General features: G+C 39.0%; 3 protein-coding genes across 3 annotated transcripts; 1 reads left to right on the top strand and 2 right to left on the bottom strand.

Moving 5' to 3' along the window:
- The first annotated feature begins 7,524 nt into the window (after nt 1–7,524).
- Nucleotides 7,525–8,694, top strand: LOC139938707 (growth hormone secretagogue receptor type 1-like). The gene has a single exon (XM_071934324.1). It carries the CDS (start codon nt 7,525–7,527, stop codon nt 8,692–8,694), a length of 1,170 nt encoding a protein of 389 aa, XP_071790425.1.
- A 2,255-nt stretch (nt 8,695–10,949) lies between these two features.
- Nucleotides 10,950–108,603, bottom strand: LOC139938706 (IgGFc-binding protein-like). The gene is made up of 108 exons (XM_071934322.1): nt 108,531–108,603; nt 108,000–108,113; nt 106,902–107,015; nt 106,318–106,529; nt 105,339–105,443; nt 104,655–104,816; nt 104,169–104,325; nt 103,224–103,406; nt 102,092–102,294; nt 100,706–100,880; nt 99,941–100,162; nt 99,513–99,626; nt 98,487–98,600; nt 96,958–97,074; nt 96,098–96,211; nt 94,772–95,077; nt 93,594–93,896; nt 92,094–92,428; nt 91,104–91,259; nt 89,529–90,533; nt 88,303–88,444; nt 86,875–87,057; nt 85,680–85,888; nt 84,639–84,816; nt 83,166–83,488; nt 82,148–82,303; nt 81,275–81,425; nt 79,846–80,028; nt 78,926–79,128; nt 78,285–78,459; nt 77,429–77,748; nt 76,742–76,897; nt 75,141–75,329; nt 71,625–71,772; nt 70,760–70,942; nt 70,321–70,523; nt 69,615–69,792; nt 69,167–69,489; nt 68,874–69,029; nt 68,563–68,710; nt 68,253–68,435; nt 67,770–67,972; nt 67,318–67,495; nt 66,874–67,196; nt 66,586–66,741; nt 66,316–66,463; nt 66,012–66,194; nt 65,526–65,728; nt 65,056–65,233; nt 64,612–64,934; nt 64,319–64,474; nt 64,049–64,196; nt 63,743–63,925; nt 63,251–63,453; nt 62,779–62,956; nt 62,330–62,652; nt 62,041–62,196; nt 61,774–61,921; nt 61,468–61,650; nt 60,983–61,185; nt 60,507–60,684; nt 60,063–60,385; nt 59,770–59,925; nt 59,500–59,647; nt 59,192–59,374; nt 58,702–58,904; nt 58,227–58,404; nt 57,783–58,105; nt 57,490–57,645; nt 57,221–57,368; nt 56,913–57,095; nt 56,430–56,632; nt 55,980–56,157; nt 55,536–55,858; nt 55,248–55,403; nt 54,979–55,126; nt 54,672–54,854; nt 54,186–54,388; nt 53,711–53,888; nt 53,267–53,589; nt 52,856–53,011; nt 52,457–52,604; nt 52,180–52,362; nt 51,078–51,280; nt 50,238–50,415; nt 49,318–49,634; nt 47,975–48,130; nt 46,951–47,098; nt 46,129–46,311; nt 44,438–44,640; nt 43,573–43,750; nt 43,168–43,388; nt 42,288–42,395; nt 41,075–41,230; nt 40,230–40,377; nt 39,341–39,520; nt 38,755–38,957; nt 37,282–37,477; nt 24,091–24,897; nt 22,901–23,206; nt 22,218–22,526; nt 21,220–21,534; nt 20,637–20,978; nt 16,846–16,957; nt 15,348–15,580; nt 14,521–14,550; nt 13,773–13,872; nt 10,950–12,986 (listed from the first exon to the last, which is right to left on the bottom strand). Exons 1-108 carry the CDS (start codon nt 108,559–108,561, stop codon nt 12,707–12,709), a joined length of 22,281 nt encoding a protein of 7,426 aa, XP_071790423.1. The 5' UTR covers nt 108,562–108,603; the 3' UTR covers nt 10,950–12,706.
- A 408-nt stretch (nt 108,604–109,011) lies between these two features.
- Nucleotides 109,012–120,719, bottom strand: LOC139938705 (zonadhesin-like). Its single transcript, XM_071934321.1, has 12 exons — nt 120,668–120,719; nt 120,215–120,331; nt 119,346–119,459; nt 118,700–118,813; nt 118,046–118,254; nt 116,397–116,504; nt 115,720–115,899; nt 112,479–112,623; nt 111,631–111,816; nt 110,124–110,329; nt 109,180–109,357; nt 109,012–109,025 (listed from the first exon to the last, which is right to left on the bottom strand). Exons 1-12 carry the CDS (start codon nt 120,717–120,719, stop codon nt 109,012–109,014), a joined length of 1,623 nt encoding a protein of 540 aa, XP_071790422.1.
- Nucleotides 120,720–130,530: the final 9,811 nt, after the last annotated feature.

Here is a 130,530-nt window from a genome sequence, read left to right as displayed (position 1 = left end):
GAGGAGGAAATATTCAGTACTAGTAAAACCTTTTTTTCTGTACAGTCAAAGCTTTCGTGTATACGATATGTAGAGAATGTTAAGGCTATTGTGTTGGTTACATGGAATGTCAGCTTTCTTTCTATTATTGAGTTGCCTCTACTATTTCAAAGGATTGTAGATGATTAACGGTCAAAGTACTTATATAAAGCAACGCCAGCTCCTATCCATAGCCTCTATGAATTGCCGTGGTTTGGCTGATCACACAAAAAGGAGGGATGTTCTGCATTTTTTGAAATCCAAGAAACATTCCATTTATTGTTTGCAGGACGTCCATTGGGACAAAAATATTGAGAGTAGAGTAAGAGCTGAATGGGGGCTGGAATGCTATTTTAGTTCTTTTAAAAGCAATGCTAGAGGTGTGGCTATTTTGTTTAACAATAATTTCGAGTTTAATGTCCATAGGTCTTGCAACGATTCTAATGGTAATTTTTTGGCTTTGCATATTGAAGTGAGTGACATGAACATCACCTTGATTAATATTTATGGTCCTAATAAGGATGAGCCTTTTTTCTACGATGGTATTAGCAATACTATTAATACTTTTGATAACCCCCACACGGTTATTTGTGGAGACTGGAACTTGGTTTTGAACGATAATATTGATTGTATTAACTACGTAAATATCAATAACCCGTTAGCAAAGAAAAGAGTTCTCAGTCTTTGTGGTGAGCATGATCTTACTGACCCCTGGCGTATTCAGAATCCTACTACTGCTAGTTACACTTGGAGGCGGCATGATTCAGTGAAGCAGTCTAGATTAGACTTTTTTCTCATTTCTTCAGAAATGAACTCTAAAGTCACCGGTTGCGATATTAAGCCAGGGTATCGTACAGATCACTCCTTAATAGACATTCAGTTTGACTTCAATCAAATGGATAGAGGGCCAGGTTACTGGAAATTTAACAATTCCCTTCTTTCTGATACGGTGTACGTTGATCAAATTAAAAATGCTATTAAAAAGGTTGTAGAAACTTATGCAGCCTTTCCCTATCTGCATTCCAACTTGGTTCACATCCATCCAAATGACATCCATTTTACTGTTAATGATCAGCTCTTTTTCGAAATGCTATTGTTGGAGATTAGATCAAAAACAATCTCTTACGCTTCGTGGAAAAAGACAAGCAATAATAAGAGAGAGTCCCACATTGAGACAGCGATTCAAAATCTTTCTTATCAAATTTCTCAGGGGGACTTAACAGTCACTGAAGAGCTTAAGTCAAAACAAACTGAGCTTATTGATCTGCGTAAAAAGAAAATGGAGGGTGTTCTTATTCGATCTAAGACCCGCTGGATAGAAGAGGGTGAAAAACCATCACGGTATTTTTTGAACATGGAAAAACGCAAGATGATTAATAAAACTATCAGTTCTGTTGTCAGAGATGACAACACTTATGCTAGTTCCTCCGGTGAAATCCTAAATGAGTCTAGGCTTTTCTATAAAAAACTTTATTCTGAGGCTGAAAACTTGAACGACAGCAATTTGAGCTCTGTTTTTAATGGAGTTCCAGTTCTCCCGGATAGACTGCGGGAGAGTCTGGAAGGTCCTTTGTCATACCATGAACTCCTAAATGCCCTAAAGGGGAGCAAAAATGACAAATCTCCAGGTTCGGATGGTTTCAGCTTCGAATTTTTATAAGTTTTTCTTTTCTGATATTGCATGGTACCTGTTGCGTTCTTTAAATTATGCATACTCCTCAGGGAGTCTTTCAATTACGCAACAGTATGGTATTGTTACGATGTTGCCTAAGGGGGACAAGCCACGCCAATTTCTTAAAAATTGGAGACCTATTTCACTTTTGAATACCTCATATAAACTAGCCTCTTCTTGCATTTCTGATAGACTTAAAAAAGCTCTTCCTTTCATTATTCATGAAGAACAAAAGGGTTTTCTTAGTGGCCGGTATATTGGAGAAAACATTAGGCTGATGTACGACCTGCTTAATTTTACAGAAAACAATAATATTCCCGGTATGTTTTTGTTAATTGATTTTGAAAAAGCCTTTGATTCAGTTTCACACAGTTTCATTTTGAAGGTTCTTGAACAATTTAATTTTGGCCCTTCCATTCAGAAATGGTTCAGTGTTTTTTATAGCGGGGCGAAAGCTTCCGTTCTTGTGAATGGTTTTCTTTCCGAATCTTTTAAGATTGAAAGAGGTTGTAGACAGGGTGACGGTTTGAGCCCCTACCTATTCCTTTTATGTGCAGAAGTGTTCGGAATGTTGATCCGAAAAGACAAAGTGCTTAAAGGCATAATGGCTAGCGGTTGTGAATTCAGACTTTCCCAGTATGCTGATGATACAGTTCTTTTTTTAGACGGCTCAGAAGGCTCCTTTGAAAAGTCCTTTGAAATACTTGCGGCCTTTGCTAGAATGTCTGGCTTAAAAGTCAACATTGACAAAACTAATGCGGTTTGGATTGGTAGCAACAAAGGGCGTAAGAAAGGGATTTGTGAGCACATCAAAGTTAACTGGGTTTTGGCTGAAAACTCTTTCAGAGCCCTTGGTATAGACTTTAACACTAATCTTGCTAGTATGGTGAATTTGAACTACACCAAGGTGATTTCTGCTATTAAAAGTTTAATTGAGCAGTGGTCTAAACGTAACCTAACGGTGCTGGGGAGAGTTACTGTAACAAAGTCGCTCCTTTTATCTAAGCTTACTTTTCTTATTTTAACTCTTCCCAACCCGCCTAGCAATGTTATCAAAGAATTAGACTGTATGTTCTATAACTTTATATGGAAAGGGAATGACCGTGTGTCCAGGAACCAGATGATTCAAGGCTATAGTCATGGAGGAGTTAAAATGATTGACATGCATTCGTATATAAAAGCCCTTAAGGTCACCTGGATCCGCAGATTTCTAAGTTCAAATAACTTGGGTTGGGTCACTCTTTTTTTGAAGATTTCGAACATTCATGATCCTCTAGCACTCGAGGGAGGCCACCAGGCATTGCTGATCTATTTAAAAGGGGCCGCAAATCAAAACCATTTTTGGATTGATGTTCTTAATGCTTGGTGCAGCTTTGTTAAGTGTCATGTACCTGCCAGTCAAATTGACGCTTTGAAAAATGTGTTGTGGCATAATCAGAATATTATGGTCGGTAACAAAAACATTAACTATAAACACTGGGCCAAAAAGGGTGTGAACTTCGTGTGTGACATTTTTGACACGCAAGGTGTGGCTCTTTCTCTTGTGGCATTTCAAAGGAAATTCAGGGTCAGAACAAATTTTTTAGAGTACGGGGGCGTGGTCAATGCAATCAAACATTCCTTCCGTAATGTACTGAATGGAGAAACCACAGAAATCGCTCGCCCTTTTTTACCATTTAATTTTGAGACTTTGTTGATGGATATAAAGGGCTCCACCCGTCTGTACAGTGTTTTCACCTCCAGCAAAAAAGTTGTGCACAAGTTTATTGTTAAATGGGAAGAAAAAATTGGCGTGATTTTTCCGATTCCTCAATGGCACATTTTCTGTGGTTTACCCTTTAACTGTACATGTGACACCAAGTTACAATGGTTCCAGTTTAGATTGGTGCATAGAATTCTGGGTGTAAATTCCTTTCTTTCTAAAATTGGTCGGAAGAATTTTAATCTGTGTACTTTTTGTAAAAGGGAAGAAGAGACACTAGTCCACTTGTTTTGTAATTGCAAGGTGTCTCTGTATTTTTGGCGTCAGATAAAACACTGGTTGACTAATACACTGAACATTGACATTAATTTTGACAACACGACTAAGCTGTTTGGTGTCCTAAATAGAAAATGGTCTGCTCTCAATTTAATTCTCATTCTTTGCCGTTTTCATATTTATCGGATGAAGATGAACGACAGAAAGCCTTCATTTGTTCTTATCAAAAAGGAAATAAATCATTATTTTGTAATGGAAAAAATGATCTTTGTTAAGAATAACAACTTAGATAAGTTCAATACCAAATGGGAGCCTTTTGTATTGCTATGTACCAACTAATCGCCTTGCATAATCATCAAACTTCCTGTTTTTGCAATTGGCCATTTCTCTCTTAGTATCGTTCTATAAGTAGTTGGTTTTACCAGTAGTTTGTGTAGCTTTGTACATTGAAGAAACTTGAATAAATTTCTCCCTCCAGGTAAAAAAAAAAAAAAAAAAAAAAAAAAAAAAAATATTTGCGATTTGGGCACAAACCGTGAATATTAACGTAGTGTGATGTCCCTTCAGGGCCACCATATTATCATCTAATGGAACCCTGAACTATAGGCCTAAGTAGTAGCTGAAGGTTCTGGGAAAGAGAGTATTAACTTTGGATCGATAAGAAACCGCGCTTCGCAATCGCTTTCGTAGAAACCTTGGACCTCGCTATAGGAACAAAATAAAACTTGACGATTAATAGTTGATAGCTTAATAGTCCTAATGGAGTTATATGTCCGGGTAAATAAGTCCTGTCCTTCCACATGAGCTCAGCCAAATGGGTCAATCCAGCATCCAGTCTGATCATAATTAAACGACTGAATATCGACCAAGACTATAAGCCCTAATCTGGAAAATACATATTGAAACCTTGATGCTTGGAGTAGGTGATAATGTCCAAGTTAGCATGGTATGGCATTGAACCAAAGCGACCTTTGACAACTCATACGGGAGAGAAACGGGTGAAGTTTGAAATTCTACTGATTCTCACCACCCAAATAGATATTTGCAACGAGGAACAAAATATTAGAATAGTCTTCCCATAAATTTTGAGCAACCTGCTACAATATAAGTACATTTTCAAGAAAACTTAATTTGCTAGATACACATCTGTTACAGATATACATGTTATGCAATCGAATTATAATGTTGTCCCTTTTAATCCGTTATGTCTGTTTGGTCTCAGCTGTCAGCTTGTGTTTACGTATGTGTCTGTTTTGTCTGTCAAATAGAGGAAAACAACTAAATAGTAACATTGTTTGCTTCACTTTTACTTTTATAACACCCCTTGCAAATATTCTGCCTGCTCATTGGTTTAGAGCGCGTCACATGACATGTCTTAGTTTTGCTAGACGACGGCCGTGTGATAGTGCGTCGGTTTGCCATGCGCTAGTCCGAAGACTAGCACATGGCGTGCAGTACCCAGACGTCCGTTGTGTGTACGAGGATGATAAATTGATAGTCTGTAACCATTTCGGATTGCACGACACTACATGCAGCACATCAGTAAGTAAAAGTGTTTTCAATCTGTATTCGCGTCGTCCGTGGATTGTAGCATTCAGGTCTGTAACTTAATAATAATAGTACAGTATTTAGAAATGTTTGGGGTGTTATAAAACAAATATTGACTGCTTTTACTCGTGCAATGGTTAAAAACTATGACTCCCTCGGTGATCCCCGTAGCGTTCTATTTTCCCTCGGCTTCGCCTCGGGAAAAAAGAACGCTCCGGGGATCACCTCGGGAGTCATAGTTTTAACCATAGCACTCGAGAAGCAGTCAATATTTTTTTATAATAGTGCACAGCCTCATGTACTCATGTACAAACACATTAACCCTGCGAGCCACCGATTTAAATTATTTACGCCTTTGCCTGAAGATGCTAACGCTGTTTTCATGCGTTTACTGTTGCTTTGTGTAAATAACTGTGTTCAGGGGCACACATCTTGTTTTAATGGTCTGAACAGATTAATCTAAGTTCACTGAACATGCGTACCAAAGATTTCCACATTCTGGAAGTTTACACATTTGGCTCATCACTGATAACTGACAGCTTAATGATACAGAAGCGGCAATTTTATGACAAGTGGCCTACCCGGTGAATGTCCTGTAGGGCAACAATCGGTTCAGCCACTCTTTGAATGGCACTTCATACTATCGGTAATTACTCCAAACATTTATTATCATAAAACATTACGTGGCAGCGAGTAATGGAGAGCTGTTGATAGTATAAAACATTGTGAGAAACAGCTCCCTTCGAAGTAACGTAGTTTTCGAGAAAGAACAAATTTTCCACTGAAATAATTTTATTTGAATTTGATTTCGAGACCCCCAAATCAAGCATCGTTAAAGCACACAACTTCGTAAGGGTGTTTTTTCTTCCTTTTTTAACTCGCAACTTCGACGACCAATTGAGTTCAAATTGTTCACAGGTTTAACATTTTGTGCAAATGTTGAGATATACTAAGTGTGAAGACTGGTCTTAGACAACTACCGAAAGGTGTCCAGTGTCTGTAAGGACTGTTTTTCAACGATTTGAATAAATAAAAGTTGTTGTATTTAACAAACAATAAATTACTGTCACGGCGTGAGCTTCCCGCAGAGTTAGTTATTTGCATTTCCGTTATTGCTGAGTCAGTATGAAGTTAATGTTTCCTGTCTGCGACACACAAAAAGATAAAATAGTATTCAACTTGGAATTTTCAGAAAAAGGATAAACCTGTGATTTGTGAAAACTTATTCGTTGTAGGACCTACTTGAAATGCAATTGTTTTTTCCCCTCCTAATGAAGGAGTATTGTTTACCAAACTTTGAAAGGACAAACAAAATCCAAAACAATCTCAGTTCGCAGATTATTATAAATAGAATTCCAGTTGACTGGGGGTAATGACCATAATTATAAAAGCTTTGAGTGATTGCCTCCTTTGACAAGTCTTACCATCAAGATCAAAAGGGCAAAGTAAACCTTTGTTTACCCTAAGACTATTTGTAGTCATAAACGAATGTCATGTACACAATGCACAAGTTTAATAAGTACATCTAAACATTTCATTTGGTCGCGTTTTTTAGAAATTGCTGAAAATCAGGAGCGAATGTCCACCTTATAAATACACACTCTGAAAGGGTTAGGCGTTAACTGTTGGGATCACTGCACCCGGGTTCAAGTAACAAGTAATGTCTATTCATTTTGATTTTACCCAAATTCACCGATGTGTGTTAATACCCTGCAAAAACTGGGGTGTTAATTTGTTTATCCATGTGACAACACCAACATGGTGTTATTATATCCCCATTACTTTATCGTTGGTGAAATTTACATCGTGTCAGTGTTGTCACAAGATACCTAGAGAATCAACTTAACACCCCAGTTTTGCAGTGCAATATATAATTACTACTTTCCCGAGATCTGTGAAAAGAAAATCACTGGAGTATACAATGCCAACACATATCGGTGCATATTGGTAAACGACAAATATTCTTTACCCCTGATGCAAATTTGACATCTATAAGTAATGTCTGGTCAACAAAATACCTCGTCAATTTGTTTTTTAACTCGAAATTATAAAAAAAAATAAAAATTACCCAGTCGCCCAGGACCTTCTTATAGTAATTGCTTTTTGATTAGTGGCGAGAATTCCATAATATGCAATATGATCACGGCATATCACAAAGTATAGTCTGCGCATGCTTAGAGCATCGACGACGTCGCTGATTGCGAGTTATAAAAACAGCCCAATCTTAAAGACATAAATAAAATGCATCTCGACTGTGTATGAGATTGTATTTACATCTCAACATCATCACATAAGAACTTGGGCAAAAATGGAAGCATCAAACGAAACTGAGATTTGTAGCGGGGGAGATTTTGTGATTGACTTCACGGATGACGCCGCTGCGAGTTTCTGGACCCGTTCCGAGAACGAGATCCTACTGGTCTACATCGGGGTACCTCTAGTCGTCGCCATCGGAGTGCCGGGTAACTTGGCGTTCCTCTTCACCCTCTTCAGAGTCAAAGAAATGCAGACCATCACAAATTTTTACTTAGCAAACTTGGCCGTGTCTGATCTCCTCTACATTTCATTATTCGCTGGTTATAACACCGGGGCTTACTTCATTGCACCCGATGTCGCCAATACTTTTGTTGTTACGTCGTGGCTTGGGTGCGCGGTGGTAACTTTCTCCCTTGATGTTCTCTACTTCGGGTCTAACTTGATGGTGACCCTGGTAGCCATTGAGCGATTCTACGCCATCTGCCACCCTCTGAAGAGCAGGCAGTCGAGAAGCTCAGGCCGTGCGTTGTTACTGGTCACCATATTCTGGGCGGTGGCCATAGGATGTTCATTCGCAGTGGTGTCCCGCATGTCAAGGTACCGTACCGGCTGCGTCATGTGGCCGGAAGATGACGGTAACAGCGGCACACGTCCAAGCACCGTTAACTTTTGCTTGCCTGGAGAACCGTGGGTCACCCTCTGCACACAGATTCTGTACGTCGGGTTCTGGACCATCGGTATGCTCGTCAACAGTTACATGTACTACCGTATCGTTCGTCGCCTGGGCCTGCACACTTTCGCCACCTCGGCCGACGGAGGCAATCAGCAAGCCGAGAAGAAGAAAAAAGTTCGTCGACAAGTTGCCAAGATGTTGATTATCAGCAGCATTGTTTACTTCTTACTTCAGTCTCCTCGAGTCATCATTCTGAACGTCTTGGGCCTGATCAAAGCAGCTAGCGGTATAACCATAGTGCAGCAAGGGCAGGTCACCATCCTGTGGCCCATCACCGTGTTTCTCTCACTGGTTAACTCGGCCGTTAACCCGATCATCTACAACACGACCAATGCTCGCTACAGGGCGGCAATCTTACAGGCGTTTGGCTGCTCGACTTGCAGAGGTGTAGACCGCCAACCGTCAACTACAGCGGCTACTGTGTCATCAAGAGTGGCAGAGCAAAGTGAGTCCAACCCTGCAAACCCCGATCAACCAAATGTGGAATAGTTTCAGTGACAGTTACATGGGAATCAATTTGCACATTGTCGATAATTTTTGAAAGTCGAACATCGACACAACGAACACATTCATAACTTGAAATGAGAACATTTCTCTTGGCACGGTTGCTGGTGTAGTATCGCGTAGCACTGAAACAAAGGTATGTTGACTCCCTTCACTGACGTCACACGCTGTCCCATAATGGTGTGCATTTTTAGTTTGTCTTGCATTGTGTTTTAGTAGCAGTGTGGTGTAAGCGGGTTCATCTTTAAAACTAGTTTTTTTCATGTTTTCACTTCTTGAAGAAAGTGCTTAAAAAGCAATCTCTCTTGAAAAATTTGCGTTATCTGACATAATGTGGACTTGTTTAACTATAATGATAATTTTAAGCTGTAATTATTAAGAAACGACTAAAAAGAGAAAAAGAAAAAAGAAAATGCAGTTAGAATGAAGCTGTATGAAGCTGTATACATACCATGAGTTTTGTGACGTCACGTAGTTGATGGTTTCAGCAGCGGCTGTGGCTAGGATGCCGAAATGTTCCCCTTATTTTTCAATGGTGTCAATGCAGCCAAGAGCCACAGCCGCAGCTCAAGTCGCTTGACTCTGACACGGCCTCATTTAAAGGCAGTGGACACTATTGGTAATTACTCAAAATAATTATCAGCATAAAACCTTACTTGGTAAAGAGTAATGGGGAGAGGTTGGTAGTATAAAACATTGTGAGAAACGGTTCCTTTTGAAGTGAAGTAGTTTTTGAGAAAGAAGTAATTTTCCACGAATTTTATATCGAGACCTCAAGTTTAGAATTTGAGGTCTCGAAATCAAGCATCTGAAAACACACAACTTCCTGTGACAATTTTTTTTTCTTTCATTATTATCTCGCAACTTCGACGACCAATTGAGCTCAAATTTTCACAGGTTTGTTGTTTCATGTATATGTTGAAATACACCAAGTGAGAAGACTGGTCTTTGACAATTACCAATAGTGTCCACTGACTTTAAGGCATCATTCAATACATGACGAACTGTATGCAACTTTTTACCAATTTTGGCACAAGCACACTTAGTTTAAATTGTATTTTATGTAAAGAAATCCTTCTGTATATTGTGGTATAAGCTTAAATTAATCACTGCAGTTCTTTGATTGTTCTTCAAAACTGTAAATACAACTGCGTGAACGTGTGCATGTCCACACGGTTGTGTAAGTCCATATGTCGACTTTGTTCTCTTCTCATACACTTCGTATGTATCGTTAAACAAACAGTCTGTTGCATTAACGGTCACTCTGTAGCAAATTAAACAGAGCATCATGTATGTATCATTAACGGACACACTGTTGCAAATTACACAAAGAGTGAATATCATTTACGGACACTGCAAATTACACAAAGAATTGTACAATTTACGGACACACTGTAGCAATTTGAACAAAGCGTATGTAGCAAATACAAATAGTGTAGCAAATTAAACAATATAGCATAGCGATAGCATTTGCAGACTTACAGACACACTGTTATTGCAGTCATTTAACAAACAGGCAAATCTGGCTTTTGTTTTTAATGTTGTCCCCCGGAGATACTGTCCCCTAAACAGCGAATTGTGTACTAACTTCCTCTGTTAGCGCCCTCCAATATGGGGACAGAATATCTGCTGGACAGAATTGCCTCTGTCGCCAGGAGCAACACATCTTTAGCGGCATAGTTAGTAAAACAACGGAAATTGTTGAAGGCCTGACATTTCGACCCAAGCAATTGCTTTCTGAAAGGATAAAATATCTGCCAAGTTTGAAAAGTCAAATCGTTTTGTTCAAACTGCTACAGTGGTTCTGTGAAATGGTACATTAATGCTCTACAGTACTTAAAGTCACCTGGAAATAGAATTTTTCTTCTTTCAAACATAAGAGTATATGCTTACGAGCAATAAAACAATTGTTTTAGTAATTGTTTGTCACGATTTATATGTTTAAAAAATATATAAAGTTGTTTGGGGGGCTGACTCCGCCTACCCCTTTTGTGACGTCAATCGAGGCAGACTTTGCCTGCAATGCGTATAGTAAACACACGTGCAATGTACATGTACGTCAAAGTCGTGAGTTGGTACATTTCAAAAAGTGTTTTTCTGCATTCAGCAGCAATACACCTGGTCGGCATTGCCGGAAAAAAACCCAAAACGTACAAACTCACGACTTGGTCCGTACATGTACTTTGCAATTGTGTTTACTCTACGCATTACAGGCAAAGTCTGCCTCGATTGACGTCACGAACAGCGCCCTCTCGGGTCGGGGTCTACTCTTAAATTTGTAAATAACAAAAGAACTGATTTTTTAAAACCTTAGTTAACTGTTTATTCACATTCCACTCATCAAACCACATATATTAGTGACAAAAGCTTTATTTTGAAAAAATACCACTTCCAGGTGACTTTAAAGCCATTATACACATTCGGTACAAAAAAAAAAGTTCACAGATTTACAAATAATTTACAGGGTTAACAGAAGGTAATGGTGAAAGACTTCTCTTGAAATATTATTCCATGAAATGCTTTACTTTTTGAGAAAAAAACATTAAAACAATATAAATTCCCGATAGCGAGAATTACGGATTTATAGTAAACACATGTCATGACACGGCGAAACGCGCGGAAACAAGGATGGGTTTTCCCGTTATTTTCTCCCGACTCCGATGACCGATTGAACCTAAATTTTCACAAGTTTGTTATTTTATATACAAGTTGTGATACACGAAGTGTGGGACTTGGACAATACTGTTTACCGAAAGTGTATAATGGCTTTAAGCAGCATGCAGCATCAGAGTCCAGCTTTCTCCAGAAGAAGACCACAGCATACTGATCGAAACGTCGAGTTGAAGAACCACCCCAACTCATTAGAGATAGTCATTACACGGTGTTACTGAAAACCTTTACATAAAAGTCAAATCATTATTTACTGCACTATACTATAGGTTAGTTTGTGGTTGGTAAGCAGTTTGTAAGAGCCAAGTGTATCATGTTCACTAATTAAACAGGGCCCAAATGAACGTTAATTTGTAAGTTTGTTTGACGTACCGCAAAGCTCCTTAATACTATTCGTATGTATTCCCCAACAAAATAGAAGAATGCATTTTAACATGATTCTAAGATGCAGAAACTATGTAAATTGTTGTTTTAAATAACCTGTATTACTGTAAATAGCGGCACGTATAGTAATAATAAAGAGGCATTTCTATGTTTTATTAATAGTTTTCAAGGTCTTTATTCTAGAAACAATTTTCCGTGAATATATATTTTAAAATGGACTGGTACTAAAAATGATAAATCCATGACATAGTCTATTGTTATCAAATAATCTGTAAATCTGAAGTTATTCGACAGTTAAATTGTGAATAGCTTACTTTCAAAACCAACTAAACTTATACTAAATGCAAAAATATATCTACAATAAGAAACAACCGTTTAAAAGTCAATAAAATTATATCCTACGTAGGCTATTGTATGTCATAATCTACCCTTCAATTCTTTGACTTTTAGCTTGGAGTAAAAAAAAAAACATAATGAAATTGCTTACTATGTTCTTTTGGTTAGACTAGTTGCCCAATAAACTTGCTGAAAACCGTGTTTTTCAAAGCCTAAAAGTTCGACTGTTTTAAAACAACTGCATAGTCAGTAATCTCAAATACCATTAAGAACTGTGTGTTTCGCTGTTTGTTAAAGTTGGACACGTGTTAGTTACTCTTAAGAACCGAATGACTTCCTTACACAATTATAATCTGATATAATCCTTAAACATGATCAACCGACTATATAAAATAATTGTTGAATTTTAATTTGTAGAAAAAAAAAATTACAATCCTAAAAATGAAGTTTAATAGTCTACGTACTCGTGTTCGAATGCGAAGCGGGACGAGAAATCACAGCATGACAAAACTTCAGAATGTGCTGGGAATGGCTCAATGGTTAGAACTTAAACTTCGCTTCGCATTCGAGTTGTTAGAGAACGAAACAATTGATAGGTCAGTTGTTTCTAATAATGAATCTCATAAGCACGGTTTGAATGTGAGTTGTATTCTTCCGGATGCTCGTCCAACGTAGGCAGTACCGACCCGTGGGTAGACGGCGGGGCGCCCTCCTCTCGGTAGTATGGGCCGGGATGTGAACCACCGTCATGACGGACCAGCCCAGACGGTGGGAAGTTAGGGTAGGCTTCATCCGCGGAAGCAAAGGAGATATTGTCATCGAGACGTCGTCGGACTTGGATGTTTCTTGAAGAGTCTACAGGCTGGCTCATCATTTTAGGATTGTTTCTTTAAAGAAAGACATCAAAACGCTTTTATTTCAACTGAAATCTCTGTAATGACGTCCATTTCAAGTTATTTCTAACTCAAAAAATTGTATCATGGTGTAACACTTTATGAATGATGCTACGTCAAATTCACAGCTAAACTAACCAATAAGTTACTTGTTAAGATACATTTTTATTAATATATGAAGAGCAAAATGAACCACACAATCTGAAACAAAATGCAGTTGCGACTATTTTTTCAGAGACAACAGTTGTCCGCAGGGCATAGCAATCACTGTCATCACATCCGCGGGCATGTTTTTTTTAATCGTTTATTGTTTTAATCCTACATATCAATGTAGATGTATACTATTAAACTACGTAAACAATTACTTTTCAAAAGGTTTTTGAGATTTCACCCTGCTGGGTATTCAAGGCGCAGTAAAACCAAAAACAAAACAAAAGAAAACAGACACAACAAAATTAGTTCTTAAAAACCTGTGACATAAGATAATTTTTGAGAAGAGATTTGAATGCTGTGGCACAACGACAAGATCTAAGATAAAGTGGTAGAGAGTTCCCGATGCTTGGCGCAGCTGAAGAAAAAGACCCGTCACCCCATGAGTGTTGAGACTTGGGTTCAATGAGAAGAAGCATGGAACTTGATCGAAGATTCCTTGACGGAGTGTAAACTTGAAGTAGTTCAGAAATTATAGTGGGTAGCCATGCCGTTAAGCGCTTTACGGACAAAGCATCAGCTTGAGGACGAATATATTTTGTTGTAAACATGAGTGAAATTATAACCTACCTGTTCCATCGGCGGTGAAGCCATACGACCACGAAGGCAAGGGCCATCATAGAAGCTGCCAATGCTCCAATCAGTGCGAAGAGCAGTGTGAGAAGCGGGTCTATCAGAACGAGAAAGGGCACAAGATAAAGACACGATAACGCGAATTGGTCACTAGGCCTACTCTTCCAAAATTGTGGTGTTAAAATTGGCACCATGGATGTTGTGTTAAAATATCACTTATATAATGCGAAAAAATTACCAACATTGCTGTTATTTGAATACCCTATGGTGATAATTTCAATTCTCTCTTCTGTATGTTTGTGTAGCAACACCCACAGTCTCAATGTAAACATCCTAATTTAAACACCTTTATGTGAGAGTTTAAAAACCTGCTGACTTTCGATTAAATTAAGAATGTGACCGAGCAAGGCCATTCCATACATTAACCAAATCTAACTCGTAAATAGATAATTCCAAGAGCAAATTTCTATTAGGAACATAAACATGTTGTTTGATAACACACCTTCCCAAAAAATAACAAATAATCAAGGACGACAAAGGAATTTTCGTGTCAGGCGGTTTTCATGTGCATGTTGGTTAAAAAAAAACCATCTCTAACAAGCAAGGTACCGAAACCCTACTCATGTACCTTATGCTAACGAGTATCAAGAGATACAAGATTGCACAAGATTCCGACACATGAAAATGATAATTATCTTACGGACATTACTTTGCATTGACTTAACAATAATTACACTTTACATACCTTCTGGTGCTTGTGTTGCTCCTATCACTTCTGTTAGAAAAACAACACAAGAAAGGACACAGAAATTACAAATGGACACTAAATTTCATGTAAAGCTTGTCTTCTTTTGTGAAACAACCTTCATGTTTTAAAAAAAACCAATTCAAGTCCATACTACTTGGATAAACAACGAAATGCATGCAAGATAAACTAGAAAAACAACACTCTAAAACTTGAAACAAATCACAAGTTCATAACCTTTTATGTTACATGGCATTTGATTTAGTCAAAGACGGGAAATATTGTCAAATACTAAACTTCTAACAGTCCATGATGTGAAACAACCAGAAACGTAAAAAGTGTTTTTTTACTTTTAAATATTTTGGACTATATCATAATAAACATACTTAGAATTGTTTTACTTTTTGATGCAAAATTAGTTCGAAACTCAATATCCTGAAGCTAAGATAGTTCTTGTGTTTTAGGCAAAAGGGAATGTTTGACAGTACGTGTGCCCGTTCTCAGTGGATTTGCATTGTTGGGACAGTGTTGGCAAGCTAGTGGGCCATTTGCTCTACCAGGGCAGCTCGTTTGATAACTTAGAAGTCTCCCGAATTCCACAAAAAATACTCCGAGGTAGTATAATAATTATTATAAAGCAAGACACATTTTCAAAAGAACATAATCTACATAGCAAGTAGATACACACAAGATGTTACCCAAACATAATTATGATTATCAGTGCTTATGAAATATTTTTTTTTGCTAATGGCCGCTCCGTAAGCAGAACACATCTGCTCCCCCCCTGCTTACACATAAAATTGGGCCTAGTTCGGTTAACCTCGTACCTTGTTCGCAGTTGAGACCCATCGATCCCTCGTTGCACGTTACGTATGAAACTGCCGCACTTATCCCCACACCTTCGTCACTGGCGCGTTTGTTGCGAGTGAGAGCGCCGAGGATACGGCTGGTGAGCACCCGCAGAGAGTAGCCCGCACCGGGGCGAAGTCCCGTTACGCTAGCATCGGTTGCCCCGCCTGGGAGACGGGTGCTGTTTTGCCAAAATGTGTCCCCGAGCAGCCTGTACGGAAAAAGTGGAAAATGAAAACTTGCCTGTCACTGTTTGAAGCACACATAGTTTTTAAATATTAACGTCTGCAACTGTGCATTAACACAAAGTTTTTAAATGTTAACGTCTGCAACTGAGCATTACCATGTTTTTTCCGAACTATGTTCACCCTATGGAGCTTTATGTAGTGATTTTTGTTTTCTTCCATCATGTGATAGACAAAGGTTGTGGTATAAAAATGTTGAACAGCACACATTTAAACACGTCAAACTCATGTTTTTCCCGAACGTTTTTTTTTTCTTTCTTTCTTCTTCTTCTCGGTCCTGTAAACATCGCATGATGGAACTTATTATTGATCGAGAGCAACGGTCGGGACAGCAGTGCCACATCATCGCGCGACGCGCACAGCATTCCCTTATAAGGAGTTGTAGACCCGAGGGCCTTGAATGGGCCTTACCATTTCATATCCGGAGGGGCGTTGTGTTGAAAAAAATCATTGAACAATTATAATTTTTGCATTTATTTTACTTTTTGACCAAATGTGTTGATGTTTTTTGACCGAAAAGGTATTTATGAATGGGAATCGGTTATCAACTAGTGGTTTAAACCCGCCGATGCCTGGTTCTTGATAATTTACCTCGACTTCGTCTCGGTAAAATTATCAAGAACCAGGCCTCGTTGGGATTAAACCACCAGTTGAAAGCCTCTTCACCACACATTTATTCCCTTAGTAAGGTAAGGTTATGGAATAAAAATGTTTTACAACACACATTGAAGATAAAGGGTATCGTCAAACTCACGTATCTGATGTTCTAATTTTCAAATAGACCCAGTAGTCCTCATGTGAGTGGGAAACAGTTGCAAGTCTTCCTCACGTCCAAAGATAAATTTCAAACATGACGTCATTGGTTTTCAACAATGTGAGAATGATTTTTTTGTCAGTTAAAATTTAAAGTCAATGCAGTTTTTATTGAACAAAAAATCAATAATAGAGTTTGAAAATGTCCCCATAGAAAAATACACGGACCAATTTTTCTCATTTTTGAAGTTTTACACTGGAATGGTGTCGAATGCAATGGCAGTTTAACATTATTTTAACGTGAAATTTTCTGTCCCCCACTAACATGAGGACTTTATCTATTGGAACATGAGTTCATCACAAAACTGAAATTGCCATTTCCCTTCCTCTTTGAGGTTTAGACTTGCTGTGTTATTTTGAAAGAAAATCGAAGTCAAACTCGCACTTCCAGAAACGATAAAGATCAGTAATGGCTTACTGGTATTGAACCAAGTTCCAGTCAGCGTCTACCATCAGATCCCACGAGATCTCGAGTGAAGTGCTGGTAGCAAGCTGGAGAACGACATCAAAAGCTCCGATAGTGGTGTAGTCTGCAAAAAATTACCAAGACAAAATTATTAAAGGAACACGTTGCCTTGAAACGGACGAGTTGGTTCTATAAAAAGCGTTTGTAACTGTTTGTTATAAAATGCATTATAGTTGGAAAGATGTTTTAAAAGTAGAATACAATGATCCACACCAATTTGCCTCGAAATTGCACGGTTTTCCTTTTACTTTGCAAACTAACACGGTCGGCCATTTATGGGAGTCAAAAATTTGACTCCCATAAATGGCCTAACCGTGTTAGCTGACGAGGTAAAAGGAAAACCGTGCAATTTCGAGGCATGTTTGTGTGTATTCTACTTTTACACCATCTTTCTACCCAAATGCATTTTATAACAAACGGTTAGAAACGTTTTCCAAAGACCAACTCGACCGATCCGAAGCAACATGCTCCTTTTAAGGTCATCATTTTTTAAAGAAGTGTCTGATTTAACCGAAATCAGTGGGTCATGATGCAATTTACAAATTAACCTTTATTTACTTTTACCGCATTATCATAAATAATCAGCACATATTTTTGAAATTATAGAATAATATTCAGTATGAAGATATCAGCAAAGACAGTATCTCGGCAGTAAATATGTACAATTTAAGCAAGGTAAAACTATTTAAATATCAAATCACTTTCACTGAATACCCGTATTTTTGCTATAGTGGTGGACAAAATGTACATTTTATTATCACGAGACTAACGCAAAAAGATAACACATAATATGGAAACGTTGCCATATACCCGCTTAATCTGACTTACACGAAAAGACCAAATGAGCGGTTTTGTTGATGCAAAAGTTACATTTTCTGAACAAAGTACGTTCCTTTCAATCACGTGGGTGCCTGTGAGTCATGTCATCTGGGTAACATTTTAACAAATACAATACCAACAAATAATAATATGGTTATTTCTCTGTTGTCGTCGGACACAAGCAAAGTTATCTTGCACAATATCATCTCTGTTTCCGTAGGAGAAGAGCAAAATAGCGAGTTACGATTGCACATCGGCCGCTTTCGCAAGCCCTCACGCGTTCAAGTGTGGTCAGGCGGCTTAGGGGTCGAGCGCCTATAACAACATACCGACCATTCACTTTCTACTGGTTTTAAACTGTTTGGATTTGTTGTATATTGTTGTCGAAATGGAGGAAAAATTCAATGTTTGACCGATAAACTCCAGCGTCTGATTTGACCTATAGAAGTTGGTGATGCACGTGCACATAATCAGATTAAATGACGTGATTATTGCTAAATCGGCTTTTATATATAGCAAGTACCACACCTTAACAATGTTTACTTATCATTTGTCTTTCAAGGATTCTCTCCATGGGTAGAAATAAAGGAAATTGTATTTTGTTGGTTTCACAAGGAAGAACTCACAGAAAATTCCTCGATAGTTCTGACGACTTGAACAAAAACATAGCCGGGTGGTTGGAGTTCATTCGCGATACAAAAACACCGATATAAGCTCCAGAGGACTATTCGTGTATCGAAGGCTACATTTCAATTTATTCTAGGTCATATCAGACGCAACTTACAGAGGGGAACCGTCCCAAAAGTCCAATTTGCCCTGAGTGTAGAATGTACTTTGCAGAGGCATTTAATTACAATTTCACCATTGCAAAGATGGATGGAGTGGGCCCATCTACAATGTCAATCATTAGCACCCTCTGGGAAATCTTGTTGTTGCTCAATTTCCGCAGAACGAAGCTGAATTCAAGGAGAAATGACTGGACTACTACGAGGCAATTTATAAATTGACTTCCTGTTGATCAGCTGTAAAAAGTGGTTTTCATATTCCTATTAAATGTCCAGCCCTAAATCCTGCTGAGAATATCACAACTTTAGCAACTTTTATTTCTTTGTATTTATGGGAAATGTTGATGCGAAACACTGATTCATTTGTTTGGATTTCATTCCTCTTACGACAAATTGCGCATGCAAATTCCCAATTTAAAGGAACACGTTGCCTTGGATCGGACGAGTTGGTCAAAACAAAAGCGTTTGTAACCGTTTTTTATAAAATGCATATGGTTGGAAAGATGTTTTAAAAGTAGAATACAATGATCCACACAAGTTTGCCTCGAAATTGCGTGGTTTTCCTTCTACTGTGCGAACTAACATGGTCGGCCATTTATGGGAGTCAAAATTTTGACCCCCATAAATGGCCGACGTGTTAGTCGACAAGGTAAAAGGAAAACCACGCAATTTCGAGGCATGTTTGTGTGGATCATTGTATTCTACTTTTACAACATCTTTCTACCCATATGCATTTTATAAAAAACGGTTACAAACGCTTTTCAAAGACCAACTCGACCGATCCAAGGCAACGTGTTTCTTTAAATGCACCAGCAGCCGACTTCACGAAACGCTAGGATTAATCCGATCTCGAGTTAGGACGAGAAACCCGTCCTAACTTAGGATGGGTTCAATGCACCTTACGTATTTGGATACTGAACTGAACTCGTCCTAAGTCATAAGATTAATCCTAAGTTAGGATTAGTCATAAGATTAATCCTAAGTTAGGATGAGTTTGGTGAAATCGAGGGCTGATAGGAATTTATTTCGATTCTACAGTTTGAGCGCGACGTATGAAACTAGTGTTTCTGCCGACCTTTGATCCACGGCAGGGCCTTTACAAAAATAAATAATAATTACTAGAAATATTTGAACACGGCAGGTTATGGTCATTTTCTTTAAGAGACAAACCCACTCAAACGTTTCCACTTGAAAGCTATTTCACGAAGCACCAATTCAGATTAATCTTAAGACGAGATCACCATAGTGATTTGTACTGTGACATCATACTTTGCTAAACAGTAAACATTGAAACACAACTTAAGATCACTCTTAGCTCGTTGATATTTAAGCCAACGAAGTCAAAGGGAGCTCATAATGCTATGTTATGGTAAACAATATAAAGACAACAGAAGAATGAAGTTAAACACAGTCACAAAATAAATAAACCAAAGAGATGTATGTTGTTTAAAACTCTTAACTAGTACAGGATGGCTCCGTGGTTTATGTCCCCGCTTTTCACCTCCGTGGACCCCGGTTCGATACCCGAAATGTGGGTGGGGTTTTTCAGTTCCTGACCCACTGCTTGGGTTTTCCGTATAGGGGTTTTCCGTATAGGGGTTTTCCGTTTAGGGGTTTTCCGTATAGGGGTTTTCCGTATAAAGGTTTTCCGTATAGGGGTTTTCCGTATAGGGGTTTTCCGTATAAAGGTTTTCCGTATAGGGGTTTTCCGTTTAGGGGGTTTCCGTATAGGGGTTTTCCGTATAGGGGTTTTCCGTATAAAGGTTTTCCGTATAGGGGTTTTCCGTTTAGGGGTTTTCCGTATAAAGGTTTTCCGTATAGGGGTTTTCCGTTTAGGGGTTTTCCGTTTAGGGGTTTTCCGTAAAGGGGTTTTCCGTATAGGGGTTTTCCGTATAGGGGTTTTCCTCCAACGTCTAAACTTGAAGTTTCTCTATCACCTTCTCCTAAAAAGAATTATTCCTCGATTGTTTGATGTTTTCATCTTTTCTAAGCTTGCAAACAATTATCTTATTTACCTATATAAAGTTAACATGAGTGTTTTTTTAAGCCGGGAAATTACAAAGTAATTGGATAAAGCATGCTTTCCCTAAACCGCTTCATGTAAATTGTTTTTTAAAAACGAAATAACTTAAAAATCACCTGTATCACATGTAGTCCGGCCTGCCCATCCCTTCCGACACGTCTGCGTGGCGAGGATTTCACTGACAATGACCCTTGACCCAAGCCCATACAGCAACCGCAACTCGTAGTCAGTCTGCTGACTCAGACCAGTCAGTACGTACACGTTATGTTGGCCGAGAGTCAGGGAACCATTCGTCCACTCCACGGTGTTTGTGACACGGAACTGTAGCTGGACGTATATCACACCTATAGACGTTGCCCAAGACGCAGTGATGGAGATGCTGTTGACTGTCGTCACATTGAAGGTGTTCATGAAGGGTGTGGTCATAGCCGTAGTAGGCGCTATTGTTGTGGGTACGTCTACAAATGAAAGTAAATCAATTCAACTCAATTCAATATGACGTTTACACTCCATACTCTTTTTGGAGACAAATTAAATACAAGAAGGTATCATTACATATAAAGGTAACAAACTCAAAAGCACATACAAGTTTACATAACTAATTGTTAAGGCAAAAAATAAATAATTAACCAGGAATGAACTATGTCACATACTTGGAGAGGAGAGCTCTTTTTAGGACACAACAATTATACAACTTACATGTCTGACAGTTCAAACCAATAAACACCGGTCGACATGTCAACAACCTGAGTTCACCGCTAGTAACATTGCCCTGATCACCAGAGAGTGTTAACACAACACGCACGGTGTAGAACGTGAACGGGGTAAGGTTCTCGATTGTAATAGCCGTCCGTCCTGCCGCGAATGGGCCGATAGATACCCACTGGGTGTCTCCTTCATCAACGCGGTACTGCACCTCGTACGATGTTATATCGGCTGTGGTTTCCCATGTTACAGTGAAGTAAGTGCTTGCCGCTTCTACCAGCTTGAGATCGTATGCTCCCAAAGAGTAATCTGAAATGACAAGAAGAAACAATGTTCGACTTCAGCGGGTAGATAATAAAGACATTTGCTTTAAACATTGTTCGAAATTCTTAAGTCGCATTTTCTGTATACTCAGCTTACATAATGTACGGGTCTTCACGACAGACCAGCAGCCGATTTCAAGAAACGCTAAGATTAATCTTGTTCCGAGTTACGACGAGTACCTGTCCTAACTTAGGATGGATTCTATGCGTCCTAACATCCATGGATACGGAACTTAACTCGCCCTAAAAGTCCTAGAATTAATCCTGAGCTAGGAAAAGTATGGTGAAATCAACGGCAGGTAAATTATCATGCCGCGACCATAAGTTTGCTCATGTAATTTTGAATACAATTGTCTTGCTTTTAACTCTATTAACTGTGTGAAGCGTCTTGAGCATTTTCAGACGAATTTAGCGACTTCCGCGATTGTATTTATTTAATTCATTATATTTAATACTGTTTACAATAAATTTTGTTTGAAATAATTATCGAAAATGTTTTTTTATTTTTTTATATGAAACAATGAAACTTGCGTTAATTAATGTTATAAACAAACGGGGTATTTAATGTTAACTCATCACCAATCCTTTTGAAAACGATGTCAAAAATTATTGCACATTTCGGGCAGAAAATAATGTTGAAAAGAAGAAATGTTGTCATTGTAGCTTTACCTCCCTCGCAGTTAACGCCCTGGAAACCTACGGCACACGTGGTCACACCGTACGTCTGTGAAATAGTCACATTTCCCGCGCTTCCAACGTACACGAAACGCACGTTGTAATCGGTGTTGGGGTTCAGCCCATTGAAGATGTACGACGTGCGTGCAGCATCAATAGTATCTCCAAAGACCCAGGACTGCCGTAAGAACGTGGAGCCACTCAGGTACTGTCCGGTCACTGTATCAGCGTTCAGGTTCGAATCCAACCCGAATGCCACTGCAGAACTACTCCTGCCGAATATACTTCCATCATATGGTAGAGCTAAACACAAACAAAATTTTAACAAAAAGTATCTGAATTGTTCAAAATTCATTTTAAAATAAAAATACAGCGACGGGAGTATCCTCATATTGAAATCACAAACGTCGAAACACCTAGAACTGCTCACAATGAAACAAAAACTTTGCCGTAAAAGAGACGGAAGCTCAAGGAAAGAGCATCTCCATCTAAGAAAAGACTTCTCTAAGCCATTTTAACTCATCTAGATACCCATATGTATCAACCTCCACATGGACAACTCTTACTATTATTAAACCTTTATGTAATACCTACCCTCAATACTTTAAACAAAAATGGCTTATGTACGCAATGAACAAACAAAACTAAACTTAAAGAACCCCAGTTGGTATCCTTACATTCCTCGCATGAAGCTCCCTGGTAGAATCTGATACAAGTCTCAAATGTTTTCTGCTCCGTGTACGCATCAGTGCCGTCTAGACCCCTTGCGTGTATCCTGATCAGCACCTGTTGCTCTGGCTCTAGACCGAACAGGGAGTCTGAGGTAGTGGTGCCCGTGAGAACGGACGATTGTCGCCATGAGGTATCAAACTCTACTACTTGGTACTCTAGCTCGATCCAGTCTACTGGGCCGGTGAGTTGCCAAGATACAGACAGGGAGCTACTGGTTGCAGTGTCGAGGGTAAGTCCGTAGATGGTTATATCTAAAGGCAAATTAGATTAAATACATACATACATTCAACAATTGTATTCGTAAATAATCATACGGGGTTCGGTTATTCAAACCGAGTCTCTGTTACCAAGAGAAAATGGAGTTTTGGTTTTGGACGACGGATGGTTCACCGTCGCAGAACCATATCCGTCATCCAAAGCGAAAACTCCCTGTTATATTGAGTAGATGACAGATTGCCACATCATGTTTTTAGGCGTTACTTTTAAGAGAGCCCCGATGTCACACACTGCCATTAAGAAGTTAACCTTTTTGACCATGAACCGTTCTTCGCGTATTATTTTTCTCTTTGCAAAAAAATGTATTTCCAGTTTTGACGGTTACGATGAAACTCACCCTCCTTACAATGTGATATTTGTTAATAAAATTGGGAAGGTTTACGTTTGGTACTTAGTACAGCAGGCGTCGATTTCGCAAAGAGTTAAGACTAGTCCTAACTTAGCTAGGAGATAATATACAAATTGCATGGATAGTCCCAAGTTAGGACGAGTAACTGGTCCCAGCTCGAGATAAGACTATAGTCCTAACTCTTTGTGAAATCCACCCCAGTACAGCTGTCGATAGTACACAGCATTCTGAGAATCTTTACACTCCGAAGTAGTTGTTATGAGAAAAGATATCAGTTTTTATGTTACCAACATTTGGATTTGAATGTTTCTCAGATTGTGTATTCCAATTACGAATTATCTTCCTCCGTGGACTAAAAATAAACCGCTCCGGATTTTCGGCGATATCTCAAAAACGCTTTCACCTTTTGAAATCAAATTTTCAAAAATAAGTTTGATTGTATAATCTACATTTACAAAAATCAAAGGTATACTTAAAGAATTTATTTCGTCTCTAGAAAATTGTTTTTACCTTCTGAACAAAGAAGATTAGTGAATCCTTCGGGACATGTAGTATCAAACACAGAGTCCCCAGTGTCTAGCACTCCATTCCTCGGTAAAGCAAGGCGTATCTCATACGTAGTGGCTGCCGTCAGACCAGTCAACTTGTACTCGGGCAGAGTCGCAAAAACAGCACCGCTGCTCTCGAAGTTTGAACCAGCCGAGAGAGGGCGCCACTGGACCTGAAGGGCCGCCACCTCTACAAAGATCGTCCATGAGATGGTGAGTGAGGTGCTGTTCTTATTTGTGACGGTAAGATTATAAAGGATGGTCGGTTGTGTAGTTGACGGTGATGACGTAATTGGTGTCATAGTTGTAGTTGGTTGATCGGTGGTCACTGCTGGCTGTGTAGTTGTTGATGGTGGAAGAGTTGTTGTTGATGGTGGAAGAGTTGTTTTTGATGGTGGACGAGTTGTTGTGGACACTTTCAACGTCGTTGCTTCTTCCTTTGTTGTTGACTCGTCAGTGGTCATCAACAGCTCGGAAGTAGTTGATTGTTGAGTTGACTTCGCCTCATCAGTTGTGGAGGCTGTAGTTGTTGACTCGTCAGTGGTCGACAAAGGTTCTGAAGTTGTTGATTGTTGCTGCGACGTCGACTCATCAGTTGTGGATGTTGCAGTAGTTGATAACGCACCCAACGTGGTACGATCTGTTGTGACCGCACCGTCGGTGGTAGTGGCGCCCTCTGTTGTGAAGTCCCATGTCGTGCTCTGATATGTTACTATTGTTGTACTGTCATCAGTTGTCAGCATTGTTGTTTGGAATGTTGTTGACTCAACTGCAAAGCACAACAAATAAACACATTGCGTGAGATTCAATTTAGTCTACCACATCAGATGAACTTTTTGATAACATTTTAAGAACGCAGAAATTTGAGGATGTAACAAAATGAATGAAGTGTCCATTTCATTCACAAAATTTAATTCATTTGCGAACATGATATATAAACCGTATTCGTCGTTTAAACTTCTAAAAGGGGACCTCCAAATAAGTGGTTACCGGCAGGGCCATCTTTCCGTGAGCTGCTTAGCCAACATATAATTCTGATATCATATACAATGTTTTGCTAAGCCGAACATCGTTTGCTTAGCCAAAAATTATTGTCTGCATTAAAAACCAGCTCTGTGAAATTGTGTCCTGGACTCCTTGAAGCGTTTCTAACAAACAGTTTAGCGCAATTTCCGTAAAATGCTACTTTCACGACTATAAACTCGTGTCGTGGCAAAGCCGTGAAGTTCGCCGGACCCAAGACTTGGTGTTGTCTAGACTGTTGTCAGCAGAAGAGTGTTGGTTTGATTCCCGGCCATGACACTAACTTGAGCGCATGAGCAGGGCACTTCACCATAATGGGTTCATAAAAAAAGTTTGAAATTAGTGCATTCTGCTTTGTCGGCTATAGGCTCCTTTGGTGGATGAATACCTATGCCTACGTCCAATGGACTGTGAAGGAGGTAACCCTGTTTCAACCCTAGCCATTGGTGGCAACGTGTCTTTATTGTCAGGTGATTTGCCAAGTCGATATGTCCAAAACGGTGAAGTGTATCCTTCACATTCACAATGAAGTGGCCGTCCGTTATTGTGATGTTAGACGATCTCTCAAAATATATATATTAAACGTACGACCCTGTCAGATCACTGAATCAACACAACCGAACCCAAACCATCCTCACACCAAGGACACCAAATATGAGCGTATTAGATCCGATTAATACTAACTAATATAACAACCCAATATTTTAAAGATATAAACCTCCCTTATTTATCTTGTTCATGTATAAAAATAAAAGATAAACAGGAGGGGGATCATTACAACATGCCCGCAAGTTTCATCCAATTGTTTTACATTTGAAGAATTAAAACTGGATCACCAGTTAGTACCAAAGAATGGTTTCAGAAATAATTTTCCCGTCCTATATTCGTTCTTTTCATTTTGTGCAAAACCAATCGTTTCCTCTATACATAAGTGCCCCAAAATGGCGCTCCAAGGTTTACCTAGTTTCCACACGCTGCGATCTGTTCTTTTGAATACCTTTAGCTGACAGCGCATGCCCCATTGTGTTTCACACAACCGCCTGCTACGTTAACGATTATACTTTCCATTTTGATCGATGTGTATTTACAGGTACGTCTAGTATCCGGTACAACTAATGTTTTCTCTCTCTCTTTACCTTGATGATTTCAAAAGAAAACGACCAAACTATGTAGGTTAAAACGTGACCTATGAAAGTCACCCCGGAACCTGTTATCCCTGCCGCCATATTTGTCAAGTTGTTTTAATGTGCATTATACAATCACGATGGGTGAATTTCAAAGCAAAAACAAGAACCATACTAGTTTTTCCCGCATTCAAACAATGGTTTCCTAGCACTTTTGATTGGGTTGGGGGGGGGGGGTGAAAAATACAACAACCAATTTCACATGTCTGAAATTTCATATTTTAGAGGGCAAGCCCATTTATAAACTGCCAAGGGCACTGCAAATATTGGCACGAAAATAATTGTCAAAAACAATGTGGTCAAACGTGGTTTTCAGTTTGCTGCATCTCATTTATGGAACAATCAACATCAAACGAGCTACCACTATCCAAGTTTCAAGAGTCTCTTCAAAACATTTCTGTTCAATTCGTCATATAATTATTATAAGTTTCCTCTGAGCGCTTTATAGTGGTTTTCTTTTGGAGGTGTTAGGCGCTATATAAATGCATTGCTTCGCGGAACTTTTTTCCTTTTAATATTAGATAAATAAGCGGAAACTTGCGTTAATGCTTTACGTAATCTTTTGGGTAAAAACATATGAACATGCTACTCGTATTAAAATCGTAGAAAATGTAGATTTTCGTATAAAAAATAAACAAATACATTTTCCAGTTTATCGAACGGATTGCGAATGTGATAAGAGTGCCATGTACACAATTCATCTTTTTCCATCATCTGAAAGTGCACACGAACTTTCTGCCAAATGTAATCTGAACCCTGTATATTATGTGTATGTGTGGTGTGTTAGGCTCATTTTTCTGTTAAGGCTTATCTTGTCAATCATAATTGATTCTTCAGTTGAGTTTAAGTTTTTTATCAAGGCTTGGGGCACCAGATCAAAGAATTGAGAAACCTTCAAATTGGCTTTGAAAAATAAAATTCTTTCAACATAATATTTTGTAAATCTATAGATACTATGCCAAAGAACAAAACTAAAACATCAAAAATATACATTTTAAAGGAGTTTGTACCAGCATAATCTTTGAAATGAAAAACCCAACTTCCCAGACTACTACAAGCATGCTACAAGCAACCAGGGATTTGAACTTTTTTGTGTGAAAACCAATCCAGGAGGTAGGGCAAATTCCTCAGCGTAGGTTCAATGGAGCATTGAAAAGAAAATCCATAAAAATGGAAGCTTGACAAACTTCATTGACAGCAATAATTCATTGCAGGCAACGCCAGCGTCTGGGGCACCTGGGTGTATTGTACTGCTCGGCATTCACTGGACCGGTTCACACGGATTCACCACAATGGGCTTTTCACCTCGTTACTTTACCCCTAAATTTCAGTTTTACCTGAACGGAGCCAACTTTCCCTGTGTGCACACTGAAATACCCTCCTCTTTCATTATTATTTCCACACCCGCATTAAGTTTTCTTTGTTATGCAAATAAGTGACCTGCAATGTGACCTTGCTTGTCTGACTGTGGTTTCAATACATTGTATAGTGCAACTCAATGGGGCACATCAAGTTATTTACACTTTTCCAATCATTATTCGTACGCAAGCATATTATATTATTTTGTATTTATTTTTGGAATTGCGTTAGTTGTTAAGGTTGGCGTAGTGGTATATTTCCTTGCCTTCGACCTCTAGGATCCAGTCCCCATCTGACTGCGTGCGCTTTCCCTGTAATTTTTGTTTTAAGTTTTCCTCCCTAATCTAAAAGTGAAATTACCCCTTGTTTTTTTTTTTCTAGCGGGTTATTGGCCACCACAGTGATAACGTTTGCTTTTCAGGGAGTCATTGGCTTCACAACCAGACTAAATGAAATAAAATGAAACCATTTCCTCTTACAGAGCGACAAATATGTAGGTCATTTTCGAAACTATGGCTGAGACTTGGGTTCCGAAATCCCATACCGAAATGCTATGTATTATCTGATGCGGAACAAACATGAGTCCGAGCTGAAGTCCTTGTTTCGAAAAGGCCATGATTCCAAAGTATAACCCAGAACAAACCTTATGTTCGAACTCGAAGTCGTAAAGTAAAGACTTGTTGGGAATCGAGATAATATTCACATCTCAAAAGGAAGTGTGATGCTCAGAGTACTGATCAGAACGTCCAGTTGCCTGTCAGTTTGAAACTATTACATCTTACAAGGTGTGAGGTACACTTGGTATTCAAAACATTTATTCAATTACACATCCAAGACAAACCTAACCACAGTGACAGAATGACTACGAAACGAGAGGAAAATCCCAAATTGGAAAACCCACGCAATCAGGTAGGGACTGAAAACAAGTTCCACATGCAAGACTCCGGTTTGAGGCGGGATTTGAACCGGGGTCCACAGAGGTGAAAGACAGGGAAAGAAACCACTGAGCCAACCTGATCCTAAACTTGTGTAGTTGTGTTGCAAACTCCATTATTACGTAAATATGTTTATAACCAAGAAGCTACTATTGCTCGCAAGGTATACGTGGTGACACGTGAGAGTGTCTGCTGTGGGAAGAGCAAGTGTGGTCTCGACTTTTTGAACAGTGAATTATAAACCAGAAAATTGAAGTCACCTGGAAGTGGTATTTTGTCAATATAAAGCTTTCGTCACTAAAATATGTGTTTTGATGAGTAGAATATGAACTAACAGTTAGCTAAGGTTCTACAAAATTTAGTTTCCATTTATTAACAAATTTAAAAGTAGGCCCGACCAGAGAGGGCGCTGTTCGTGACGTCAATTGAGGCGCGATATTTGAAGCACGACGGCTCGAAGTGTTTGCTGCACAGCGCTGGAAAGGACGTCGGACCGGACCACTTTGCAAACTGACCCCATTTTTAGTTGTTTTGCTGCTTCAAGCAGCAATACATCAGCAGCAATACACGTGGTCGACATTGCCGGAAAATGCAAAATAAACTTTTTTCGAAACGTACAAACTCACGACTAGGACTTGCATGTACTTGCACGTACGTGTGTTCGATTTTCGATCGAGGCAAAGTCTGCCTCGATTGACGTCACAAAAGGGGTAGGCGGAGTCACCCCAAACAACTTTATCTATTTTTTTAACATATAAATCGTTCCAAACAATTACTCAAAAAATTATTTTATTGTTTATTAACATATACTCTAATATACTCTAATGTTTGAAGAAAAATATTTCCAGGTGACTTTAAACTTGAAGAACATCCTCGATAAACCAAGTACAATTTTTACATTTAAAGTCACCTATCTATAAAAACTTTAATTTTCCAGGCCCATAAATAATCAAGGGGAAAAAAAAAACAACAAAAGCAGTCGGGTGTTATTTGGTCGGGTCGAGGCTGAACGGTTGAATGATGCTATTGTTGTTACCTGATTACATGGTGCTCTCATAGTTACAACAGGTTTTCTACAGCCAAATCGGTGATATTAAACACACAGGTAAACTTCACCACTATCATTATTCAAATTCGGCTCTTATCGTCGACCAATCAAGTGGCTCGACGTCGATGACTTGCATATCTTTATAGAAAGTGAAGTTAGTGTATGCTGCAATCAGGTCAAGTAAAAAAGTTCTTTTCATCTCTCTCTATTGGAGTTTTTTTCTCTCTTCTGTTTTGGTGATATGGTTTTTTCGTATCAAGTTTTGTAGCCACGTCATCGCTGTGCGCAGCCCAGAGTCTGCAGCGGCGGCAGTCGGACAGGTATGCGGGCAAAGCTACGGGACGGCGACCGGCCTGAGTTTAGTGCTTTCGGTAAGTTGTTTGAAAGCTTTACACAGTAGTCATAAGTATCTAGTTGTTGGCTAAACTTACATTAATGCCAAAATAGTAACTATTCTAAAAGGTGGATGAGAATTTATTCGTTTGACTGTCAATGATAAACTAAAACAACAGAAATGTATAGTGTGCAAGAGAAATTTAGAAATGGGCGTGGCTCGCTTGTGCCAAATGCGTGAAAATGCCATTACACATTTCCGAATGAAATCATAATGGTATAAAAATACTACCACCAATATTGATTTTGTGGAAAGACTTCAAGAATCAAGTAAAAGTTTAAATTCGCCATGATCAGTAGCGAGGAGTTATTTGCTGGATTTGTCAGAGGTTGATATGCTTTCCTTTCGTTTTCTTTTATTTCGTTCTTTTTCAAAGTTTTCGCCAATTCAAAGTTGAAGTAATTTCTTCAGTGTTTTGATACAATACACAGTTTGTAAGCACATCAGTTTCTCTTTTGAGTATTCTTGTTCATGGAATATTCCCAGTTCCCATTTCTCCTCGGGCTAGATAAATGTTTGAAGGCAATAACGTCTGAAGTGACAATTCCATCAACCCAATTACCACTTTTTTTAGAATGCAATCCTCATAAAGAACCCAAACTAAGTACAAACAACAAAGACCGCGTACAACCAAAAACTGCAAGAACTACATAAACCCTGTCAATGAAGACTAACACAGTCTGGGTAGTGTACAGGACAAAGCTTACCCAAGGACGAAGGTCTCTTTATACAAGCGGGACCCTCATAGCCTAGGAATACCTGAAGTGATTTCTGAATAATAACTGATTGTCCCAATATGACCTTCTTTAATAATACACCAACGGAACTGCTTTGAATATACACATCAAATATTGGCCGGAACGAGTAAATAAGATCCCACACTTACGCGATGTTTATGTCAAGAGAAGCACAGACACGAAGTGTACCTTACAGATGAGTATACCAAAGTCCAGTCTGCTGTTTTGTAAATGTTTTTATTTTTCAATTACATTTGCATATATACATTTCAGTCACATTTGCCTGCACGAGATGTGAATATCAGAACAGAGCGATATTGGTGCCTTTTATATGGCACTGCAAAAAAGAAAATACGACTGAGTAGGTGCGCCCAAATTAGCAGAATGAACGAGAGGTTATGAGTTATGTGTACTAGTTGTTTGTTGGTTGTTTTTTTTTCGCGGTGATCGGAATTTGTAGGACTATTTGGCAATGAAGAAGAGATTGTGTGGTCAAGTGGCAAAACCTTGACACCAACCCACCCACTTAGGGGCGGGTACAACAGGCACACCCATCCATTAAAACACAATGCCGAGTGTTTTAGTTTTCCGTGGTGGTGGTGGTGTTTGGAAAGGGTGTGTGTGATATTACTACTCCATTAAGTCAACAAATAACGTTAATCTTTTAAAAATTATTTGGGTATGGGATGAAAGCGTGTTATTATGATCCTAACTTTGTGTTTTGTTTTTCCTTTGAGAAAAGAGATAGGTGAAAAGTAGTTTATTCTTTTCATTTCAAATTTGAAGAATGGAAGGAAAAGGTATTGACTGGTTTATAGGAAAAACCCTCCTCTTTCCATATGTGTTGAAGAATTGATTTTCCTTAAAGGTAAGAACACAGGAAAGTCCACTGAGACACAACAACACAGGGGGCAGTGTGTGTATCAGTTGTGAACAGGCAACCCAACTTTTGCGTTACTCGTTATAGAGAACGCCCTTTTGGTTTCAGGAGCCATTCGATTGTTTTAATCAATATATAAATGTAGATATAAAATAAAACTAACCCATGGCATTTATATTTCAAAAGGTTGTAACGTTTTGGAGATGTCATCAAAACTCCAGAGCGGTTATGTCCGAGCAGTTAGAATAATCTCCAATTGGAATACACAATCTGACAAACATTTCTGAAAGATGTGCTCCTCAGATGAAAATGTATTTTTATAAATATGTTTACATCTTTTTCCATAACCACAATACACTCCGATGATACAGACAATGCTTTACACTAAGCCGATGTACTTCTACCCTAGAAAGTTTTAATAACCAATAATTTAAAGAGTGATAATATACCAAACGAATACGAGTCCCTTTAAAATGAAATCACTCTAAACTCGGAATGAATTTCAAAATCTGTGAAACATTCGCGCCAATACGCGTATCTGAGCCATTTGCTTTTAAATATAAACAACTACCCGCCCGCAATGATTTGCTCCGAAAAAAGGAACGGGAGGCGGGAATGATTACGAAAGAGGAAGAAAAACCTCTATAAATTTCTGCTGAGTATCCAGAAGCTTTGTGGGAAGAGGGTGGGGAGATACCCGGAAAATACTCGGGGATTTCACCTTCTAGTCAATTGACGAGCACATTGTATGCTGGGGTTTTCTAGTTGTGTACAAAACAAAAGGTTCTTTCGATGTCATTTTCTTGTGTTCTTTTATAATTGTGTATTTAGATAATTGATAATTGTTCTGTAAAGTGCTGTGGTGGTACATTGTGTAAGATCACTCTATAATGCATGATATTGTAAATTGTTTCAGAAAGGAAACCAAACACAAAACATCATCTGCAACTTTGAAGTTGGATGAAGACATTTATACAATATTAGTAGGGGAGGCTGGCCTTAGCTTCCGAACCAAACCAGAACTTCGTCATCAGGAGAGGCATAAACCAATATAGATTTTTGTATTTTGTTTCACCATCAGAAATGATAAAACCCTCACAGGTTTATACTGTGGGAAAAGGTTGAAGCAGATTGAAAGGCCAAGGTGTGTTATTGTTAGCACCCAACCTTTTATAACATTGCAATACATGAGTGGGTACCTGCGGCTAAATAACTATTATTACAAGCCGCAATGGATAGGTACAAAAAAGACCAAAAGCTGTTCATACACAGTGGCCAAAGTTATTCTTTGATCAATGTACTCTGGCTCGCAGGGTTAGTCAAATCTTTCCTTTTTATCTTGCTAAACCTGGACGGGAGAAAAAGAGCTTCCCATCCAGTGGTTCCCATGAAATTTCCCCTCCATTGTGTGCGCGGTTTGCGTGACCCATACAATTATTAAATCTCTGTAGATTTGGGCTTAGTGATGTAGGGACCCAGAAATATACAATGCCAGGTAACCGGCCTGGTGTAGCGACGGTAATAAGCCTGAGTGCGTTTCCACAATGGATCGCTGGGTGGCATTCACTCTATCGGTATGTTAGCAACCCTGGGAAAGTTAGTATGAAAACAAATTATAAGAAAAGAACAAAAAACGGACCCTTTGTGAGGTTATTTCCTTCCCTCTTTTTAAAAACTTTTATAATCATGTGTTTAATCTTCACAATAAACGTTAATGATAATCATGCGACTGTGGAGAAAACATACTACGTCATTCCTTGTGAGTTTGCTGGCGTGGAAAAACAAGCGCCCTCCCATTTTAGAACGATAAAGCAGAACAAAATGTGCGTTACTTTTTTTGGCAATATCACAGCCAAATTGCTGTCAGCCAAGGTTGGAAAAGTATCGGAAGGCATCAATGAACAGCAACAACTGAACTTGTTGGAACCAAATGCATCCAATTATGGAATGAAATTTGTTTGAGTTGGAAATTTGCAGACATTTTGAATTAGAACACACATCTGTAAACACATTGAATGTTTTGCTAACATTTTGGCTCCATGCCAACCAGCGCGGTTTGTTGAACAACATTAGAAAGGTCTTACCGAAAAGGTATGCCCTATTGTACTTTGAAAAACTTTGTGATAAATGTGCAATTTCACTGTAATTCAATGTTTATAATAACTATAAGCATTTGTGTTAATAAAAATAAGTTCCACTTGTTTTCACGTAAGCGACTTTTTCCAAAGTGACATGCCCACTTTTTTTTCTTCAAACGGGTATAGGTTTGTGTTGAGGTTGAAAGTCTAAATAGTTACAATTGTTTTAGTTATGTACACAAACCCACCAGTTTTTTTCTTATTTCAGATGTACATCTTACTTAAAATTGGTTTGTAACAAATTTTATCAAACAAGTCTGGTAGGTAATAATACGGTTCACTGATGTCCAAAACAATTGTCTCAGACATTTCAACGAATCAACTGGAAATAAATCTACCGCCAATTTGAACAACATTCTTTTCAACACCCAGCTCATTCAACTTCAATTGACAATGAATGCTCCATTGAATCAGCATAGTGATTCAATTCCACAAGTTTATCGTTCACTGGGCAGATAATTAGATCATTCAATTTCATTAGGCCGCAAGACTCATTCAATTTCGTAAAAGCCAACAACAAGAGCTGGTCAACCTATCGTTTTCATCAAGTGTGAATAGGTCATATAAATTCAACTTGAACTTTATGAATGGTCAAAGTGTAGTCTTGAATGCCTGTAAATTAAATCAAAGGACTGAAACGAGTCTGAATGGGAAAAACGAAGTAGTGTGCACAAAACTTAATGCATAAACAGCAAAAAGGAAACCCTAGTTTGAGTGAACTATAGAGGGAAATGCTTGAGTTCGAGTGTGTGATAGTGAAAATGAATGAAGTGTGCTGAAATTGCTGGAATACCTTTGCTGCGTAAAGCAAAACAGCAAGCTTCAAGAGTAAATATCAACACAATTAATAATATTAATGATGCAGGGTGAACATCATGAGCTTTCATAGGTGATTCTTGAAAAGATCAACCGTGACTCCTTAACGAACTCGGGGATCTCATTCCACAGGCATGGCAGGTACTTAAAATACGCGAGCTGTGCAGAACGGAAGTGACAAAAGGTTGAAACGCAATATTCCAGAAGGATTTTGATATCATGATTCACTTATAGGATAGGAAGAGAATACAATGGACACGGAAATCACCAAGAAGAACAGCCCTCTATCACGTGACATGTGACATCGCCACCAGGTGTACTTCAGTGACATTTCAAAATCTGAGCACACTTGGTAGCGGTGCCTTAAGTCATTATTATACATCGTGGATCGTGATTGGCCCACTACAACATGGATCATGATTGGCTAAGAGTTTCCAGCTGAAATAAACTCGTCACGTACTTCATTTTATTGTTTCTGGAGACCAAAATACTACTTGTGGTGTACTCCTCTAACCATGCTAACACAGAAAAACATTTTGTTTTTGTTATTTCAGTCTCTCAAAATACATATAACAAAAGCTTACCTATATAGTTTTATAAGTGCAACACGTTTCAAGAAATGTAAGCAATTCATTTTATCCAGATTAAAGGGAAAACCAAGTGCATTTTATCTTATAAGGCAAAAAGATTGAGGGTGATAAATTGATGTCCGCACCGTTTACAAGATACCCATGATGTGTTTTGTTTTTTTGTAGGTGGCCTATCATCAAAGTTCAGAAACCTTCAATCATAGCGATAGCTACGGATGCAAAATCTAATTACCAATCTCAATATTTTCATATATATATATTTATAAGCTCCCAAGATTAAAACTGGAAGTACCTGATATTAATAACAGACAACTTTCACAAGCAAAGGTCAGCACTAAATAAAACAGGCTTAAAGTCTAGCTTTGTGAAAAAACTCTTCAAGATTGTTACTGTACGACCTGAACACTTAACCTAATGTGAAGAATTCTTTCTTCAGAGATGTAGGATGTTGACAATTCTGCTTGAGGTCGGCCGTTCAATATTACTCGTAAATAAGTTAAAGTATAGACCATGTGAACTTTGTTTACAATAAGTGTGACCTTATACATTCTTTGGCTAGTCTGGCAGGCATGATACTGCACTGGTCATATGGGAAAGTTGACATTTTGTGTCATAATTTCCACATCAATCCAAAAGTTGATAAGAATTAGACAGTGCAATATCCATAAAATGTATGATTTTATGTTTCCTTCCATTGGGCTGTGTACAAATCGTACCTGCAGGAAGTCCAGGCTTGGTGGCTCTTTTGTAAACATGTGATGTCACAGGTCACATCGTCTATACAGACTTGTTGAGATCAAACTTAGCCAAAAGTGTCAGTGTTCTATTTTTTTTAAGGCGTAAATTTAAGAATGGATTTTCTTTTTTACCCTTACACCAATGTATATTAAGCACTGTTTACCCAGCAGTTTCCTGAGCTATGTGGAAAAGACAACACATCACTCCTATTCTTAATTCCCTTCACTGGCTTCCTGTTCTGTACCGCATTAATTTTTAAGTTGCTCTTTCTTGTTTTTCGTTCATTACATGGTTTTGCCCCTAAATATGATTCTTCTCTAATGACCAAGTCTGCTAGGAGCCTGAGATCTTCTGATTTGTCCTTGCTTGTTGTCTCTCTCACTCACAATACCTGGGGGATCGATCTTTCTCTAATGCTGGTCCTCTTCTTTGGAATAAACTTCCTCAAAACATTCGCAACATATCTTCTTTGAGTAGTTTTAAGGAAACTCTCAAAACATGGTTGTTCACTCAAGCTTATAGCCCATAAAGTTTTTGTTCTGTTTTATATTTGGTTTTTGTAGTAGCTTTGTATGTATCATACTTTTCTCTTTCTATTAAATTTCCAGTTTGCACCATGAGCATCTTGTGTGATGGATACCAGTGCGTTATAAATATTCATATTATTATCATTATTTTTAAACATCCATAGGCAAATCACTTGGGTGGGATCTGAACCTCACAACCTTTGCATTGCTAGAGCAGATGTGTTAGGACTACACCATCAACAAATTAATGTCTATTAAACTTAAGAATTCTTTAAATAAAATTATACTTTCATTTCTGCATGGGTATTTCACAAGAGATATCTCGCCTGAACTTGGAAACCATACTTTCACTTTGAGTTTTTTTAAATTTAATATTTAAAGAAGTGCAAAGATGAAAGCTGCATTGTTTCCTTTGGTCGTCATCACGATCGACTGACGTTTACAAAAGTGTGAAATGATGTTGAAACCAATCGACCTATGGGTAATGGTTTAACAACAGTTGGGGTTCTTTAGATATCCACTTAATGGATGGGTAGGCAATAACTTGATGAATGTTCCCCGCTGTTTGACCTTGTCACTTCCAGATCATCTGACCTGACTTGTATTATAAAGCTATAGACCAATCAATCAAAGTGTTTCATAGAGATTGAAATATGTGGATGTCTCTGATTGGCTGGTTAAAAACCTGTGGAACTGTAGAGTGGTGGATTTTCTTTTCCTTTAGCAGTGCGGTTAAAGGTTGACGTGATTAATAAATTTGTGAATGAAGAGATTTGGATCTCACCTGTGGTTGGTCCTCTGGTTTGTGTGCAGTTGATGCCATTGCCAAGGTAACCGTCATTGCATATGCACATTCGATGTTGGTCTACAACGCTGCATGATGCATATTCATGACATCCTAGGGGTTGACATTGGACTGTCTGTGACTCTGTGCAAATACACTCGTCTGTGCAGTTTTCACGAACCCATTCATCTCCAATCTGAATTCAAACCAAAGAGAAAAAAAAAGGAATTTGAAACATTCAATAAAAAGAACTAAAAACATAAATACAATAAAGATGTTTTGTTTCTCATAAAATGGAATTGTCACAGCAACAGATGTAATAAATAAACTAAATCAATGTTCCGGCTGTGAGAATCAAGACATAAACCACAAGGTTTACTGTGACAATTATGTTGGGTTAACTCTGGATTAACTTAAAGCCATTGGACCCTTTCGGTAAACAGTATTGTCCAAGGCCCACACTTCGTGTATCACAACTTCTATATCAAATAACAAACCTGTGGAAATCTAGGCTCAATCAGACATCGGAGTCGGGAGAAAATTACGGGAAAACTTACTCCTGTTTTCGCGCGTTTCGCCGTGTCATGACATGTGTTTATAACAAATCCGTAATTCTCGTTAACGAGAATTTATATTGTTTTACCGTTTTCTCAAAAAGTAAAGCATTTCATGGACTAATATTTCAAGAGAAGTCTTTCACCATTACCTTCTGTAAACCCTGTAAATTATTTGTAAATCTGTGAACTTTTTTTATTTTTCTGTACCGAAAGGGTCCAATGGCTTTAACTGTAGACCAAAAGGTCTGATCAGGTTATGAAGGTGTAACTTCAATGTTTATAGTTTAAATAGAAGGTGATAGTGAGATGTCATTGACCTGAATTTTTCAATGAGTTTAATTTATTCTTTGGTTTTACAAATAAAAAAGTCTATGATTGATAATCTGTATATCAAATAAAAGGATATTCTCTTAAAGTTCCAGATCAGTAGTTACAACAAAAAGAAATACAAACTCGAAGAACAAGTTTCATCCTGAAAGGATTGTCAAGTTTATTCCAGTACTATTGAGACATCTGTAGTAGGTAAAGTAAATTGGTGAAGTAATTCAACCAAGTATATTTGGTTTGCGACACTGGGATAAGCTCTACTGAAGCTGTGTAGCTTGTTCTGCAAGAACTGGTCAAGTTATTTTCAAACTACTGTAGCAGACTAGTGAATAATTGGGAGATTAATTAGGTTGCGATACCAAAAACTTGTCCTAATGCATAATAGCTACAGTAGCTCTAGCAGGGTAGACATGACAAATTCAAGGGATTTCTACTGCCACCTTGATGATCGAGGGAACTTCTCCTAATCTTCACTGCCATGGAGTAAGAGATTATTGGTCTCATTGTTTGACTAACTAGCCTGGTTTAATCACTATAAGGAGACTGAGAAGAGGCTTAATAATGACCCTAAGCCTGGAATAGTACATACCGAGTAATAATAGCCTTGATCTGTGCAGCCGCACTGACTGGAAGGAACACACTCCCGATCATTGAGTTTGAATCCAGGCGGACACACACAGCCTTCCTGGCAGGAATCACATCTTGCCATGCCCTCTTCGTCACGACTGGCGCATGTTTCTGGGCACACCGGAGCGCAAGGTGAGTAGATTTGACCACCGGAACATTGCAGTGCTGATAGTGGCAACAGGGTTATTAAATTAGAAGGATACAGTCAGAAAGACAGGAAGAATACCTGGGTCATTTATCACATACAAAGCATGTGATCAACGCTTGATCACTAATAAAACTAAAATTTGAAAAAACAATGTGAACAGCTCTAAAAGAGTAAACTTGGCTATGAAGTTAGATAGTAAGGTTAAGGGCTTGCTACTACTTTTGAGGTTGAAATTAGCACAATATTTAAACTGAAAACAAAACTTATGAAAAACTAGAACTTAATTTGCACTCTAATTATATAAAGACTTTTGTGACTTGGGTTTACTCATTATGCTGTCAAATATTTATATCAACCAGGAAAGGCAAAAATAAACGAGTCAAATAAAGTTACAACTTACGGCAGAAATCTTCTTTCCTCCAGGGTGAGGGTGGGAAGCCATATTTAGAACAGGTTTCAGCATAAAGGCTGATGTCATCGCAGATAACATCAAGGTCTGGCAGTGTGGCACATGCATCGTAGACACATGCATCATAATATATATTGGGGTCTAGATGAATATTGCATTTTGCAAAGGGACCTACGAATGAAAACAAAAAAGGCATTATTATTATAAAACAAATTCTGATAAATAAACCAAAGATGCCTCTTTAAAGAACCTATTCACTGTACCTCTGAGGAAATCTGTAAACAAGTGTGCAATTGCTAATGAACCAGAAACACTGAGGTTAACCCCTATTCATCCATGATAAGTGTTATTTTACCTGTACTACCAATCCTGGTACACAGGACCTATGACTTTCTGTCCGATCTGAAACACAAAGCAATTATGGTAAGGTTTATTGTTCAAAGAAACAAGTGCCAGACCAGGACCCCGATGCACACTCTGCTGATCAGAACAACCAGAGACTTTAACCAACCGGCCACATCATACCATGAAATAGTAAGTTTATTTATTTGATAGTTTTACAAATGTGTATACAAAAATGCAAATTAAGGTTTTCATGGGACTATTTTACAGTCAATGAAATGAACATTTGCGCCCTCTTAGGTTAAAACAGATTTTTATTATGCAAGTTCCAGTCATTGATGGTGAAGAATTTCTTCAATTTCTTTTTTAAAGCAACATCACACAGCAGCCAACATGGCCAAGGGTGGAATTGCAACTTTTGCCCATCAGGTAAAGCTAACATGAAAGAATCCTCATAACCGAAATTACTGACGTTCATGTTACAATTAAAGTTTTTCTAAAACAACTGAAGACATAAATGTTTTGCTAATGTACTTACCATTTGGCTGTTTGACAACGAAACATAAATCTTGTCCTACGGTCAGGTTTGCATACACCTGACATGGATCCGTGACATCAGGCTCAGAATTACATCTTTCGTTGTCCACAACCCAGCTATTAGCAAACAGTGTTGCGTCATCTGGTGTCTGAAATACACAACAAAAAAAGGCTGATTTTCTACAAAGGCCTTGTCCCAGAAGGAAATTGTTCAGGTAACTTGAGGCAACCAACTGCACTGTATGTATTATTTATTTTTTATTTGCAAAGCTTTTCCCGTAGGTTTTTGTATGTTGCAAATTTTTAATATTCTTTTAATTGTGCTTTTTATGTGTGTGCATAAGTTTGCTTTCTATTGTATTTAATTTCAATTTTTATTGTAAAGCGCATTGGTCTATTTTGGAAATGCGCTATATAAATCTTTTTTAATAATAATAATGTAAAAGGAACACTTCAGCAAAAAAAGACAATCACAAAAAAACTCACTACCCCTGAAAGAACAATAAGAAAGCGAAGTATGACAGAGGATAAGTTGTCATGTTTGGTGTTTGGTGATGAATAGTCTTTATGAAGCAAATTATTTTCTTAGAAGGACACATTGCCTTCGTATTGGGTGCTTTGGTAAACAAAAGTGTTTCTCATGAGATTAATATTGTTTAACAGATTTTATAAAAGTACATTGTAGTACAGAATGAATCACAAAATTATCCCTCAAATGTTTTTTTTTTTTCCCCCTGGTTTTTCATAACACAGTCCATCCTGATGTGCAGTCAAACATTTGGTTCTATAGATTGGTGGAACATGTTAGTGAAAACTGTTTTCAATGTGGCTCAATAATTCACTTACCACAGACCCATCTGACAACATGAAGTCATTTCCTTTAATTGTATCGTAGTTTCCACACAGACCGCACAGTGCACTGTCGTATGCTGGAGGCACTGTTATGGCTACAGTATACCTTCCGTCCCAACGAATGGATAAACCAAATCTGGTCGACAACATCTACAAAGAAAAAAAACATTAAACATAATTCCCAACTGACTGAAATGAGTTTATAGAGATCTTCAACATCCTTCATGAGTTACTGATATCCTTTTCTTTCGAGGGGAAGAAACGATGTGGGCCACTTCAAAAAAACCTGGTCCACCTCCCCATCCTCTCCTTACCTGTTGCTTATCCACTGGGTATTAATCAATATTTGGTTGGAGGTTCAATTCTCACCCAGGTGATTAGCCTGTGGATTTCCTTTTATTAAAATAACTTGGTAAAGTACAGTGTTTCACACACATCGATGTAAGGTTGAAAACTAATTATATTATTTATCCTTGTTGCCAAAATTTACATTTATTAATTTTCATTCGTTTCTTTTATTTTTACCACACACAAAGAAAAGTTTAGTTTTAGTTTTATTAGAATTTACAAAAAGTGATATTGTTTACATTATATTATAATGATCAAGGAAAACAAACATGTACATGTAAGTACAATAGGATTAGTGTGAGGATGGAGGTCTCCAAGAAGCATCAGCTTGTCGAGTAGAGACCCCACTCATATAATAACAAAACAAAGAGCAATACATCTATTGAATCATTGATGTACCACTGCTAGCACCTATGTACATGTAACTGCCTCCTAGCCAACAAGCTAGCTTGATGATCTACATGTATGATCTACATGTAGTGGTAAAACATCTGCTTTAGCAACACAAAGGTTGTGTTCAAATCCAACCTAAGGGAATTGCCTGTGGACTAACTCAGGAAAGTATCGAGTACAAAGTGCTTAAGATTATAATACACATCCTTATTAAAACCAAATTATACTATTAACCTCCAGTGCAAAATTACAACTGTTAAAGAAATATTGTCAAGTATTTGTCGCAAGGACAGAAGTGTCGTAGCCAGGACCCCCCAAAAAACTCTGACGGTACAAGAACCTGGAATCTGGTGCACTAGATCACTCTGCCATGAAACTCTACAAAATCAATTGTCAGAATACCAATGCAGCAAATGAAGAAAGTACAGTTCGCTTTAGATATGAACTGCAAAACTTTAAAACTTACCGTTTCTTTTCCAGTGTACCAAATGTTGAAGCCCTCCACTGACACAAATGGTAGTTTGACATCTACTTCATCGATGCTTACATCGCCATGTTGAGTCAACTTGATAACCTGATCAAATCAGAAGAACAAATTATACAGAAATAGATATTTTTAAATTATCATTCTTTAAATTTTAATTTATAGAAATATGACTCAAACAAAATATATCCACAAAGTAAAACTGTTGTTAAAAACTTTGGCAAAATCCACGACGCATTTAAGCCTGTGCACAAACCAATTCGGGGAATTGAAATATAATTGAATACAGTTTCCAAAGCAACAGATCTTCATTACGCAATTATGGCCATCTTTTCTCTGGTTCCTAAAGAATATTAACAATGATCCTAATTGTCAACTCTCAAAAGCCAAAGCAATTTTAATTGCTAAAGCGAACAGACAAATCATTATTGTGACACTGACAACTCGTCTTCAGATGAATCTCAATTTCTTGGTGAAATCGACCACAATTTTTTGTTTAGGCTTCAAATAGTCTTATTGAGTTATGAAACAAAATAGAAACTGGTAGCTTCTATTCAAAGCTGTGAACAGAAGACACTCTTCAAGAACTAAAATAGACCCTTCCCATGAAATATGTTAATTGCACATAGCGCGTGCGCACCAACATTTTTGTTGGCAAAATGAGGGAACATCGCGCTGTTTTGTACACGGCTAATGGCTGTGTGATGCAGACGCGATTGCCGCGTCTGCTTAGTGCACAACTCTATGGCGTTTGCAAACCAACAGGGTCTGTACGCATGCGTGAATGTAATTAGTTCATGGGAAGGGTCCATTGGGCAGATGGTCAAGGAAGTTCAGTATCTAAATTGTTAACTCCACTTACCCGTCCATACAAATCAAGTCTCAGTTCATTGGTATACGTCACTTTGTCATCAGGCTTCCGCTTTATATTAGATGCCGTGATCTCAAAGATGGGCATGTCTACCAGTGAGTCATTGCGACACACCTCTACCAAGGTGTAGTCGCATTCTCCTTGGAAGTTGAACTTACGACCATCAAATGTGATGTAGTGTGGATCTCCCCAAGCATTGCAAACACCAGGAGCTGTGGAGAAAAGGACAGCCTTCATACAATGGTTTCTTCAGGAAAATAAACAGGCAAACCCTTTTAAAAATTCTTTATCAATACTGAGAGGTCTCAGTACTGGGGGGGGGGTTCCTGGAAGGCTTACTAACTGTTTGCATTTATACCGCAATGAAGGTCCTTTAAGTTGTCAGAGCTCCCTTACCTCTTGTACAATTTTCAACGCCATCGCCGAAGAAACCATTCCTGCAGAAGCATCCCCTGTGGCCGTTAATAATACCACATTCCCCCATTGGGTGACAGCTATAGTCCTCACACAGTACTTGGCTCCCATCGCAGTGACATCTTCTAGAGCAGACGTCATCTACCCAGACGTCACCTCCCTTATTTCAGAAAAAAAATAAAAATACTTGTTTTGATGGCAACTGTTTTAAATGCACATGCTGTTTGAATACTAATATGTATTTTTATTTGACCAGCCTTCAAAATTGTAATTTCTTTCCAGTGGGTAATTGACCAAACATTTGAAACCTTCAGCTAGGCAGAATCGTGTATAATGGTACAACTATGCACTAAACTAATTGTGTTTGTGTGTACTGTACAGATTAATTTACAACATGTTATCAGAGAGGCATAATTTATCCATTATTCAAAACCACAGAGACTGGTATTGAATGACAGACAAAGGGGACTTTAAAAAACTAAAGAACATATCCCAAAAACATGAACACTTACTTTTAATGATCTAGAGTTGATCTTCAAAATTTTGTTTGAAAAAGTCCTTAAAAAATAAAAAACAATGTCCAAATAATAGTGTACATTGTTGTAAATAAGTATATTTCTGACGACAACCGTAGTTACATGTAGGACTGAATAACAGTGTATAAGCTATCATAAGTATGTGCTTATGAAGTTTTTAACGACATGTTTGGTGGTAATCAAACATAAGTTTGAAGATGTGTTTGACCTGTCAAAATGCCAACTGAAAAAAAATTACAGTTAGTTTCTATATTCAGTTTTCTCAGATATGAATAAGTTGATGCCCAAAAATCTACACGCTATGAACTTACCTTTAGGTAGAATCCATTTGGCAAGATGCAACCACATTCAGATGGATCTATGCAGCGCCCTCCTTCAGCGAGCTGACCGTGAGGACAGTGGCAGGACTCAACGCACGTCTCATTGCACATGTCTTCCACATCTGGCATTGCACATGAGTTTTGACATGCAGTTCCACATGGGTCGTACTCCAAGCCTTCAGGACATTTAAGTTCTGGAATCAAATTTCAACCAAAAAATAATTTATTAAAGGTCTAGATCAGGAGATGGTAGAAAATTAATTTGTCAAAAAAATTGAATAAATCCCTTCAGAAACATAGTTATTGTAACCAATTGGCAGGCAACACAACAATAAAAACACATATCAGAAAACTCCAGAAAAAGTTGAAACTGTGATAGATTTTTATATTCAACCAGAAAAATTGTATGGAAAAATACAGATTGCACACAAAATGTGAAAAAGGACTGCTATTGTGACCTTTTTTTTTTTGGGGGGGGGGGGAGGTGACCATTCATAGATTCAAAGGCAGCGTCAAAACAATAATTATGATTTTGAGTTGGCGAGCGAGTACATTATCCATTCATCAGCATCAGTGACAACCACAACTGTTAATGGTTAAAGTTAAAGCAAATGCTCTTAGTTTGGACAGGTCTCCTGCTTTTTAGACTAGTGCACTGGACTCAAATAGTAAATTCATTAGGTATAGTTTGGTTACCAGTTTGATATCTGTGTCTTTGACACAACAAAGACACAACCATAATTGCTCCTCTTTAAAAGGGACTAGGTACTTTTTATAGGAAAAAAAAAACACAATGTCCACAGATTTACCTAAACTTGAAGATACACAGTTTGAAGATTAATGATAGTAGACATGGTAGAAAGCTTCCCTACAAATATTACTTACTGAGGAGCTTTAGTTTTTTAGAAATGAGTAAAACAATATCATGAAAATAATTTTGGCCTCAGTGAGCATGTAAAAACGTATTTTCATGACATTGTTTTATTCACTTCTCAAAACTACAGCACCGTAGCAACTAATATTTTAAGATACGCTTTCTACTATCATTATCTTCAAACAGTGTAAGCTTAATGTAAATCTGTGGACATTGTGTTTTGTGTTACAAAAAGTACCCAAATCCTTTAACCCATAAGTAAATAAGTATCCTGTGCATGCAGAGATAGTACTTGATTAATTGTGTAACACGCTTATAACATCCTTTGACCTGAGATGGTTTACAGGGAGGGATTAAATACCTTTTGCAATTACTCCAAAAAATAATCATCATGAAAACCTATTATCCAAGAAGCACTGCAGCTGTAGTAATATAATGTATAACATTCTGAGAAATAATTCCCTTCCAAAAGAATGTGATTTTAGTGAGAGTGATTAAAAAACATTTAAATTTAAGAAACGTTTCTGCATGAACTCTTCCTATGCGGACAGAAATATCTTAAAAAACACTCCCTTTTGAAAATAAATTTTCAAAGGTTGTTTTAACTTTTATTGTATATTATATAATCCATAGTTATATAGGATTTAAAAAAATCAAACGGTTCAAAAACTAAAAGATCTACAATTTCTTTAAGGATTGAAATTACCAGCCAATTGACTTGGGTATGTACATGTACATGTAAATGTAGTATGAATAGCCTCACAGATGCTGAATAATGTCCATTGAGAGAGTGCAGAGTACTACTTACGGCATTCTCGTGCTCCAGACCGCCAGTGTTCAATATCCACACCCTTCTTCAGACAAGCCTCTGCATACTCCTCTACGCTGTCGCAGAACACATCTTCATTGGGGAGGTAGGCACACAAGTCATACACGCATGCCTCATGGTATGGTTCGGGATCCACAAAATCATGGCACTCTCGGAAGGCTCCTGATGTAAAATGAACAATTCAAAAATCAGTCAACCTTTTAAAGATTTTTGGTGAAAAGTAATCATTGACAACAATTAGTTTACTACAAATGTTTTAAAAATATGCTGTGAAATAATAAACCACAAGGGAAACTGACTGGGTTAATTTTAAATGATTTAGAATTGAACAGAGAAAAAAATGACTAGATTGAACTACATGTAGCAACCTCCGGATTAATGTGCCGGCGATCTACAATCTTTGCTTTCGAGCCCATAAAAATTTGGTATCTTCTTTTTGCACAGTGAATGTGATATCAGTGGATGTACATTTTTGTGACTAATTTCTTCTCCAACTGACAAAGTTCTACCTGGAGTTGATATAAAACTATTAATGAATGTTTTGCATCCATGCAATGGTGCATTCCATATTTCAACTCATGAAAGTATTCTCACCGCTGATTTACCCATTATTAAGGAAACCCTGCGACTAGAGCAATCTGGCAAGCAACCAACTGTTTTTAGAGACACTAACTCTTCGATGAGCTGGGACAGCCACAAGCACACACAAAATCATTGACAATAGACCAACCAACTCTTCCAAAAGGGATAATTGCATGGTTGTATTTGTAAGACTTCCTTATAAAGTAAGCGCTGTCTCACCAAAGTTGTTGATGATTATGTAACAGAGATCTTCCGCCTTTTCCTTAGCCTCTCTTTTACCCTCGCATGGGTTGGGTTCCAACGTCTCATTGTAACACCTATCAGGTGTAGTCATCCAGCTGTTACCAAAGTCATTAGGAGTTACAACCTGCAGAAACAAGAATACGTGTAGATTCATCGTTTAAAGACACTGGACACGTTTGGTAATTGTCAAAGACCAGTCTTCTCACTTGGTGTATCTCAACATTTGCACAAAATAACAAACCTGTGAAAATTGGAACTCGATTGGTCATCAAAGTTGTGTGATAATAATGAAAGAAAAAACACCCTTGTCACATGAAGTTGTGTGCTTTCAGATGCTTGATTTTGGACCTCTCAAAATCTAATTCTGAGCTCTTTAAATCAAATTTGTGGAAAATTGCTTCTTTCTCAAAAACTACCTTACTTCTCAGGGAGGCGTTTCTCATAATGTTTTATACTAGCAACAGTTTTCCATAGCTCATAACCAAGTAAGTTTTTAGGCTAACATTTATTTGAAGTAATTACCAATAGTGTCCAGTGCCTTGACAGAGTCACAAGACAGTCTCATGCATAATCCAACACTTATTACTCACTAGGCCAAGAACATTGTGAGCAACTCTATAAATATGGGGATCAGTTCATTATGACCACAACTGTATAAAAAAAAGAAACTACATGAACCCTATACTGCACTATTGACCCATTTCATCAGAAAAATCTTGAATGCGCCATACTGGTGGGCAATTTCACTGTGCGTTTTTATATTTAACTCTATGCTGTGCATTATGCAGTGAAGTGTGCATTTTAGGGGACGCGGCGTTAATACTACTAAACCTAACTGCCCACCAACATGGTGAGCAGGGCATCAGTCGCCGCGTGTGATGCGCGTGCAAGGGGTCAATAGTGAGATGCAAAAGTTTGCAATGTCAACCAAAACTGACACATTTTCCATTTTGTGCGGAACCAGAAATGCATCTTATTGACAGCTTGTTTTTTATCTTACCATTTGCCCGTCTGGGGTAATGAACTCATTCTCAGGGTTTCTATCAAAGTTTCCACACAGACCGCATGTTCGGTTGCTGTAAGAACTTGGGAGAGAGATCGTGGCTGTTCGGAATCCATCCCAGCGAATAGTCAAGCCAAAAGATGTACGCAATATCTGTAAATAAAATGGAGATACAAAACCAAACCAAATTAAAACAAATCTTTCTAAAACCGCAAGGCAGTCATCATCTCAGCACCACTATTGTACATGTAAGTCTCAGACACTCAGTGGAGAGGTGTCAGTCTTGTCTCAATGTGGGATATCTCAGTCTCAATTACAAAACAGTTCACTGCTAAACACGTCCTTAATACAGTTTGTACAGTTGTATGGATGTCACAAAATTGATCGCTTATAATTTATAATAATAACATGAATAATAATAAATAATAGTAGGTATTTGTAATGCGCCAAATCAATCTTTACAGATGTTCAAGGCGCAGCAGAGACAATGTAAACACAACAATACATGTACATATCCAGTGAATGCTAATCAAACAATAATAATAACACCATTTAAAAACAACAACAATGGCAAGAAATTAGAACCGGGAGGGGAAACCACAACCAGACCTGCAGCATTGAGCCAAAGAAAGTCCCGCCAAAGCCAGTCTCTCTATGACAAGAACGTGCAGGCCAAGCCGAGCGATACCGGACACACACCAAAACATAATAAAGCTCCTGGTCACCTGAGTTTTTCGGAGATGAAATTATCACCTTCGAGAACGACTCTGCTAGAGTAAAAACCTCAGGCCATTAACAAATTTTTGCATTTAGGCATAGATCCTTTTGGTAGGTAAGCAGTTTGCAACAGCAAACTCTACTTTCTCAGGTGATACATGAGAAACACATTAGTTTTGACAACAAGTTTACATCCAGCATAGGAAGAGATAAGCATGACTTGAAGATAATTTTGCCACATAGTTTAAAAAAGTAACTTTTGTGGTATACATTTGTTTCTTTGTACAAAGGTTTTTTTCGAATGTGCCATTTGCAAGTAAGATTTGTTTAATGTCTGGTTCAATTGACTTGCTTAGTCACAAGCTACCGCTTAAATTTGAATTCCTGACTACTAATCAAGTTGACTTACCAGATGGTATTCAAATCAAACACACAAATTGCTTCTTAGGGGCTATGGCTGCAGCAGCTGGATCACCATGTTACCATGCATTGAAGTAAAGGCTGCCGAGAACAATACCCTTATCATCAGCTGCAGCCACAGCCACACAGTTGCAAATTGGAACACAGCTAAAACCTCTGTTGCAGACCGATTGCTGCCCAGCACCTAAACAAATATGACTTACCAGTTTGAAACCGTTGATCATGATCTGTACACCCTCTCCTTGCAGTGGAGGAGTTACGATTACACCATTGACACGCAGCTCTCCTCTCTGCCTCAGGGCATACAGAGATCCAGCGTAATCCAGAATAACCTCCTCTGTCAAGGCGACCTCATCAGAGGGCTTCAATTTCACATTCCTGGCATTGATTCGGAATGAGTCCTCAGCTGAGTTACTGCAGGGCTTGACAAGTGTGTATTCGCACTCGCCCTGGAAGTCAAACTTTGTCCCGTCAAATGTGACGTAGTGCGGGTCTCCCCAGACGGTGCATGTGCCTGTCGCTGTAGCATGATAGAATCAAAAGTGCGACTTAGTTTCAGAGTTTTAATCTAATTGGTCTGAAATAAAATGTCTTATTCTGAATTTGTTTTTGCTGTACGAGAGGATGAAATGGTTTGGCATTTTCCACACTCAAGACATAATTGCTTTGAAGATTCAATCACAATGAAATCAGTTGACTTGAAATCTGTTCCTCAAAACCAATTTTGACCCGATACTTCGACATGTAAATTTGGCTTAAAGATCTCTTTTGGTAGGTCATGGTTAGGTGCCTGGCAGCTGGAAGAAAACTGTTGGTTTCTGTTTTCTTTTTACACTTTTTTCCCCATCATTGTAGCTAACACTTTTCCATTACTAGTAAACTTAGTAAAACAAAACAAGGTTTATGCCCCCATTTAACCACTCCACCTTCCAAAGAAATGAAAATGTTTGGTGATGCCGTGCCTTTACAGTTCATTCCATCACAGAATTCATTCCATCACAAATAAATTAGTAGTCATGTACATGCATTCATCAAGCAATTCTTAACACCGGACTTTTCAATTAAAATCTTTGTTTATTTATACTTTTTCCCCACAAGTGTTGATAACCATTATTTTACATACCTGTTGCACAGTTGATTCCGTCACCAACAAATCCATCATTGCAGTAGCAATCCCTCATGCCATTCTTAACATCACACTGGGCTGACTCGTTACACTGTCGCCTTTCACAGAGTACTTCTTTGGAACCCATACACACACACCTACTGGAGCAGTCTGGGGCAACCCACACGTCACCAACCTTGTCGAAATTCATACACAATTCAATTATTTAACAATTATAAATCAAATTTTTAGAACAATTAAAAAATTTCTTGTTTTACTTGTCTTCTTTTTTAGCAAAATCGTTTAGGGTTTTCTATTGGCCCTATGATTTATGAATAAGATATGATTTATCCATTTGTTATTCATAAAAATTGTTTAATTGGGTTAAACACCCATAGGAAAACCTCTGGCAATTGTTTTAATTTTTTAATTGATTTGTGTATTAAGAATAAAGAACCGCCCGATAACATTGACTTCATGCCTTCTCTATTTTGAAATTTTAGGCCTTGGTGCCTTTTCTACTGGCCGTGGTGCCCACCAAAATTTTGCCTCTCCAAGGCCAAAGTAAAAACTTTGTAATTCCTGGCCTGTAACTTAAGTGTAGATTTGTAACATAATCTACAGTTGAGTGTAGATTCATTACAAACTTAAGTAAATAGTTCAACTTGAAAACTACTGTTTATTCAAACTGAAAGATAATATGAAATGCAACGAAACATAGTTGAAAATATGTTATCTGTCATTTTACAAAAACAACAATAGCAACAGTTGAAAGGAAAATATTAAAAGCACTAAAAATTTACCGGTTGACAATAAATATGAAGAAAAAAAATAGGATCTCCGTATTTCATTACTCACAGGGAGGTACGATCCATCGTCTAAGAAGCAGCCACATTCAGAAGGTTGGATGCAGTGATCTCCTTCAAGAAGCAGACCTTCTGGACAGCGGCAGGTTTCAATACAATCATCTGCACAATTATCAGATCCTTCTGGTTCCAGGCAGGTAGCAGGACAAGATGTACCACATGAGTCATAAACCAACTCACTCGCACATTTCAGTTCTAAAATTGGATAACAATTCAAAATCGAAAATGATAAGGTGCGAAAGAATGTGCATGCTGCAGCATAAAAGAAACATATGGTGCAAACATAATTTTACACCCAGTTAATTATTGAACATGTTGAAAGCAATCTAATAGCCGAGCGGTTAACAGCACCGAATTCAAACTCTGGGGTTCTGATCAGCAGATTGTGGGTTTGAATCCTGTGCCATGACACTTGTGTCCTTAAGCAAGATACTTACCAGTGCTTCGTCCTTCGGATGGGACGTAAAGCCGTTGATCCCATGTGTAACGCATGTAAAAGAACCCAGTGCACTTATCGAAAAGAGAAGGGGTTCGCCCCGGTGTTCCTGGCTCCGGCTGCTGTATGCGCTGTAGCACCTTGTAAACCCTTATAAGGTGCTAAATAATTGGGTCTCAGAATTCAACACTGCAATAACCTATCTTTCTCAAAGTTTGTATATACTCAGCGCCTTGAGTACCTCGTTTGGTAGATACCAGTGCAAAGTTAAAGTACATACCTGATAATACACAACTGAAAAATTCAAGTGAGAAAGGATGCATTTAACAAATCCCAATTGGTTGGGCAACTGGTTTTAACCAGGATTCCGGTTGGATCAACCTGGATGCCTTTTAGAACAACCAGAATCCCAGTTGGATTAACAGGGGTTCCAGAAAACTGGAATCTGGGTTGATTGGGTAACTGGTTATAAACAGGATTCAAGTTGGATTAACCAGGATAGAATCCTATCACAATCCTGCCGGGACTCCTGTCAAACAGGATCCTGCAAAATCCCCCCAAATTTCCCGGCAATTTTTTTCTTGCCAGAATTGTTTTTTATCAGGTACTTCTTAACGAAAAAGGTAAAGAAAAGGAACATGAACAAAACCTCACTTACCACACTGATGCCTCTCTCTTCTCCAGTTACCAACCCTCTGTCCAGCAAGACGACAAACATCTGCATAAGTCTCAAGACTGGAACAGATCACATCATCTTCAGGAAGCGTGGCACAAAGATCATAAACACAAGATTCGTGATACGCAACAGGATCAACAAAATCATGGCATGATGCGAAAGGACCTGCAACATATGAAAAGACAAATTGGGAATATAACACAAATTTTACAAAACATTTACACAGTTATGATAAGTTTCAACAAATCAATTGACAAACCGTTTTGATCGATGAGTACAAAGCACAGATCAGTAGCCTGTCGGTATGGTTCTGTGCCCTCATCACAAGGATCTGGCATCTCTATTGTAGGATCACATTGGTCTTTATCCAAAACCCAGCTGTTTCCAAAGTCAGTAGCGCTCTCACTCTAAAAGTAAAAAAAGGTTATCAAATAAAGACATTATTAAAAAAGCTTATGTTCAGTAGTATAACTGACTAATAAAATAAGTGTCAACTATTAAAAATTATTCTTCTGACTGTTCTGAACTATTCAGAGCCCATTAATTTAATGATTGTTAATTCTCTATTTGTTCAGTGCCTTGACCTAGTGTCTAGGATATGTGCGCTTTATAAGAACTTTGTATTATAATTATTATTACTATTATTAAATTGTCTTACCAGGGATCCATCTTGTAGAGCAAAGTCATTATGATTGTCTCCGTCAAATGTTCCACAAAGACCACAGGTTCTATTCCAGTAAGCTACAGGAATTGTCACCATGACATTTTGCTGACCATTCCACACAATCTCTAGCTCAAAGTCAGTCTGTAAAACCTGAAACAGACAAAATTATGAAGCACCCTTATACACTTGTTCTCAAATAAATCAACAGTAAGATTGAAACCAGAAGGCATAAAAACCAAAATCTGTTTAATTGTTAAAGATATGAAAATATACCCAACATTTCCTGTACATGTACTGTACACAGTATGCACTGAACATCTTCCATTTAGATAATGATTCAAAATTGTCTAAATCAAGGAATGAAAACCTCTCTTCTTCAACAAAACTTGAACAACAAGGGCTTACCACATTGCGACCAGAATTGTAGATATGGACTCCATCAAGACGCATGGAGGGTAATGTTACAGTCACACCGTTGATTCGCACCTCTCCATCCCTTAGTAGAGAATACAAAGTGCCTCCAAACTCCAATCTAACTTCTTGAGTGTACGATACTCGTTCAGAAGGCTTGTTTTTGACATTCTTAGCCATCACATGGAAGGATGCAAGAGCTGAAGTGTTTCTGCAATCTCTGACAAGAGTGTAATCACAATCTCCTTGGAAGTCATACTTCAGACCGTCAAAAGTGACATAATGTGGATCTCCCCATGCAGTACATACACCAGGAGCTGTATTCAGACAGGAAGACATATTAAATCAGTGTGGAGCCTTTTTGATATTAAGACTGAAACAAACTGTAACAAGTTAGCTACAGGATTTAGTTTAGTTGGTAACATGTTCATTTCTTACCTGCTTGGCAGTTGAGTCCATCTCCAGTAAAACCTCTCTTACAGTAACAGTCCCTAACACCGTTCTTGATGGCACATCGTGCAGACTCGTGACATTCCATACTTGTACATATCACATCTCCAGCTTCACCACAAACACATTTCAAAGAGCAGTCATGAGACACCCAAACTCCATCATTCTAATTGTGAAAAGAATGAAACCATTATAACAGTAAAATAAACACTCTTCTGCAGGAAATTTCCAATCACAATTGAAGTTATGATTGTAGGATCCATGTAAGAATTAAGAGTGATGCTACGAGAAAATCCAGTGTAATAGATGTTAATGAGAAAAACGGGATCAAATTTTAGCAACAAATTGCAAGTTCTCCATTCCACTCCAAAAAACTGGTTTGAATGTTTGCCAAAGTTAAAAATAAAAGACAATTCAACTGTCATCATCCTTGTTTAAAAATGGAACTGAATCTCAAACTTACTTCCAGGTATGATCCATCCTCTAAGAAGCAGCCACATTCAGAAGGTTGGATGCAGTGATCTCCTTCAAGAAGCAGACCTTCTGGACAGCGGCAGGTTTCAATACAATCATCTGCACAATTATCAGATCCTTCTGGTTCCAGGCAGGTAGCAGGACAAGATGTACCACATGAGTCATAAACCAACTCACTCCGACAATTCAGATCTACATTCACAAATAAAATGGAGAAAGTTTGTAACAAAACTACTTTAAAATGATATACAATCACAGGAAAGTGGTTGACAATAAACATCAAAACGTGTTATTTGTTTACAGAGCATAGTTTCCATCGCTCTTACATTGAATGTGGTCTGGATCATTCTAGAATTAATCTGAACTACTTTGGACAAAGTTGTTCTGTTGAGAATTTGTTTAAAATAATACTAAAAACTAGAGGGAAGCTGCTTTAAGAAAAGAAAATAACTTTTTAAAAACCGCCTCAACATACCACATTGCGTTCTAACTGCTCTCCAGTCATCAACCATACTTCCAGCAAGACGGCAAACATCTGCGTAAGTCTCAAGACTGGAACATATCACGTCATCTTCAGGAAGTGTAGCACAAAGATCATAAACACAAGATTCATGATACGCAACGGGATCAACAAAATCATGGCATGATGCAAATGGACCTAAAGAAACAACATCAATACAAAAGCTTTGTTCAGACACTTTAAAAATCTCTTGAGTATTTCATTACACTTGTTTCAATTTGGCTTTTATCAAAATGAGGATGTTCATAATGAATTGACAAACCATTTTGATCGATGAGTACAAAGCACAGATCAGTAGCCTGTCGGTATGGTTCTGTGCCCTCATCACAAGGATCTGGCATCTCTATTGTAGGATCACATTGGTCTTCATCCAAAACCCAGCTGTTTCCAAATCGAAGTAGATCATCACTCTATAATGATAAATGAGTTTGGGTTTAAAGAAAAATTGGAAAGAAGTCGGTTTAAAGTTAGGTTTCTATAAAAATAAAGCCAATCCAGAGATGAAAACTATTTTTATATTTATTCACTAACCAGGGATCCATCTGGTAGAATAAAATCATCATGCTTGTCTCCGTTGAATGTTCCACAAAGACCACAAGTTCTGTTCCAGTAGGCTTGAGGAACTGTCACCATGACGTCTGTCTTTTTATTCCAAACAATCTCCAACTGGAAGTCAGTTGTTAAAATCTGAAACAAAGCAATACCAAACAAGTTATCAAATCACATTTCAAAAAGCCAATGTGATCTTCTAAGGTGACATTACCAAAGAAACAATGTACACATTTCACTTTCAACTAAACTTGAACAACAAGGGCTTACCACATTGCGACCAGAATTGTAGATATGGACTCCATCAAGACGCATGGAGGGTAATGTTACAGTCACACCGTTGATTCGCACCTCTCCATCCCTTAGTAGAGAATACAAAGTGCCTCCAAACTCCAATCTAACTTCTTGAGTGTAGGATACTCGTTCAGAAGGCTTGTTTTTGACATTCTTAGCCATCACATGGAAGGATGCAAGAGCTGAAGTGTTTCTGCAATCTCTGACAAGAGTGTAATCACAATCTCCTTGGAAGTCATACTTCAGACCGTCAAAGGTGACATAATGTGGATCTCCCCATGCAGTACATACACCAGGAGCTGTATTCAGACAGAAAGACATATTAAATCAGTGTGGAGCTTTTTTGATATTAAGCCTGAAAGAAACTGTAACAAATTAGCTACAGGATTTAGTTTAGGTTGTAACATATTCATTTATTACCTGCTTGGCAGTTGAGTCCATCTCCAGTAAAACCTCTCTTACAGTAACAGTCCCTAACACCGTTCTTGATGGCACATCGTGCAGACTCATGACATTCCATACTTGTACATATCACATCTCCAGCTTCACCACAAACACATTTCAAAGAGCAGTCATGAGACACCCAAACTCCATCATTCTAAATGAAAAGAATGAAACCATCATAATAGTAAAAGAAACACTCTTCTGAAGGAAATTTCAATCACCAATTGAAGTTATGATTGTAGCGACCGTGTAAGAATTAAGAAATACATGTAGATGTTAATGAGAGAATCCGGATCAAATTTGAGCCACAAATTGTAAGTTCTCCACTCCACTCCAAAAACTGGTTTGAATGTTTGTCAAAGTTAAAAATAAAAGACAATTCAACCGTCATCCTTGTCTAAAAATGGATTTGAATGTCAAACTAACTTCCAGGTATGATCCATCCTCTAAGAAGCAGCCACATTCAGAAGGTTGGATGCAGTGATCTCCTTCAAGAAGCAGACCTTCTGGACAGCGGCAGGTTTCAATACAATCATCTGCACAATTATCAGAACCTTCTGGTTCCAGGCAGGTAGCAGGACAAGATGTACCACATGAGTCATATACCAACTCACTTGCACAATTCAGTTCTACATTCACAAATAAAATGGAGAAAGGTTGTAATAAAACAATGTTAAAACGATGTTTAATCTCAGTAAAGTGGTTGACAATAAACAACAAAACAAGTAATTTTCAAAGAGCATAGTTTCCATCGCTGTTACATTGAATGTGGTCTGGATCATTCTTGAATTAATCTGAACTACTTTGGACAATGTCATTCTGTTGAGAACTTGTTTAAAAAAACACTACATACAAGAAGGAAGCAGCACCAGAAAAGTAAACAATTTTTTAAAAACTGCCTCAACATACCACATTGCGTTCTTACTGCTCTCCAGTCATCAACCATACTTCCAGCAAGACGGCAAACATCTGCGTAAGTCTCAAGACTGGAACAGATCACGTCATCTTCAGGAAGTGTAGCGCAAAGATCATAAACACAAGATTCATGATACGCAACAGGATCAACAAAATCATGGCATGATGCAAATGGACCTAAAGAAACAAAATCAATACAAAAGCTTTGTTCAGACACTTTCAAAAACCTCTTAAGTATTTCATTACACTTGTTTCAATTTGGCTTTTATCAAATTGACAATATTCAATATGAATTGACAAACCGTTTTGATCGATGAGTACAAAGCACAGATCAGTAGCCTGTCGGTATGGTTCTGTGCCCTCATCACACGGATCTGGCATCTCTATTGTAGGATCACATTGGTCTTCATCCAAAACCCAGCTGTTTCCAAATCGAAGTAGATCATCACTCTATAATGATAATAAAAGTTGGGTTAAATGAAAAAAATTGAAAAAAGTCTGTTTAACCTAGGTTTCCAAACAAATAGGAACAATACAGAGATAAAAACTATTTTTATATTAAGTCACCAACCAGGGATCCATCTGGTAGAATAAAATCATCATGCTTGTCTCCGTTGAATGTTCCACAAAGACCACAAGTTCTGTTCCAGTAGGCTTGAGGAACTGTCACCATGACGTCTGTCTTTTTATTCCAAACAATCTCCAACTGGAAGTCAGTTGTTAAAATCTGAAACAAAGCAATATCAAACATGGTATCAGGACACATTTCAAAAAGCCAAAATGATCTTTTATTAAGGTGGTTTTTAACCAAAGAAATATTGTAAATACTAAACTTTCAATTAAACTTTGAACAAAAAGTCTTACCACATTGGGACCAGAATTGTAGATATGGACTCCATCAAGACGCATGGAGGGTAATGTTACAGTCACACCGTTGATTCGCACCTCTCCATCCCTTAGTAGAGAATACAAAGTGCCTCCAAACTCCAATCTAACTTCTTGAGTGTACGATACTCGTTCAGAAGGCTTGTTTTTGACATTCTTAGCCATCACATGGAAGGATGCAAGAGCTGAAGTGTTTCTGCAATCTCTGACAAGAGTGTAATCACAATCTCCTTGGAAGTCATACTTCAGACCGTCAAAGGTGACATAATGTGGATCTCCCCATGCAGTACATACACCAGGAGCTGTATTCAGACAGAAAGACATATTAAATCAGTGTGGAGCTTTTTTGATATTAAGCCTGAAAGAAACTGTAACAAATTAGCTACAGGATTTAGTTTAGGTTGTAACATATTCATTTATTACCTCCTTGGCAGTTGAGTCCATCTCCAGTAAAACCTCTCTTACAGTAACAGTCCCTAACACCGTTCTTTATGGCACATCGTGCAGACTCGTGACATTCCATACTTGTACATATCACATCTCCAGCTTCACCACAAACACATTTCAAAGAGCAGTCATGAGACACCCAAACTCCATCATTCTAATTGTGAAAAGAATGAAAACATCATCATAGTAAAAGAAACACTCTTCTGCAGGAAATTTCCAATCACCAATTGAAGTTATGATTGTAGCGACCGTGTACAAATTAAGAGTGATGCTACGAGAAAATCCAGTGTAATAGATGTTAATGAGAAAATCGGGATCAAATTTTAGCCACAATTTGCAAGTTCTTCACTTCACTCCAAAAACTGGTTTGAATGTTTGTCAAAGTTAAAAATAAAAGACAATTCAAATGTCATCATCATTGTTTAAAAATGGAACTGAATCTCAAACTTACTTCCAGGTATGATCCATCCTCTAAGAAGCAGCCACATTCAGAAGGTTGGATGCAGTGATCTCCTTCAAGAAGCAGACCTTCTGGACAGCGGCAGGTTTCAATACAATCATCTGCACAATTAGCAGATCCTTCTGGTTCCAGGCAGGTAGCAGGACAAGATGTACCACATGAGTCATATACCAACTCACTTGCACAATTCAGTTCTACATTCACAATAAAATGGAGAAAGGTTGTAATAAAACTACTTTAAAAAGATGTTAAATCTCAGGAAAGTGATTGACAAAACAACATAAAAACGGGTCATTTGTTCACCAAACATAGTTTCCATCGCTCTTACAATCAATGTGGTCTAGATCATTCTTGAATTAATCTGAACTATTTTACGACAAAGTTGTTCTGTTGAGAATGAAAAAAAAAAACTACATGATAGGAGGAAGCTACATGTATATCAAGAAAAGAAAACAAATTTTTTAAAACTGCCTCAACATACCACATTGCGTTCTAACTGCTCTCCAGTCATCAACCATGCTTCCAGCAAGACGGCAAACATCTGCGTAAGTCTCAAGACTGGAACAGATCACGTCATCTTCAGGAAGTGTAGCGCAAAGATCATAAATACAAGATTCATGATACGCGACAGGATCAACAAAATCATGGCATGATGCAAATGGACCTAAAGAAACAAAACCAAAACAAAAGCTTTCTTCAAACACTTTCAAAAACCTCTCCAGTATTTCATAACACTTGTTTCAATTTGGCTTTTATCAAAATGAGGATGTTCATAATGAATTGACAAACCGTTTTGATCGACGAGTACAAAGCACAGATCAGTAGCCTGTCGGTATGGTTCTGTGCCCTCATCACACGGATCTGGCATCTCTATTGTAGGATCACATTGGTCTTCATCCAAAACCCAGCTGTTTCCAAATCGAAGTAGATCATCACTCTATAATGATAATTGAGTTTGGGTTTAAAGAGTACTATTTGAAAGTAATCTTTTTAATGTAGGTTTTTAAACAAATAAGGACAATCCACTGATAAAAACTATTTTTATATTAAGTCACCAACCAGATATCCATCTGGTAGAATAAAATCATCATGCTTGTCTCCGTTGAATGTTCCACAAAGACCACAAGTTCTGTTCCAGTAGGCTTGAGGAACTGTCACCATGAAGTCTGTCTTTTTATTCCAAACAATCTCCAACTGGAAGTCAGTTGTTAAAATCTGAAACAAAGCAATATCAAACAAGGTATCAGGACACATTTCAAAAAGCCAAAATGATCTTTTATTAAGGTGGTTTTTAACCAAAAAAATATTGTAAATATTAAACTTTCAATTAAACTTTGAACAAAAAGTCTCACCACATTGGGACCAGAATTGTAGATATGGACTCCATCAAGACGCATCGAGGGTAATGTTACAGTCACACCGTTGATTCGCACCTCTCCATCCCTTAGTAGAGAATACAAAGTGCCTCCAAACTCCAATCTAACTTCTTGAGTGTAGGATACTCGTTCAGAAGGCTTGTTTTTGACATTCTTAGCCATCACATGGAAGGATGCAAGAGCTGAAGTGTTTCTGCAATCTCTGACAAGAGTGTAATCACAATCTCCTTGGAAGTCATACTTCAGACCGTCAAAAGTGACATAATGTGGATCTCCCCATGCAGTACATACACCAGGAGCTGTATTCAGACAGGAAGACAAATTAAAGCAGTGTGGAGCTTTTTTGATATTAAGCCTGAAAGCAACTGTAACAAATTAGCCACAGGATTTAGTTTAGGTTGTAACATATTCATTTATTACCTGCTTGGCAGTTGAGTCCATCTCCAGTAAAACCTCTCTTACAGTAACAGTCCCTAACACCGTTCTTGATGGCACATCGTGCAGACTCGTGACATTCCATACTTGTACATATCACATCTCCAGCTTCACCACAAACACATTTCAAAGAGCAGTCATGAGACACCCAAACTCCATCATTCTAATTGTGAAAAGAATGAAAACATCATCATAGTAAAAAACTACTGTAGGAAATATCTGATCACCATATGAAGTTGTGATTGTAGCGACCGGGTACAAATTTTAATTTGTAAAGAGTGATGCAAAAAGAAAATCTCTAGTCATAGATATTAATGACAAAATCGGGATCAAATTTTAACCACAAATTGCAAGTTCTCCACTCCACTCTAGAAACTAATTTGAATGTTTGATTAATCTAAAAATAAAAGACAATTCAACTGTCATCCTTGTTTAAAAATGGAAATGAATCTCAAACTAACTTCCAGGTATGATCCATCCTCTAAGAAGCAGCCACATTCAGAAGGTTGGATGCAGTGATCTCCTTCAAGAAGCAGACCTTCTGGACAGCGGCAGGTTTCAATACAATCATCTGCACAATTAGCAGATCCTTCTGGTTCCAGGCAGGTAGCAGGACAAGATGTACCACATGAGTCATATACCAACTCACTCCGACAATTCAGATCTACATTCACAAATAAAATGGAGAAAGGTTGTCATAAAAGTACTTTAAAACGAGGTTTAATCTCAGGAAAGTGATTGACAAAAAACATAAAAACGGGTCATTTGTTCAACAAACATAGTTTCCATCGCTCTTACAATTAATGTGGTCTGGATCATTCTTGAATTAATCTGAACAATTTTGGACAAAGTTGTTCTGTTGAGAATTTGTCAAAATAACACTACATACTAGAGGGAAGCTGCTTCAAGAAAAGAAAACAATTTTTTTTAAACCGCCTCAACATACCACATTGCGTTCTTACTGCTCTCCAGTCATCAACCATGCTTCCAGCAAGACGGCAGACATCTGCGTAAGTCTCAAGACTGGAACAGATCACGCCATCTTCAGGAAGTGTAGCACAAAGATCATACACACAAGATTCATGATACGCAACGGGATCAACAAAATCATGGCATGATGAAAATGGACCTAAAGAAACAAAATCAATACAAAAGCTTTGTTCAGACACTTTCAAAAACCTCTCGAGTATTTCATTACACTTGTTTCAATTTGGCTTTTCAAATTGAGAATGTTCAATATGAATTGACAAACCGTTTTGATCGATGAGTACAAAGCACAGATCAGTAGCCTGTCGGTATGGTTCTGTGCCCTCATCGCACGGATCTGGCATCTCTATTGTAGGATCACATTGGTCTTCATCCAAGGCCCAGCTGTTTCCAAATCGAAGTAGATCATCACTCTATAATGATAATTAAAGTTGGGTTAAAAGAAAAATGGAAAGAAGTCTGTTTGTCGTAGGTTTTTAATCAAAACAGGACAATCCACTGATAAAAACTATTTTTATATTTATTCACTAACCAGGGATCCATCTGGTAGAATGAAATCATCATGCTTGTCTCCGTTGAATGTTCCACAAAGACCACAAGTTCTGTCCCAGTAGGCTTGAGGAACTGTCACCATGACGTCTGTCTTTTTATTCCAAACAATCTCCAACTGGAAGTCAGTTGTTAAAATCTGAAACAAAGCAATACCAAACAAGTTATCAAATCACATTTCAAAAAGCCAATGTGATCTTCTAAGGTGACTTTACCAAAGAAACAATGTACACATTTCACTTTCAACTAAACTTGGAACAACAAGGGCTTACCACATTGCGACCAGAATTGTAGATATGGACTCCATCAAGACGCATGGAGGGTAATGTTACAGTCACACCGTTGATTCGCACCTCTCCATCCCTTAGTAGAGAATACAAAGTGCCTCCAAACTCCAATCTAACTTCTTGAGTGTAGGATACACGTTCAGAAGGCTTGTTTTTGACATTCTTAGCCATCACATGGAAGGATGCAAGAGCTGAAGTGTTTCTGCAATCTCTGACAAGAGTGTAATCACAATCTCCTTGGAAGTCATACTTCAGACCGTCAAAAGTGACATAATGTGGATCTCCCCATGCAGTACATACACCAGGAGCTGTATTCAGACAGGAAGACATATTAAATCAGTGTGGAGCTTTTTTCATATTAAGACTGAATAGAAACAAACTGGAACAATTTAGCTACAGGATTTAGTTTAGATTGTAACATATTCATTTATTACCTCCTTGGCAGTTGAGTCCATCTCCAGTAAAACCTCTCTTACAGTAACAGTCCCTAACACCGTTCTTGATGGCACATCGTGCAGACTCGTGACATTCCATACTTGTACATATCACATCTCCAGCTTCACCACAAACACATTTCAAAGAGCAGTCATGAGACACCCAAACTCCATCATTCTAAATGAAAAGAATGAAACCATCATAATAGTAAAAAAAAACACTCTACTGCAGGAAATATCTGATCACCAATTGAAGTTATGATTGTAGCGACCGTGTACAAATTAAGAGTGATGCTACGAGAAAATCCAGTGTAATAGATGTTAATGAGAAAATCGGGATCAAATTTTAGCCAAAAATTGCAAGTTCTTCACTTCACTCCAAAAACTGATTTGAGTGTTTGTCAAGGTTAAAAACTAAAACACAATTCAACTGTCATCCTTGTTTAAAAATGGAAGTGAATCTCAAACTAACTTCCACGTATGATCCATCCTCTAAGAAGCAGCCACATTCAGAAGGTTGGATGCAGTGATCTCCTTCAAGAAGCAAACCTTCTGGACAGCGGCAGGTTTCAATACAATCATCTGCACAATTAGCAGATCCTTCTGGTTCCAGGCAGGTAGCAGGACAAGATGTACCACATGAGTCATATACCAACTCACTTGCACAATTCAGTTCTACATTCACAAATAAAATGGAGAAAGGTTGTAATAAAACTACTTTAAAAAGATGTTAAATCTCAGGAAAGTGATTGACAGAAAAACATAAAAACGAGTCATTTGTTCACCAAACATAGTTTCCATCGCTCTTACAATGAATGTGGTCTGGATCATTCTTGAATTAATCTGAACTATTTTACGACAAAGTTGTTCTGCTGAGAATGAAAAAAAAAAAACTACATGCTAGGAGGAAGCTACATGTATATCAAGAAAAGAAAACAAATTTTTAAAAACCGCCTCAACATACCACATTGCGTTCTTACTGCTCTCCAGTCATCAACCATGCTTCCAGCAAGACGGCAAACATCTGCGTAAGTCTCAAGACTGGAACAGATCACGTCATCTTCAGGAAGTGTAGCGCAAAGATCATAAACACAAGATTCATGATACGCGACAGGATCAACAAAATCATGGCATGATGCAAATGGACCTAAAGAAACAAAACCAAAACAAAAGCTTTCTTCAGACACTTTCAAAAACCTCTCCAGTATTTCATTACACTTGTTTCAATTTGGCTTTTCAAATTGAGAATGTTCATAATGAATTGACAAACCGTTTTGATCGATGAGTACAAAGCACAGATCAGTAGCCTGTCGGTATGGTTCTGTGCCCTCATCGCAAGGATCTGGCATCTCTATTGTAGGATCACATTGGTCTTCATCCAAAACCCAGCTGTTTCCAAATCGAAGTAGATCATCACTCTATAATGATAAATGAGTTTGGGTTTAAAGAGCAATATTTGAAAGAAATCTTTTTAATGTAGGTTTTTAAACAAATAAGGACAATCCACTGATAAAAACTATTTCTATATTTAGTCACCAACCAGGGATCCATCTGGTAGAATAAAATCATCATGCTTGTCTCCGTTGAATGTTCCACAAAGACCACAAGTTCTGTTCCAGTAGGCTTGAGGAACTGTCACCATGACGTCTGTCTTTTTATTCCAAACAATCTCCAACTGGAAGTCAGTTGTTAAAATCTGAAACAAAGCAATATCAAACATGGTATCAGGACACATTTCAAAAAGCCAAAATGATCTTTTATTAAGGTGGTTTTTAACCAAAGAAATATTGTAAATACTAAACTTTCAATTAAACTTTGAACAAAAAGTCTTACCACATTGGGACCAGAATTGTAGATATGGACTCCATCAAGACGCATGGAGGGTAATGTTACAGTCACACCGTTGATTCGCACCTCTCCATCCCTTAGTAGAGAATACAAAGTGCCTCCAAACTCCAATCTAACTTCTTGAGTGTACGATACTCGTTCAGAAGGCTTGTTTTTGACATTCTTAGCCATCACATGGAAGGATGCAAGAGCTGAAGTGTTTCTGCAATCTCTGACAAGAGTGTAATCACAATCTCCTTGGAAGTCATACTTCAGACCGTCAAAGGTGACATAATGTGGATCTCCCCATGCAGTACATACACCAGGAGCTGTATTCAGACAGGAAGACATATTAAATCAGTGTGGAGCCTTTTTGATATTAAGACTGAAACAAACTGTAACAAAGTAGCTACAGGATTTAGTTTAGGTTGTAACATATTCATTCATTACCTGCTTGGCAGTTGAGTCCATCTCCAGTAAAACCTCTCTTACAGTAACAGTCCCTAACACCGTTCTTTATGGCACATCGTGCAGACTCGTGACATTCCATACTTGTACATATCACATCTCCAGCTTCACCACAAACACATTTCAAAGAGCAGTCATGAGACACCCAAACTCCATCATTCTAATTGAAAAGAGTGAAACCATCATAATAGTAAAAAAAACACTCTACTGCAGGAAATATCTGATCACCAATTGAAGTTATGATTGTAGCGACCGGGTACAAATTAAGAGTGATGGAAAAAGAAAATCTCTAGTCATAGATATTAATGACAAAATCGGGATCAAATTTTAACCACAAACTGCAAGTTCTCCACTCCACTCTAGAAACTTATTTGAATGTTTGATTAATCATAAAATAAAAGACAATTCAACCGTCATCCTTGTCTAAAAATGGAAATGAATCTCAAACTAACTTCCAGGTATGATCCATCCTCTAAGAAGCAGCCACATTCAGAAGGTTGGATGCAGTGATCTCCTTCAAGAAGCAGACCTTCTGGACAGCGGCAGGTTTCAATACAATCATCTGCACAATTAGCAGATCCTTCTGGTTCCAGGCAGGTAGCAGGACAAGATGTACCACATGAGTCATAAACCAACTCACTCCGACAATTCAGTTCTACATTCACAAATAAAATTGAGAAGGTTTGTAATAAAACAATGTTAAAACGATGTTTAATCTCAGGAAAGTGATTGCTGAAAAAACATCAAAACAGGTTGTTTGTTCACAAAGCATAGTTTTCATCGCTCTTACAATGGGTGTGTTCTGCATCATGCTGAATTAATCTGGCGGCTATTTTGGACAAAGTCATTCTGTTGAGATTTGTCAAAAAAAAATTACATACTAAACAGAAACAGCTTCAAGAAAAGAAAACAGTTTCTTAAAAACTGCATTAACATACCACATTGCGTTCTAACTGCTCTCCAGTCATCAACAATACTTCCAGCAAGACGGCAAACATCTGCGTAAGTCTCAAGACTGGAACAGATAACGTCATCTTCAGGAAGTGTAGCACAAAGATCATAAACACAAGATTCATGATACGCAACAGGATCAACAAAATCATGGCACGATGAAAAAGGACCTAAAGAAACAATATCAATACAAAAGCTTTGTTCAGACACTTTAAAAATCTCTCCAGTATTTCATCATTGTTTCAATTCGGCTTTTATCAAAATGAGAATGTTTCATATGAACTGACAAACCGTTTTGATTGATGAGTACAAAGCACAGATCAGTAGCCTGTTGGTATGGTTCTGTGCCCTCATCACAAGGATCTGGCATCTCTATTGTAGGATCACATTGGTCTTCATCCAAAACCCAGCTGTTTCCAAATCGAAGTAGATCATCACTCTATAATGATAAATGAGTTTGGGTTTAAAGAAAACAATTTGAAAGAAATCTTTTTAATGTAGGTTTTTAAACAAATAAGGACAATCCACTGATAAAAACTATTTTTATATTTATTCACTAACCAGAGATCCATCTGGTAGAATAAAATCATCATGCTTGTCTCCGTTGAATGTTCCACAAAGACCACAAGTTCTGTCCCAGTAGGCTTGAGGAACTGTCACCATGACGTCTGTCTTTTTATTCCAAACAATCTCCAACTGGAAGTCAGTTGTTAAAATCTGAAACAAAGCAATACCAAACAAGTTATCAACACACATTTCAAAAAGCCAACATGATCCTTTAAGGTGACTTTACCACAGAAACAGCGTAAATATTTCAATTTCAACAAAACTTGGAACAACAAGTCTTACCACATTGCGACCAGAATTGTAGATATGGACTCCATCAAGACGCATCGAGGGTAATGTTACAGTCACACCGTTGATTCGCACCTCTCCATCCCTTAGTAGAGAATACAAAGTGCCTCCAAACTCCAATCTAACTTCTTGAGTGTACGATACTCGTTCAGAAGGCTTGTTTTTGACATTCTTAGCCATCACATGGAAGGATGCAAGAGCTGAAGTGTTTCTGCAATCTCTGACAAGAGTGTAATCACAATCTCCTTGGAAGTCATACTTCAGACCGTCAAAAGTGACATAATGTGGATCTCCCCATGCAGTACATACACCAGGAGCTGTATTCAGACAAGAAGACATATTAAATCAGTGTGGAGCTTTTTTGATATTAAGCCTGAAAGCAACTGTAACAAATTAGCCACAGGATTTAGTTTAGGTTGTAACATATTCATTTATTACCTGCTTGGCAGTTGAGTCCATCTCCAGTAAAACCTCTCTTACAGTAACAGTCCCTAACACCGTTCTTTATGGCACATCGTGCAGACTCGTGACATTCCATACTTGTACATATCACATCTCCAGCTTCACCACAAACACATTTCAAAGAGCAGTCATGAGACACCCAAACTCCATCATTCTAAATGAAAAGAATGAAACCATCATAATAGTAAAAAAAAACACTCTTCTGCATAAAATATCTGATCACCAATTGAAGTTATGATTGTAGCGACCGTGTAAGAATTAAGAAATACATGTAGATGTTAATGAGAGAATCGGGATCAAATTTGAGCCACAAATTGTAAGTTCTCCACTCCACTCCAAAAACTGGTTTGAATGTTTGTCAAAGTTAAAAATAAAAGACAATTCAACCGTCATCCTTGTCTAAAAATGGATTTGAATGTCAAACTAACTTCCAGGTATGATCCATCCTCTAAGAAGCAGCCACATTCAGAAGGTTGGATGCAGTGATCTCCTTCAAGAAGCAGACCTTCTGGACAGCGGCAGGTTTCAATACAATCATCTGCACAATTATCAGATCCTTCTGGTTCCAGGCAGGTAGCAGGACAAGATGTACCACATGAGTCATAAACCAACTCACTCCGACAATTCAGATCTACATTCACAAAAAAAATGGAGAAAGGTTGTAATAAAACAATGTTAAAACGATGTTTAATCTCAGGAAAGTGGTTGACAATAAACAACAAAACAAGTAATTTTCAAAGAGCATAGTTTCCATCGCTCTTACATTGAATGTGGTCTGGATCATTCTTGAATTAATCTGAACTACTTTGGACAAAGTCATTCTGTTGAGAATTTGTTTAAAAAAACACTACATACAAGAAGGAAGCAGCACAAGAAAAGTAAACAATTTTTTAAAAACTGCCTCAACATACCACATTGCGTTCTTACTGCTCTCCAGTCATCAACCATACTTCCAGCAAGACGGCAAACATCTGCGTAAGTCTCAAGACTGGAACAGATCACGTCATCTTCAGGAAGTGTAGCGCAAAGATCATAAACACAAGATTCATGATACGCAACAGGATCAACAAAATCATGGCATGATGCAAATGGACCTAAAGAAACAAAATCAATACACAAGCTTTGTTCAGACACTTTCAAAAACCTATTTTAAGTATTTCATTACACTTGTTTCAATTTGGCTTTTATCAAATTGAGAATATTCAATATGAATTGACAAACCATTTTGATCGATGAGTACAAAGCACAGATCAGTAGCCTGTCGGTATGGTTCTGTGCCCTCATCACAAGGATCTGGCATCTCTATTGTAGGATCACATTGGTCTTCATCCAAAACCCAGCTGTTTCCAAATCGAAGTAGATCATCACTCTATAATGATAATTAAAGTTGGGTTAAAAGAATCAAAAGGAAAGGATAAACAAGAAATAAATAAATAAATAAATAAAATAAAAGAAGTCTGTTTAATGTAGGTTTCTAAACAAATAAGGACAATCCCAAGTTAAAAATATTTTTTTAATAATTAATCACTTACCAGAGATCCATCTGGTAGAATAAAATCATCATGCTTGTCTCCGTTGAATGTTCCACAAAGACCACAAGTTCTGTTCCAGTAGGCTTGAGGAACTGTCACCATGACGTCTGTCTTTTTATTCCAAACAATCTCCAACTGGAAGTCAGTTGTTAAAATCTGAAACAAAGCAATACCGAACGAGCTATCAACACACATTTCAAAAAGCCAAAATGATCTTTTATTAAGGTGATTTTTTACCAAAGAAGTATTGTAAATATTTAACTTTCAACAAAACTTGGAACAACAAGTCTTACCACATTGCGACCAGAATTGTAGATATGGACTCCATCAAGACGCATGGAGGGTAATGTTACAGTCACACCGTTGATTCGCACCTCTCCATCCCTTAGTAGAGAATACAAAGTGCCTCCAAACTCCAATCTAACTTCTTGAGTGTACGATACTCGTTCAGAAGGCTTGTTTTTGACATTCTTAGCCATCACATGGAAGGATGCAAGAGCTGAAGTGTTTCTGCAATCTCTGACAAGAGTGTAATCACAATCTCCTTGGAAGTCATACTTCAGACCGTCAAAAGTGACATAATGTGGATCTCCCCATGCAGTACATACACCAGGAGCTGTATTCAGACAGGAAGACATATTAAATCAGTGTGGAGCCTTTTCGATATTAAGAGTGAAACAAACTGTTACAAATACAAGTTCGATTCAGGATTCATTTTATTTTGTAATGTGTTCTTCTAACCTGCTTGGCAGTTGAGTCCATCTCCAGTAAAACCTCTCTTACAGTAACAGTCCCTAACACCGTTCTTGATGGCACATCGTGCAGACTCGTGACATTCCATACTTGTACATATCACATCTCCAGCTTCACCACAAACACATTTCAAAGAGCAGTCACGAGACACCCACACCCCATCATTCTAATTGAAAAGAATGAAACAATCATTAATGTCACTAAACACACACTTCTTGGGCAATGCTGTGATCAGTAAAAAACACACAAGTTGTCGGTTGTCAACAGTAATAGTTTAAAATTAATTGTTTTTTTAAATGAACCAACAAGTAAATCAGTTTAAACTGATTCAAAATGTGCATGAGGGATGATATTCTTGTTTTACTCATTACCCATGTGTGTTAAGTACTGTTGACCTTTGCCAAAATACCACTAGACCTGCATGAATGGCATGCCTTCTGGCTTGAGGCAGTTTGATTCCTACTTTTCAGCAAAAGTCATCACAATATTTGTTGTTATCATGATTAAAAAAATTGTGTTTTACCCAATACGAAGTAATTTCAAGAGTCAGGTGCTTAAATAATCAACACAATAAGGTCAAAACTTGTTCCCCAGTCAACTCCAAATTTTGATTCCCTGTAACCGTCAAGGTTTATCACTTAAGACATTTCAACCGTCATCCTTGTCTAAAAATGGAAATGAATCTTAAACTAACTTCCAGGTATGATCCATCCTCTAAGAAGCAGCCACATTCAGAAGGTTGGATGCAGTGATCTCCTTCAAGAAGCAGACCTTCTGGACAGCGGCAGGTTTCAATACAATCATCTGCACAATTATCAGATCCTTCTGGTTCCAGGCAGGTAGCAGGACAAGATGTACCACATGAGTCATATACCAACTCACTTGCACAATTCAGTTCTACATTCACAAATAAAATGGAGAAAGGTTGTAATAAAACTACTTTAAAACGATGTTAAATCTCAGGAAATGAAATTATACAAGCAGGGCACTTGGGGCTGACCTGGGTGAGCCCCTGGAATACTGTCAAAGCCATTCGAACATACCGGGGGCAGACCGGGGTTGACCCGGGGAAGCTTATCGAACGCACCCATAGAGGGGGCTATTGGGGCGGTTTCTGTTTACTGTTTACTCACGGCACTGTGGTACTTCCTCTCTCCATTCTCCAGGAATGCCACCTGCCTGTCGACACCTCTGGGCATAGCTCTGGAGACTATCACAAAGGAGGTCGTCCGTGGGTAATGTGGCACAAAGGTCAAACAGGCAGCCCTCATGGAATTGTGTTGGATCAATGAAGTCATGACAAGAAGCCAGAGCACCTGAAAGCGGGTATCAAAGTCATTGGCATCCATCAAAATGAATTATGAAAGTATGGAATTATCAAACAGATTTTTCAGGAGAAATTGAACACGAGCAGACTATACATCAAAACCACACAGACTCTTTTAGTCACTTCCTAAAACAATAATAATACTAGGTTCTTATAAAGCGCTTTGTCACACCCGAAGCAGCATGTCAAAGCATCCAGTCTTTTCTCAGGCAAGGTTTGTGGAGCTAAGTAATCCTTCATAGCACCAAGTAATAGTTCACATTGTGCTGGGGTGCAATATGCTGCCAATCAAAGAAGAAAAACCGTTGCAACATTCCCTTCTCTTTACGAAAAGTGCACTGAATTATTTTATGTGCACTACACAACACATGGGACATAGGGCTTTAGGTCCCATCTGAAGGACACAGTATAACTGGTTAAGTGTCTCGCTTAAGGACACAAGTGTCAAGACTGGGAATCAAAACAATACTTTGCTAATCACAAACACCTGAGCTTGTTCTTGTCTGCTCAGCCAAGACACACTATTAAAAATGACCTGTGGTATAAACGCAAAAATTGTTGGCCTTAATGTGACCCTACATTGTACATGGAGCTGACTTTTCTCAAGGGTGATGACCTCAGGTGAACAAGGTAAAAGATTCAGAGTAGAAGGGTTTATTTTATGAACGTACCAGATTCATCAAGGAGTGGATAGCACAAGTCGTTGGCCTGACGGTAAGTATCTGATCCTTCTTCACATGGACCTGGATCAACTATGACTGGATCACACAGGTCCGGATTGACTGCCCAGCTACTTCCAAAATCATTCTTATTCTCAGCCTGCAAATGAAATGAAAGATGCAATTCAACCAAATGACACTTAGAAATTGTCTAAGTCTTCAAAGAGATGGATAATTGTTGATATCTCTCTTAGCAGATTAATGTGCACTTGTTTTTAATGAGAAGATTGCCACCAAATATGTACACAAAAAAAAGTTGGTTTACCAACATAATTGGTGTTACAGTATTCATTTTTTTCCCCAAGACTTTTCTTGTTTACTTGGTCAAAATTGACTCAAAAAAACAAACGTGGCTGGCAGATGTGTCTTAAGTGACTCAATAATTATTGGGCTGTAAAACAAATTGGTCCTAGCATAACTTTTTTGGTAATCCTACTTTTGTTTAGGCTGCTCCAAAGTTTTGGAATGCAGTACCGCTTTTTTTACAGGGGGTTGATTCGCTGGGGTCATTCAAAGCTAAATTAAAGACTCACTTGTTGAGAGAGGCTTATACACACATTTTGTTTGTTTCCCCTTTATATAGGGAGAGAGTGCCTAATTGTTTTATGGATTGCTGTAGTCTCTGTATAAGTTGTTTTGCAAGTGTTGCAACACTCGAGCTCTGATTGTGACCACTAACTTTAAAGGTTTTAGGCCCCCTCTGTCCATATGTTTTAAAATGTATACCGGTGTGTTGCTATTGTTTTATGGATTGCTGTAGTCTCTGCTTTAATTTATTTGTTTTCACAATTTTGTTGGGTTTTTGAGACCAAACGGGAACCCTCCCGGACTCTCAACGAAAGCATCCAGCAGCTCCAGTCCTTGCCACATTTATCTGCTGACACGCAATCTGCTCTAAAAAAACAGAGACACCCTGACTTCTCTGTACCAGCACAGAGCTTGGGGTGCCTTCATCAGAGCCCGTTTTAAATATATCAAGTAGACACTTGCTCTAGCTACTTCTTCGGTAACGACTTCACGTGCAAAACACATCTCCAAAATTTGTCTTCCATCAGGAGAAATCACTGAAGATAAGAGTGAAATAAATGCGCACATCCACCATTTTTACACTGACTTGTATTGCTACTGCTGATACCGATGAGGAGGCGGGAGAGCACCTGCTTCAAAACCATACCAAAGCTTGACCCCGGCGAAGCAGAGGACTGCGACAGGCTGATCTCAGCCGCAGACTTGCAGTCAAAGAACTTCGTTCATTCCTTTGTAATGTGCCGCATAGATACCTGCAATAGCCTACTTTATGGACTACCGGACACTCAGATTGCCAGATTACAACGCATACAAAATTCAGCGGCCAGACTTGTCACCAGAACTCGCACTCGGGAATCCACCCATTCTTAAGGACCTTCATTGGCTGCCAATACGGGCTAGAATTGATTTTAAAGTTTTGGTTCTGACTTATCAATGTATCCATGGTATTGCCCCTGTTTATCTTCAAAGCTTAGTTCAGGAGTACAAAACAACCAGAAATCTGCGATCTTCAAATAAATCCCTGCTGACTCCCCCTGTTATAAAAACCGAGTCATACGGTTCCCGCTCTTTCCAATATGCAGCAGTTCAGTTATGGAACAGTCTTCCAGAGGTTGTTAAACAGGCTGAGACATCAGAACAATTCAAAACCTGATCAAAACATATCTGTTTACTTTGTACAATAATTGTTGATTTCCTTTTACAGCGCATAGGGACCTCACGGTGATATGCGCTATATAAGAATGGTTTTATTATTATTATTAATAAATCAGCAGGCTTGGACGGTCTTACATGTGATCTTTATCAAAATTTTTACCCCGTTCGCAAAGGTGACATTACTTCCTTATTCAATGACTCAATTGCAACAGGCTTCTTACCGGTTTCCTGCAGGACAGCTGCAATAACTCTCCTCCCCAAACATGCCAAAAAAGGGTGACTTGTTGGATGTAGCAAACTGGCACTCGATCCCTTTGCTGAATACAGCCTATAAACTTTTCGCAAAAACACTTTCAAACAGGTTGAAAAATGTGATCAACCATGTAGTATACCCACACCAAAGTTACGTACATGTACTTGGTGCAACAATGTCAATATCATCAGGTACAGTCTTATGTTTTGCAATTCCAAAAATGTGCCTCTTGCTCTTTTAAACTTTGACCAGAAGAAGGCTTTTGACAATGTCGACCACGGTTATCTGTTCAAAACCATGAAAGCGATGGGTTTTGGCCAAAACTTCATCTCTTATGTCAGATTGATGTACTCAGGAACTGAGAGTATGGTCAAAGTGGGCGGTTCACTCACTTCCCGTTATCCTTTTGAAAAGGGAACTCGACAGGGGTGCCCACAGGCCTATCGTTTTTGACTGCCACCAAACCATTGTTTAAGTTTCTGGTATTTCCAGTGCAATTTGGCCCCTTTTATTTTAGTTTGGGGGAGGGAGGTCCACTACTCTTTTATGTTTTAATGTTTTTATAAATTTTAATGTGTTTTTCTGTGGTACATGTATATTGGTATATCTTGTGCAATGTTTACATTTAAATATTTTATATGTTGCTGTACAATTGGACTTTATATTCCATGTATTCTTTAAACTTGACAAATTAACAATTCAATTCAATTGAATTGCCATTAAACCACTCTTGTATACCCTATATGCAACACACTAGACGACAGTGGCCTCAAACTGCCATGCCAAAGTGGTAACAATCTTGCCGCCTCACTATTTTTGTCACCTGAGACTGTGGTTTTGACATTGTCAAAGGCGTTAACGATTTGTACAGCCAAGCCTCTGCTGCTCGATGTTTAAATCTGATTAAAAACAAGGGACTGTGGGTTGGTTCATGGGTTTCTACGTCAGACCAACAACTTGGTTTTAAATGGAACAACGAAGGCTTGGTTTTTCTTCCAGTTCATCTAGGAAATTCAAATGCCTATGTTAAAAAAAAATTGGTCTATGTGTCGCCAGAGACTCGAACATTGTCTTTCACTTTGGAAGGGATTGTCTTAAACAATGTCTTTTCAGAGGTCGGGTCCTTGTGGCTAATCAACTGGCCGCACCCAAACTGCTCCATGTTTTGGCAACATTTTCCCAACCAGAAAGACTCATTGATGAACTCCAGGAGAAAACTTATTGATTTTGTGTGGGCGGGTAAAAGACGCTGGCTTAAGAAGAGTATTTTTTGGGGGGGATCATGACAGACATGACAGACGAGGATTGGGTCTTACGTGTCTCCGGGCAAGCATTCTCACTTTCCGTTTCAATTACCTCCGTACTTTCCTGTAGAAACCCAACGACATTCCATGTTTTCATGGTTTTGAGTTCATTCGTTACTCTTTCAGGCAGTACCACAGACTTCAGCTTGATTTTGAATTATTTACCACCAAAATTTACCCTAAGTTCCTCCTGCATCTTCCCAACTTCAACAATGAGTTAATGCTTGCCTGGTTAAAGATACAAGCTCGAGTTGCAACACTTCCCACTGATTTAATAAGGTAGATGGCAGAGACGGGAGCGGCCTCGCGACATGTGGGACCCGCCTCATCAAGGACCTTATGGATATGAATACCAGATCCTGGCACCATCCAGAACATTTCAAGAAGGATAAAACCCTCAGAATATCCACCAGATGCCTGTCAAAAGACCTCATGGATTTCCAAGGCCTCATCACTTCATCTTTCAGCAACTTTGATGTCACCGGACACAACCGAGCCCTGGACAGGCATGAAGAGAACAATTAGCCGTCCCGCACCTCATAACATCACTGTCATGACCGACACAGATAGACTGACAACATCCACAAAAACCCTGTGCAAATGTTTCGATGAAACACTCAAGGACCTGCGGAAAAAGATCCCCATCCACTGACAGAGAACAGGAAGATCAACGAAAATGTAAACATTCAGTGAAAGAATATACATCATCTTCCGACCTCCAAAGGGAAGGAGATTTTCAGTACAAACTCCTTCATAACATCCTTCCATCTGTACAAGCATGTCAAGTTTTACACCACCTTCAACCCAACATCTCGTGTGTTTGGATGGTGTGGTGACGACGGCACAATAACAAATCTCTCCCTAACCTGCCCGGCTATTGACCCCTTGCACGTGTATCACACGCGGCGACCAATGCCACGCTCACCATGTTGGTGGGCAGTTAGGTTTACGCGTATTAACGCCGCGTCGCCTAAAATGCACACTTTCACTGCATAAAGCGCAACATAGTTAATATAAAAATGCACAGTGAAATTGCCCACCAGTATGGCGCATTCAAGATTTTTCTGCTGATGACGCCAGGTGAAATGGGTCAATACAGTCATCCCAACCTTCTCCATATTCTACTGCAAAGGCCTAACCAAACGCTGGACTTCACCATTTACTGGACCATCGTCGAACATTTCAAAGGTCGCCCAAGCAAGGTCATCCGTCTCTCCAACAACTTCATTGTTATTTTGAAACTTGTTGTTTATTGGTTATATCAAAAGTCAAATTTCTCTGATCCCTTTGTTATCTGGTGAGTCTTATCGTGTACAAGGTAATGTCTGAATTTATGCTTTGCAAGTCTCAGAACAATTTGCCCACTGTTCCATACACAACGACATTTTCACCATTGTAAAGGACAAAATCACCTTTTTAATACAAGTTTATTTCTGCGACTGTGCCAATTTTCGGTTGGTTTCTTTATTAATTTGTTTGTCTTGTATATGTGTTTGTTGATAATTCAATGGAACAGCTCAATTATTGTGTATACTGTTTTAAATTGTTTTGAAGCAATAAAGTTCCATTTAAAAAGTCAAAAGCATGTGTATGGAGTTAGTAGGATTTTTTATTTATTTATTTATTTTTTTGAGGGGAGGGGGATGGCTGCTTTGCATGTGTTTTGACATAATTTTGTATTGTTTACAGTTTTCTGGGATTTTTTCATGGAATGTTATTGCTTTTTGCACCTTTGATGTTTGAACTTCCGCGGATGGAGAGGGTGCACAAGAACTTATTATAAATTATTATTATCATTATTATTGTACAGATTGAGAAAGTGTTCTTACCGGCAAGCCACTGGGAAGAGTAAAGTCATTCTGGCTGTCACCGTCGAACGTTCCGCACAGACCACAGGTGTTGTTCCAATACTGGTAAGGAACGATAACTTCAACCGCAGTTTTGCCATCCCACTGGACGGAAAGCTGGAAACTGGTTGTCAATATCTGCAGATGCCAAATATAATATTAATTATGTAATAATGGATTTATCTGGGCAAATTTCATGTTTTTGTTTTTTTTTAAGAACGCAAGACTTATATAGTCTATAGTTTACTGCCCCCAGGCTAAAATCACTGGCCTCCAGACTGCTCAGAAAGTACTAAGAAGGTATTGAATATTGAGTGGGTGTGTTGACATTGAATTATTTGGGTCATTAAAATAAATAAAAAAGTACTTCTGCCTGGGGCAGCCAGCATTCCTTCTGGTTTGTGTATGATCACAATAAGACCACTGTTTGGAGAAGGAATAACATGGAAGTAACAGGTGTGAGTTGCCAGATAAAAATGATGTTTTATTAAATGAAGCTTTCCAGTGGCTTCTTATATAGCGCCCATGCATCACTCAGTGACGCTCAAGGCAGTTTTTCCTGCAAGGTTATGGGACTACGTTTTTAATTACGAGACCTACTCCTTTTACATAGCACCATGTAATTACAAAATGCTGTAATAAAAATAGCTAAAGAACAAAATTTCTTACCACATCAGTACCGCTCAGCCTGATGTTGACACCATCAGCACGCACGAGAGGCAGCATCACGGTAACACCATCAACACGAACCTCCTTCTTCTGGCGTAAGGCATATGTTACATTGCCAAGTTCCACTACCACCTCCTGAGTGCGGGAAACTCTGTCAGACGGTAACCTCTTCACATTGGTCACAGTCACATGGAAGGAAGGCTCAGTGGAGTGTTTACAATCTCTGACCAGAGTGTAGTCACACACGCCTTGGAAATGATACTTGCGACCATCGAAAGTGATGTAGTGCGGATCTCCCCATGCAGTACACACACCAGGAGCTACAGAAGATATTGATGAAAGAATATATCATTTTTGTTTTTAAATTTATTATATTTACAAAACTGAGAGTCATTGCTGTCATAAAGGGTTTGGATCTTAGATTAATATTTGAGGAGGTATTGTTGAAATGATTTTCCTCTGGTGAAGTGTGAACCTTGCTGTTGCCCCTGTTGGTGATAGTGGTTGTCTGTTCTGCCTAAATATGTTTTTTTACAGGGCGGGTATTTGTTGACAATGTTTGTGGTAAGACAACCTTATAGAGGTGCTTGTCACGTGTTCCTTGTTGTCACTCACTGGCTTTGTCTTTATACAATTTAAACACTAGTACATATTGTATTTTTTCAGTCAAAGTTACTTTCCATGGATTTTATCATGAAGTACAAAAATAAATGTGAATTTTTAATTGAGTAATTGCATACACATAGTAATGAATCTTTTAACATAGAAGGATAAATTTTTATTTCCAACATGCTCTGAATAAGTTAACTTGAGTATTCAAGAATGAAGTTCTACAATTGAAGCATTTCATACTCACCTCTTGAACAGTTTCGACCGTCTCCTGTGAACCCGTCAATGCAGTAGCAATCCCTGACACCATTCTTGGGGATGCATCTCGCGAACTCATCGCACCCGTAGTCTTGACACTGTAGTTGGCCTCCACTACAGACGCACTTTTGGGAACAGTCAGTCGCTAGCCAAGTTTCTCCAGTCTTAAAAACATCAGTTAAAATTGTTATTAGAATCAATGACTGATGTACCTCTTCTAAAACAAAACCTCCCCATGACATACCATAACAGTGGCTTCTTATAAACATGATATATCGCTCATATCCCTCACTCAGAGACACTGGCGCTCAAATATTCAGAAATTTTCCTGCAAGGTTTGTTGAGCTACATTTTTGGATTATTAGACCTGTTCCTTCACATATCAGTATACTGCCAATCAAACACGGAACACTTGGGCAAACCCCTTCTCTTTACGAGAAGTGCACAGGTTCTTTTTATGTGCATTACATAGCACACAGGACCTACATGTACGGCTTGACGTACTATCCAAAGGACACAGCAATAATGGTTAAGTGCCAGTGCTCTGCTGAACAGAAACACCAGTGATTGAGCCCCTGCTCTTAGCAGCGCGGCTATGACACCCAAAATATATATTTGGCTTCCTCTTACCTGTATATAAATCCCATCTTCCAGCAGACAACCACACTGCGATTCTTCAATACAGCGTCCCCCGTCCAAGAAAGTCCCGTTCGGGCATCGGCAACCTTCTAGGCAGGGCTCTGTGCATGTGGCAGCACTATTTCTGTCAACACATGTTGGTGGGCAAGCTGTTGCACATTCGTCATACACCTTGCCTTCTTCACAATCAAGACCTGGTGGATATTAAGTAATAGTACTACTACTGACTTCTAATGGATATGTATTTGTTTGTACTTATTTTATGCCTCTGAAGAAGATCCGGTTCGGATCGAAAGCTAAGGCCATCTACCCTATTTCTTATAATACTGAGTTTTTATATAGTGCTTTATCAAACCTGTTTTGCACATCACATCACTCAGCATTTTTTCCTGCCAGATATGCGGAGCTATTTTTTAAAGTATGAGACCTATTCCTTTACATAGCATCTTGTAATGGTTTACAAGGTGCTGCAGCGCAATATGCTGCTGAACAGACAAGGATGGAACACTGAGGTGAAACCCTTTCTTTTAACAATTTTAAGTGCACTGTTTTTTTTTAATGCATTACACAACACAAAGGACCTAAGCTTAACTTGATATCTGAAAAAAAGAAATAATGGTTACGTGTATGTGTCTTGCTTTAGAACACAAGTGTCACGATCAGTTGGAAACACCAGAGCTTGAATCCGAAGTTCTGATCCGCTCTGCTTCAACACACCATAGAATGATCTGTGTGAATTTTGATTCAACTAGTTTTTGGTCTTTTTGCTGGCATAAATTTTGCATTCATTTACAGGGAAGTAAGTTTGATTTCTGTTTGCGTTGTACTATAAGCAGGCATTTCAATCAAACTAACTTCCCTGACATGCCACTCACATAGGTTTTTTTTTATTTGACAATAGTCAAACTTACCACACTTTGGACTGGCCCCTCTCCAATCACCTGGGGTGCCTCCAGCCCTCCGGCAGGCATCTGCATAGCTATTCAGATTGTCACATAATAGTTCATCATCAGGTAGAGTTGCACACAGATCATACAGACAAGAAGAGTAGTATGGCGATGGGTCCACAAAGTCCTGGCACGACCGGAAAGGTCCTGTGAAAAAAAATATGAATCAATCTCAAATTAAAAGAGATTTATTTACTACACAAGGTACTTTTGATTTAATTCAGAAACAAGAGTATCACATCCTTATAAGGCTGAAATGTTACACGGCACTTAACAGTTGTATGGCTTCAGACTGGCAACCTCTAACAAAGATATTGACAAAATAGGGAGACTGCCGACATAGGCAGCTACGTGTAGATAGCTCAGTTGGTAGAGCGCTGGCACGTTAATCCGGAGGTTGTTGGTTCGAATTCCACTCTAGTCAATTCTTTGTTCAACCCCAAAATTCATTTCAAAATTTACTCAGTCAGTTTCCCTTGTGGTTTATATTGATAATTTTAAGAAGACTTGCTAGGGACATTGGGTGCTTCCAGCTGATCTTCCCGACCTAATGAGAGGTAGACAGGGATGGGCAATCTTCAACATGATTCCGACCTCGGTCGACTAGAGAGAGAGAGAAGAAGACTTAAAACTATCAAGTTATAAACCACAACGACAAACTGACAGGGACACAATTTAATATCGAAATATTACTCATAAATACCTAAGACAGTTTTGCTATTCCTATTGGTGGAGAACGCGTCACATGGGGGTGTTTAAACCTTTGATAATGGCCAGTAAAACGTGTTGAAACATGGGCGTGACACGTGAGCTTGCACCTGTGCTTACAAGACAGTTTCTTCATTCCTATTGGTCGAGAGCAATGGCCGGGACAGTTGTGCCAGCTCACGCGATATGCGCACGCGCACAGCATTCCCTTATAAGGAGTTGTTTACCTGGGACCTTATCATTTCATAGCTGGAGGGGTGTTGTGTTGAAAGAAACCATCAAAGTGTGTAGAATCGGTTTTCCTCAACTTCGTCTCGGTAAAATTATCAAGAACCAAGCCTCGGCGGGTTTAAACCACTAGTTGAAAACCTCTTCACCACACATCGATTCCCTTGTTTAAATTTTACCAAGTCAGTTTTAACCCTTGTTTAAACCCTACAGGTTCATTCATGATTTAAGGTATGTGATTTCTAAATCAATGTAACCCCTGGCATTATGATCTTCTCCAATGTTTTCTCCGATACTCATTTTCAAACAAGGTGAATTAACTTTGTCCTGAACAGAATATCTGCTGGCTCTCTCTGACTACATGTAACTTTGACAAAGTCCCTTAGAACAGGGGCTAGAGGCAGGGAAGGAACCAATAAGCCAACCTGAATGTACTAAATGATACAAATCATCTTACCAGACTCCTCTATGAATATGTAGCACAGATCTCTTGCCTCCAGATACAGGTCTGAAGTTTCATCATCACAGGGGTTTGGTTCATCAACACCAAAATCACACTCCTCAGGATTCAGTACCCAGCTATTTCCAAAATCAAATGTACTAGATGTCTGTAGGAAAAGTAATATTGAACAGTGTCAGTATATAATATAAATTGATATATCAAACATTAACTGCTCACTACAGGAAAGCTCCATTAAAGAATAAGGCCAGAATAAAACATCCTTTTCATCTTGACCAACTCACACCTGTTATCTCCTTGTAATTACTTTGCCAAACAGTGAACTCTTACCGTTTTATTGGATCATGAACAAGGCAGTACACGTAGTATTGCTCACTGTCCCAGCTGCTGTGGCAGATTAACTGCTCATGCATTAAGTTGGATGACCCAAGTAATTTAATGTAAACACACCCACTCATTGAAAAGGAGAAAAAACTTTCAAATTTTGCTGGCCCAACTCAGAAAGTCTTTGATGGAACTTTCCGTAAACCGTAATTTAGAAATACTCAATGCAAGATAATATATTCATAAGTAAATTAACCTATATGGCAACAAACTGCAGGATAGTTAGTTTACCCGACACATTTATATATGTACTGACTCTTTGCACAATGCAGAGTGTACCTCCGCACACTGATGAGCATCTCCCAGTGTTACAAATTTTTGTAGTCAACTCCTTTGCATCATTTTGACTCATACTTTGCAACCTTTTTTAACAAAGACCTAACTTTTCGTTTCAAGATAAATTTACAAAAAGTGATAATGGGCTGATAATTTTACCCTAGCCGAGCAGTCCATAACAGGTTTTCAAGGACAAGAATGGATTCTTACCAGTGTACCATCCGGCATGGTGAAATCATTTGACTTGTCTCCGTCAAATGTTCCACATAATCCACAGGTCCTATTCCAGTAGCTGGAGGGTAGGGTTATTTCAGTGGCATAGCCACGGTCGTATTTGATGATCAGTCCAAAATTTGTGGCAATTTCCTACAGGAAAAAAATGCATTCAAGAACTAATTTTAAAATAGAATTCTTCAGAACTGTGTCCCTGCAGTACATGTATACCGGAGGGAGGAATACCGGAGGGCCCAGTGAAAAACCTGGCATACGTGTACATGTTTACAAGAAAACCAACCCATAAACTCACAAACAGCCTTAGCCTGGTATCGAACCAGGCAAGCCAGGTGAGAAACAATAATAATATCAAAGTCTTATATAGCGCACGTATCTACCAAACAAGGTACTCAAGGTATATACAAACTTTCAGAAAGATAGGTTATTGAAGTGATAAATTCTGAGACCCAATTACATGTATGTAGCACCTAAAGGATTTACAAGGTGCTACGGCGCATACAGCAGCCACAGCCAGGAACACCAGGGCGAACCCCTTCTCTTTTCGATAAGTGCACTGGGTTCTTTTACATGTGTTGCACAACACATGGGACCAAAGGCTTTACGTCCCATCTAAAGGACAAAGCAATGGTTAAGTGTCTTGCTTAAAGACAAAAGTGACAAGGCTGGGGATTCGAACCCACACTCTGCTGATCAGAAACACCAGAGTTTGAATTTGGTGTTCTTAATCGCATGGCTATGACGCTTCCGAAACAAGCGCCTTACGCACTACTAGCAACCCATGCCACGGCCGATACCTAGATTACTTTACAAGACAATATCTAAAAATATAAACTCTGCCATTCCATTGAATTTTTTTTTCACTAATCTGTATTTTTGCACTGAAGAAATATTGACAAATATTTACAAGCAGACTATCTGTTTCAATTGAGAAATCACTGAGATCCAAATGCCCCCTTCCAATAAAAAAATAAAATACTGAGTATTAAGTACTTACCAAATAAGCCCCAGCATCTCTAACTACGACCTCGGATGAGTGTTGAACGGGGAGTGCCACTGTCACCCCATCGAGTCGGAACTCACCCCCTCTGAGGAACAGAAACACTGCACCCATGTACTCCAAACTCAGCTCCTGTAGGTACGAGACTCGGTCCGAGGGCTTCCTCTTGTTGTTCTTGACACTCAGGTGGAAGGACGGAAGGGAGGATGTGTTCAAACAGTCTCTAATCAGGGTGTATTCACAAGACCCTTGGAAGTCATACATGAGGCCATCGAAGGTAATGTAGTGAGGATCCCCCCAAACTACGCATACTCCAGGACCTGAAGATAGGATCAAAGGAAACAGTATTTTAGACATTGCATTGTGAGGTATCAATATATATTTGGTTTGCGGTAACACCATGTGTGTATCTACTTGCCAGGTAGAGTTTGTTCTTAGAGAACTCTCTTGCTTTATTCTATTACAGACTACCGCGGAGTAGATGTTCGGGGGTTCGGCATGTTCAGTTCGGAGACTTCTCAGTTCTGAAAAGAACTGTCCTGCTTTTTTAAATATTACCCCGGCGGATGGTATAGAAAATAGGCTGGGACATATAGGCTGTACATATGTACATTAGGTTATAGGATCGTGATTAACTGTACTGATCAAAGTAATCGTGTAAAGTTGAGAATCGTTTTCTGAGTGCACCTTTCAACAATTTCTTGGTAAAATTAGGGTATGTTGAGCCTTATAATTAGAAACAGTGTGATATTTTCAGGTACTGTTTAATTTTACAATCAATAATGTTTGGGCTAAGTACGCTAACTGCAGGCATACAATAGAATTTTTTTTTTTCGTTGTACAGTTGTGTACTGAAATTGTACACTTCAAAATTTGATTTTGCCTTTTTTATCGAACAACATCTGCTCTCGTGTTTTTAACTGCCGTTGTGCTCGATGCCCGTATTGAGAGTCTTTTCTGTCTCTTTCTTTCAGTACCTCTTCCACTCCCTCTTTCTCTCCCCCCAGCCCATTCCTTCCCCTTCACCCCAGTGCTTCTTGTCTGATTGTCTACATATTTGGCCATGGCACTTTGTAAACCATTACATGGTGCTATGTTAAGGAAAAACACTTCAAAATTCAAAAAGTAGCTCTGTATACCTTGCAGGAAAAAAAAGGACTGCTTTGAGACACTAATCAGGTGTTACAAAGCCCTATATATGAAAACTACAAACTTATTTGATTATTTATTATTACCATTTATTTTTCTGAGGAACAGAAAGCCAGGTTAGATCTGGTCCCAATTTCATGGCAATGTTGACTGCAGTTCTGCACTTAAACTCATAATAACCACAATTAGGTGCCTGAAGCCCAGTCTGTGGCAAGCAGCGCTGTGAAATTTGGCCCAGACTGTAAGCAGAGTTGGTGCCTACCATATCTACAGGCTTCAGGAACCAAAACTGACATTAAACATGAATGTATGGCGTCATACCTTGAATGCAACCACCTTCCCCGTCACTAATGTAGCCTTCTAAACAGTAGCAGTCTCGCACACCACCTTTAATTGTACACTCAGAGTTTTGCGGACAGGAATATGTACTGCAGAAGAAGCTGCCAGAATCACAGGTACACCTTCGTCCACAGTTCTCATCTATCACTGTACCTCCAGACTTAAACAAAAATAACAACAACAACAATTCTTGAAACTGTCATCTAGAGGAACTTTTGAAAAGAGGAGTTTTTTAAAGTTTGAATAAATAATTTCCTCGGTGGAAAAAAAAGCATCACTCCTTTTGGTACTTGATACTTTTAGGCCAGCCTCCTCATTAACCCCCTCTACTACAATAATCCACACAGGAAGCAGATTCTGCAACTCACACTAAAGTGCAATTCATGCCCTTTACTACATGTTGCCGAGGAAAGGATTTTTGGAGAGTATCATGCGGAAAAAGTGGACAAGATTTTGGTCGTCGCACCAAGCTCTCTGCTGGAGCCCAACTGTTTACGTTTGTACATGGTTTGCGTGCAGTCAGCACAAAAGACATCCTGGAACTTGCAGGTGTGATATTATCTACATAAAGCAGCAAGATCTTATTTTCCTGCTGTGTTTACAAGATAAGATTAGTTCTTCAGGCTGGTTATTTCAAATGCATGTCAGCCATGACTGTCGTCCTGAATTGCCCACATGGCACTTAGTTGCGATCGTGTGATATTTTTGTGACATTAAGAACAGTTTGTTCTTTGACTGGAAACAATATGGATATATAAATTGCCACAGCAGATACTATCAATGTGGAATAGAACCATTGCAAATCATGGCGTCTCCTGTCCGCCATTTATGGGGTCAAAATGTGCACAAAAGGATGGTACACATTTACGCACCAATGCGAGTGTAAACACGTGTACCATCCTTTTGTGCATGTTTTAAACCCTAAAATGGCAGACATACTTGTACATGTAAGACAGCATACATGTACCAGTGCCCTGCATGTTGTGCAATGGGTCTAGAGTCTTCCAAGTCAAACTGACTTACCGGAATATAGCTGCCATCGGTCATTATACACCCACAGTTCTGAGGCTCCCTACAGCGGCCATTGCCATCCTGTAGTTGGCCATCTGGGCACAGGCATGACTCAACGCAGGTCAATGGGCAGTTAGCTTGTTGGTTGAATCCTGTGGTACAAGATGGCTGACAGGCACTGGCACAAGCATCGTATATCAACCCTTCTGGGCATGTGAAACCTGGTTGTGTCAAAAAACATTCACATTCTCAGTTCTTTTGTTTCATTATTTATGTTTCTGGAAACGAATGAACAGGCCCTTACAAGAAAGTGTTTGTTTCTTTACAAACTTGATGCAATTTCGGGCATCCGACAAACACTAAAGCAGGAAACTGAGCCTTCTCCAATGCAGGCCTGCAGCCGATTTCACAAAACTTTACACAACTGCATTTGTCCACTTGCGCAAGGTTTATGGCGCAAGTTGCGCAAAGTTTCAAGAAATCGGCTGCTGGCCATGGGGAATTCACTACCCGATAGCTGCAGAAAAGTACACTCATCCACTTGAACAATCCAAGAAAATTGCTGAAAACCATTGTTTTATCGACAGTGATGTTTTATTTTGGGCCATCTTTAGTTTTGATTTTAAACCTGTGTTGGACACTAGTGTTTGCAACTTCTGGAAATGGCATTCTATAAATGCCAGCATATTGTATTATTATTCAATCAATCAATCGTTAAATTTATAAGGCCCCAATGCAACAGTCTATGTTCAATTATTTCTCGGATTCCGAGGACCAGTTAGCACACAAAATCCAAACGTCTTATTTTCCGAGAGGAAAAAAGTTAAGAATCCAAACATCAAATTTTCCAAAAGCAAAAGAGTCGGATAACTCACTTGAATCATTCAAGACATTGCTGATGTGTGAAAACGGTTGTTTCATTGACAGTGGTATTTTATTTTGGTTCATCGTTGATTTTGATCTTAGAGTAGCTATTTTAGAAGCACTTTGCAGCTTCTGGAAAAGACATTCTACTATTCATAATTTCTCAGCCTCAGAGGTCAAGTAAGCAACTCTAAGGGGGTGTCTTAGCACACAAATTCCAAAAGAGAAAAATTGAAAAAAAAAAACATCAAATTTTCCAGAAGCAAAAGAGTTGGATAACCGATTAAAGTAGGAATAATATCCTACCAGCACAAATGATCTTATGAGAAAACTTTCTTCTTACCGCACTGTGGTACATGACTTCTCCATTCAATGACGGGTCCACCGGCAGAACGACATGCCTGCGCATACTCTGCCACACTGTCACAAAGGTAATCTTCATCAGGGAGTGATGCGCAAAGATCATAAACACAAGCATCATAGAAGGGCTGTGGGTCGACGAATGAATCACACATACCCAGCCACACTGTACCCAAAACAAAAAAGAAACAATTGTCAACAAACCTTTTGGGGTCGTTTTTTTCTTCGAAAGATCAATTGCGGTTTGAGTTTATAAGTTTGAATGCTTTTTTGTTACAGAGTAGGTAACAATTCACTTATAGGAATATTTCAAATATTTCATATTATTTTAAAGACAAAGTAGAGAATTGGTAACTATTGAGAAACAAGGATAGGATTCAATTCCAGAGATCACTCATCTGTTTTTCATTAAGTAGATCACCCATTAACACCTGTCCCGAGTTTACCTACAGTGTATGACAAACTCGGGTCGGTACCATTTAGGGAAACAACTGTTTTTAACAAGATCTTTCTTATATGATCAAAACTTCATGAGGTCTTTGTGGTTTAGGGTGCCACTGCTTGGGAGTTTACTGACACAAACATCTACAACATTCTACTGGCTCTCGCTTATAGTGTAAAGTATTGGGAAAAAGTGTTGAATGCTATCATGTAAGCAACTTTAAATCATAAAAATTTACCAAATATCTCTGAGGATGAGAATCGCTGGCTTTGTGGAAGTGGGTCCCAAGGTGAAAGTTTAAGGTACAATTACTTTACTGATAACAGTTTTACTTTACTGAGTCACAGTGAAACCGGTGAGAAGAATTCAGAGATTTGGGTTAAAGGGAAATTCACATAATGTTATTGCTTTAAAGGCAGTGGACACTATTGGTAATTACTCAAAATAATTGTTAGCATAAAACCTTTCTTGGTGACGAGTAATGGGAGAGGTTGATAGTATAAAACATTGTGAGAAACGGCTCCCTCTGAAATGCCATAGTTTTTTAGAAATAAGTAATTTTCCATGAATTTGATTTCGAGACCTCAGATTTAGAACTTGAGGTCTCGAAATCAACCATCTAAACGCACACAACTTCGTGTGACAAGGGTGTGTTTTTCTTTCATTATTATCTCGCAAGATCGATGACCGATTGAGCTCAAAATTTCACAGGTTTGTTATTTTATGCATACATGTATGTTGAGATACACCAACTGTGAAGGCTAGTCTTTGACAATTACCAATAGTGTCAATGGCCTTTAAAAAAAAACACAGCATAAACTTGCTGAAAATTTCACAGGCTGTTTTGATGGTGCGTTCTGAAAGTTTACTTTGCCAACCACAAATGAATATTTTACTCTTTTCCCTCATTACAGCTGTAGAAATTCCCTTTTACAAGTATCCTTTGACAATAATCCCTTCCCACCGTACCTTCATAATCCAGAATTGGACTGCAGAGACGAGATGCGTTGACAAATTTATCACCTTCACAAGGATCGGGCGTCTGTGGCACAGTGTTGCATTCGTTGGAATTAGCCAACCAGCTTTGACCAAACTCATTAACATTGGTGACCTAGTGAGATACAAAATATTCTCAAGTTGAAGTATTCTCAATCCATAGTGTAGAGGAAACGTTGGGTATTACAGATAAATTGCTCAATTAAAGAATTTCTGAGTTATTCTATGCTCTTTCTTTAAAGGCAGTGGACACTATTGGTATTTACTCAAAATAATTATTAACATAAAAACCTACTCGGTTACGAATAATGGGGAGCTGTTGATAGTATAAAACATTGTGAGAAACGGCTCCCTCTGAGGTAACATAGTTTTTGAGAGAGAAGTAATTTTTCACTAATTTGATTTTGAGACCTCAGATTTAGAATTTGAGGTCTCGAAGTCAAGCATCTGAAAGCACACAACTTTGTGAGACAAGCGTGATTTTTCTTTCATTAATATTTCGCTATTTCGATGACGGATTGAGCTCAAATTTTCACAGGTTCGTTATTTTATGCATATGTTGAGATACAGCCAGTGAGAAGACTGGTCTTTGACAATAACCAATAGTGTCCAATGTCTTTAATGGATCTTTCCTGTAATTAAATTCAAACACACATTCTGCTATAAAAGAACAGATGAATGAATAAATCCATGAGCTTGCAAGACTGCCTCCGAGTTTGTAAGACTGCCTGCAAGCTTGTAAGACTGCCTGCAAGCTTGCAAGACTGTCTGCAAGCTTGCATGACTGCCTGCAAGCTCACAAGACTGCCTTCAAGCTTGCAAGACTGCCTGCAAGCTTGCAAGACTGCCTGCAAGCTCGCAAGACTGCCTTCAAGCTCGCAAGACTGCCTGCAAGCTTGCAAGACTGCCTGCAAGCTTGCAAGACTGCCTGCAAGCTTGCAAGACTGCCTGCAAGCTCGCAAGACTGCCTGCAAGCTTGCAAGACTGCCTGCAAGCTTGCAAGACTGCCTCCAAGCTTGCAAGACTGCCTGCAAGCTCGCAAGACTGCCTGCAAGCTTGCAAGACTGCCTGCAAGCTTCGAGACTGCCTAGAAGCTCGCAAGAATGCCTTCAAGCTTGCAAGACTGCCTGCAAGCTTGCAAGACTGCCTGCAAGCTTGCAAGACTGCCTGCAAGCTTGCAAGACTGCCTACAAGCTTGCAAGACTGCCTGCAAGCTTGCAAGACTGCCTGCAAGCTCGCAAGACTGCCTGCAAGCTTGCAAGACTGCCTGCAAGCTTGCAAGACTGCCTGCAAGCTCGCAAGACTGCCTGCAAGCTCGCAAGACTGCCTGCAAGCTTGCAAGACTGCCTGCAAGCTTGCAAGACTGCCTGCAAGCTTGCAAGACTGCCTGCAAGCTTGCAAGACTGCCTGCAAGCTTGCAAGACTGCCTGCAAGCTCGCAAGACTGCCTTCAAGCTTGCAAGACTGCCTGCAAGCTTGCAAGACTGCCTGCAAGCTTTGAGACTGCCTAGAAGCTCGCAAGACTGCCTGCAAGCTTGCAAGACTGCCTGCAAGCTTGCAAAAGACTGCATGCAAGCTTGCAAGACTGCCTAGAAGCTTGCAAGACTGCCTGCAAGCTCGCAGAAAAGCCTGCAAGCTCGCAAGACTGCCAGCAAGCTTGCAAGACTGCCTGCAAGCTCGCAAAACTGTCTGCAAGATCGCAAGACTGCCCCAAGCTTGCAAGACTGCCTGCAAGCTTGCAAGACTGCCCAAAGCTTGCAAGACTGCCAGCAAGATCGCAAGACTGCCTGCATAATTGCAAGACTGCCTGCAAGCTTGCAAGACTGCCTGCAAGCTCGCAAGACTGCCTGCAAGCTCGCAGAAAAGCCTGCAAGCTCGCAAGACTGCCAGCAAGCTTGCAAGACTGCCTGCAAGCTCGCAAAACTGTCTGCAAGATCGCAAGACTGCCCCAAGCTTGCAAGACTGCCTGCAAGCTTGCAAGACTGCCCAAAGCTTGCAAGACTGCCAGCAAGATCGCAAGACTGCCTGCATAATTGCAAGACTGCCTGCAAGCTTGCAAGACTGCCTGCAAGCTCGCAAGACTGCCTGCAAGCTTGCAAGACTGCCTTCAAGCTTGCAAGACTGCCTGCAAGCTTGCAAGACTGCCTGCAAGCTTGCAAGACTGCCTAGAAGCTCGCAAGACTGCCTAGAAGCTCGCAAGACTGCCTAGAAGCTCGCAAGACTGCCTGCAAGCTTGCAAGACTGCCTGCAAGCTTGCAAGACTGCCTGCAAGCTTGCAAGACTGCATGCAAGCTTGCAAGACTGCCTAGAAGCTTGCAAGACTGCCTGCAAGCTCGCAGAAAAGCCTGCAAGCTCGCAAAACTGTCTGCAAGATCGCAAGACTGCCTGCAAGCTTGCAAGACTGCCTGCAAGCTTGCAAGACTGCATGCAAGCTTGCAAGACTGCCTAGAAGCTTGCAAGACTGCCTGCAAGCTCGCAGAAAAGCCTGCAAGCTTGCAAGACTGCCTGCAAGCTTGCAAGACTGTCTGCAAGATCGCAAGACTGCCCCAAGCTTGCAAGACTGCCTGCAAGCTTGCAAGACTTCCAGCAAGATTGGGAGACTGGCTGTAAGCTCGCAAGACTGCCTGGAAGCTCACAAGAATGCCTGCAAGCTTGCCTTAAGTCATATATTTGAAACATTGCCTTCAAGCTTGCCAAATTTTTGAGGCAAGGTTGCAGACATTCTTGTTAGCGATGTACCTACAGGATCTAAGTTAATAAACATTCTGTACTCACCAGGCCACCATTTGGTGTGGTGAAATCGTTTTCTTGATTATCGTCGAATGTTCCACACATGCCGCATACTGTCCTCCCAAGCCATTGGGGTATCTTGACCTCAACAGTATTCTTACCATCCCATCTTACAGTCACATCAAACAATGTAGTAAGAATCTGTCATAGTAAACGCAATGACTATTCTTCATAAATGAGATTTTTAAAAACATCACAGGAATTTATCAGAGATAGGTTAGAGAGTTGCACTCCAAACAGCAATACCCACATCACCGGTGAGTGCCTTTTTCACAGTTGTCCTGATGATGTGCAGTCTCTTAAAGATTTAGACAATCTGCCCACACAATAGCTACTTGACACCAATCGCATCGTTCAATAAGGGAATAAAAGGGGAGCGACGAGTTCCTTAACTGCCGTTTAAAACCGGCAGGATCATGGATGTGCGATAAAGGCCCGAGCCAAAGGTGAGGGCCTTTATTGCACAGCCATGACCCTTCAAGGTTTCAAACGGTAGTTTAAGAACGAGTCACTACTCCTTTACTCCCATTCATAAATGCCGTTTTGGTTAAAAGGCCTAATAAAGTAAGCAACTGTGTCAACTTGTTTGTTTTCAGACACCCATGAGCTCTGTACGTGTGTTGCATTTTTATGACTGAGACGAAGATGCATTCGTGCTTAATTAGTCTTGCTGCAAGTTGTTTCTTGTTTTCCTTTCACATACAGCACGGTCAACTCACCAACAGCGCCCGCATCGCCCGTAACGAGAAACGTCTTGCACCAAGACTAGCACGTAGTATGCATCTAAACTTATCCGAAAACAACCGGTCATAAACAGCTCCAGCTGGTCACTATCAACCATTTAAACACCCCCTCGTGGCGGGCTCTCCACCAATAGGAACAGCGAAACTGTCCGAGGTATTAATGAATCGTAGTTTAATCTGAGACATTGAAAATAGAGATACAGGTATTTATTTATTATAAATGAATGCTCACCACATAGGCACCAGCATAGATGATCCTCACGCCATCTGGGCTTACAATGGGCAATGCTTGGGCAAACCCATTCACCCTAACCTCACCCTCAGTAAGCAGAGAGTACACCGTCCCGGTCAGGTTCAGAGTAAGCTCCTGGATTCGAGACACTTTATCAGAGGGTTTCCTCTTGGCGTTCCGGCTGACGAGGCTGAAGTTGGGTACCTGGTCTAGCTTGAGACCCTCGATGCAGGTATCAGTCAGGAGGGTGTAGTCGCAGTCACCCTGGAAGTCATATCTCTTGCTGTCAAAGGTGATGTAGTGAGGGTCACCCCATATGGTACAGGCAGCATACACTGAATCAAGTCAAAGTTATATCAAACGTGTAAGGGGTCAAGGGTTGGTGAATTTAATAGCATTTCTTTTTCATTTGAAGTAGTAACGGTAAGTTTTGATGCGCATTTAGCATGTTTAGAAGTAAAAAATATCTTAGTCATTTTATGGTTTGTACTACAAGTGATAGATACCGAACACATTCATTCTGAATGTTTTTTAATAGAAATTCTTTGTTCCTCCTTTTATATTCTGCTTATTCTTTGTGGGTGTTTGAAAACTAGCTCGTAAGGGTGTTAAAATATACCTTGCATGTGTTAATTCTTTTGTGATTACTCTTTTCTGGAAGTTAGTAGCCTTATCAGTAAAAAGTTATAAATGCTTTACATAAGGTCCCTACAAGAATCAAAGGCCTAAAGACTGTAGGTTGCAAAGAGCACTGTAATAATAGACTTACTGACAAAGACAACATTTTAAACAATTTACAAGGAAAAATATAAAAAAAAAGGAAACATCTTAAGTTGGAAAAGATTAGTTAAATCTTCAAGAGGAGAAGATTGGTAAAATCATTAAAAAAAATACTAACAACTAGAATAAGGAGATTCATAACGTCCTAAAAAGGAGAACATTTTCACAAAGAGCAGACTAGTAACATCTTAAAGGCAGTGGACACTATTGGTAATTACTCCAAAAAAATATTAGCATAAAACCTTACTTGGTGACGAGTAATGGGGAGAGGTTGATGGTATAAAACATTGTGAGAAACTGCTCCCTCTGAAGTAACATAGTTTTCTACAAATTTGATTACGAGACCTCAGATTTAGAACTTGAGGTCTCGAAATCAACCATCTAAACGCACACATCTTTCATTATTATCTCGCAAGTTCGACGACCGATTGAGCTCAAATTTTCACAGGTTTGTTATTTTATGCATATGTTGAGATACACCAACTGTGAAGGCTAGTCTTTGGCAATTACCAATAGTGTCCACTGCCTTTAAACAGGAGATTAGTTTTATCTTATTAGTAACATCTTTTACAGGAAAAGATTAGTAACATCTGAAAATAGAGAATTAAAATATATTGAAAAAAGAGTAGATTAGTAAAACATTTTGAAAGAGTGACATCTTAAAAAAAAGTAGATTAGTAACAACTTAAAAAAAATGAGATTAGTAACATCTGTACTTACAATATTCACAGTTAGGACCACCTCTGCCTGGTTCACATGTATGAAATCTAGCAACCAGACTCGTCTCCCCAGTGGCTGGATATACCAATCGTATCTCATAGTACTCATGCCCTTCCAGGGGCGCCACGTCATACACCCCCATGTGACTGGATAACACCGAGTGATTGGTCCAATGCTCACTCCCATAGATCCTCTTTTGGACGGTTATTGCATTCAAGTTGGTGTCGTCCTCCCACGTTATCGTCAGGGAAGATGCTCGGGAGTTCTGAATGCCGATGTTAAATGGCGCCCTCATTGTTGAGTCTGGGTGTTAGAAAGGGTGGAAATCAAAGTTGAGTCATTTATATTATATAAATATTATTAGGTTTGTGATTGAAAAAAACAAATCTTTTTTTTGGGTGCTGTTACATCTTACATTTGTTTCACGTTAACAGTAGCCTATATACAAGGCACAGGCATTATAACTTCACAGAATGATTGCACAAATACCACATTGAACGTGTTGTACAGAACAATCTTTTTGTACCTTCTCAGCATATGTAGGAAAGGAAACAAGTTCAATGTTTTCTAGACTTGCCCGAAGACAACAAAATTAAGCAGAAACTGCAGGGTACAAATGTCGTTTGAGTTTTCTTTTAAATGTATAAGAAAGATAGCTAAAAATAAAGTTCTCTTTTTGATCTTTTAATCTGTCAGATTTGTAGCGTCATGTTCTGCTTTATCCCCCCCCCCCCCCCACTGCAACACTTTGATACTGAGTTGAAATGCCAATTTGACAAGACTAGCGTGTTATGATCGAGCGGTCTAGTTCACTAGACCCAAGCTCTGGTGATGTCAACAGCAGACTGTGGGTTCAAATGCAAGTCATGACAATTGTTCCCTTGAGCTAGACACTAAACCTAATTGTTTTGTTAAAAAATGAGAAGGTACATGTGGTGCATTCTGTTCTACCAGCCTGGCTCCTAGTGGATGATACCCATGCCTACATCCTTATGGACAGTGAAGGGGCAACTCTGTTTCAGCACCAGGAGTACAGTGGTAACTTGCCCCTGCATGGTGACAGCTGATTTAGGTTGACAGCCCAACAGTTGCCCTCACCTGAAAGTGGCCATCCGGTCAAGTGATGTTAAAGAAAATCTCAATAGAAAAAACATAAAAAACTCTGGTCATAAACTTACCAACTCCACATTCGGATGGGCTCCCGTATCCCCTAATGCATGTTCTGATGGTATCTGGTATTGTATACACACTACTATCATCACTGGCCCTCTGCATACCAACTCTAAACTCATACAGAGTCTGGTTCTGAAGCCCCTGAACAATGTAGAGCAGTTGGTTACCACTGACTATAGGCTCTAGCTTCCAGACGCCTGTACTGACATCACGGTACTGGACCCTGAACCAGTTGACGGGTATCTCCACTGTCCAGGCTAAGGTGAATGAATCACTCCACAGTTGTACAACGCTCACTATGGGCAGATCACCTTCATAGAGATCAGAATTAATCATTATTCAATTGAGCTTGAAAGGTTGCACGTAATAACAGTAATACTGAGCATTTACATGTATGTACCGCTATACTATTAAGAACAAGAGCTTTACAGCAGAGAAGGACATTTTTTTTTTTTTTTTTTTACATAGGATTGGATCTGGGACAGGAATGTCTTCAAGACACTTTTGAATACAGGCATCAAAATTGCTTCTCTAAGACCAGCAGGAAGCTCATTCCATACAGTGTACATGCGGGGCAGCCATGGCGAATGAATTATAGCCAGCCTTCTTTCTATAGTTCTGGGAACAGAAAACCGAATCTGATCCGTTGATGTGCGGAGTGGTTGCCTGTATGCATCAGCAGTATTACAGTTGTGGGAATGTACAAGTTCAACAAGATATGATGGAGAATGAGTGTGAAGGATTCTGTATACATGTACATGAGTGACAATTTTGAAGGTAATACGTTTTTAAACAGGCAGCCAATGCAGCAAACTGCAAGCCGGCCGACAGAAGGCTGGTCACGGCCAGACATAATTACTAGAAAAGCAGCCTTGATTCGCAGACGCTGTGGGTACAAGAGGCTTTTTCCAAACCTCAGCTTACGCTCCGCCTCCAGGCTTCATTTGATGTTGGAAACACGCCGCAAAATGATACTAGAGCCCAAGACAAAGCCAGAACCAAATGCACGGTTTTGGAAAGGTCTCAAGTTTGATTATTTAAACTGTTTGAACATAATAAACTAACTAGACTAGTTTTAAAGATTCAGGGAAGTTACAAGCTTTCTTAAGGTATTATAATGTAAGTGATACAGTTTTATCCCTGCAAATCCTACAAAGTGCTCATGACGACAACTCAAGACTCAAATCTTTGGACTCGGATTAGATTGTCCTACACACTATAGGTTGAATGGGATAAAACGAGATTTGGACGGGAAAGGGAAGTATTGAAACTATATAGGATTTGAAGCATTGCATGGTGAGGTACATGTATCAATGTATATTGAAACATACTTTCAGTACACCTGTCACCGACCCAGCCCACTTGACAGCTACAGGAGTAGCTATTGGCGCCATCGTTACATGTAGCCTGGTTCAGACACGGATTGCTGAAACACTCATCAAAATCTGAAAATGAAAAAAATTAATTATATTATACAAGCTATGAGCTTTCACCTTTAACCAAGCAAATAATCTCACATTGTAAAATGTAACCTTTTTTCTTCCGCCAAACAAAGATATTGACAAAATAGGGATACGGCCAAATTAGGGCTAGATAGCTCAGTTGGTAGAGTGCCCATACGGTAAACCAGATGTCGTTGGTTTAAATCCTGCTCTAGCAAATTTTCAAACCCAAATCTTTTTCTTTCAAAAATAACATCATTCTGTTTAACATCATTCAGGTCCATGTTGGTTGCTTCAAGTTGTTTCTTTCAATGATCTTCAATTAATGCGATCAAGCGAAATGAGTCCAGTTTTTTTTTTATCTACACTAAAAAGCGCATAACCCAAGCTATAACGCTGATAAAACCCCATCTTGATTGCACCTTTGGTTCAAAAGTTTGGAAGTAGAAACATCAAGAGATGCGAGAGAATAAAGCTGAGAAAAACAGGTTTAAAGTCAATTTGTTTATCATAAAAATACATCATTTTTAGTGTTCTTTCAAAGCTAACTTTAACACCTGTTTAAGTAAATTATCAGAAAGGAAGTTGCTAAGATAAACAAAATACATATTCTGGCAATTAAATAAACACAAAAAATAAAAATATAAAAATGCACTCCTGTCGGCATGCTTCTCCATACTGATATTCCTGACAAACAACTTATTTAGCTTGATTGCTCAATGATTAGCGACAATTGTCTTTAGCGTTACCTATTTCACAGTTGTCCCCAAGAAATCCTTCAAGGCATTTGCAGGTATAGATTTCCGTGGAAATCGGAGTACACGTTCCTCCATTCTGGCATATACCAGGTGTGCATGGTGTGTCCTCTGTGAAGAGTAACAAACAAATATAAAAATGAAAGAATTAGATTTGACAATGCTGCTTGGAGGTAGTATGGTCATAGATTGGTTTTGTTAACATACATGTAATGCTAAGTTATAGGTGGATTTGTCAATGGAATGATGATTTGTATAGGGAAAATTGTAACCAAGATACAACAATTTGCATGTAAAAGTTTCAGCTGAATGCAGTGTCTACTCAATTGTGTCTACTTGCTGAGAAAACAGCAACAAACTGTCAGGATATTTTCAAAAGAGCGCTGAATCCAGCCATGTTTAATAGGGAGGTAACAGCGAGTGCAAACTGCATCCTCTCTGGCTGCAGCATTCACAGATACCGAACCTATTCAATTTTCATATACATGTAAAAGCACTTCCTCTTCTGTTTACATTGTTTTCCTTTAACATCTGTTCTAGAAAAACAATTTGATGGTTGCTACACCAGCCGTCGATTTCACAAAACTCTTCCTAACTTAAGACTAATCTTAGAACTTAGGACGAGTCCCAACCCTACACTGTAGCATGCAGACCTTAAGATTAATCCTAAGTTAGGAAAAGTTGCTTGTCCTTATTCAAGATAAGACAAGTCCCAACTCTTTGTGAAATCGACGGCAGGTGTCTTGTGTCGGGAGGGAAGAACATACATATCAAACACAGATCTCTATCTCGGATTCCCCAAGCAGAATGCCAAAATCTGAGCAAGAAGAGTGAAGTTTGCAGGGCACTGCTATCGCCACCCTGAGCTTCCAGCCAGCAAGCTTGCCCTCTGGGAGCCTAAGCAAGGTCAAGCTCAAAGAGGTCGAGGTCACCTGACCTATGTTAATCTGCTCAAAAAGGACACTGGATTTGTGACTTCTGGAGAAATATCCACATGCATGAGGGACAGAGAGATCTGGAGACAACTCAGCCGTAACATCATTGACCAAGGCCACCACTCAAAATAGAAAAAGGACATGAAGGTACGTAGGAGAGGCCTACATGTACATCAGCTCAGACATGATATGTAAGATTGTCTTTAAATGAGCACATTTGTCTTACATTCTTAATATTGTTTATATTGCATGGCCTTATCTACATAGGGCTGGCATTATCTTCTTAAAGGCAAAGTATACTTTTGGTTTCTAGAACTGTTTGATTGTATTAATCCTTTATAAATGTAGATGTATACGGTGAAATTAATATTTGAAAATTTAATTAAAACAAATGATCTTGTTTTGAGAGAATAATCCCCAATAATAATAATCTGAGAAGCGTTACTGCTATTATTTCTGTAGCTTTTTTAATGAGTTTGTAAGGTTTATAGGTGGGGACCGTTTGTTTGTTTTGCTAGACTGAGTGTTGAGGGCCAGGAGCGTCACATTGATGCTATATAAAGTACATATGATAACCATTTTTCTTACCTTGCATGCAGGTATCACCCTTCCAGCCAGGGGCACATTCACACAGGAATCTATTCACCAGATTGAAACATTCTCCACCATTCTGGCATGGGTTGCTCCTACACTCATTGATATCTGTAAGAATTATTCAGATTTTATCTTAGAATAAAAGCATATTATTATTGAGTATAATTTTAGAGCTTCCCTTGACTATGACATTGCTTCTATACAGCCTTCAGGCGAAAAAATACATGTACTAATGACTAATAATAATAATAATAACAATAATAAATAATAATAATGGTATGACGCCAAAGCTACTCGAATGTACCGGGGGCAGACCCGGTCGACCCGGGGAAGTTAGTCAAACGCACCCATAATAAAAAAATTAACAATCAGACTGATCATGATAAAGGGCATTGACATCCGGATGTCTTAGACAATCAGAGAAGATGTGTCATCTCATTGACATAGCTGTTCCAGGTGACATAGTATAAGGGTAGCTTCTAAAGGAGGTAGAAAAGATCCAAAAAGTACCAAAACCTGGCAGGAAACTTAAGATTTGGCTGGTGCAAGTGAAAGTAGTCCCTGTGGTACATGTACATGTAGTTGGAGCGCTTGGCACCATTCCCAAAGAACTCAGGAAAAATCTAGATGAAATAGGGACATGTGGGAGGGTAGATCAGTTACTGAAAGCAAGGCCTTTGAGAGCAATGAGGATCTTTAGAGAGAACTTTCAGATCTTAGGCTACTGCACATTTTGTTGAAAATGAACTAAAGTGACCAAAACAGATGATGACTCACGTATAATGTACAGTGGATGAACACATGGATTCTAAGTGTAACATTCGAGTCGACAGAAAAAGACTTTTTAAGCCTTAGGAAAGACTCCACTAGGGTTGAATTCTGAGGCTGTGAATAATTGCATCGATACAAAGACATCATTTAAGATTGGTAGGTATATTTTGCAACAGCTTGTTTAGAATTTTCAGAATAGATAATCAAACAGTTTTGCAAAGCAAGTACTTTAAGAAGTTGTAGACTCACCGGTTTCACAGTTTGGTCCCGTATATCCACCGACACACATACACTCGTATCGTGCCATTTTATCTATGCATGTGCTGCTGTGGAGGCATGGATCCGAACCACACTCATCAATTTCTGCAAATGAATGCATATTTAAATTAGATCTTACAAAAAAATATGTTGTTAACTGCGTAACTTTCTTACAAATTATTTTTACAAGGCAGTTTGGCGGGGAGGGAAAAAACAGACTAAGTTTATCAAGGGAAAAGAATGCAGTGCAGGTTTTACCTAAATCTATACCCAAAATATAAAACATAGGCCCTACATACATCTACATGTATACTCGATTTAACATTTCAACTCTCTGCACAAGGATTAAAAAGACTCAACTATTTGAAAAACTCACTTGTTTCACAATTGACAACTTCAATTTTTAGAAAAAAACTCACCTATTTCGCAGTTGACCCCTTCAAATCCAGGGTTGCACACGCACATGTACATGTCTTCTCCATCAACACACGTCCCGTTTGTAGAGCATGGATTGCTGAAGCATTCGTCTGTCTTATCGCATAGCAAACCCTTCCAACCACCAACACATTCACAGCTGAACATGTTGATTTCATCAATACACGTCCCATTTAGACAAGGGTTGCTGGAACATTCATTGATATCTGTGAACACATGAATCAAAACCATTGTTATTTCTTAGTGTTACTTCTGTTTTCTGTGACATGTTCTAACACATCACTAAAAAAAGCACTTTATAACACTGTACACATGTATACAAAGTACTTTTCCCCCCCCAAGTCCTGTGAAATAAAATCCACAGATATTTTACTCGGACAGGGTTGAATGAAAGGTTTGAATGAAATCTAAGATGAACCGTTTTGCTACATTATCTTGCGTCCTTCAGCCAGATACATTACCTTAACTTGTTTGTCTTTTGCATGGGACATTAAGCCGTAGTTCCTGTGAATTAGGATTGGTAGTGCACGTAAAGAACTCAGAACACTTATCGTGGAAGAGTAATTGTTAACCCAGCGAAGATTTTTTTTCTGGTTCAAAAAGCAAGCTCCCTTGCTTATGATTCCTTAGGCTTACGAGTTACAGGGATTTAACTCACAAGGCATCCAAGGTTTCATTTCCAGAAATATATAACAAAAACTCTATAAGAAAGACGATAAAAATAAACATGTTTGATATTTATTATTTACCTAAGCATTCCAATCCATTGCCTATGTACCCTTCATTGCAGATGCATTGACTCTGTGCCATTTGTACACCACAGTATGCATTAGAATCACACTGTACATCAGTACAGTTGACAATACCACCAGCTAGACACTCGCATCTCTGGCTACACATCTGAGTCAGCTGGACGGTGCCAACCTGCAGAGAAAAAGAACAAGAATAAGAAAACCTTTGTTGGAATCTCCTTGTATAGCGAGAAACCTTAAACAGGTAGTGGACACTTTTGGTTACTACTCAAAATAATTGTCAGCATAAAACCTTACTTGGAAACAAGCAATGGAGAGCTGTTGATAGTATAAAACATTGTGAGAAACGGCTCCCTCTGAAGTAACATAGTTTTCGAGAAAGAAGTTATCTTCCACTAAAAAATTTGAATTTGATTTTAAGACCTCAGAATTAGATTTTGAGGTCCCAAAGTCAAGGATCTGAAAGCACACAACTTCGTTTTATAAGGGTGTTTTTTCTTCCATTTTTATCTTGCAACTTTGATGACCAGTTGAGTTCAAATTTGCACAGGTTTGTTACTTTGTGCATATGAGATACACCAAGTGAGAAGACTGGTCTTTGACAATTACCAATAGTGTCCAGTGTCCTTATAATATTTTTGTATTACCTTCAAGTTTGCCCCAGGCAAGGCTTAAAGCCACCCTTGGTGAGGGGGAAGCCACTCTAGGTAAGGGGCTACAAGAAGGAAAATTATTTAATGTGAAAAATAACTCAGGAGAATGATATTCTACTTAAAATAGTCCAGATTGAAAGATGGAAGGAAACATGCACCAGGCAAGGAGTGGGTCTTTGTTTTCTGTTTTTACATCTCAGGAAATCAAGAGTGTATGGGTGAGAAGAAGCAGAAACTCAGGTAATAACTTGGGGTTGTGGTTTATAACTTGACAATAAAAGTAATAATAATAAGAGCACTGGTCTCAAGCTTTGGTGTTTCTGATCAGCAGAGAGTAGGTTTGAGTCCTGGTCTTGACAATTGCTTCATCCTTCAGATGGGACATAAAGCCGTTGGTCCAGTGTGTTTTTAAGGCACGTAAAAGAACCCAGATACACTTATTCCTAAGAGAAGGGCCTGTTTGCCAGAGTCTTTCTGGCAGTGTCTCTTAAATGCACCAAAGCACCAAGTTTGTTTCTGACAATCAATAGGTCTCAAAATTAAAAGACTTCAAAGATCGTTCTGGAAATATATGATGATACAATAAGCCGTTTGAGACACCCAAGTGCTATATAAAAGTAGCTATTATTAATACTGTTATAATTATTGGTGCAAAGCCACAAAACAAAATTTGAAGTTCAAAAGTAGTAAAAACTAATGTGTTATTTTTTATTAATAAAGATTCGCTTACCGCATAGTAAAAACCATTCCTGACACAACCACAAGTGTTTGCCGGCACACAGTTTGTCCCTTCTAAAACAAACCCTTCGTCACATTGGCATCCCTCTACACAGCGGTCATTACATGCTACTAACTCCTGACGCAAGTCCAAGCATGTCCCTGGACAAGCTGAGGTACAAACACTGTAAGAGCTGTTAGTCGGGCAAGTCACAGCTGAAAACAAAACAGATCAATCACAGTTTTTCCAGGATCATTTCATGGTGGAAAGGTTTGTGTTTGCGCAAAAGCAAATTATTTGTTTGATCACACATCCAACAGCACTCAAAATAGAAAAAATAAGACGTTTTGGGGCTTCACCATTACACTGAAGTACATGTATGTTAGCACTGTATTCTAAGTGCTTTACGAGTCCTGTGAAATAGAATTACATGCATACTTGTGTGGGAATCGAACCCACAAACTGTAAGAGCTGTTAGTCGGGCAAGTCACAGCTTAAAACAAAACAGATCAATCACAGTTTTTCCAGGATCATTTCATGGTGGAGAGGTTTGTATTTGTGCAAAAGCAAATTATTTGTTTGATCACACATCCAACAGCACTCAAATAGAAGAAATAAGATGTTTTGGGGCTTCACCATTACACCGATGTATGTTAGCACTGCATTCTCTGTACATGTACTTCACGAGTCCTGTGAAATAGAATTACATGCATACTTGGGTGGGAATCGAACCCAAACTTTGCCAATCTATAGCAGATGTCTTACCAACTAGACCACCATCTGGACCGGTAGCCAGAGGCAGTTCAAATCTTAAATTTTAGCAGCGGGTACCGCAACGATTTCATAGATGTTCAAATTTACATCAGGGATGAGATTGCAAAGAAATGCTCAGTTTTAAATGTGGTAGGAAAACCACAAATGGGGGAAACCCACGCAACCATAGGGACTGAAAACCCAATCAGTACCAGGCTCCAGTTTAAGGTGGATTCAAACATGGGTCCACAAAAGTGAAAGGCAGGGAAAGAAACCACTGAGCCAACAAGAATTGCTGAACGCAAGCACTTCATCAATGAGAACTTGCACATACACACAGATGTGCTACATGTATTACGTTCTTCGGGTTAAATTTACGATAATGACTTACGACAAAAGGTTTCATTTCTCCAACTCTGGATGTCCACATAGTGATACTTGCAGGCTTGTGTGTAGGCGGCCATTAGATCACAAACGACTCCATCAGCACCATTGGGAAATGCGCATACATCATAAATACATGATCTGTAAAATGGGTCTGGATCGACCTTACTGTGGCAACTTGAGAAAGGACCTGTAATTGATAACAAAATCACATTGATTTTAAAAACATATTAATTTTGGTTTTTACCCATACACCGATGTGAAGCACTGTATACTCGGTACTTTCCCAAGTCCTGTGAAAAAAATATCATGGGCATATTACTCGAGTGGGAAATGTTGTCAGTACATTAAAAACGACAAAAATACTTCCACCTAACTTCAGCAATAAAATAAATGTAGACAAAAAATTTGTAGACATGTTTAACTCCCAGTCACTAGGTGAAATCCCTTCAGAAAAATAATTGTCAAATATGAAAAAAAAAGATTTCATAGCCACACAGTTTTCGGAATGGGAAAGAGGACTTTTAAGGGTGCTACTGTTACCTCTTTTGGGGAAGTCATCTGCAACAAATTATTGTGTGTATACTTTTTGTAATAGCAGTCGATTTATGTAGTCTTAAGACTTTGCATAAGGGGCTTTATACATGCTTCATTATTGGTTATTGTATATTTGGTTTGCGGTTACACCATGTGTATATCTACTTGCTGTATAGACTTAGTTCTTTTGAGAACTTGTCTTGCTATATATTCTACTCGCGCTGAGTAGATTTTTCGGAATTCGAGAGACACCTACATTTACTCCACGCTTCTTGAAAAGAAAGCAAGACAAGTTCTCAAAAGAACATATATCTACCCAGCGAGTAGATATAAACATGATGTTACCACAAACCATTATACACATTGCTATTTTAGTTTAACTATCCATATACATATTCTTTTTTTCTTCGGTCACCTTGAGTATCTCTGATTATTTCACATTTCATCCGGCCGAGATCAACGATGCTACCATCTGAGACTTGGAGACAAGGGTTGACTTCATCACTCTGTAAGACACAGTTAGGATCGTTGCCAACAACCCAGCTGTTACCAAACGCTGCCTCGTTAGAAAGCTGCAGAAAGTGGACAAATATCGTTTAAGTTTGGAATCAATTAAATTAAGGGTTTGCAAAACAAAAGACATTGATGGAAAACCCAAGCGAATCAGGGAATAACTGTTAAATCGGCTTGGATAAACAATTAGAGCACAAGTCTAAATAGTAGACCACAAGGCTATCCCGGTGGCTAGAGGCAGTTTTAATCCAATGTGTTAGCAGTGGTATACCCCAACAATTTAATTGATATTAGTTTTGTATTGCAGATAAAGAATATAATTTGATTTTACCCTATCCGATTAAAAGTAAGAAACACAATTTAAAAAAAAAATTAGCAGGAAACTTACGAATATTCCATCTGGCGTCTTGAGCTCATCTTCCCTTGAGCCGTCCCCGTTGTAGTTACCACATAGTCCACACATCCTGCTCTTATAGTCCGCTATTACACGCACCTCAACCCTACTATCTCCATCCCAACGGATGTACAGACCAAAGTCAGTCACAAGTTGCTGTTTTTTGGAAGTAAGAATTTGCCACAAATGATCACAAAACCATTTAAAATGTTTAGAGTTTAACAATACTTATGGTAACTTTCCACACACTGGCACAATTTCATTAAGCTGCTTATGCTTATAAGCAGAGTGTTAAAAAAACAATTACTTAGCAAAAAAGGCATTCCAAGGTTGTTTTTTTAGGGCAAAACCAGGCTCTGAAAGGCATAGTGTGGGAGACTTTGCACAGGACGTTGTTGAAAAAACAAATGTTTCTTTCACATAATGATTTTGCGCACAGCCTTGGTAAAAACTTCCTCTGGCGGAAGATTTGTTGTACATGTTTAGTAGGTCTAGACCTCCGACAAAATCTAGCAATGTTTGACAAGAATCAACAAGGGATAGAGAAAAAAGTTGTTGTCCTTTCACACAAGATACATTATGTACAATTTTACAGCCATGCTACAATTTAGCAAGGGACCCTAGCTAAATTGCTCTAGTGTGAAAGGGGCTTCGTCAAAACGGTGAATGTATACATACCACATAGAGACCACTGAATGAGACTCTGATGCCTGCTGTCTGAGCTGGAGGAATGATCAGAACTGAATTCACCATCACCTCACGGTTCTGACCAAGCACGATTGTCTGAAGAAAAGGACAAATTTGTTAAAATAAAATTGTGATTTTTTGCAGAAGAATGAGGCACCAAGTCAGATGAGTTTACTGCCATTAATATATACTCATTACTTTCTAAAATAATTTTGTGGTCAACCCATGTAAAATATTTCCAGAAAGACTGCTGGTGCTTTTCAATGAAACCAGTGGTGTAACTAATCAAAGTTTTGATCCATCTGCTCTGATCGTCATCTAGCAGAGTTTAAGAGTATCAATTATGATGTTACCATTCAAGTACCTGTCCCATAACTTTGCGACTTTGAGCGTGTGAGTGCCATAGAAATCAAATCAGTAATGCTGCACCAACAACGGGTTCTAATAATCATATTATGGTATTACCACAAACCTTAGTTTCTACAGCCTCTGTAAATGTTCTACTTTTATCTCGGTGTATACATTGTCTCAGTTTAGCCTTTGCCTACATGCACAAGTGCAGTGTTTTTAATAAACCAGAATAATAATATAAATTTGTTTTGTGGTAACACCATGTGTGTATCTAACAGGTAGATTATGTTCTTTTGAGAACTAGTCTTGCTTTAAATTCTACAACTGCAGAGTAGATTTCTGAATTCTGGAGACTTCTCAGTACTGAACAGAACTGTCCTGCTTTTCAACTACTATATTTGTACCTGATGGGCAGAAGGTAGAAAATCGGCAGGGCCTACTCCGTTAGCTTTATTGGATCAAAGGGACTTCTCGTTCAAGGGGACTTCATTACCGCTGAGTGATTTCTTAATTGGTCTCAACTTGGACTAGCTTGCTCAAGCCATCAGTTAGTCACCGTCGAGATTGTCAGAACAACAATATAAATAGTTTTTTAGAGTTTTCCTAATCTGCCTTTTACCATGTTTCCAATAATAATGGCGACTTCATAAGTGTAGGAGACCGTGTCCTCCGCTGATCTCAATCTGTTGTCCACCTCAACGGAGAAGGTACTGGGGGCATCCTGTGTACAGTCCTTAGCCAGCGTGTAACGACAGGTACCCTGGAAGTCATGCCATAGATTGTCAAAGGTCTTGTAATGGGGGTCGCCAGTGGCAAAACAGGTACCATACTCTGTGGAATCAAGATGCATAAAATTGGTTCATTGAAAAATAAATCTTGGGGAAATCAGCATTCAAGGCACTGTACACGTTTGGTAATTACTCAAAATATATATTAGCTTAAAACCTTACATGGAGCTGTTGAAAGTACAAAACATTGTGAGAAACGACTCCCTCTAAAGCAACCTAGTTTTTTATTCCTATCTGAAAACACACAATTTTGTACAACAAGGGTGTTTTTCTTTTCTCATTTTCTTGCAACTTCAATGACCAATTGAGTCCAAATTTTCACAGGCTTGTAACCAAGTAATTAACTTTAACATACCGGTATCATTATAAAGGATCAACCTTAAACAGATTTGTGACAGAGCCTCCAAACACTTACCCGTTTCACATCTACTTCCCATGAAGGATCCAGAACATGTACATGTGTAGTAGTCAATAAAATTACTGCAAGTTCCATTGTTAAGGCATGGGTTACTCAGGCATGGGTTCACCTCTGAAAGATAAATACACTTAACAATATTAAAAATCATGTGAAACTTTTCAAGGGAAGTGTTCATAGAATGAAAGATGTTTTTTGGTCATATCCTTATAGAAAATACAAAGATTAGAAAGAAAAGATAAAGGAAAAAGAGTGGTCACCAAGTCAGTGCCCAAACCACAATATTGGTTAGCTCTGGCGACCTTAAACTTTCGTACTAATACTCTGTATCTGTGTACAGCATAGAGGAAGAGTCCTATAATTAGGGCTAAATATAAGATACATCTGAGCAGCCAACGGCGAACTAAAAGTTACTTATTACGTTAGCCCTACCTTGCTGGCACCAGTACCTACCTAACCCTACCTACATGTATGTACAATTCTTAAACTACTTGGCCACGTGACCACACAAAGGGTTCCACCACTTTGTCGTGGCAGTGAGCAGTCAAGTTCACCACAGTTTGGGTCAGGTGACTAGACTACCCACACAATAACTTCCTTTTGATGACCTGCCTAAAAAGAAATTGCTAATAATATAAAATAAAAGTCTTATAATATAGACACGTATCGAACAACGAGGTACTCAAGGCACTTACTATGAACATTTTTACAGAAAGATAGGTTATTGGAAGTTATGCAAGTCTGAGACTCAATTATGTAGCACCTCGTAAGGGTTTACAAGGTGGTACATGTACATGTAAGGTGCATTAAGCAACCACAACCAGGAACACCAGGGCGAACCCCTTCTCTTACCGATAAGTGCACTGGGTTCTGACACAACACATGTGACCAACGGCTTTACGTCCCATCCGAAGGACAAAGCATTGGTGTCTCGCTTAAGGACACATTAGTGTCAAGACTAGGACTCAAACCCACACTCTGCTGATCAGAAACACCAGAGTTTGAATTCGGTGCTCTTAACCCCTCGACCATGACTCTTCCAAATTAACCGACAAGTTCGTTGTTGGGATATAGTTTATAAACTTGCAATGTACTTACCATCTTGGCAATTTACTCCCATGAACCCATAGGCGCATGTGCAGTTGTAGAAATCTGCATCACTATAGCAGGTACCACCATTCTGACAGGGCTCTTGGAAACATGGATCCGTGTCTGTATAATAGTCAAATGTCAAAAAATAATTGGTTTTGTTCTCATTACGTGAATTTCCGATAAACCAAATCTCAGAATTCTGCTCACCGGTTTCACTTTTATCAGCAAGTCACCAGTAAAGTAATTGTTTTATAAACATTCACCTTGGAACCCACATCCCAAGTAATCCTGACCCACAATCCCACTTGAACGTTTTATTCATTTTTTTCTTTAATCGATGTCATGCAAAATGTGTAATCGTTTTTTCACTTTTTTTCACGTTACCAAGATGGCCGATCGATCTCAAACTTCTACAGGCTTGTCAGTTTATGTATATTGGGGATTACATAAAGTGCTTACACTACCAGCAACTGTTTTTTAGCAACACAAAACTCAGTAATGTTCCTTTAACTGACTAGCGATACGTTAAATACTTACTAATTTCACAGAAGGTACCATTGTATCCCATGCTGCAGACGCATTCGTACTCGTTGTCATACGGTACGCAAGAGCCACCATTCAGACATGGATCACTGGAGCAGCCAAAGTACTCGTCACAATTATAGCCAGCCCAGCCCACAGCGCAGTTGCAGGCGTAGAGGTTGACACCGTTTACACATTCACCATTCACACAGGGACTGCTGACACATTCATCAATATCTTTATGAAATAAATAAATAAGAATATCAAAATTTGATTTACCATTTTACATTCATTTTGCTTTTACTCATATACCATGTATACAACGATGTGTGTTAGCACTGAATACTAAGTACTTTCCCCGAGTTCTGTGAAAAAATATCACATGCATATTACTCGAGTGGGGTTTCGAACCCATGACCTTTGCAATTCTAGAGCAGTGTCTTACCAACTAGTCTACCGAAATTGCCGGTAGCTAGAGGCAGTTCCAATCCTCCGTTTAAGCAGTGGGTACTGCAAACAATTCAATAGATAATATTGATATACCACATTTGTGTTTACACTTTTCCAACAATAGTTCTACGAAGAATTGTTATTATATATAGTCTCTGATTGTTTAAACTCGTATGACTTCTTAGCTTTTACACCAAAACTATATTTTACTTACCCAGGCAGGTCTTTCCATCTCCAATGTAACCAGCCCTGCAGTGGCAACCATGCAATCCATCCTCGTTGATCCCGCAGAATGCATTTTCATCGCAGTTTAAGTCCGCCGAGGTCACTACATTGTTTCCTGTGCAAATGCGTTCGGTGAAGCAGCCAGGTGTGTAGACTGTTTCATCCGGCTGTAACAAAATTATAGAAAATTCATCCTCATTTATTTATACTTACTTGCAATAAGGTGAAAAAATGTCTACAAGTAGAAAAATTGACTACAATAAGTCTATACCACTGATACTTAAAACATGTCTACTTGCAAACATCAAACACAAACAGTCAAGAAAACAAACCCAAGGAAACAAGTTAAAAGAAGTTAATGAAGGAAAGATTGTTTGTATTTTTATGAGAGATCGCCTAACTATCGACCCAAATCAACTGCCACAAGGGGCATGTTGCCACCAACTCCTGGGGCTGAAACAGGGTTACCCCCTTCACAGTCCGTAAAGATGTAGGCATCGGTATCATCCACTAGGAGCAGCTTTTTTTAGGAAGCGATTATGATTAAAGTGCCTTGCTCAACAGCACAAATGTGATGATCGATTATCAAAGCTTTTGTCTGGTGTAGACCGGTCATGACAAGCGTAGATACATGTACTAATTTTATTATATTTCACAGTAAGAGCTGTCAACAAATCTTAGCTGATATCCTTTTTGTCCACCAGTCCACCAGTCAATGCAACCTTTGGATGGCCGAGGCAATAGACCGATCCATTAAACTCCACCTCATTGCGTATTGACCAATCACAACCCGCACGCGTATGCTTGGGGCGCGCGGCAAGAGTTGTGCAGAAAGGCATTGGAGAGGCTCACATGCTCTTGCTCACACATGCGCCATGGGCGGAACCTAATGGATCGGTGTATTGTTAGCAGTAGAAACATCCAGATCATTACCGAGTAATAAAAGCCGTCCACGACACACCCACAAGCAGTGGGAGACACGCATGTACTCCCGTCTAGAACGAGATCTCCTGGGCAGTCACATGACTCTGCACATTTGCGGTTGCACGTCTCACTGCTTTCTAGTACAACATCTGAGCAGGTGGATGGACAAGCGTTTGAGCACCATTCGTACATCGTCTCGGCAGGGCATGTGATACCTACAAATCAGAACATAAGTTGAACATCAACTTTAATCACAGACTCACAAATACATGTATATCAAGGCAAAGCACATAATTATGTTTAGGAAGAGTTACCTAGTTCTCATCCTTTAGTTTTTTAACGAGCAACCAAGTGACTCACACATGAAATTGTCATCAAATCCAGTGGATGAGTTTATTATTGGGTGCATTCGATAAGCTTCCCTGTGTCGACCCTGCGGTGCTCATTCGGGTGAGCCTCTGACAAGAGCTACATGTAATCGAACAATCACTCACCCTCTCATGGTGACGTCATGCACCTCGGGCAAGCCCCACGTATCCTGTTCAACAAGCAGGGCACTTGGGCCTGATCGGGGTTAGCCCCTGGAATTACGTCAATGCTATTTGAAGGTACATGTACCGGGATCGTGGTCGAGGCGTGGAAGCTAATCCAACGCACCCTTTATAGGTTTTCTGGGTTCTGGGATTTCAACTTTTAAGGAGATTTGATAAATTGGGGCTTTAGAGTTGGTCATATTTATTTAACTGTGGAACTGGGGGAGTGCCTCATGAAACACATAATCGGGGGTGTTTTTTTGCTGGTGTGATTAGCAAAAATTCCAAACGGCTGACCAGCCAAAAAATTGAAAAGAACTAAGAAGTTCAAGGGGTCTGAAAATATATCTGATTGGTTTTCAAGAGGCTGAGAGACTTCAAAATAGTTGTTGAAATTTTTTTGAATATTTAGCATTGGTTATTATAGCAGTATATTTAGTGTGGTGCACTCTTAGCATCTGCGTTGGCTGCTATTGCCACTTCAGCTGAAGCACATCCAGATTGCACTGCAGCTCACCATCTGTCCTATCCTTAGCTATACCTTCCCATTGAAATGCCTCTTCAGTCAGAGTAGTTGTCGCCCGACATTAACACTGTTAAAGTTTTGTTCATTCTTTTGAAAAAAATAAAACTGTTTTTTTCGTCTCGTACAGATTTATATATCTGTTTTACACCCGATTTACACCAGATTTGTGCTGAACCAATTCTGAATTAAGTACATCACAAGTTTTTAGTTTGAAACAGTTAAGGGCACTGGACGCGCTAGAAGTCAAAAGATCCGCTGTTGCAGTCAATCGGAATGACTCTGGAGTGTCTCGGTTTCAGACATCGGTCCTGTCATGAGCCAAGACAGTGTATATGTTATGTTTAATTTCCCAGTCTGTAACAATAATTTGTTTGGGTCGACCTAGAGTCGCTCCTAATCTATTTGGTTTAACGCGACTCTGGCGCGCCCATCTGAAACGAGTGTTACATGTACTTACCACAAAATGAGTTACTTCTCCAGGGAAGCAATTCCACCTCCCTATCGTAGCATGACTGTGCGTACAACTCTATCAGGTGGCACACCGTGGCGTTCAAGTCTGAAGAGAGGACTATACAGCCATCCAGAAGGCATGCATTGTAGAAGGGCACAGGATCCAAACGAGCATGGCAAGCGCCAAGAGGTCCTGGGAAGATTAAACCAAAGAACATCTTTACTCGTCTACTTTTCAAACTCCACTTTGAGAGACGCACCACTGTAAAGTTTAGCTGAAACTTCCAGTATCAAAATTGGGGATTTTAGCAAGGAAATTCCCCAATGAATCAAATTTTAAAGATTAATACACTTATCTGTTAAAACTACATGAAAATTAATAAACCACAAGAGAAATTTAATGATTTGGGGTTACACAAAGATAAATTGACTATAGCGGATTTGAACGCTTGACCACCCGATTAACTGCAAGCTGTCGTGTAGCCAGGAGTTACACCAAAGTTTATGGTACAACCTGATGAGGCTTGGAGCCAGGAGATCACCTTGGGTTTGCTCTCAGGCTACAACGGTTGTATGGCTTCTTCCTGGCACTCGTACAGGGAGACCGCCAACATATAGGGCTAGAAAGCACTGGCACTTTAATCTGGAGGTCCTTCTTTCAACTACCGCTCTAGTAAATTTGTCTTTGTTCAACCCCAAATAATAACAAATCGTCGACAAAGCTGCAATTGTTTTCTCCTTTTATCAGGTTGATTCTTCCAAATCTAAACATCAGTTGTACAGTTTTGGTCCTGATGGCCTTTCTGAAGTTTCACCTAACTTATCGTATTGATTTTGAAGCCGATTGTCAAATACCTTCCACATCCATAATGATGGAGCATGCGGTCTCAGCAGCCATGTATGATGGGGAGTTGGTATCACAGGGAGTGCTTGGTACAGTTTGTGGCTCGCATGTTGCACCGGTTATCCAACTGTTACCAAATACTTGGGTGTCGTTAACCTATCGAAAGAATTATAGGTGGAATTTAACAGATTTAAAAATTGCATCTAGATCAAAAATAATAAACAAATTCTTTTTGTTTATTTTAGCGGCGTGTCAAGACGGAGTGGTCAAGCAATTGAAAGTCTATGCAACAGGGCAGTTGTTTTCTTTGCATATTAAATTATAAATTTAGCTCAAATTTTCACAGGTTTGTTATTTTAATGCATGCATGTTGGGGCTCACCAAGATAGAAAACTGGTGTTTGACAACTACCAAAAGTCTACCCTGCCTTAAAATACTAGGGGGTAACCAAAACACATCTATTCAGTAGAATATAGTAAACACATTTTGTATTTTGTTCGCAATACACAAACTTCAGAGCCAAGCTATAGGCAAGTTTGTTCCAGAGGTTTTAACCTTTAAAACAAAGTATTTTGGTCTCACATCCTCCACGCACGCACGTCACAAGTGGCAACTGTCCATGCTTACCATGTTGGTTGGCAAAAGATTTACGTGCAAACGCTGCGTCGCCTTAATGCGCGCTTCACTGAATAACGCAGTGACATTGCCCACAAGTATGGAGCATCCAAGATTATTCTAATAATAATAAATAATAATAATAAGACTTGTAATGCGCACATATCCACCCTGCTGGGTGTTCAAGGCGCAGTAAACCAAAACAAAACAAAACAAAAACACAATACAAAGAAAAACAGACACAACAAAATTAGTCATTGAAAAACCTGTGACATAAGATAAGTTTTGAGAAGAGACTTGAATTTTGCGGTACAAAGACAAGATCGAAGATTAAGTGGTAGAGAGTTCCAAATGCGTGGCGCGGCTACAGAAAAAGACCTGTCACCCCATGAGTGTCGAGACTTGGGTTCAATGAGGAGAAGCATGGAACTTGATCGAAGATTCCTTGAAGGAGTGTAAACTTGAAGCAGTTCAGAAATATAGTGGGGAGCCTTGCCATTTAGAGCTTTGTGGACAATGAGCATCAGCTTGAAGATGATTCGTTGAGAGATAGGGAGCCAGTGCAGTTGTTTCAGAATGGGGGTGATAGAACAGGATTTTCTAGACAGTGTCACAATGCGAGCAGCAGTATTTTGGAGCCGTTGAAGTCGGGAAATCTGGTTGTTAGGAAGACTGTAGAGAAGAGCATTGCCGTTGTCAAGACGAGAAGTAACAAATGCGTGAATGACCTTTTCAGTGGCACTTTTGTCCAAGTACTTGCGAATCTTACCTATATTCCTGATGTGATATGATGATAAACGAACAATGTTTTTGATGTGTGGCTGAAGTGTCATCGATGAATCAAAAATAACCCCTAAGTTCCGAGCTTTCAGCGAGGGAGCTATCCGAGCATCACCGATGGAGATGTATGGCACTGAAACCTTAGTTAACTGTTGACGTGACCCAAATAAAAGGAACTCTGTCTTATCATCATTTAACTTCAGGAAGTTTTGTTGTGTCCAACGTCGAATCTCTTGGATGCATTTCTCAAGTCTTGCAATAGATGCATTGGCGTTTTCTTGAGAAGATTTAAACGTGATGTATAGCTGAGTGTCGTCTGCGTACACATGGTAATTCAGATTAAACTTGAGGATGATGTCACGAATCGGTAAAGTGTACAGCGTAAACCACTGCGGGCCGAGTACTGACCCCTGTGGCACAGAGTAGTTCAAAACAACAGGGTCGGATATCGCAGTGCCAATACATACATGCTGAGTTCTGTTGTGGAGATACGATTTGCACCATGCTAGGGCTGTGTCCTCTATGCCAAGGTGATTCTGGAGCCGAGAGAGAAGGATGTTATGATCAACAGTGTCAAAAGCAGCACTCAAGTCTAGCAGGACTAGTGCTGTAAGGTTACCATTGTCCATAGAAGAGAGAATATCGTTGCTCACACGGACTAGTGCAGCCTCGGTCCCATGGAAAGGCTTGTATGCTGACTGGAACACGTCGGACAGGTTGAAAGTATGAATGTGATCAGAAATACGTGATGACACTACTCGTTCGATGACTTTTCCAAGATATTTTAAGTTTGCAACCGGTCTGTAGTTTTTGAATATCTCCTTGTCCAGGTTTGGTTTCTTGATGAGCGGCCTGATGTAGGAAACTTTGAGGCTATCGGGGAAACAACCGGAACTGAGAGATTCGTTTACAAGCTTAGTGATGTAGGGTACAAATATATCAATGTTTTGCTTTATCATGGATGTTGATACTGGATCCAGCTCACAGGATTTTGAAGGAGATTTCATAATAACCCTTTGAATCTCAGCAACAGTGGCAGGCTCAAACACAGATAGTCTACACTCTGGTTGAAGATGTGGCAATGTCTGCGGTACGTTGTAAGGGACTGATGAAAATGATGAGCGGATGTCTGAAATCTTGGTGACAAAGAATTTCTGGAACTCATTTGCTAAGTCCTGGTCATTGTAGGTGGATGGAAGGACAGGGGTTTTGGGTTTGAGCAACAACTTACCAATTATCTTGAAGAGCTTCTTTTGATCTCCTGAGGATTCTTGTACTTGAGATGAATAATGGATGATCTTTGCCTGGTTGATCAAATTCCTAACTACTTTACATTGGTTGCGATATTCTTGTCGTTGTATTGCCAATTTGCCATTTTTCCGCCACTTCCGCTCCAGTTGACGACAGATCTTTCTCGCTGTACGAATATCATCATTGAACCAGGAGACTTCAGTTCGGACCTTGACTGATCTCGTTTTCCAAGGTGCGTATTTATCCAAGATGTCACTGACTGTACTCTCATATTGGCTGACATAGGAATCCAAGCAGTCATGATCAACTTCTAGATTTGCTAAATGAGTGCCTAATGATGTCAGGTGAATTAGGTCAATAATTTGTTTTTACCTTTTGCCTCATCACAAGGGGCTATTTTTACGGGCAACTATTTATCGTGTATTTATTGCATTACGCATTAGCGCCAAAGGTAAACCTTGTGCCCAACGCCTATGTTTAAACACTTCCAGCCGTGTTTATATCACACGTTTAAACACTACCACATGAAGTGCTCTGCACCGATAGCAATAGCGAAACTGTCTTGGGTATTACTGACTGAATAATAAAACCAACTACTGTTCTTACCTGTTGGCCCTCTGGAGTCTGAAACTCATTGGTTGAGTTCCCATCGAAGTCACCGCAGAGACCGCACACTTTGCCCATGTAGAGGTATGTTGGAAGACGCACCTCCACTGTACGCTCCCCGTCCCATTTCACATACAGTATGGTCATATCCGTGTCAGTAATCACATTAACATCAATTTCCTAATACATTCAGGTGTTGAGAAAAAACATATCTTTTTAACATGTATTCTGTGCACATAAACAGCAGCACCAGGGGTGGATTTCACAAAGAGTTAAGACTAGTCTTATCTCGAGTTACTTGTCCTTACTTATGACTACCCTTAAGTTTTATATATCTCCTAGGACAAGTTCTAAGTTAGAACTAGTCCTTACTCTTTGTGAAATTGACCCCAGACACATAAACTAGACCCAATTTCATAAAGCTGTTATGGGTAAGCAGAAAATACAGTTTAACAATAGTAAAATTTATATGCTAAGCAAAAAAGGATGGGGCACCGGTCACAACAATGTACACAGTATGGACTTTTGGCTGGTAACCAGTTTCTGCTAAGCAATACTTTTTCGTTGCGTTTGTGCTTACAGGCTTTATGAAATTGGGCCTTGGTAGGACAAGACCATCAGGAAGTTATTGATCAAAAAATGCATCTACAGGAAAGTAGAAAATAACAATGTCTTACCACAAAAATTCCACTTTTGCGGACCCATATTCCATCTTGAGGCTGGCTGGGTAATGTGATACGTCGACCGTCCACATAAACAACCTGGTCTTGTTTCAGTTGAATCTCCTGTAAGTACATGATATAATTTGAAAATTATAACTTGGTGACAAGAAGATTTCTGTGTCATTATACAAGCTGGTATTTGGAGAGAAAATTCTCCCAAAGTAGACCCTTACAAAACTGTCTTCATCCTTGACATGGCCCGTCTCCAATAGCAGTCTTTAATATTGATCTCACTATGCCATATGGGTGTCAGACTATTGTTCCCCTTAGCCTCCATTTGACAACAATGATGTCATTGTCATGAAAAACAAGATGTCTGCTCTGTGATAAAGGTCCATAAGAGTGCACCCAACTAAATCAACCCCCATAGCATACCTTTCAAAAGGCAGTTTCAAAGTATTCCCACACTTTCTACTAGGCTTTTTTACAATGTTCTCATACAATGAACTAAAATGGAAATTGGGAGCCAAATGAAACTGCTGCATTACAAGTTTACCACCTCCTCCCCACTTGTTCTATCACCACTGCTGATTCAAACACAATTGATGTCAGGTCACAAAGACCAAGACCTTGATACGTTTGCTTTGGAAATATAATACACAAGTACACTAAATGTTTAGGTTCAGGTTTAGGTTTAGGTTTCAGTTCCAGCTACAGCCTAGAGCAAGTGCAGGTAAGCGACTAGACTTGACCAGAAACTGTTACGTAGCTCTCGAACCGACAATATTGACCATGCTCCAGTGCATGGTTCGACAGGTAGTCAATCTCCCTGTGCTCTATGGTTTCTGGTAAATCTATTCGGTTGTGTCAAGTCTAGCTAGTCGCCACCCGAACTTACTCCTACATGCTTCACCAAGCTAAACCCATCCAGCTTATCCTGTTCCTGCCAAGCCCAACTACCAGATAATCTCCAAAGGAAAATGTAACTTGACCAGATACTGTTACACAGCTCTCGAACTGACCATATTGACCATGCTCCAGTGCATGGTTCGACAGGTAGTCAATCTCCCTGTGCTCTATGGTTTCTGGTAAATCTATTCGGTTGTGTCAACTCTAGTCGCCACCCGAACTTACTCCTACGCGCTTCACCAAGCTAAGCCCATCCAGCTTATCCTGTTCCTGCCAAGCCCAACTACCAGATAATCTCCAAAGGAATATGTTAGCAGCATCCAGCAAGAGAGTCTGTCATCCTCCTGATGGTGATTATATTTTTTAGAGCATACGTTGAGTTGAGTTGTCAACCACCAGGACCCAAATTTCATGGCTCTGCTTACCATAAGCACAGAAACGGCACATATGGAAGCAGGGAATTATGTGTTAACGGCAAGCGTATTTCACAGGTTAGCGGCGAATTTTGGATTCTGCACATGCGAACTCCACGTTACTAGGCATTCTATGTTTAAATGGCTAGCGCAGGCATTTGGCGCTAGCACGTCAAGCAGGGAGTCATGATCATAAGCGCAGAATTCTGCAATATGCAGAGCCATGAAATTGGGCCAAGTTCTTTTTGGAACCACCACTACGCAAAAGAGATTAACAAATAGTGCTAGCGCAAACCTCTACTCATGACACTATATAATACATAAATCAGTTTGAAAACTCACCGTTCCAAGAACCTGCACCTGAACTTCGTATGTGAAGCTCCCGGTTAGATTCCCAGGCTTTCCAGCATTGAGAACATCAACCTGAAACACTGGGCTCTCCTGCTCACATTCACGGACCAGTATGTACTCACACTCCCCTTGAAAGTTGTGCCACAGACCGTCAAACGTCAAGTAGTGTGGGTCACCCGTGGCATAACAAATTGCATAATCTGAAAGATAAGGATTTGACATTTTTATGAGGTCAGATGTAGCAAGAATAGCAGTTTGGCTGGCTTTATTTAAGATGTACCTGATTATCGATTAGTTTTGAGGTTTTAGACCAATAAATTTACATAGCACAGTGTAATGGCCTACAAGGTGCTGTGCTGGTATATATATGACAATCAAAACCAGGAACACCTGGGCAAGCCCCCTTCTCTTTAAGTGCACTGGGTTCTTTAACGTGGATTTACACAAGACTCAAAACCAGTTGACTAAACTAAATAAATGATGCATTATAGCAAAAAGACTTCACATTTTTTGTACCCACAAAGACATATCAATTTACAGGAGAAAATGTCCTTATCAAATTCAGATATTTTCATGAATGATAATTTTTCCAACAATTTTACAAATTTTTTAATTACAGTGACACGTGTGTACTGTCAATCATACCTTCCCCACATCGGTCACCAAAGTAGTAGGCTGGGCACGTACAGGTGTAGTAGGTATAGAAGTTATTACATACGCCACCATTAAGACATGGATTCTCTGTGCAGGCATCTTTCTCTGAAAAAGAAGACAAACAGATACACCATTAAAAAAACTAGACATACATGTACAAGTAGATTTATCAATGCAGAACTATCAACTAGTGCTGATAAGGGCACAAATACCTTAGCAGGGGCCAAAACTCACACAAACCAAATTTTTAGATTGCAACAAGCAACAAAGTTACGAAAACCTTATTAAGATTCACACAAGATCAAATAAGCTCCTGTTTCTGCAAGCTCCTAGTGGGCTTGATGCAAGTTTGCAAGTTTGCATTGTGATTATTTCCACTGCATGTTTGTATTAAAGCTTGACATATTTCTCACAAGCTTGCTAAAGATGGTTGCGAGCTTGCAAAGTTGGTTGCAAGCTTGCTAATGTACCTCCTGCCATGCCATTCCATAATCTTGCTGAAAGTTAAGTGGCTTGGTTGCAAGCTTACTACTGCACCACTCAGCCGTGCCATTTCAACAGCTTGCTAAAAGAGTGACTGTTTGCTAGCAAGCTGCTACTCATGCACCATTCGGTCTTGCCATTCGACTATACATACCTTGACTGCATTGTGTTCCTTCCCATCTCAATGGGCATGTGCAGTTAAAAGCATTCTGCTGATTGTCGCATGTGCCACCATTTATGCAGGGGTTGCTCGCACATTCATCAATATCTGATAGTAAAATTTGAGAGAACAAAATGGTTATTTCAATCAAATAGACATATTCTTTAGATGTTGTCTTAATCCCAATAAAAATTTTAAAGAATAATATACTGCAATTCATGAACGAGCTTGGACCACCACAAATCCTGTTATAGAAATCTTGCTAAACAGGAGCAGATAATAGGCCTACCAACTAAGACACAAACAAAATGACATTATACTGTGAGGTGCCCCAGTAATATTTTGCTAAGCAGTGAGCAATGTTTTTGGCTTAACGTTTATGTTTTTGAAATTTGTTATAAGTAAAGTAAAAGTCTGTTCCGATATGGCTCATCAGGCTGGTGTTGATATCTGGTTTCATCAATGACATTAAATGCCTGACAATATTTCTATTTCACTAGAAAGGATGCCAGTCCATCGCAGGTTACTCACCAGCTGTTACCTGTACCCCTTTGTAATCCTGGGCAGATAAAGTGCCTAGCTCAAGGACACAAGTGTCCCGCCTGACCAGGCCAGGGTTCGCACCACATTCTGTAAATTACAGAACTTTAGTCCACTGCCCTAGAGCGCTCGACTACGACACCCCACAAGTTTTAACATTTGACCCAAACAAACTTTGGATGGGCCTATAACTGACATTTTTTCAAGAAAACTTTACTCCCATGGGTAAAATAATCAGTAACACCATCAACAAAAACAAGAGAATGATTAGATTAATACTTCACAGAATTGAATTTTCAATTAAAAAGTAAAATTTCTCTCACCTTCTGTACAATTGAAACCTGTCCAACCAGGAAAGCAGGAGCAGTTGTAGCTGTCGAGCAAGTCATTGCAGTCACCATTGATGCACGGGAAATCCAAAACTATACACTCGTTGATGTCTTCATAAAAAAACAAAAGGTATTTTTACCATTAAATATGTTTCTGTTAAGTCTATGTTTTTTTATTTTTAACAGACGGCAGAATGAGGAAATCAGCTGGATTCAGCTACAAAGATATGTGCCTGGGGTGGATTTCACAAATAGTTTAGACTAATGTTATCACATGTTGAGAAGGGTAACTTGTTCGTATTCAGGACTAGCCTCAAGTTTTTAATTACTCCCCTGTACATGTACGTATGTAATACCAGATATTGTGTCAATCAGTGCTAGAGGACTTGATTCCTCACTTGGACTCAAGACCGATCTCCCCTTCAATATTTGGATTTGGACTCTGACTTGGCCTCGTAGTACTATTACTCAGACTCGGACAAAAGGGACTTGGACTCATTGGGAAGACTCGGACAACAGAAACTCGGACTTGGATAGGGACTCGAACTCAAACTCAGACAACAGAGACTCGGACTTGGATAGGGACTCGGACTCAAACTCGATAACAGAGACTCGGACTTGAAAGGGACTCGGACTCAAACTCAGACAACAGAGACTCGGACTTGAAAGGGACTCGGACTCAAACTCAGACAACAGAGACTTGGACTTGGATAGGGACTCGAACTCAAACTCAGACAACAGAGACTCGGACTTGGATAGGGACTCGGACTCAAACTCGATAACAGAGACTCGGACTTGAAAGGGACTCGGACTCAAACTCAGACAACAGAGACTCGGACTTGAAAGGGACTCGGACTCAAACTCAGACAACAGAGACTCGGACTTGGATAGGGACTCGGACTCAAACTCAGACAACAGAGACTCGGACTCGGACTCGGACTCAAACTCAGACAACAGGGCCTTGACTAGCATTGGTTAATACTCTGGACTTAATTAGGAATTAGAGGGAATCTCAATCGGTGGGTCTAACCTGTATATTGCCATGTCATTCAAGGCTTTCAATAAACTCTTTTTTAGAGTGATCAATCGATCATAACAGAAATGTTCATTGTTTTCACTCTTTTTTTTTAGGGGGGGATGGCAACTGAAAAGAAAAGGGATTTAAATCAGTCGGCAACGGAAACAGGCATAAAAGAGTTAAGGCATTAAATATAAATCAGGATCAACAACAAAGTCGGACACGTATCTTCACTCTCTGTCTTTTATGCTCTTAATCAAACATAACGCAATTCACTGTAGTAGATAAAAGAACGTGGTTTCCATTATTCCATTTATGTCTGAACAAATCTTTAAAAAAAAAAAAAAATCTGTTAAAGAAAAAGGTTGATGTTTCTATTTTACACAAAGCCCAAGAACATCGTTAGTCTCCAATTACGCTTAATAACACTGGCAAACATTTGGTTAATGCAACTTACTTATTCTTGTCCAATACATTTGACAAAAACTCACCTAATTCACAGAGGTCACCGGCCCATCCAGCATCACACGTACACGTGAAGAACTCAGTCTCTGTGCCAAACTTATTGGAGCATTGGCCATTTTGACATGGACTACTTAGACAAGGGCCAGTTTCTAGAAACAATAAACACAAAAAACAAGTTTTGAACAATTCAAAATTTAGAGGCCTGCAAAACTCGGACAACCCATCAACATATAGTGGTATTTCTACATCTAGAAGTACAAGTGTTTCAAATTAATAAAAAATATAACAATAAACAGTTTCCGTATCACACCACCACTTTGTCATTCGATATTAAATTATAATTATAGTATCTAATTTACCTCAATTAAACAAACCTTTTTGTAAAAAACGGTAAAAAACTGGCAGCAGAACACGGAAAGTTACCCCCCTCATGTGGGCTATTTCAGTTCAGTCATATTGCTCCATGGTCATAGATACTACCATGGAGGGAGCTGGCGGCCTTACACTTTCGTATTGTACTACAGTGACGTCCTGGACATCAGGGTACATTTCTGGGGCGGAAAATTTTCACAACTTCATAACTCAAATCTTACCTGCAAGAAAGCACTAATTTCAACAGATTTATATTCCATGGCAGCATTTGTTTTTCTGCGGTGGGTTTTGATCGTAAGTTATTTCACAAATCCGTCATTTTCATGAAGTACTGCAGCTCCCAACGTTAAGGAATTCCCATTTTTGTTTGTACTCTCACAGTCTGCCGTGTGTACGCAAGACGCACGACGTGCAAATTTGAATGTGTCGCGTGTTAACGCTGTGCAGTCAAGATACGGTGACCAAGAATTCATGCGTCTAAGCTTGCATCATGCGTCTTGCACGCGAATGTATACGTGTACGCACGACAATAGACAACACTGTGAGAAAACGATCAAACCGGAATTTTTTTACGTTGGAAGCTGCATTGTTTCACGAAAATGAAGGATTTGTGAGGAATATATGAGGACCAAAACCCACCGCAGAAAAATGTATGCCGCCATGGAATGTGAATTTGTTGAAATTAGTGGCTTGTTGCAAGTAAGATTTGAGTTACAAAGCTTTTTCCGCCCCAGAAACGGGCCTTAATAGTGAGGACTCTGTATCTGTGTACAGATGAAGAGTCCCTAATATAGGGCTACCATGGAGGTAGGAATACCTCCATGATACTACTAGTTACAGTACTTTGCACTACTTCTACTTGATACTCGGCAATGTCCGTAAGTCAGGATATAATGCCAAGGAAAAAACTAACATGTGCAGCATGGGCACCTCTACAGTGCCAATTTAACTGAATTTACAAGGTGCACGTAAAAAAAGGGATTACATGTAACTGTCACTACAACATGTTGGTGAGGATAAGGTGCTAGGAAGGGTGTTTCACCAGGCGACTGCACGAGGAAAGAGTGAGTACTTGTTGTAGAGCTGGATACAAGAAACAATGGGTTGGTACTTATATAGGTGGTAAGATCTCAAGGATGAAGGAGCCGTGAGGTACATGTCAGGATTGACTGCAATGATCTTGCGCTGGATTTTTTCATTAAAGAAGAAGACTATCTTGTTCGTCTTTCTTCCAGTGACCCATTGTAGTTCTTGTATCATTTTGGAAACACTCTCAGTCCTCATTAATCTATGAAGGACGAATCTCGCTGCTAGACGGTATACGTTTTCGATCCTGGAGATGTCCTTTTTGTTTTTGTATATACATGGGTTCCATACTGTACATTAGTACACAGTACAGTTCCATCGAGTCATACTACGTATGTGGTTCAACTTCCTTCAGCTACATACATGTACTGTTCAAGTACCTGTCGAATATTGCAACAAACTCCTCACAGCCACAGGATAAAGTAACATGTATCGATATATTTCAATTTTGGATGTTATCAATTATTGATTAACAGATTTATAATAAATAGGCGAATCTAAGGCGAACCTAGCTCATCGTAACAACAACCATCAACAACTGACAAACATGAGGCCGATCAAGAGGCTATTCAATGCTACTTCTAGAAACTATAAGGCTCATCATAGTTTCTAGAAGTAAATCAATGCAATAGATGATGTGACCTGTGACATCACATGTTTACAAAAGAGCCACAGAGCCTGGACTTCCTGCAGGCATGATTTGTACACAGCTCAATGGAAGAAAATATAAAATCTTATATTCTATGGAGATTGCACTGTCTAATTCTTATCAACTTTTGATATGATTAAAGGAGGCACATCTCAAAACTTGTCCAGCTTTTACTTTCATAACTCTTGGTTTTATGTGGAAATTATGACACAAAATGTCAACTTTCCAATAGGACCAGTGTAGTACAGTGCCTGCCAGAATACTTAAAGAATGTACAAGGTCACACTTATTGTAAACAAGGTTCACATGGTCTATCCCTATTAAATTTAATAATACTAAAAGCAGCTCACACTCAGCAGTGCTTACCGTGCATGCTCAGTGAGTCTAGCCCAGGTTGGACGATCCTCTCCGTTGCATACAATGCGAAGGACAGCAGTGGCAATGACTGACGTCTTCGAACATGTCGAACGTACTACCAGGACTAGCCCACCTTGTTGAGCTGTATGGCTCCGCTTTTAACATCGGTCTCATCACTGTCACCATTACTGCTAATAGGGGCTAGTATTTAGTAAACATGGTAGTAAAAGAGTCATATCTGTGGACAGTCCACCAGCTAGCGTGGCTTCCGGCCGAGTTGAGCTGTTTTTCATCAAGTTATTTTTGTTTTCCCGGGAACGGAAGTTATGCAGACGGGTTCGTAGAACCATGTTAAAACATAATATTTACATCTTCTCATTTTTACCTTCACGCGTTCAAACAACTCACTGACACAGTAGTACCACTAACACACTGTGATGACTGCATTCTGCCACCACCACTGACTGTTTTTGTTTTTTACGCCACGCGCGTGCGTGGAGGAATCTACAATACAGTGCGCCACCAAGAGGTGGAATAGTATAGGTCATTATTAAAAGAGAACTTATGACCGCTAGTCATCTGAGTGAAAACTTATTAACAGTACATTGGGTGATATTAAGAGCAAACCAGTTTTTTTTTAAATACAAAATACAAATTTTCCTTAATAATTAATTGTCACATAATATGGGCTTAGTTCTTGATAATTTACCGAGACGAAGTCGAGGTAAACAATTATCAAGAACCAGGCCTCGGCGGGTTTAAACCACTAGTTGAAAACTGATTCAACACACTTTGATTCCCATTAATAAGTACCCTTTCGGCCAAAAACATCCACACTTTTTAGTCAAAAAGTAAAATAAATGCAAAAATTGTACGTAATAATATTGTTCAATGATTTCTTTCAACACAACACCCCTCCAGCTATGAAAATGGCAATCCTCGGGTAAACAACTGCTTATAAGGAGATGCTGTGCGCGTCGCGCGTATCGATGGCTCCAGCTGTTGCTCTTCTTGACCAATAGGAATGAAGAAACTGTCTTATAAGAACAGGTGCAAGCTCGCGTGTCACGCCAATGAATTAACATTTTTTACCGGTCATAAACAAAGGTTTATGCACACCCACGTGACGCACTCTCCACCAATAGGAATAGCGAAACTGTCTGAGGTATTTATGAATGGAATTTCTATAGTTTTTGACAGTTTTTAAATTAACCTTTACTTTATAATTTGTTTTATTTTATAGTGACCCATTTAGGGCAAGATTTGGACGGGTATCAATGGAAGGTCAAAGAATTGTTAAAAAAGTTGAATATAAAAAATAATCATATTATACTATTGTTAGAATAGGATTAACCTTGGGGCGATGTGCCCCAAATTGAAGACCATTGGACGAGTAAGTTAACCCTAAATGTTTTTAAATCAATTGTTAATACAGCCTAGTATTTTTAAAGTTGTAAATGTAGTAGGGCCGATAGGTTCTACGAGTTCTCTATAATGGTCAGTTTTGCATCTGAAAATATGTTTTCATTGATACATTTGGCAGCGCGCGGCTTGTGTGTGATAGTGTCCGCATACGGGAATTAATCATTACAAAAGGTTTAGCGTAAAAATAATATGGGTAGGCCCCATATTTTACAACTATCGGACATATTTTGATGTTTAAGAGCTGATTTGATTCACTTCCCGTAATGTTTTTGTTGGAAACACCCCGGTTGATGACGATATATTCCCCCCCCCCCCCCAAAAAAAAAAAAAAAAACAAATAAGTTGAGAACATGGCTCCCGCCAAAGGGGCCTTTCAGGCATATAGGCATCTCGATTGCATGTCAATATCATACAAGGGGGGGGGGGGGGGGGGGGGGGATTTGCATTAGGTATAGACATGTTTATTAGCCAACGTACTAATAAGACAAGTCTTTTTCTATTATGGCACATTACCACCTGATAAATATACACAGACACAAGGATTTGTTGTTGTAGTGAACTCTGCCAAGAGTTAATTTATTCCGTACTCTGAATTCGGTGGTAAAACGCCAATTTATAATAGTATAAGGGATTTCCCTTTATTTAATTCCATCCAGTGATATCCACACTCATAAAGAAGTATACCAGTTCCCATTATAATACACTTTGCGACCAATTTGCAAAGGGTCCCAATTCCTCACTTTGCGAACGGTAAATTTCCAATCCGCAAAGGTTCCCACTTCTCGGCGATTTGCCAAAGAAGGTACCAGACTAATTACAATTATTATAATTAAATTATTATTATCAATTATTATAATTATAAATGCACTCATTGACTGGAAAAAACTCCGGGTCAATGAGGTTCCCACTTCCAGCGAGTTGCCAAGAAGGTACCAAATTAATCTACTTCTTTATATACAATCACATCATTTTATTACCACCATATTTATCCATATCAATTCACATAAATTAATTTACCACTTCCTCACAGGCTACAATGCCTATTAGCTTCTTGTTTATAGGAACAACCTAAATTTACCGCTTTAAGTGTAAGTTGTAAGATTATCAGTCATATCAATCTGTACCACGTATTCCGTAATACCCTGACCCTTCCATTAACCCCAGGGAGGGAGGGAGGGAATTTTGCGAAACTGTACAATCTATCTTAACTCCTCGGTGGCAGAATATTCAATGACGGTTCCCAGAAAGACAAGCACCCTTTCCCCAAATGCATTGCTTTGGTTGGTTGAAAAGAACAATGGAACCACATCTGAATGCGCCCTGACAATCCCAATCGCTTATAGCCCCAACTGTGCAACCTGACTATAATTATGCATATTTCCTGGTGTTAAATCGGTTTACTGCGTTACGCATTAAACCCTATTAAGGAAACATGAGCGATTTGCGCTCACGCAGGCAGCTTGGGCCGTCGGCCAAGACGAAGTGAGTTGACACGAGTATATTAAGCAACACAAAAGGAAGAGATTTGTCATAATAGGGCCTACCGATTGAAGAAAATGCCTATATAGATACACATTTTCAAAAGAATGTATGGCCAAGTAAAAATCGTCCGGTTGAAAATTAATTACGAAACTTTTAACTTACCCTCTTCACAGTTTGTTCCATCATATCCCGGTGCACAGACGCACAGGTATTGAGCAACACGGTCCACACATGTTGCTCCGTTCAGGCAGGGATTGGAGCTGCACTCGTTGGTAGCTGTAGTAATATCGTAAAGGGATAAAATACACTAGCAATTATATTTTTTACTTTTGATGTTCCTATTTTCACTCAATTGAAGTTGAATTTTAAGAGATAAGCCCGGTTCATACTTCCTGCGAAAGCGAATGCGATACGAATGTTGACGTCACAAATTCGCAACGAATAATTCGCAGCAGTTACACTTTGAACAACTCACTTGCGAATATTGGTGCGAAAGGAGGGTTGTGACGTCAAATTCACGTCAAATTTGCTTCGCATTCGCATTCGCAGGAAGTATGAACCGGGCTTTAGGCATTGGCCAATATTATGCATGGTGACTTTACAACATGTAGCTAGCTATACAGATGTCCTTTTCTTAATGCGGCAATCAGGTGCGTATGTTGGTGCAGGAAGTCCGGAAGTTTTACGGCAGCGAACACAAGTTGTGGTGTGCAACCCATGAACATAATTGTGGGGCTTCCTTATGGATGTGTCAGTACCCAAATTCATAGAGCTGCTTCGCACAACGAAATATTATGAATACCAAAGTGATAAAAACAGCCACATGGAAACCTGCGGTGGTTTTATCCTGCTCATTTTCACTTGAAAGAAACTTAATATTGGGCAATACATTATTTTTCTGCTTAAAAAGCAGCTCGATGGTGATGGAAATCATTAAATCGGTGAACGGAAAAAATAGCTTTTAACAAAACCTACGCAAACATTTTTAGGCCTGTTGCAGGAAAAATCGGGGAAAATTCAATGAAAATACTTACGTGTGTCGCAAAAAACTCCTTCATATCCCAATAAACAGTCACAAGTAGCGTTGCTGGCTCCGTCTATGCTTTCTATACAGAATCCGAAGGCACACTGCCACTCTTCACATGTTAAAATTGTTCCTAGATATGGACAGAAAAATACATTATATTTCTCAGACTTGTTGGTGTAGTTACTCTTTTTAAGTTGCCAAGTTTTGGTAAAGAAGCCAACTAGAGCAGCTGCTGTTATAGCAACTTTCGATGGTATTATAGCACTTTGTATACTTCGAAGCAATGTGGCTATGGAAAAAGTTATCATTTTTTAAAGCCCAACAATTCGGGTTGTGCATTTCAAATAGCAGCGTATTCTTCCTGCATGGACATATCGCTCTGGATGTTCGGCAATATCTCAAAAACGCGAGCGCCTTTTCACATGTTATAGTTTTATTAAACAATAACAATTTTATAAAATAATCGAACGGCTCCAAAAATCAAAAGTATACAAATTTTGCCCTTTGTTTAACTAATTACAGTGGTTTGGCTCACCATCGGTCAATAAAGGAACTATTGGCCATAAAAAAATTAATATAACAAATCATACAAGCGACACGAAATAACGGATATTTTTGCACTGGTGCTTTCGTCACTGGCTGCTTTGTTCAATGACTTATTTCTCCATCACTGAGCACATACTAAAATCAATGAATTTACAAAACGGGGTACTTGTTAGCAAAAAGTTATCATATACATAGTAGAACCTTGCTTGTTTGCAAAACAAAAAAACAAAAAATGAAAGAGCTTCAATGACCAAGGTTTTTGAATATTTCCCTCATTACTGCATTAATGAAGGAAATCTTCCAAAGCAAACTGTAAACAAAGAAAGAAACAGTACACGTGCCCAGAAAAATACTAAATTTTCCAGCAACGGCGCAAGGTTAAGGTTTGGACCTTTTATTGGTGTTGTTGAGTGTCAAAGCCTCCTCATTTCGGTGTAGGCATGCCATCATAATGCATCAAATAACAAACCTGTGACTTGGGCTTAATTATTGGTCATCGAGGTTGCAAGAAAGAAATGTACATAAGAAAAAACCTCTTGTTGCGTAAAAGCTGCATGATTTTGGATAACTAACTAAACGCCTTTATCAGATTTAACAAAGGTTGGTTGAAAATTACCCCATGATTTAAAACTACATAACTTCAAAGGGGTCGTTTCTAGGCAATGTTTTAAAATATCAACAGCTCCCCTCAGTACACTTTTTGTGATCATTTCTTTTTAGAGTAGTTGCTAAGGGATTATACTTTCACTCTAAAATAGCGGTGAAAATGGCAAAATTGCTTCAAAGAAAAAATTGAATAATTCTTATAAAAGAAAAGTACACAAACTGGCTAGGTTTGCTTGGCTAGTTTGCTTTCTTATGGCATTTGAAAGTGTGCTTATGCTAATCTGACGTTTCAACTTTGCCTATGTACGAGAGCCTAAAGTAAACTTATTATCGAGAGAGAGTGTTTGTAGATTTAACAAATACTGGACCATGCCGTCCACTGACGTAGGCACCTAAAAAGAAGTCAATACTCACGAGGCCATGGGTCGATCTCAGGACTACGTTCCTAGGACTCTTTAGGGGTTATTACAAAAAATAAGGCACCGGCGGATACGTTAGGTAGTTGTCAAAGACAAGTATTTGCACTTATATGTCTAACATAACAAACCTTGGGCTCAATTGAAAAAAATTGGCTCATTTGGTTATCGAATTTGACCCCCAAAACAATGGTTAATTAAAAAAAAACTTGTTCCATTACTCTGTGTGCTTTCAGATGCACGATAAAAGGCTTAGCAAAAGTATGTTATTATTTGAGTGGGATATTAACTCTTTCTCAAAAACTACGTTACTTCAGAAGGTCGAGTCGTTTCTCACAATGTTTAATACCGTCAACAGCTTTCCATTTCCGTTACCAAGCAGGTTTTTATGCTTTCAATTATTTTGAGAAATACATAGTGTCTAGTGCCTTTTTAAAGGCATTAAAGTCTTAAGTTCTTAATCAGGACGATTAAACTCGTCCTATCGCGAGATAAGACTAAACTCTATGTGAAATCCACCCCTGAACGTGTATAGATGACACAGAATGTTTAATTTTTTTAAATGGTGCTTTTTTAAGGTAAGATGATTTATTTACCCCACGTGGTTGAGAGAGGGTTTCAGGGAGGTTTAAAGGAACACGTTGCCTTGGATCGGTCGAGTTGGTCTTTGAAAGCGTATGTAACCGTTTGTTATATAATGCATATGATTAGAAAGATATTTTAAAGGTAGAATATAATGATCCACACAAGTATCACTCGAAATTGCGTGGTTTTCCTTTTACCTCGTCGACAAACACGGTCAGCCATTTATGGGAGTCAAATTTTTGACTCCGATAAATGGCCGACCGTGTTAGTTCGCAA

Source organism: Asterias amurensis, chromosome 6 (assembly GCF_032118995.1).
Source record: "Asterias amurensis chromosome 6, ASM3211899v1".
Taxonomy (NCBI): domain Eukaryota; kingdom Metazoa; phylum Echinodermata; class Asteroidea; order Forcipulatida; family Asteriidae; genus Asterias; species Asterias amurensis.
Note: the sequence above shows the minus strand (reverse complement) of the source record. Positions and strands in the feature narration are given on the sequence as shown.

What these genes read in the sequence shown, in the direction of transcription:
- LOC139938705 (XM_071934321.1), bottom strand. Translation starts at nt 120,719, where the DNA reads ATGAGTCCAAGTCCCTTTTGTCCGAGTCTGAGTAATAGTACTACGAGG. An exon ending in TAATAGTACTACGAGGCCAA is followed by an intron (nt 120,332 to 120,667) that starts GTCAGAGTCCAA and finishes TTTTTTATGAAG; the next exon opens with ACATCAACGAGTGTATAGTT. An exon ending in GCAAAAGTGGAATTTTTGTG is followed by an intron (nt 115,900 to 116,396) that starts GTAAGACATTGT and finishes TGAATGTATTAG; the next exon opens with GAAATTGATGTTAATGTGAT.
- LOC139938706 (XM_071934322.1), bottom strand. Translation starts at nt 108,561, where the DNA reads ATGGGATACAATGGTACCTTCTGTGAAATTA. An exon ending in GCAAGCTTGCAGGCAGTCTT is followed by an intron (nt 88,445 to 89,528) that starts GCAAGCTTGTAG and finishes GTATCTCACTAG; the next exon opens with GTCACCAATGTTAATGAGTT. An exon ending in TGGACTCAACTGCCAAGCAG is followed by an intron (nt 67,197 to 67,317) that starts GTAATAAATGAA and finishes GTCTGAATACAG; the next exon opens with CTCCTGGTGTATGTACTGCA.
- LOC139938707 (XM_071934324.1), top strand. Translation starts at nt 7,525, where the DNA reads ATGGAAGCATCAAACGAAACTGAGATTTGTAGCGGGGGAGATTTTGTG.